At 48.2% G+C, this 144179-nt stretch overlaps 1 protein-coding gene across 1 annotated transcript; it reads right to left on the minus strand.

The window, feature by feature from the left end:
• Nucleotides 1-7403: 7403 nt before the first annotated feature.
• On the minus strand, nt 7404-62310 carry LOC145537810 (cAMP-dependent protein kinase catalytic subunit PRKX-like). The gene is made up of 9 exons (XM_081568684.1): nt 61819-62310; nt 40579-40747; nt 30647-30910; nt 22966-23085; nt 18294-18389; nt 16424-16481; nt 15546-15623; nt 13657-13805; nt 7404-12534 (listed from the first exon to the last, which is right to left on the minus strand). The coding sequence occupies exons 1-8, from the start codon at nt 61949-61951 to the stop codon at nt 13680-13682; spliced, it is 1044 nt and encodes a 347-aa protein (XP_081424810.1). The 5' UTR covers nt 61952-62310; the 3' UTR covers nt 7404-12534; nt 13657-13679.
• Nucleotides 62311-144179: the final 81869 nt, after the last annotated feature.

The raw sequence follows: 144179 nt of genomic DNA on the forward strand, positions 1-144179 counted from the left end.
CCTCCGCCCCTTTCCTCTAAGACACTGGTGTTTAAATAGGCTGCACACAGACTCTGATTCATGACGAAGAATGATTGTTCAGCCAGTGGCTTTCCAAGACACGGCCCCCCCATCCCAGGAGAACCGTAAACGCTGAATTTGCAGCCGGCTCCGAGCCAGGCCTTTGTAACCCAGATACCAAAAGCTGGAGCCTATTCTCTGCGATGTTCTTGAGAACTGAAAGAGGTTTCTGGGGAAATCTGAAACCCGGCCCCAGCGGTGGCTGCCAGGGTCAGTGGGCAGAGGGGAATTGGGGCGGGGGAAGGAGGGGAGAATGGGTCACTCACTGTTTGACGGCTATCAAGTTTCAGTTCTCTGAGTACAATGGATCCTCAAGAGAAGCTGGCCAACACACGGTCTATCAAACAGGGAAGAGCAAATCTGACTCCATCTTAAATCTGTTCTTTTTTAACTTTTGTGTTTCCTGTACTTACTCAGGTCCTCTCTGCACCTTCTGTAAAAGAAGGCTGTCTCTAGCCTGATATATACATAGTAGTGCATCCTCAAGGCTCTTGACTTTCAGAGTGTAACAGCTTTCCATTCCTACAGAGATCAAAAGTTGCAAGACGGACAATAACATATGTGCCCGTTGGAGGTTTACAGGAACTCGGGGCCCTGACCCACTGTGGACAGCTGCAAAAACAAAGGATTCCAGCACCGAGAATTTTGCAACACCTAAGCACACTCTTCCTCCTCCTGCCTTTAAAAGTGCTTTGCTGACACCATTCTCGGAGTTAGGGGGCTTTTTTGAGCACAAGCTCCTGTTCTCCTTGCTTGGCCCTGCAATAAAACCCTTCTCTGCTCCAACGTCTGACATTTTTTAGTTTGTTTCGCCTCACCACGCGTCAGGCACATAAACGTGTGTTCAGTAACATCTATACGTAACAATAGCCCATCCTAAAGGAAATCAAACCCTGAATATCCACCGGAAGGAATGATGCTAAACCTCCAATACTTTGGCAACCTGATGAGAAGCGCCAACTCATTAGAAAAGGTCCTGATTGATGTTGGGAAAGATTGAGGGCAGGAGAAGAAGTGGGTAACAGAGGATGAGATGGTTGGATGGCATCACCGACTCAATGGACATGAGTTTGAGTAAGTGCTGGGAGATGGTGAAGGGCAGGGAAGCCTGGTGTGCTGCAGTCCGTGGGGTCGTAAAGAGACGGACACAACTTACCAACTGAACAACAACAAGATAGTTAACAATGCTGTACTGCTTACACTTAACATTTGATTGAGGGAAGATCTCATGTGATGTGTTCCTTACTGATTCTTTCCTTAAGTCATAGGAACACTTCAGGTAACTGTAACTAGAAATAAGCAAAAACAAAAAACTAGGAGACCACTTCTGGGTGTTCATTGGAAGGACTGATGTTGAAGCTGAAACTCCAGTACTTTGGCCACCTCGTGCAAAGAGTTGACTCACTGGAAAAGACCCTAATGTTGGGAAGGATTGGGGGCAGGAGGAGAAGGAGATGACAGAGGATGAGATGGTGGATGGCATCACCGACTCGATGGACATGGGTTTGGGTTAACTCCGGGAGTTGGTGATGGACAGGGAGCCCTGGCGTGCTGCAATTCATGGGGTCGCAAAGAGTCGGACACGACTGAGCGACTGAACTGAACTGATTCAGACATAGAGAAATACTGTAAATACTCCTTATATGTGGAATCTAAAAAAAAAAACAATGATACAAATGAACTTATTTAGAAAACAGAAACAAACTCACAGACTTAGAGAGATAACTTATGGTTCCCAGGGGGAAGGATGGGGGAAGGGACAGTTAGGGAGTTTGGGATGGACGTGGACACACTGCTGTATTGAACATGGAAAACCAACAAGGACCTGCTGTCCAGCACAGGGAACTCCGGTCAATGTTAAATGGCAGCCTGGATCAGAGGTGAGTTTGGGGGAGCGTGGATACATGTATATGGATGGCTGAGTCCCTTTGCTGTCCACCTGAAACTATCACAATATAGTTAATTGGCTACACCCCAATAGAAAATAAGAAGCTTAATTTTAAAAGTTTAATCATATACACATTACTATACATAAAAGAGGCAATCAGGGTCTACCGTATAGCCCAGGGAACTGTACTCAATACTCTGTAATGACCTATATGGAAAAAGAATTTTAAAAAGAGTGGATATATGCTGAACAAAATGTAAATCCTAAAGTGTGGGCTGATGGAAAATCCATGGGTCGAGCACAAAATACTGTTTCGGTCCTTACCAAGCTCAATGACCCTCTCCTATTTTGACATCAAAAGCAGTATCCGTTAAAGCCTGAGGTGTTAGGGAAGGGTTAAAACCATCACTGAAAATTTAAAGGAACAGGGACTATTAATTCCTTGCAACAGTCCCTACAACACTCTTATTTTGGGTGTAAAAAAAGTCAAATGATAAAAAAAAAAAAAAAGTCACATGAGAAATGGAAACTTGTTCAAGATATACAAATAAGTAGGGTCTAATCCTTATACTTTCGGAGAAGGCAATGGCACCCCACTCCAGTACTCTTGCCTGGAAAATCCCATGGGTGGAGGAGCCTGGTAGGCTGCAGACCCATGGGGTCGCTCGCTAGGAGTCGGACATGACTGAGCGACTTCACTTTCACTTTTCCCTTTCATGCACTGGAGAAGGAAATGGCAACCCACTCCAGTATTCTTGCCTGGAGAATCCCAGGGACGGCGGAGCCTGGTGGGCTGCCGTCTGTGGGGTCGCACAGAGTCGGACACGACTGAAGCGACTTAGCAGCAGCAGCAGCAGCAATCCTTATACTTTATTGTCTGAAATTCCTGAACGAACCACGTATTTTTCAGTCACTGATTTGAAGTTTGCTTTCTAGAGTTGAACCTACACTAAATCATCCTCTACCTATGACTTTTAAGGCAATTGACAGGATTTTGGGGCAGTATAGGCTATTGCCTTGGAATTTGGATTCCGGGTTATGGGGAACTTGCCCAGCCTTTATACCAACTTATAACTGAGAACCCGCAGGTCCAAACACAAACTGGTTTGGACCCCCTGAGACTCAAGAGTCCTGCTTTCAGCTTGCCCACAGGATCAGAGTTTAGTTTGTTACTGAAAACAAGGCTATGGCCACATTGCTTAAGGGTAATTGCTACTATTGTTTTGCTAATGCCTAAAGTTCCAAAGTTTACTAATGGGCAGAATCTTACGATACTGACTTCTCATGATGGAAGTGGGATCTTAAACTCTAAAGTTCAGAGCAACAATGCTCTACCTTTAAAGCTACTGAAACTCAAGGCGTGTCAAAAGCTCTAGGAATAGAATATCACTTACACTGTCCCTGGAGACCCCAATCTTCAGGACAAGCTAAAAAGGCTGATTACATTATTAAAAGGCATCTGTGTAAGCTAACTCGGTTTAAAGTTTTACTGATAGTTTTATTGGCTCAGATTGTTCCTAAGAAGAAGGGACTGTCTCTGTGACAGAATGCTTTTGTGAACAGATAACTGTCACAGATCCTGACGCCTTAAAATTAACTATATGAGTCAGCTTTCAGCTTTTCAACTGCCTCATCAATTGAAGGCTTCCCACGGTGGGTTTCTGCCCTTCAAGGAAAGGACTCTCCTCAACTCTGTCATGACAACTAACAATCCTAAGATGGACTGGTGTAACATATGGTACCTTAACTATGGGCATAATGTAACTTTTAATTCTGATTATGCTTTAACTTGGCTTAATGACTGTTTTGCCTTACATCTGTAACTGTATAATGTGGCTTGTTTGTAACCCTTTGAAAGCTTTTATGTCACAAATGGTTTGTCCCGGCTCCTTCGAGTGCCACAACCTCCTCCAACTTATCATCTTGGGGCCCCTGGATCAGAGACCCTCAACATAAGGGTCAGGAGAATATGTTGCCTCAACAATTTAGGGATGACGCCCCTCAATAGCAGGAAGCAGTTATGGAACGAAAATGACACCCCTTTCCCTTGGCAACATAATTCTCCTGAAAGAAAAGGGGGGAATAAAAGAATCAATTCCTAGGCAGACTGACTAAGTCTGGGGTCCCCGAGGAGGAGAAAGGGATCGGGGGTCCGCAAGAAGGAGATGGGTCTGGGGCTCTCGGAGAGGAGATAGGGGTCTGGAATTCTCAGGGAGGAGGAAAGGAGAAACGCCTTTTTTTTTTTTGCTACATTCCTTAGTCTTAGTCACATAAAATGTTTTTTTCTCTAAGCCTGGAACTAACGGTTACACAACAACCAACTCAGTTTAATTCTGCACCAAGGATTGTATAACCACAAGGTATCCTGCTTGAGGCCAGTTTCTCCTTCCTGAAAACCTTCTGACTAATCCTGATATCTCAGAATGTGTATTATGGGAGTGGGCCTGGTAAGACCTTTCTATTGTTAAGTTCTAATCCCCTCATCTTAAAATGTAAACTGTGGGAGTGGGTCTGGTAAAATTTTTTTACAACCTTGAAACATTCTTTTGATTTACTGTAATAACCAATTTAAAAAGTATATAACTCCCTTGCTAACAGTAGGAAGGAGGTCATTCTCCATCCCCTTCTGATGTCTATGTCAGAAGCTTTCTCAGTCCCTTTTCATACTTTAATAAAACTCTGCTACACACACACACCCAAAGAGAGTGGATATATGTAATGCATAACTGATTCACTTTGCTGCACACCTGAAACTACTGTTGTTAATCCACTAAACTCCAATTAAAAAAAATGTTTTTTTAATGTTTATCCAAACTTGTAGCTTCACAAGTTTATAAAACAGCCTCTGGTCTTGCAGCCATGAAATTAAAAGACTCTTACTCCTTGGAAGGAAGGTTATGACCAACCTAGACAGCATATTTAAAAGCAGAGACATTACTTTGCCAACAAAGGTCTGTCTAGTCAAGGCTATGGTTTTCCCAGTGGTCATGTATGGATGTGAGAGTTGGATGATGAAGAAAGCTGAGCGCCCAAGAATTGATGCTTTTGAACTGTGGTGTTGGAGAAGACTCTTGAGAGTCCCCTGGACTGCAAGGAGATCCAACCAGTCCATCCTAAAGGAGATCAGTCCTGGGCGTTCACTGGAAGGACTGATGTTGAAGCTGAAACTCCAATACTTTAGCCACCTCATGCGAAGAGTTGACTCACTGGAAAAGACCCTAATGCTGGGAAGGATTGGAGGCAGGAGGAGAAAGGGGACGACAGAGGATGAGATGGTTGGATGGCAGCACTAACTCGATGGACATGGGTTTGGGTAAACTCCAGGAGTTGGTGATGAACAGGGAGGCCTGGCACGCTGCGATTCATGGGGTCGCAAAGAGTCGGACACGACTGAGCGACTCAACTGAACTGAACTGGTTTGTATTTTTGGAAGGTAATTTGTGAGTAATAAATGTGACTCTCAAAAGGGTCTACTGACTCGGGTTCAAGTAGATCAGGGCTTTTTGCCTCAGGACAAACCAAAGCATCCAACTGTCCCTATCAATATACTGACTGGAGGTCTTCGGCATCCGATGCTTTCATCTGAATACAGAGAACCTCGTTCTTCGTTTCTTCAACAAGTGGCCTAATATTTTTATTACTGAGATGTCATGTGGTGCAACGGAATGAGCAGGGATCAGATGGAGTTTGACTCTCAGCTCTGTGGTTTATTAACTACGAGATGTTGCAAGACTAACTTAAGTCTTTCTCAGCCTCAATTTCTTTACCTTTAAAGGAGACAAGGGGAGGATAACACACTGTTTTTAAATGTTAAATCATAGCGTCTGCCCAGGAGTGGAATTGCTGGATCTCATGGTAGGTCTTGATCCCCTGGAGAAGGAAATGGCAACCTACTCCAGTACTCTTGCCTAGAGAATCCCATGGACACAGGAGCCTGGCGGGCTACAGTCCATGGGGTCACAAAGAGTCGGACACGACTGAGCAACCGAGCAGATCGCCAAGGGTACTTCTGCTTTTAATTCTTGAGGGGCCTCCACGCTGTTTTCCACACTGGCTGCTCCAGTCTACATTCCCACACACGTTGCATTTCTCCACATGGTCACCAACATTTGTCATCTCTCGTCTTGTTGATAAAAGCCATTCTGACAGGTGTGAGTTAATATCTCACTGTGGGTTTGATTTCCATTTGGAAGAGGTATCTGGGGTCCCATGTTCACTGCAGCATGATCCACAACAGCCAAGATACAGAAACAACCTCAGTGTCTGTCAACAGACGGATGGAGAAAGAAGATGCGGTAGATACATACAGTGGAATATTACTCGGCCATAAAAAGGGAATGCTGCCATTTTTCCACAACGGAAATGGGCCTGGAAGGTATTATGCTAAGTGAAGTAAGTTAAACAGAGAGAGAGACAAATAGTGTATGATCTCATTTATACGCAGAATCTAAAAAGGCTAAATTCATTTAAAAAAAAAAAAAAGCAAAATGTTGGTTATCAAGGGTTCTGTGTGTGCTGAGTTGTTCCATCACGTCCGACTCTTTGCAACCCCACATGCTGTAGCCCACCAGGCTCCTCTGTCCATGGGATTCTCCAGCCAAGAATACTAGAGTGGGACACCGTTCCCTTTTCCAGGAGATCTTACCAACAGAGAGATAAAACCCATGTGTCCTGCATTGCAGGCAGATTCTTCACCTTCTGAGCCATCAGGGAAGCCCTGTGATGTTTGACACTCAGCCACAACAGTGGGATTCAAGCAGTATAAATCACACATGGGTTTGACTTACAATGAGAAAGGCAGGATTTTTTTTTTTTTTTTGCCAAACTGCAAAGGTGACTTGGAAAGTTGGGTGTCAAGCCAAGCGAGTGATGAGAATGCAATTTAAAGATATTTTTTTAATGACAATGATGAAGGCACACTTTGAACAAGCTGCAAAAGTGACTTGGTAAAGACAACACAAGGCACCAGATGAGACGCTGGCAAACCCCGGCCCCCAGCCTCCTTTTATAAATACAACTTTATTTCAACAGAGCCACACCCCTTCGTTTACACATTGCCTGAGGCTGCTTTTGCACATGGCACAGGGAAGGCCAAAAATACTGGCCATCTGGCCCTCTGCAGAAGCAAATACAATGCAACATCATATACCTGCAACTGGTTTTAAAGGAGCAGAATGTGAAAGTTCTCAGCACAAGGAAAACATTTTGCAACTATATAAAGCGGACGGATGTTACCGAGATGTACTGGGGTGCTTTTTGTTTGTTTGCTTTTTGCTTTATATACATGTCTAGAATGACTTATGTGGCAAACCTGAAACAAAGATAATTTTGTGGTCACTTTCATCTCAGCAAAACATAAAAATTTAAAAAGAAAGACTGCTGACACTCAGGGGCTAAATGAAAGCAGAGAAGCTATAGCTTTTCCCAAGACCAAAGAAACAGACTGGAGTCAGACTTTCTATCTTAAAAGATACAAAGTTTTATTAAACAAACCTGGAATCAATGGTATCATTCCATAAATTAGACAGCAGTAAAATCTTCCCAGGATGTGTGTATATATATATATATATATATATACACAAAAATCACAGTGATTTTCATTGTGCAAGGAATGGAGAGGTGTAGAAACAGGCTTTTTTTTTTCTTTCTTTCTTTCTTTTTTAATCCACATGAGAAGCTGAGACGATCAGGGCGGGGCTCCCAGTATGACTCGGGCAGGAAGGTGGCACACCAGCCCTTGGACGCTTCATCCCTTGAGAAAGAAGGAACTCCGACTACCCTGCAGAGCTGGAGAAAGCGTCTCCAGGCGGTGAGCAAAAACGCTTCTGATCCCAGTTGCACAAAAACACATGTGCCATGAGTTTTACTTAAATAACACAGGAGTCCACCATGGAAGAGCAAAGAGAATATCAACAGAAAACGTCTCCAGACACAATAACTTAGAGGGAACGGTTATAGAATATTTCCTTTTGAGGATCAAGGATTGCATGTGGTAGTGACCACACGGGGTCAGCAAGAACCAGCTCCGTATGAAAACATGCCTCTTGGTGGAAGCATCGCCCACCACTCAACCTCCACCAAGACACAGACACACACACACACAGACTCAAATATATTATTTAAGACAATCGTACATGTGCTTTTTCTCTTTGTTCTTGGTGAGTCAGCAACGCCCACTCAAGCTGAACTGATTAGCCAGAAACAGGTTAAGAGTGTACAGTATACACAGTCTTTCAGCAGGTATAGAATACGCCAGGCAGACAGACCACCGGAAAAAAAAAAGAACACAGGTACCTCATTTCAACTCTCAATTGGGAGCGATCAAAGACTTGCACGGTGCTGTCAATTTTGTGATGCAAAATCAAAGGGCTGGGGACAAAAAGAAAAAAATGTCCAATCTTTCCTGCACGTGAAGCTACAGCCAAGATTCTGCTGTTACGATGGGGACTGAACACAGTCTGCAGGGTTCACCCAGGTGGGGGTGGCCCTCAGGCGCCTGTGGAGCAGGGCATCGGGGTCCCGCATTAACAGGATGGAGCCGAATCTCACAGCTAAAAGCAGTTGCGAATCAACAGGCAACGTAGGTCGTAGGTAGGAATGGCAAACACAACTCACGTCACTCAACCGCTTGGCGCTGCGGGTGGCCCGGATGGGTGGCCGGTTGGTCCTGACGTGCAGATGGAGAGAAGGAAACCAAACATCGCAGGAGACGGTGATGAAGAGGTGCCGCCAGACCTGCTCGAGGAGCCAGAACGGGAGGAGTTTTACAGCATCGTGATGGTGAGACGTGGACGCCGGTTATCTGGTTACTGGGGTTTTTTTTCCTTTGGATATTTTGACAAATCGACAGCAGAAATCATGGGTTTTTTTTTTTCCCCACTGCTGGCCAATGATATATGTCTGCTGAGCAGGATATCCCAACCGCCGTGACCACGGGCAATATGCCGTTATGATCAGCTAGCGTTTTATCTCATTGTGAGTTTTACAGATGGCTATCAAAGCAGGCTGGCTTTATTTTTCCCTGAGGAAAACAAGACCCACCCCGATCCACCTCTTCAAATCAATGTTTTTCCTAAAGACTTTATAAGATTTTTTTTGGGGGGGGGGGTGGATAAGGACCATTTTTAAAGTCTTTACTGAATTTGTGACATTGCTTCTGTTTTATATTTTTGGCTTTCTGACAGTAAGGCATGTGGCATCTCAGCTCCCCTGACCAGGGATTAAACCTACACCCTCCAACATTGGAAGGTGAAGTCTTAAACCACTGGACCACCAGGACGGGGGTCAGGGGGAGTCCCACGACTTTTTAAAGAGTATTGTCACTTAAGGAGATATTGCCAACTTGTCAAATGGCAGCAAAGAAAAAACCAGATCTCTCCTTTTCCAGTTCGGCATGTTGTTGACGGTGGCCGTGAACTTTCTTCAAAACCTTGCACCCCCTGATTACTTTTGATCCAATACTCAAACATAGCAGAAATGCCTCCAGGGATTGAACGATTTTCTGCTTGTATGCGGCCGTCCATGTGTTTAAGACTCATTTCGATCATGCCCAGCATTGCATGATGTCAGACCATTCAGTTTAGGGCCCAGCCACCAGATGACTAAATGGGCACCAGGGTGTCAAAGGTGAGGTGAACCCCGTCCGGCAGTGTTGGAACTCCTCTTTCTTTTCAGTCTGTTTCGCGTGGCTGGTGGTCAACGACCATGCTTTTATAAACAAGCAAGCCATCAATGGTACCTGAACCTTTGTTTTCCCTGCATAGTTCTTCAAAATTAAGGCAACGCATTTTCGTGCGTTCTTGTGCTATTTTCATCTCATAAATTAAATCCTAGAGAGGAAGAATGAAGCCAAAAAAATATGCATCGGGATCAGCGTGTGTCTTTACAATTTTTGTATTGTGTTCAAGAAAGGCGTTTCATTTATTTTGTATTTTATTAAGCATAAGGCTCCAAATAATAGTCATTTATTTTTACAGTCAGAGGACACAAGACTTAATGCTTTCCCTCGTGGGTCTGTATCTCTGTGCAGGTTTGCGCTGCTCATTAACCTTCTAACATTCCATGACGAAATAGTTCAGAAACGGCATGATAAAACTTTACTCCCAGTCGGCTCACCGTTTAATCCGAAGAGCGTGGTGACGGAAAAGTAAAGACTGCAAGTAATAGTTCTCTGGCAACATTTATCCAAGCGCACCCTTTGAAAGTAAATTTTTAATGAGTTGCCCATTGTAAGGTTTCTTTTACTTCATTTTGGAGTCACTCTCGCCAACAGGATGGACTGCTCTTTGAAGACGACGTCATTTATGAGAAGGGGATGATTTAGCGCCTTCAGCTCAAAGCTTTTAAAGGTGTCATGTCTCTTCGTATCTCCTTGAAGCACACACAGCGCTTGTCTTATGATCCAGGAGTTGTTGATCTGTTGCACAGTCGTGTCCGACTCTCTGCGACCCCATGGACTACAGCACGTCAGGCTTCCCTGTCCATCACCAACACCCAGAGCTTGCTCAAACTCATGTCCATTGAGTCGGTGATGCCATCTAACCATCTCACCCTCTGTCGCCCCCTTCTCCTCCCGCCTTCAACCTTTCCCAGCATCAGGGTCTCCAATGAGTCAGCTCTGCGCATCAGGTGGCCAAAATATCGGAGGTTCACCTGGAGCATCAGTCCTTCTAATGAATATTCAGGGTTGATCTCCTTTAGGATGGACTGGTTGGATCTCCTTGCAGTCCAAGGGACTCTCAAGAGTCTTCTCCAGCACCACAGTTCAAAAGCATCCATTCTTCAGGATGCAACTGGTCAAATCTGATATATACATGTATGTCCTTTGAACATCTGTGCTATGTTAAAAAAACCGTATACTTTTCCCAAACATCAGCTCTCCACACCCCTAGATGTGCCTGCAGAAGCGAGGGAAGCCCAAACTGGGAAAGACACAGCTTTCTGGCCCAGGACAGGAAAAAACAGTGTCGACAGCAAAGAACTCACCAGGTGACCCAAGAATCCCTGAGTTGCAGAGACCTGAGAGAAGCTGAAAGCTGAGGGTGCACCCAACCCTTTACACATCCCGAGGGCACACTCCACCTGCAACCCTGTGGTCCGAGGAGCTGAACCTTTCTGGGCAGGAAAAGGGAGGATGCGGGGGTTGAGGGATGGGGGGGTCTCAGAGGTCTAGTGGGTGATCCCCTGCAGCCACTGAAGGCTCTAGAACCGACTGCTTAAATGCACAGACCTCCGCCGGGCAAGGGCCTGGCTGGACCCTACGACCAGATTTTACACAACGGGTTTGAGCCACTCTTGTCTTTCCAGCTGAGTCCACAGAAGAAGCATGGCCCGTTTAGGTTTTTTTCACAGCAAAGGTTAGAATCAGAAAGCAGAAGAGAAAAGAGCGTAAAAAAGGCAATGAATGAGGGATAGGACGGACGCCAAGCACCTCCGACCACGTCCTGCTTCTGGGAAGACGCAAACTTAAACAGCAGCACGCTCACAGTGACACACTCAGCATCTGGCTTTCGTGATCAACAGGGTTCACAGTCTTCACCGGACCCTCGGGTCCAAAGGGAAACAAAGTTCACCCCGGGCTTTTCGGGCACAGGCCCGGCACGTCTGTCAAACCAGAAACACAGTGAACGCGGACGAGGGGAAGTGAAACCAAGCAGAAACAAGGAAGGTTCAAACGGCTCCATCGTATCCCTTCCATTCCTTGCTCTTCCCAAAACCAAAGGGAAAAGAAAAAGCACTTGCGTTAAGTTCCTCGAGCCAACGCTGAAAAGAGACTCTTCGGTATCGGGAGATGCGTTTTTGGTCGAGGGATTGAACCTGGAATGTGAATAGCTAGCCATCTCCCTACCGAGTCTCAAATTTTTTTAATGCCACAGACAAAATTCCTTGAAAAGCATTTGCGGTCAGTGGCTAGTCTTGGACGAAAATTCAAACTCACACCTCCTTCCTTTGCCTTCTGGTTTCAAAACCCCAGGCTAGCAAACACAAAGCACTAAACGTACTGGATGCAGACCGTCATAGGATATGACCATAAAATGAATATAAGATGATAAAAAATACGTATATCGTAACTTTTAAAATTTCGTCCAGCAAGAGAACAGATTCATTAAAAAAAAAAAGAAAAGCCTGAAACATAAATATAATCTCTGGAAAGTAGGAACATGTACATCACTACACAATTTCTGTGCTCCAAGCATACCGTCTTTTTTAATACACAGACACAAGCAAACGTGGGCGCGCGCGCGCACACACACACACACACACATACTCTGTGGTGAGCTCAAACTTTAAAAAGTCAAGTCTATGAGAAAAACGAAACAAAACCAAGATATTCCAGCTGGAACACACGAGGCTAAAAGCAGAAGAAAACCTAGAACCGAACGAATGTTCAGTGTGCCCTACTGTGCAGTTGATTTCCAGTAGATTAAATAATTCCAGGGCCACGGACGTCAACAGCTCTGCAATCTGTTTATACACATCCGGGCGTGTGCAAAGGCGGGAACACCCTTACTCCAAGAAGAAGATGCTTCCTCAGGTCTGCATGGGGGGCCACCGTGTGTCCCGGGCAGGCTCACATCACCCTGCGTCTGGCATGAAATAAAACAAAGCATTTGGTTACTTGTCTAACTGTTTATTCTTCTTCATCTTTTGTTGCCCTGTGTGGTCCATGGGATCTTATTTCCCCGATCAATGACTGAACCTGCACGCTGCACCCCGCCCCCACCCCCCGTTGGAAGCACGGGGTCTCACCCACGGGACTGCCAGGGAAGTCTGGATTCTGTTAGTTTCCAAAACACCTGGCTACCACTGTGATCTCAACAGCAATGGTGGCACAAAAGAAGCCAAAGATTCCTTGCACACTCTTATAGCAAAGACCCACAAGCCTGAATTCTACACAGCGAGAACGCCAGATAAAGCAAATTGAAAGGATTTTTAAAGGTGGGTTCCCGATGTTCCGTAGAACTAGCCCAACCTCGTCCACAATTTGAAAAGAGATTCAGCCCAGAAACAAAACTGTGCTCCCGTTTCTTGGTACTCTGCCACAGGACCTTACCATCAGAAAAAACATTTTATGATGAAGAAAACTACAGGGCCCAGACTCACAATCTAAGTCTGCTTCTGTTTTGTAAGTTCCACCCACAAGGAACCGCTGTATAGCCCGGGGAGCTCTGCTCAGTACTCTCTTATAACATATATGGGAAAAGAATTTGAAAAAGAAGAAATACATGTATGTGTAAAGAAATAAATAACTAAGAAACTTAAACAGAATTCAACTGATACAGGGCTTCCCGGGAGGCTCAGATGGTAAGGAATCCTCCTGCCAATGCAGGAGACCTGGGTTCCATCCCTGGGTCGGGAAGATTCCCCTGGGGAAGGGAATGGCAACCCACTCCAGGATTCTCGCCTGGAGAATCCCATGAACGGAGGAGTCTGGTGGACTACGGTCCACGGGGTCACAGAGAGTCAGACACGACTCAGTGACTAACAGTTTCACATACTTTCAACTGATATTATAAATGAATGAAATAAAAGACGCCTTGCTATTTCAAACACTTTCACGTACTTTCAACTGATATTATGAATGAATGAAATAAAAGACGCCTTGATATTTCAAACACTTTCACATACTTTCAACTGATATATAATGAATGAATGAAATAAAACATGCCTTGACATTTCAAAAATGAATACATAAAATAAAGACATACCTTCCAGGCGGGGAGTGCCGAGCTCAGAAATTCTTGAAGACGTCCAGCTCTTTCTGTGACACCGGCGGGGCAGAAGTCCAGTCGTTCTCAGGATACGCTTCGAAGTTGGAGGTATCGTCCTCACTGCACAGCTTGGGGACAATGGGGGGCTGAGGGACCAGCAAAGATACAGCGCCGTGGTTACAGAGGAACAGTGTTTACCGGCTGCTCTTACATTCAGCCATGCTTCTTCAGTTTATTGCACTTTGCAGATACTGTGTTTTTTTTTTTAAATAAATCAAAGCTTTGCAGAAACCTTGCATGGAGCAAGTGTGCACCAGCAAGTTGTTACATTCAGGCACACCTAGTTTTATTGCACTATACAGATACTATGTTTGTTTGTTTTTTATAAATCAAAGCTTTGCAGACACCTTGCCAGTCTGCACCACGACGTTATTACGTTCAGGCAAACCGAGTTTTATCACACTTTTGTTACGTTCAGGCAAGCCGAGTTTTATCACACTTTTAACAAACTGTATTTATTTTCTTTTTTTTTTTTAATTTATTTTTTTTTATATCCCCTCCACGCCACCCCCACCTCTTTTTTTTTTTAAAATCAAAGCTTTGCAGAAACCTTGCATGGAGCAAGTCTGCACCAGGAAGTTGTTACATTCAGGCACACCTAGTTTTATTGCACTATACAGATACTATGTTTGTTTTTTATAAATCAAATCTTTGCAGAAACCTTGCATGGAGCAAGTCTGTACCAGGAAGTTGTTACATTCAGGCACACCTAGTTTTACTGCACTATACAGATACTATGTTTGTTTGTTTTTTATAAATCAAAGCTTTGCAGAAACCTTGCATGGAGCCAGTCTGCACCAGGAAGCTTGCAATGTTCAGGCAAGCCTAGTTTTATCGGACTTATAGCTCAGTTGGTAAAGAATCCGCCTGCAATGCAGGAGATGCCGGTTCGATTTCTGGGTCGGGAAGAACCCCTGGAGAAGGGGTAGGCTACCCACTCCAGTGTTCCTGGGATTCCCTGGTGGCTCACACTGTAAAGAATCTGCCCGCATGCGGGAGACCTGGGTCCCATCCCTAGCGTGGGAAGATTCCCTGGAGGAGAGCATGGCAACTCACCCCAGTATTCCTGCCTGGAGAATCCCCATGGACAGAGGAGCCTGGTGGGCTACAGTCCATGGGGTGGCAAAGAGTCCTCAGTGACTAAGCATATACACACACGTACATATTCCTTTTTTTTTTTTTTGATGTAATCAAAGTTTTGCAGAAAGCTTGCATGGACCAAGTCTGCCCCCAGGAAGTTGCAAGTTGAAGCTGTGCAGAAACTGTACACTGAGCAAGTCTATCTGCGTCCTGTCTCCAGCAACACTGGCGCACTTTTTGCTCTGTGTCACATTCTGATAATTCTCACATTTCAAACTTCATGATTATACTTGTTAGGCTGAACTGGGACCACTGATCTTTGATGTAACTACTGACATTGGTATCCTTTTGTTTTGTATTTTTCAATTAAGGTATAGATGTTCTTGAAGACTCTCCGCCACTCCACGGACTGCAGCCCGCCAGGGTCCTCTGTCCATGGGATTCTCCAGGCAAGAATACTGGAGTGGTTTACCAGCCCCTTCTCCAGGGGAATCTTCCCGACCCAGGGATCATAGCGGGGACTCCTACGTCGCAGGAGGTCTCTTTACGAACTGAGCCACCAGGGAAGCCAGACTCTTCAGCCAAGGTCTTCGTCAACAGTGTGAACTTAACTTATTACCAATTTGAATCACTTTACTAGGTACTCATCCTAAGGAATTGAGCCACAGACTCATAGCCCGTGTTTTTGTTCAGGGGAGCCTGAGGCTTCCCCAGGTATGAGCCGTCTGACTGACGTATGGTCGTACCTTCAGCTTCCTTTCCGGGACCGCGCCCCAGTCCACGACCCGGAACCACCGATGCTGTTTCACGTCCTCTGCTCCATTCTGCGAAAGCAACACCCGTCATCAGCGCAGAGAAGGTCGGCAGGACAGGAAAGCAAGTATCACAGAGAAGCTCCATACGATTCCACACAGAGAGAAACACAGGTTCACTATCACTGGAGCCTTCGTCCCCGGAGAAAACTACCAAGGAAGGCATTTGAGCTTCCTTATATGGTTTTGTTCATTACAGAAAGAAATTCGGTCATGGTGTTCAGGCTTACCTGGTGGCTCAGGGGTAAAAGAACCCGCCTGCCAATGCAGGACGTGTGGGTTCGATCCCTGGATTGGGAAGATCCCCTGAGGGAGGGCATGGCAACCCACTGCAGTGTTCTTGCCTGGAGAATATCCATGGACAGAGGAGCCTGGTGGGCTACAGTCCATGGGGTTGCGGAGAGTCGGACATGAGTGTATAGTGCTCTGAATCACAAAGACCAAAGGGGAATTGAATTACGGTCCAGGCCCTCCCAACGTAAAGTGAGATTTTCACCTTGACAGCTTCCTTCAGCTGAAGCCATGCTCATTTTGTGTGTGTGTGTGTGTGTGTGTGTGTGTGTGTGTGTGTGTGTTAGTCACTCAGTCGTGTCTGACTCTTTGCGACCCCGTGGACTGCAGCCCGCCAGGCTCCTCTGTCCGAGGCATTCTCCAGGCAAGACTACTGCAGTGGGTGGCCATTTCCTTCTCCAGGGGGATCTTCCTGACCCAGGGATCGAACCTGCGTCTCCCGCACTGGCAGGCGGACTTTTTACCACGAACCTCACGTGGGAAGCCCCTACCGTTGCACGTACACGGATACACACACTGACCTTCATATTTCCCAGTCTCCTTGTTCTGTCGGTAACAAGCAGTTTCCTGATGAGGTCTCTGTTTGGGCCAGCGGGGGAAGGAGAGAGAAACACAGACAGGTTGATACGGACCCACGCAAATCACAGCAGGTCAACAGGAATAAAATCCCCACAGTACGACAGGGACACCCGCCCAGTGGTTGTCTTCACGTGTGCTGAACATCTTCCAGCAATACTTTAACACCACTGTTGAGCGCTAAGTCACTTCAGTCGTGTCTGACCCTCTGCGACCCCGTGGACTGCAGCCCACCAGCCTCCCCTGTCAGTGGGATTCTCCAGGCAAAAATCCTGGAGTGGGTTCCCATGTCCTCCTCCAGGGGATCTTCCCCGGCCCAGGCATCGAACCCACGTCTCTTATGTCTCCTGAATTGCCAGGCGGGTTCTTCACCTCATGCGCCACCTGGGAAGCCCCTTTCTCACCATTATGTGTTCTTAAATAACCTAAATAATTTATGCGATGCAGAGTGGCAAGCCAGCTAAGGGGCAGAGGTTGATCAAATCATCGTAGAGACGAATAGCATCTGAACATGAGCAGGAGAAACTCTGTCCGCCCTGGGGATGTCCAACCTTCATTTCAAATATACCTGCCAGGCCACCCCACCAACTACACAACGTGTGATTCTACCAAAATCAGTGACCACGCTTTGCCCGGTGGATCTACTTATCTGTGGGATTCTTGTCTGCACGTCCTTGCCTTCCTGGAAGCAAGGGAAGTATTTTTGTGTGTGCTGGGTCACTGAGATTTTCCTTCTAAACAGCAGACGGTATCAGAATACTGACTCACTGGACATCAACCCTGAATATTCATCAGAAGGACGGATGCTGAAGCTCCAATACTTTGACCACGTGATGCAAAGAACTGACTCATTAGAAAAGACCCCGATGCTGGGCAAGATTGAAGGCAGGAGGAGAAGGGGACGACAGAGGATGAGATGGTTGGATGGCATCACCGACTCGATGGACCTGAGTTTGAGCAAGCTCTGGGAGTTGGTGATGGACAGGGAGGCCTGGTGTGCTGCAGTCCACGGGGTCACAGAGAGTCAGACACAACTTAGCAAGTAAACCACAATAAAAAAAAATCTGAACACAGAAGGGTAGAGAAGCCTGTATTCACACAGCAGATGAGGATTCAACACAATTACGTCAAAGCGTGTTTCAAGAAATCGTTTCCTTCTATTTCCCCCTTAAAAATTTTATTTAAGTAACGTAATCCCTCATAGTACCTACACATTATACAAGGGTTTCCCTGGTGGCTCAGCAGTATAGAATCTGCCTGCCAGCGCCGGAGATGCAAGAGACCCTGGCTTGATCCCCGGATCGGGAAGATCCCCTGGAGGAGGGCATGGCCACCCGCTCCAGTATTCTCGCCTGGAAAATCCCACAGACGGAGGAGCCTAGAGGGTTACAGTCCATGGGGTCGCCAAGCGTCGGACACGACTGCAGCGACTTCAGCGTGCAAAGTCATTGACCCTCCGCCAGCCGCCAAACTAGCTGGTAGGAACAAAGGGCCTTCTTGTCGAATAACAAAGCTCCTTCCTTATTCGATATGATAACGAACAGCCTTTATTCACTAATGATAAAAAAACACACCCGGATCTCAAAAGTTGTAAAATATGGCTGTGAGTCATGAAGAGGTCAAGTGTCACCCCAGCAGAGTCATGGAAAGCTTTCCCCTTTTTGGGAGGAAAAGATGACCCACCCAAAGAGCATCAGCTGAGCTCAGGAGAACAAATGAGGATGGTACCCAGCTGGGCAGGATGCCCCCTCTGGGGGTGTCTCAGGGGCTTGAGAAATAAACAGCCCCGATGACCAGAGAAGACGGCTGACTTACTTGACACTGAACTCCAAATGTCTGGGGAAATCTATCTTGCCAGCAAGAATCTTCTGATAGATGCCAAAGGCGTTGTCGTCGAAAAACGGAGGAAACCTGTTAGGAACGTAAAAACGTCTACTTTTAGTGGCCAGTGTGGAAAGAAAACAAACACCCCCGGGCTTTAGAAGGATGGCTCCTTCTGCCTGACACGGGCAGAAGAGAATTTCATTTTTTGGTGCGCGCCTTCTCCTCTCAGCCTGGAGTCGCGGATGACTCGGGACCAGCTATGAAGGCTCGGTTGCAAGAGGCCAAGCGTGAAGCACTTTGCCCCAGCTCTGGAGGATGAGCAAGTCCAGAAAAGGCAATGACCATGATGAGCCATCCTGTGAGGACCAGATGTGTGATCACAGAGACGACCAGCTATGTGGAATACCGGAGTGGGTTGCCATACCCTCCCCCAGGGGAATCTTTCCAACCCAGGGACCCAACCTGCGTCTCCTGTCTTGGCAGGCAAGTTCTTCACCACTGAGTGTATAGCGGGGAAGCCCATTACGGTCTCATAACTGCAACTAACGCGGCCAGATGTACTTCTAGAGTAACCAGCTTCCTTGGATCGCGAACCCACCCCAGGCCAACAGACACCCAACCCTCGCCGAGTGTGAACGCCCTCAAGTGAATAAACCCTCGAGTCGGCCCTCCGCCCCAGAGCCAGAAGCCGGTTCGAACGACGTGGCCGGGCGTTCGTATTCCTGCCTCGGGTGGTGGCCCTGCGTGAGGACATGCCGAGCGACGGTTTCCATTCAGAAACGGGCCCGGGCGAAAACGCGTCATCCGTTCCTACACGGGCTCCCGGAGAATGCGGCATACGGAGCTCTGAGGAAGCTGGCGTGACACACGCCACCGTCATGGGAAAGGTATGCTAGCAGTAGCTTTAACGAGCGGAAAAAATTCATCATGACAGAGCGCTCACAGAACTAGCCTGAGAGAAAAAGCAGAAGGAACGCGTGTACGAGAGGCCGGAGTGTGGAAAGCGGCCAAAGACGGTGCCCAGATCTGACGTGTGTGTTAGTTGCTCATTCGTGTCCGACTCTTTGTGACCCCAAGGACTATACAGTCCATGGGATTCTCCAGGCCAGAATACTGCAATGGGTAGCCTTTCCCTTCTCCAGGGGATCTTCCCAACCCAGGGACCGAACCCAGGTCTCCCGCATTGCAGGCGGACTCTTTATCAAATGACCTATCAGGGAAGCCCGCCCAGAATTGAAAGTTAGCTTCAAATGTCTATCTTTAATCCAACGGAAACCTTCCAATAATTGATTTATTTATTGGCCACAAGACATGGGATATGGGGAATTAGTTCCCTGACCAGGGATTCAACCCACATTGCTTATAGTAGAAGCTCAGAGTCTTAACCACTGGACTTCCAAGGAAGCCTCCCTCCTTTTAAGCTTTTTTTTTCTTTATTTGACTAATTTAACTGCAGGATGACCAACCTAGACAGCATATTAAAAAGCAGAGACATTACTTTGCCAACAAAGGTCCATCTAGTCAAGGCGATGGTTTTTCCAGTGGTCATGTATGGATGTGAGAGTTGGACCATAAAGAAAGCTGAGCTTGAAGAATTGAAGCTTTTGAACTGTGGTGTTGGAGAAGACTCTCGAGAGTCCCTTGGACTGCAAGGAGATCCAACCAGTCCAACCTAAAGGAGATCAGTCCTGGGTGTTCACTGGAAGGACTGATGCTGAAGCTGAAACTCCAATGCTGTGGCCACCTGATGCAAACAGCTGACTCAATGGAAAAGACCCTGATGCTGGGAAAGATTGAAGGCGAGAGGAGAAGGGGACGACAGAGGATGAGATGGTTGGATGGCATCATCGACTCAATGGACGTGAGTTTGAGTAAACTATGGGAGTTGGTGATGGATGGGAAGCCTGGCATGCTGCAGTCCGTGGGGTCGCAAAGAGTCAGACACGACTGAGTGACTGAACTGAACTGAACTGGAGGATCATTACTTGACAAGATGGCGATGGTCTTAATAAAACAGGCAGTGAGTGCCGTTCACACACGTGGCCACGACTTGCATCTTGACATCAGCCATGGTGAACTGTAGACAGAGGGACCATCTACACTGCCCCATGAAGGCAGGCTCAAGAGTTTCATCTTAAAAAATGCCTGGCCGGGAACTTTTCCAGCAGTCCAGTGGTTCAGAATCCATATTACAATAAGGATGACGCCGGGTTCCATCTCTGGTCAAGGAACTAAGACCGTGGAGCAAGTAAGCCTGTTGTGCTGGATCCACGGAGTCCAAGCTACACAACAGAAGACCTAGGAAGTCCATTCTAGCAGGTCTTCTGGGCTCCGGGATTCAATTGCCGGGCAACGCTACCCTCTGCTGGTCAGAAACGTTCAGGAAGGAACACACCCACCCGTTGCTACTACAGGGGTGGAACACTGATCTAACACGGTGCAGAAAGATGTAACATTCTTACATCTCTTTTTACACTTTGCATTTCTCTAACATTTTCCATTTCTGATACCCCAGGGAATCTATTTCTGCCTTGTGTTTCTGACCGGGACTTCCTGGGCGGGGGTGTACAGAAAGGGATTTTTTTTTTTTGGCCTGTGTGATTGACTATAAGAGGCGTGTGAGCAAAGAGAGAGAGAAAGAAGAACAGAAGAAGGGCGAGGGGACAGAGGAGGGGGACCAGGCTGGGGGGAAAGACAGCAGATACGACGGACCCAGAGGGGAGTCCTGGGCGGACACCGCTCCCCCACCCCCCCTGCCTGCCGGCAAAGCAGGGCATCCAACAAAAGAGCCTCCTGAGCACAGGACGACCAGGAAGCATCGCGTCCACGGACGTCTACAAGGAAGGTGCTTGTGCTGTCTGCCCGGCGGGGAAACACGCCGTGTGTGCCTGCTCAGACGCTCAGTCGTGTCCGACTCTTTGCGACCCCCGTGGACTGCAGCCCCGCCAGCCTCCTCTGTCTGTGGGATTCTCCAGGCGAGGACACTGGAGTGGGCTGCCATTCCCCTTCTCCAGGGGAATCTTCCCCACCCAGGGATCAAACCTGCCTCTTTCCTCTCCTGCACTGGCAGGCAGATTCTTTACCGCCTCACGGAATTCCTAGCATCACCTCACGGAAATGCCAGACTGGAGTGGTTAATCATGCCGACAGGCTGACACAGGGTGCTGAATCTGGACCGGGGAGGTAAATGGAGTTCCAAACATTCCCCGAGGCACGTTTGGGGTTTTCAGGAAAGAACGCACTCTTTCCTTTCTGGAGCGCTGTTGCTTCCGAATGTCCGAAAGAGGATTTCTTTATCCAACACGCCCGCTACCCAGCTCAGGGCTCAAATGGTAAAGAATCCGCCTGCAATGCAGGAGACTCGGGTTCCATCCCTGGGTTGGGAAGATGCCCTGGAGGAGGGCATGGCGCCCACTCCGGTACTCTTGCCTGGAGAATCCAATGGACAGAGGAGCCTGGAGGGCTGCAGTCCATGGGGTCGCAAAGAGTCGGACACGACTGAGTGCTAACACATACACCCAGCTCTGGGAATCTGCAGCCTGACCGGTGGGTGATGAATCGTATATTCTTGGCAGACAGGGACACTTAGCTACAAAAGATCTCAACAGACATGCCCTGCTGGCCCTCCAAACTCCTGCTGGTTCTGCTTTTGAAAGCAATTCGAATGGTCAGTTCATAGCATCATCACCCACAATGGGCAACTACAGGAAGACTCCACTCCAAGTGAGTCCCTCCCTGACCCCTGCACCAAATCCTAGGGGCTGAGCACCCCTGGGAACTGTCAGGAGACTCCACGCCAAGAGAGTCCATCCCTGACCCCTGCACCAAATCCTAGGGGCTGAGCCTCCAGGGAACTGTGGGAGACTCCACCCCAAGTGAGTCCACCCCTGACCCCTGCACCAAATCCTAGGGGCTGAGCACCCCTGGGAACTGTCAGGAGACTCCACTCCAAGTGGGTCCACCCCTGACCCCTGCACCAAATCCTAGGGGCTGAGCCCCCAGGGGACTGTGGGAGAGTTCACTCCAAGTGAGTCCATCCCTGACCCCTGCACCAAATCCTAGGGGCTGAGCACCCCTGGGAACTGTCAGGAGACTCCACTCCAAGAGAGTCCATCCCTGACCCCTGCACCAAATCCTAGGGGCTGAGCCTCCAGGGAACTGTGGGAGACTCCACCCCAAGTGAGTCCACCCCTGACCCCTGCACCAAATCCTAGGGGCTGAGCCCCCAGGGGACTGTGGGAGAGTTCACTCCAAGTGAGTCCATCCCTGACCCCTGCACCAAATCCTAGGGGCTGAGCACCCCTGGGAACTGTGGGAGAGTTCACTCCAAGTGAGTCCATCCCTGACCCCTGCACCAAATCCTAGGGGCTGAGCACCCCTGGGAACTGTCAGGAGACTCCACGCCAAGAGAGTCCATCCCTGACCCCTGCACCAAATCCTAGGGGCTGAGCCTCCAGGGAACTGTGGGAGACTCCACCCCAAGTGAGTCCACCCCTGACCCCTGCACCAAATCCTAGGGGCTGAGCCCCCAGGGGACTGTGGGAGAGTTCACTCCAAGAGAGTCCATCCCTGACCCCTGCACCAAATCCTAGGGCTGAGCCCCCCATAGCAAGCGAACTGGGTGGGGAGCCGCAGGCATCTTTCCCAGGGAAGCCGTACTCACCCTGACAGCATCTCGAATATCAGGATGCCGAGCGCCCACCAGTCCACCGCTCTGCCGTGGCCCTTGCTCTGAATGACCTCCGGGGCCAGGTACTCGGGGGTCCCGCAGAGGGTCCACGTCCTGTGGGAAGAGAAGATGGGGGGGGTGTCCTCAGAACTCAGCTGTGATTGGTCGACGCATGTATCTCAGGAGCAGGGAGGCTACGTCACTGAATTAACCTACGCGGAGCCTTAGACGGCAAACACGGCAACACTGTCCTCTGTGACTTTTTCCCTTCTATAAACTTTTTTTTCAATTTAAGGTTTTTAACTTATTTTGTATTGGCAGATAGCCTATCAACAATGCTGTGATGGTTTCAGGCAGACAGCAAAGGGACTCAGCCATACATGTACACGTATCCATTCTCCCCCAACTCCCCTCCCATCCAGGCTGCCACAGGACATTGAGCAGAGTTCCCTGTGCCGGACAGCAGATCCTTGTCTTTATCCCACCCCATACATAAAGACAGTTACCTTGTCTTCCCTGACTATCTTACTGTTATGATCATGAAGAAATTATGAAAGACACTCGGTCGTGTCCAAGTCTTTGCGGCCCCATGGACTGTAGCTCACCAGGCTCCCCTGTCTGGGGAAATCTCCAGGCAGGAATACTGGAGTGGGTGGCCGTTCCCTCCTCCAGGGGGGTCTTCCTGACCCAGGGATCGAACCGGGGTCTCCTGCATTGGCAGGCAGATTCTTTACAGTCTGAGCCACCAGGGAAGCCCAGCTTCCTTTTATAAACACTCATGAAGCAAAACAGACTCGAAGTGACAGTCCTGTTATCATGCCCGTTTCCCTTCGCTGCTCAGAAGCAAACCCCCCACAGTCCTGTTTTCCCATAAAACGACATGAAAACGGATTCAAGCACTGACCCGTGAAGCCCGCTGTACCAGGGAGTGACTGTCAGGAACCCGTATCTCTGCTTCAGAAATAAACGAGCTGGCTCTCCTCTCCCAGGGGAAAAGCAAAACCACAGTGAAGCATCTTTTCTGCCCTCTCTGCAAAAGGTCGGAAGTGTGTGCGGAGCTTTTGTGGGTTCGCTGTCACGTCAGTATCGGCAGCAGCATTTAAAAATCCCCAGGTTAAGGGGCTCTGGGGTGTTTGGGGTTGAAAGGGGGCTGAGAACTTTGGATTTTCTCCCCCGATGAGCCGAGACCTGCAGAAAAGTTAGCTTTTGGCCCCACCTAGAGGACAGCCGGGAAAAGACCCTGATGCTGGGAAAGACTGAAGGTGGGAGAAGGGGATGACAGAGGATGAGATGGTTGGATGGCGTCACCGACTCGATGGACATGAGTTTGAGTAAACTCTGGGAGTTGGTGATGGACAGGGACGCCTGGCGCGCTGCAGTCTGTGGGGTTGCAAAGAGTCGGACACGACTGAGCAACTGAACAACAACACAGCACATCAGGCTGAAAGCCGGAGATCCAACCGGCAAAGACAGCCAGCAGAGAAACGGTCTCCTTGAGCCTCCTGCACCAGCAGGCGTGTTTTTTTTTTTTAAATAAACCACTATCATCACCTCGCTGCTTCGGCTCACGCAATTCTTCAGTTCTGCTGTCCAGTCCCGTTGGTGCTGTGTTTCCAGCCAAGGTTGGCCTGAATGCGGCTGGAAGCCTGGGTCTCAGCTGAGAGGTGCAGACCAGCTGCAGGCGGGAGCAGGTAACTTATACCCGTGTCAGGGGCGGTGTCTCCGCTCACACGCGGAAACTTGAGTCCGTGTCTGGCGGCAACCTCAGGTGAGGGGCACACGTCGACGGCTGTAGGACTTAGCAGTTTTCCAAGCAGACTCAGGTAGCCTGACACCGTTTTCTTTTTCTTCTTTAGTTCTACCAGCTTATCGCTACCAACCCATCTCCCTCCACCCTCATGCCCGCGTGCTCAGTCATGTAACCCCACGGACTGTAGCCCGCCAGGCTCCTCTGTCCATGGACCTCTCCAGGCAAGAATCCTGGACTGGGTTGCCATTTCCTTCTCCGTATCTTTTTCAACGAAAAGCTTTTTCCAAAAACACTCCACGCTTCTTGGGAGCTAGAGAGGCATAAATTGCTAGAAAGAGCTTCAGAATAGAGCAAACTTTCTTAAAACTTTACATCTCAAAGCGGAACTGCAGTTCTGTGAAAAGTTAAAAACAGAACTTCCACAAGCCCCAGAAATGTCAGTCCTCAGTTAATATCCCCAAAGAACTGAAAGCTGGGAGTTGAACAGACTTGTGTACACCCACGTTCGTAGCAGACAGTTACTGAAAAGAGGGAACGATTCTCTTCTTAAGAGAATTCTCTTTATACTTAAGATTCCTGCAAAAGATCCCCAATCCTCTTGGGCACAGAGGCATACATTGTTAGAAACGAGCTTCTGACTGCAGAAAATATGAAAAGAGAAAGACAGACAGCTGTGGGTGCTGCCGGAAGGGTGTTGGTCCAGGCTGTGAATTATCGATGCTCTGGTGTTACCCTTTTTGCTCACTTGACTCGTGGAGAGAAGGCAAGGTGATAGCCATGGGTGTCACTTTCCTCAGTGTTATCATTTTCACTATGACAGGGGGCTTCCCAGGTGGCTCAAACAGTAAAGAATCTGCCTGCAGTGCAGAAGACCCGGGTTCGATCTCTGGGTCGGGAAGATCCCCTGGAGGAGGGCATGGCAACCCACTCCGGTATTCTTGCCTGGAGAATCCCATGGACGGAGGAGCCTGGTGGGCTACAGCCCATGGGGTCACAGAGAGTCGGACACGGCTGAGTGACTAACACTTTCAGGGGGTAGGAGGCTGTTAGCCAAGGCGAGAGAGGCTGCTCTGTAAAACAGACGTCCAGGTGGTGCTACGTTCATATTCCCAAGTGCCCGCCACGGCATCCACACTGGGTTGAGCTGTGTTCCACCCAAAAGTCCTAACGAAAGCCTGTGGATGTGATTTTGCTTGGAACAGGGTCTTGCAAGATGTAATCAAGAGAAGACCGGGACTAAGGCCATGACTCGTGTCCCGGTAAGAAGAGGGAGGCAGACAGAGATTTCTCTTTACCACGGGAGGACACAGTGAGAATGAGCCGGGAAGAGACCGTCATCAGGAACTCAGGTCAGCCAGCGTGCCGATCGTGGACTTCCATGACCGGGGCGGGTGGTAATAGATGTCTCATAGGGTTACACGTCCTGTAGTTTTAAGACCGCACTGCCATGACGTCGCTTGACCTTAATTTTCCTTGCAACAAGACTATCTCCAAATGAAGCCACCATGAGGGGGTAAGGCTTTAAGACACGGATTCTGGAGGAACATAAATGCAGTCCACAGCAAAGGAGATTGATCACAATGGTGGTGATGATGACGGTGGTTGACGATATGATGATGGGGATGCTGATGGTGATGATAATGATGGTGGTGATGTTGATGGTGATGATGGTGGTGACGATTATGACGGTGGGGATGCTGACAGTGATGATGGTGGTGATACTGATGGTGATGATGGTGGTGATGGTGATATGATGATGGTGGTGACGATAATGATAATGGGGATGCTGACGGTGATGATGTTGGGGGTGCTAATGGTGATGATGGTGATGTGATGATGGTGGTGATGATGATGGTGGGGATGCTGATGATGATGATGATGGGGATGCTGATGGTGATGACAGTGGTGATGATAATGATGGTGGGGATGCAGATAGTGACGTTGATGGTGATGTTGATATGATGATAGTGGTGATGCTAATGATGGTGGGGATGCTGACAGTGATGTTGATGGTGATATTGATATGATGATGGTGGTGACGATAATGACGGTGATGATGTTATGATGATGGTGGTGATGATTATGATAGTGGTGATGTTGATGGTGATGATAACGATAGTGGTGATGTTGATGGTGATGATGGTGGTGACGATAATGATAGTGGTGATGTTGATGGTGATGATGATATGATGGAAGTGATACTGATATCATGATGGTGATGTTGATGATGACATTGATATGATGATGGTGGTGATGATAATGATGGTAATGATGTTGATGGTGATGATGTTATGATGATGGTGGTGACAATGATAGTGGTGATGCTGATGGTAATAATGATATGATGATGACAATAATGATGGTGGTGATACTGATATGATGGTGCTGATGTTGATGTGATGATGGTGTTCATACTGATATGATGATGGTGGTGACAATAACGAAGGTGGTGATGTTGACGGTGATGATGGTGATGATATTGATAATGGTGCTGATGCTGATGATGCTGGTAGTGGTGATGCAAGTGAAGGCGACAATTATGGAGATGATGTTGGTGACGTGAGGGTGGACATGATAAAACTCTGAAGCACTGACTCTCTACTCGACGTTCACTATCTGATCGTTACCGGTTTTAGGAAAGACTGTGCAATGGGCAGATCCAGCCATCCGTACCAATCACCCTACAGGGAAGGAACAGCTCTCATTTCACAAATGAGATGAGCAACGCAAGGGAACACACGGGTGGTCACACCCTATAACACATTCAATCCGATGGGCTGGAAGTGGGCAAAAACATGAGTCCAAGGCAGACAAGTGGTCCCGCTAGCTGCACTTCATTCCTCACTGCCCCTTCGAGGTGCTTCCATTAACAGAGGCTCTTGGGAAGGGAAATAAACCTGAGCTCGTAAAGCTCTATCACTTGGCAACTGTGCGGATACGGGCAAACCATCTCGCCTCTCAGAACCACAGATTTCTCAGCTGGGAACTGGTGATGGTCGGGCAAAGTCATCACCCAGCGCATCTGTGAAGCATTTCACTGACAGTTTGTTGGAATCAGGCTTCCAAACAAAATGACTTTGGGAAAAAAAAAAAAAAAAAACGGGACTTCCGTGTAGATGTTTGGTAGACACCAACAATACCATACAGCGATTATGTTTCAACTAAAAATAAATGAATTTAAAAGAATGAAATTCTGTAAAGCAATTATCCTTCAGTTAAAAAATAAATCATGGAGAAGGAAATGGGCCACCCACTCCAGTATTCTGAGCTGGAGAAGTCCACAGACGGAGGAGCCTGGCGGGCTGCAGCCCATGGGGTTACATGGCTGAGCACGCGTGCATGAGGGTGCAGGGAGATGGGTTGGTAGCAATAAACCGGCAGGAGCAAAATAAATAAATAAATAAAAATTTTTAAGTAAAATTAATTAATTAGTAATAATAATAAAAAAAAAAAAAAACTGGCCTCCCCTGGAAGTTCAGAGATTGGGAATCCACCCCTGGGGGTGGTCACAGGTTCTCATCACCCCTGTTTCCTTGCTTTGTCCTTGGGTCCCATCCCTGGTCCGGGAAGATCTGACATCACACAGGGCAGTGAGGAGCCCGCGTGGCACCAGGAGTGAGCCCGCTCAGAGCCCGTACTCCACAGCAGGAGAAGCCACTGAAACGAGAAGCCCGCGGATCACAACCGGAGAGGGGCCCCTGCTCGCCACAACCAGGGAAAGACCTGTGCGCTCGGCTCAGTCGGTCAGGCGGGTCCGACTCTCTGCGACCCCCTGGGCTGTAGCCCGCCAGGCTCCTCTGTCCATGGGATTCTCCAGGCAAGAACACTGGAGTGGGTTGCTATGCCCTCCTCCAGGGGATCTTCCTGATCCAGAGATGGAACCCAGGTCTCCCGCATTGCAGGCGGATTCTTTACCAGCTGAGCCACCAGGGAAGCCCAAGAACAGTGGAATGGGTAGCCTTTCCCTTCTCCATGGGAAGTTCCTGACCCAGGAATTGAACCGGGGTCTCCTCCACTGTAGGCAGATTCTTCACCAGCTGAGCCACCTAAGTACAACAATGAAGACCCAGTACAGCCAAAAATAACAATTTTTTTTTTTTTTTTAAAAAGGGTGGACTTTATGGAGAAGGAAACGGCAACCCACTCCAGTATTCTTGCCTGGAGAATCCCAGGGACGGCAGAGCCTGGTGGGCTGCCGTCTATGGGGTCGCACAGAGTCGGACACGACTGAAGCGACTTAGCAGCAGCAGCACTCTTCCGCATAAACTGAAACTGAAAGTCGCTCAGTCCTGTCTGACTCTTTGCGACCCCCTGGACTATACAGTCCATGGAATTCTCCAGGCCAGAATACTGGAGTGGGTAGCCTTTCCCTTCTCCAGGGGATCTTCCCAACCCAGGGACTGAACCCAGGTCTCCCATATTGCAGGAGGATTCTTTACCAGCTGAGCCACAAAGCACCCCATTTTATTCTTAGACATGTAAGTGATGAAACTCTACAGGAGAAAATGATATTGACTTTTACTGCATCAGAAAAAGTAATCCTAGGATGGCCCCTGTCTAAAAGCCATCAGACATGACTTATTTAATGTAAGTCAGTTCAGTTCGGTCGCTCAGACGACTCTTTGCGACCCCATGGACTGCAGCACGCCAGGCCTCCCTGTCCATCACCAACTCCCAGAGCTTGCTCAAACTCATGCCCATGGAGTCGGTGATGCCATCCAACCATCTTATCCTCTGTCGTCCCCTTCTCCTCCTGCCTTCAAACTTGCCCAGCATCACGGTCTTTGGCAATGAGTCAGCTCTTTGCATCACGTGCCCAAAGTATTGGAGCTTCAGAGTCACTCCTTCCAATGAGAATTCAGGACTGATTTCCTTTAAAACTAATTTCCTTTAATGTAAAACTGGCCCCAAATTGTTTGCCGTAAACGGAGATGTTTCTGCAATGTGAGGAGCACTTCTCACAAGAACCACCCCAATTCATCACAGGAATGGACACCATTCCTGGTCTAGCTTGATATGGGAGTCAATTTTAACCCAGTTTTAATTTGAATTTAAATGTAACAACCCATACTCAATGCATGGACTGAAAAACGGATGTGAATCTGGTTCCTTTCCGTTTCAAACGTCACAGGCAATAAACACAGATCTAATGTTTCTGATGGTAAATCAGTGCCCTCCTTAAAGATACACTAAAGGAGAAAGTGTTTGGAATTTCAAATCCTGAGTACCAATGATTCATGGAAGACTTGCCTGGAGGTCCAGTGGTTCAGACCCCATGCTTCCAAAGCAGGGAGCAAGCAGGTTCCATCCTTGGTTAGGGAATTAACAACCCACATGCCATGTGGTGTGGACAAAAAATATTCAGAGAGTCTGTCAACGCTGATATGGACAATATGTTCAAATGGCCTCATTTGGGACATACTGAATTAAACCAACTTCTGAAAGAAATCATTTACAGCTGGTTTGACTTTTGAAACAAGGCTCCTTAAAAATGTGAAATAATACAGGAGACCCCATGGACTGTAGCCCGCCAGGCTCCTCTGTCCATGAGATTCTCCAGGCAAGAATACTGGAGCGAGTAGCCTTTCCCTTCTCCAGGGGATCTTCCGAACCCAGGAATCGAACTCAGGTCTCCCGCACAGGAGACAGGTTCTTTAGTATCTGAGCCACCAGGGAAGCCCAAGAATACTGGGGTGGGTAGCCCTTCCTTTCTCTAGGGGGTCTTCCGATACAGGGACCGAACACAGGTCTCCCGCATTGCAGGTGGATTCTTTACTGTCTGAGCCACCAGGGAAGCCCCATCGCTTCTGCTGAGATGCGGAATCTCAACAGAAAGGAACTCCCAGCACAGAAGACGGAGTGGAGGTGGCCAGAGGCAGAGGGCGGGGAGAGGGGTGAACATGGGGGAGACAAGCAGTCACTCACTTGTCCACCAGCTTCTTGGCGAACCCGAAGTCGGTGAGCTTGACGTGGCCGTCCCTGTCGAGCAGGATGTTCTCCGGCTTCAGATCCCTGTAGACGATGTCCCGGGAGTGCAGGTACTCGATGGCACAGACGATTTCGGCCGCGTAGAACAGCCCGGTGTTGCTGGAGAAGCGGCCACGGTTTCGCAGGTAGCTGAAGAGCTCGCCGCCCGGCACGAACTCCATCAGCATGTACAGGAAGCGGTCGTCATGCCCCGTCCAGAACCTGCAGCAGGGGGTGGCGGGGGGGGGGATCACAGTGAGACTGAGGGCTGCGCTTCGGCTGGACGGACAGAGGCTGAGGTGGGGAGACGACTGAGGTCGTGGTGTGTGAACAGGTCACGTGAGGATACATCTATAGGGACTGTCCAGCAGTCAGGTACGGACGTGAGAGCTGGACCAGGCAGAAGGCTTAGCGTCTGAGAATGGATGCTTTGGAACTGTGGTGCTGCAGAAGACCCTTGAGAGTCCCTTGGACTGCAAGGAGATCCAATCAGTCCATCCTCAAGGAAATCAGTCCTGAATATTCAGTGGAAGGACTGATGCTGAAGCTGAAACTCCAATCCTTTGGCCACCTGATGGGAAGAACTGACTCATCAGAAAAGACCCTGATGATGGGAAAGATCGAAGGCGGGAGAAGCGGGTGACAGAGGATGAGATGGTTGGATGGCATCACCAACTCGATGGATATGAGTTTGAGCAAGCTCTGGGCATTGGTGATGGACAGGGAGGCCTGGCATGCTGCAGTCCATGGGGTCGCAAAGACTCAAGACATGACTGAGCGACTGAACAACTTCCTTGGTTCTGCAAGTCCTGTTTTCATTACACGGGAGGGTGACGGACGCTAAGGAGAGGTGAGAAAGACGCTGGAGAAAGAGAGAGAAGAAAAGAGCAGACTGGTAGATTCAACAGCCAGCACAAGGCCCTCAGTCATGAGAAAGCCAGGTGCTGCAGTCCCTGGGTTCACAAAGCGCTGGACACAACCGAACAACCAGCCAACACATACAGTCACGGTCACGTATATGCGTCTATGTATACACGTCATGAAAAGTGAAGTCGCTCAGACGAGTCCGACTCTTTGCGACCCCATGGACCGTAGCCCGCCAGGCTCCTCCGTCCATGGGATTTTCCAGGCAACATTACTGGAGTGGGTTGCCATTGCCTTCTCCATATATTGGAATAAATACAACTGTGTAAGATACGGCCCTGGAAAAGGTACCTATAAGACAGAGATGATCATACTAAGTGAAGCCAGACAGAATCACAGAAATACTATATGATGTTACTTACACACGGAATCTAAAAAAGAACGACAGAGTCCCCTGAACACAACTTTTAGACGCATTGGGAAACCGAAGACCTCTTGCGACTTGCTTTACGGCACTTTGCTTTACGGCACGTTCCGCTTTACTGAGGTGCTCTCCCACCGCGCCTGCTGGATCTCTGAGGTCTGCGTATAGTAAACTGTTATCAGGGTGTAGACTAAGCACTGGAAGAGACCGCTCGCAATGACCCAGAACGTAACTGGAAGGGAAATCAGAAAGAAGTCATCAAGTGCAGAGGTCAGGAAAGTACATGTGCGTAGTTTTGCAGACCTGTCCGACTCTTTGTGACCCCGTGGACTGTAGCCCTCCAGGCTCCTCTGTCTATGGGATTCTGCAGGCAAGATTACTGGAGTGGGTTGCCATTTCCTTCTCCAGGGGAATCTTCCTGACCCAGGGATCAAACCCAGGTCTCCTGCATTGCAAACAGACTCTATCATGTGAGCTACAGGGACGTTCCCAGGAAAGTGTAAGTTTATGCAATAAAAAAAAATATGAGGGAATTCGCTAGCTGTCCGGTGGTTAGGACCCTGTGCTTTCACTGTTGAGGGTGTGGGTTTGATGCCTAGTGTGGGAGCTAAGATCCTGCAAGCTGCACAAGGTGGCCAAATTAAAAATAAAGAAAAAAGATGAGTTGCAGAGAGGAACGTTTTCTATGTCCAAGGAAAGCCTTTCAAAAAGAAAAAACAACATACTGTTCTGACGTTCAAATGAATGTCTACTGTACTCATCACCGTGGTTATCCGTTAGAGGAAAGTATGGGTCGTGCATACAAGAGGCTTTCTCTAAGTGTGAATTTAAATGTGAAGACTCTCTGAGACTAGCCTCAGACGCGTACTTAGCCACTCAGTCCTGTCTTCCTCTTGGCAACCTTATGGACTGTAGCCCTCTAGACTCCTTTCCATGGACTTCCCAGGCAAGGAGACTGGAGTGGGTTGCCATTCCCTTCTGCAAGTGGATCTTTCTGACCCAGGGATTGAACCTGCGTCTCTTGCATCGGCAAGTAGATTCTTTGCCATCTGGGCCACTTGGGGAGCCCGCTACGCTCAGATAGAGCTGCTGTTACCATAAATGCAAGACCATTTGCCTGACACGCAGTGAGACCAAACCATACTAGAACACTGGAGTTTGGAACACAGAAAAGTCTGTTACAGGGCCGTACAAGGAGACGGGTGCTTCATGCCTTAAAAAACCCAAAGTTACTGGAAGGTTTCAGCGAAGCCCTTTTGTATGAAAAGTGAGGGACGGGCGAGGTTAGCTGTTGTCAACTTCTTGATGTCGGAGCCTTTATTCAGGCTTCCCAGATGGCTCAGGGGTGAAGAATCTGCCTGCGATGCAGGAGACACAGGTTTGATCCCTGAGTCACAGGGTCGGGAAGATCCCTTGGAGAAGAGCATGGCAACCCACTCCAGTATTTTTGCCTGGAGAATCCCATGGACAGAGGAGCCTAGCGAGGCTACAGTCCACGAGGTTGAAGAGAATCAGGTACGACTGAGCACATTCATACGCACACACACATCCCTTGCTCTTGAGATCAGGTCATGGTCAGTGGACAATGTCCCTCTAAATCTCTGCCAGACACTTTATATTCTCTGTTCTGAAAAGAAAGGGCCAGGTCCCCAGGCACAGATTTCACCCTCCAAGGTCCCAGGCCTGGCTCAGAAGGTACAGAGCTTAGCGAGTAGCTCCCTGAGGGCCAGGTCCCCAGACCCTGCCCAGCTGTCATCACTGAACTGACCCTCGGGCTTCTCAGGGTGCCCAGATGGGGGAGACGAGGTTCCATGGGGTTCCCTGACTGCAGGGTGGCCAGGACGGACGCCCGCTGTGGTTAGACCACGGACGCAAGGATGGGGGGGAGACCCCCAGGCTTCTCAGGGTGCCCAGATCGGGGAGACGAGGTCCCATGGGAGTCCCTGACTGCACGGTAGCCAGGACGGACGCTCGCTGTACTTAGATCGCAGACCCAAGCATGGGGGAGAGGGTCACCGCGGCCGGAAGCCCCAGGCCTAGCCAGTGGGTGTCCTTGGCGAGCACTCTGGAGCCCCCCGAGCCACAACCCCCAGCCTGTTCCCGGGGCCCTCCAGGCCCTTCCGGTGGACCAAGGCTGGGTGAGCTGGAGGGCCCCCGGGGGGAAGGCCAGGACCCGCGTCTGCGCTGTGTCCACCCGTTGACCACCAGTCCACACACCTTTGGATGAAGGCCCTCACTAAGGGGCGATCATTGATTACAGCTGCTGGCCTGTGGGCGGGCCCGCTGCAGCGCCGCCCAATGGATGAGCAGCATCCCTGAGGGCTGTTCATTGATGCTTGCATGCCAGTGGGTGGGGCCTACTCAGTGCCATCCAATGGCTGAGTGGAACCATGAAGGGTTGCTCATTGACAGCTGGTGGGCGGGGCTTTACTGTGCTGCCGCCCAATGGCTGAGCTGAACCACCTAAGCGTGGCTCATTGGCAGTCGGCGGCTTGTGGGCGGGGCCCACTAAGCCGACCAATGGCTGAGTGGGACCACGAAGGGTTGCTCATTGCCAGTAGCTCATGGGTGGGGCCCACTGTCCACCGGCTGAGCAGGACCACTAGGGGTCGTTCATTGGCAGTTGGTTGCTTGTGGGTGGGTCCTCCCGCAGCACCGACCAATGGCTGAGCGGGACCGACGGTCGCGCATTCATTGTTGGTTGCCAATGGGCAAAGCCCACTGAGGCATCAACCAGTGGCTGAGCAGGACCACTCAGGGTCGCTTATGGACAGTTGGTTGCTTGTAGGCGGGGCCCACTGCAGAGGGGACCAATGGCTCAGCGGGACCTGTTGCCTAGTAACAGTGAAGTAGTGATGCACATTGAGGGCTGCATGCTAAGTGATGTACTCACCTCACTTTGTTACACTCGTATAAATGCCTTTCTTTCTGCATTGCTAGATTTCCGCCTCTTGCGGCCAGGGCTGCCCAAGGGTCCCTGTCTTTAGGAAGCACAGTGGCAGCCACTGCTACGGGTTTCTCTTTCCCCAGTTCCTGTGCATCTTTGTCCCGCTGCCAGTCTCAAGGCTTGAGATCTGCAGTGTTGAGATGTGACGGAAGACAGGAGGCAGGAAGAGGGCTTTGGCGGGGGTGGGGTGCAGTGGGGATGGTTTGTGGCTGTTGTTTACTGGAAAAGGAACAAAACCTGCCCTCCCCCAGTATCTCTCTGGCATGCAGATTATCTCCAGCTGAAAACAAAAAAGGTCCAGCAGACTCAAGAGAAAACTTGGACCTTCTCCCTGAACTGCCTAAAGGAACATAGATAGGAGTTGGTCCTGGAACCTCTAGTTTCAGCAGAGATGTCTGCAAAGGATACTGGAGACTGCAAACAGAGGCTGGAGACCACTGTTCACTCTGGGTCTCTATGTCTCTCCTGGCCCAGCAGACATTCATTTATAAAACTTTTTGTTTGTTTTTTTTCTGTCTCTATGTCAACTGTCCTTCCTCCTCTTTGATGTCTCAAACCACTACCCCCAACATCCTCTTTTGTCTTCAGCTGAAGACGGTATTTAAGGGGAGGGTTAGAGCCATTTGGGGAGTCCCAGGTGGCTCAGTGGTAAAGAGTTCGCCTGCCGAGGCAGGGGACGCAGGAGATGTAGGTTCGATCCCTGGGTTGGGAAGATCCCCTGGAAGAGGAAATGGCAACCCACTCCAGTATTCTTGCCTGGGAAATCCCATGGACAGAGGAGCCTGGCAGGGCTAGCGTCCATAGGGGTCGCAAAGAGTTGGGACACAACTCAGCATGCAGTCTACATGTTGGGCCATTTTAGGGAGTGATTCCACCTTCGTAGCTCTCTCCCATGTATACATGAGATTAAATTTGTGTGTCCTTCTCCTGGTTCATCTGTCTCAAGTCAATTTCATCGTTAGACCAGCCAGAAAAGCCTGGAAGGACCAGGAAAATGTCTTCCTCCCCGGCACTGCTTTCTAGAGCCATCAGCTGACCAGGCGCCCGTCTTTTTCCCATCCTTTATAATCGAGACAAGTCTCTTTCTCAGGGCTGCAAGCGCTCCTTCTCTGGGTCACATCATGACATGGCTAGGTCCAGCCGGGCTGTTCCTTGCCGTGATGCTCAAACAGAAGCACACAGTATCCCAAAGGCAGGACAGTCTCGCTGCGCTTTCATGGGCGAGCTCAGCAGCCCAGCAAGGGCTTTTCTGATGGGGAAATGTCTTCTAGGGTCCCAACGACACCTGACTGATGAACCTGCACAATGAACCTCTATGGAAACTCGTGAGAAATGGGAATTATTTCCAACCATGTCAGTAAACCAACGATGTCACAGTCATGAGCGATTGCAGCCACAATGGATGGTGAGCCCCTGAGCCCTGAAGGAACTCAGCAAAGAACACCTGCCTTCTAGCAGCCATCAGACTGCAGCCACTCCCCACGGTGAGCCCTGAGGAAACTCAGGAGGTGAACACACAGGACACTGGACCCAGGGAGCTGAGATGCAGAATAAAGGAATGACTTCAATGAGTGCAGATTCTTGCATCTTCCTATACATCAGTTCAGTTCAGTCGCTCAGTCGTGTCCGACTCTGCAACCCCATGGACTGCAGCACGCCAGGCCTCCCTGTCCATCACCAACTCCCAGAGCTTGCTCAAACTCATGTCCATCGAGTTGGTGATGCCATCCAACCATCTCATCCTCTGTCGTCCCCTTCTCCTCCTGCCCTCAATCTTTCTCGACATCAGGGTCTTTTCCAGTGAGTCGGTTCTTCTCATCAAGGTGGCCAAAGGATTGGAGCTTCAGGTTCAGCATCAGTCCTTCCAATGAATATTCAGGACTGATCTCCTTTAGGATAGACTGGTTGGATCTCCTTGCAGTCCAAGGGACTCTCAAGAGCCTTCTCCAACACCACAGTTCAAAAGCATCAACTCTTCAGCACTCAGCTTTCTTTATAGTCCAACTCTCACATCCATACACAGAAAAGCACTAAATTCCTTAACTTCAGATCTGATTTAATTAACCATCATCTTCTGATGTTCACACTACCTGCAAAACTTCTATATAACCTGGCTCCCCCCACCCCATCCTGCTTCCTCAGAGCAGTCCTCAGGGTCAATAGAGATGCCACCTCCTGGGCTTAAGTCCTAAAAATGTCAGCGGTGCTGAGATCACCTGTCCTGGTGCCACTCTTGAAAGAACAGAAAGTGTTAGTCGCTCAGCCATGTCTGACTCTTTGCGACCCCGTGGACTGCAGCCCACCAGGCTCCTCTGACCATGGGATTCTCCAGGCGAGAATACTAGAGTGGGTTGCCATTCCCTTCTCCAGGTCCCACTCTTAGATGCTAGCAATTTCTATATGGCAGGAAGGACAGAGAGCAGACACAAGGTTGCATTCTTCAGACAGGACCGAAGGCTTCCTCCCCTGGGAAATCTTGACTGTGTCACAATCCTTCTACACCCTGGACACTGAGCTATTCAGCTCTTTTCAAATTATCTCTCTGCAGGCTGCACTGACCTTCGGAATGGCTTTATCCCAGAACAGAAAGTGTCGTCCGATGTCTATGTAGTGAATCTCCTGGCTGGTTTTCAGAAAAATGCAACCAGTAGCACTTCAAATCCCGAACTTGCTGATAACACCCTGGGCGAACGTGCCAAACCGTTCAAGCAGAAGTTCAAACTGGAGTCTTTCTTTGGCGTGATCTTCCGTGCTCCAGGCAGCTTCACATAAATGCAAGGAAAACCCACTTGGGGTTTATGGACAGTGTTTGAAAAGGCAGATGTTGGGAGAAGTGACTCACTTCCAAGAGAAAACTGCGCAGCCGAGGTTTCGACACCTGCTCACCTCCTGGTTTCTTCCCCCTCAACTGCGTGCTTCACCCCGTGGCCGCGGGCATCCCCCGCCGTCTGTGCCCAGGGCTGGTCACACAGAATCCTGCTCTGTACGGGGGCGCATCCCAAGCCTGCTGGCCCTGGATCAGCACAATCGCAGTTTGCAAACACAACCTGGTCTCTGAAGTGATAACGCCCAGAAAGCATCCCAAGCCTCAAGGACCTTATAACAACACCCTCATGGGCTAAAAGATCTGCACTTAGCAAGTCGGTAAACAGGTTCTGGGCTGGATGGTGAAAGTGCCAGTCACTCAGGCATATCTGACTCTTTGCGACCCCACGGACCATAGCCCGCTGGGCTCCTCTGTCCATGGGACACTCTGGGCAAGAATACTGGGGTGGGTTGCCATTTCCTCCTCCAGGGGAATCTTCCCAAACAAGGGATGGAACCCGAGTTTCCTGCATTTCAGGCAGACTTTTTTTTTTTTTTACCGTCTGCATCATCCCAAATCCGTATGTTGAACTGCTAACCCCTCCAGGACCTAAGAAGATGGCTGTATTAGGAGATGGGTCTTCAAAGAGAGCATAAAGGCCAAATGAGGTCACTAGGGCGGGTCTTGGTCCCTTAGGGCTGGGGTCCACATAGGAAGAGGTGGTCAGGACACAGACACACACAGAGGGACGGCTGTGTAGACTAAATTACACGGAAAAGTTCCCCTTGCCTTCTCCTGGGGATCTTCCCGACCTAGGCCTCTTGGTATAAGGACACCCATCAAATCGGACGAAGAGCACATTTCTACAGCACCTCAACATACAACTTAATTCTACCTGCAATGACCCAATTTCCAAACAAGGTCACTTTCACAGGCCCTTATGGTATCTTTCTGGGCTTGTGCGCCAGTCCCTCCGTCGTGTCTGACTCTTTGCAACCCCCTGGACTGTAGCCCGCCAGGCTCCTCTGTCCGTGGGACTCTCCAGGCAACAACACTGGAATGGGGTGCCTTTCCTTCTCTTGTTCCTGACCCAGGGATTGAACCTGAGTCTCCTGCACTGCAGGCAGATTCTCTAAACCATCTAAGCTACCACAGCAGCGCAACAAGACCACCACATCTCCAGAACAAACAGGAATCCAGCCGCCAGGAGGCCGGTCTTCCTGGGAAAACTGGGCCACAAAGCACCCTCGGGGACACACCCTGGGGTTCTGGTTTGAGGACTTCCCGTATTTGGTTTAAAAAAAAAAAAGCTCAAGACAGTTCTCCTAAATCACGTGAGAATGACTTGCCCACAGACAGAGCAGTCCACATCTCCTTTATAAAAGATTCATCGAAAACCCCTGGCCAACGGGAGTGCCTTCCCGGAATCACGGAGTTCACAGGAGAGACACCATTAAGTAGAAGCTTTGGTTCCTTGCAGATGAAGACATACACGCATTGGATTGTCTACAAGTCTTCCCATCAGCCACCTGGAGACTCAGTCTTGACCGGGGGGCGGGGGTTGACTCCGATGCACCAGCTACTTCGGTTCTGATGACTCAAAAGCATGAGACTCTAGTGACTGGGCCACAGGGACCCCAGATTGCCCTTCCGCTCCGTAAAGGGAAAGTCAGACACAGAAGAAACGTCAGCTGCTCCCTTCTGTCCCCCGTCAAACAGGCCCCTACTCGTCTCGAGACACTGCTCCGGTGGTTTTGAGTTTACGGGTGTTTTGTCCATGCGTGGGGGCGGAGAGTGGGGGACACGCAAGATGCTCCCAGACCATAGTAAACGGTCCTGTGTCTGCATGCCCGGAGGGGCGGATCGCGGAAGAAAGGCGGGTGTGGATGGCTGAGGCGGGAGGGGGGGAGGGGCAAGGCAGAGGAGGCAAGCATCGCAGCGGAGGGCTGATCCTGGGCTGGCCACGTGGGTGGCACCCCCATCTTCCACTGCGGGTCACTGTGCTGGGATGATGGAGGGAAGGGCATCTCAAAAGAGGCACTGTGCCCGCGTGCTAGTTGCTTCCGTCGTGTCCGACTCTCTGCGACCCCGTGGACTGTAGCCCAGCGGGCTCCTGTGTCCATGGGATTCTCCAGGCAAGAATACTGGAGTGGGTTGCCATTCCCTACTTCAGGGGACCTTCCAAACCCGGGAATTGAACCTGGATCTCCTGCATTGCAGGCAGATGCTGTACCCTATGAACCACCAGGGAAGCCCAAGAATACTGGAGTGGGTAGCCATGCCCTCCTCCAGGGAATCTTCCCGACCCAGGGATCGAACCTACATCTCTTGGATCTGCTGCACTGGCAGGCGGGTTCCTCACCACTAGCAACAGCTGGGAAGCCCGACAGAGACGCACTTCAGTCCCCAAATCATGAATCAACTAATAAGCCAAACTTTAAAGAACGTGGGGGAGAGAGGCACGTATGCGCTGCACCCCGGGCACCAGCCCCTGGACGACGCCACGATACATCCGACGTGAGGACACTCCAGAGTCAAGGAGACGCCGCAGAGAGGACGGGAGTAGAGGTGAGCAGGTGACTGAGGTCCCAGGAAAACCCAGGAGATGAGAGCTCTCCAGCGATGGGAGGCGGGGAACCCACGTGGATGTTTGGCTGGACCAGCCAGGCACCCCCTTCTCCCCTCCGACCCTGGGCAGGCACGTGGTGGGAACAGCACCCTTTCTCCTGTACGATGGGGAGCTTGAGGTGTGTCAGGACCCGCCGGGAACATGCTCCGTCCCCAGGACCGGCAAGAGAACCCCGCGCTGGGGGGTGCGGGCGGGCAGGGACCCAGAGCAAAGGACTCACAGTTTGACCAGGAACGGGTGGCTGACTTCCTTGAGCACCGACTTCTCATTGTGGACGTGCTGCTCCTGCTTCAGGCGGATGATGTCGGGGATGGTCATCACCTTGAGGGCGAAGAAGTGCTTGCTCGTCTTCTCCTGGACTAGCTGCACACGGCCGAACGTCCCTGTACCTGCAGGCGGGGGGCAGAGAGGGGGAGAGAAGGGCGCTCAGCGGCCACGGCTCCCCCCACCCCCGGGGAACGTCAGACAACCTGGCGGGTCGGGCGACTCGATTCCCTACGAGACGCCAGGCGACAGACACCCCTCTGGGATGGTCAGTTAAATTCGCGCGCACACACAACATCACTTGACTCTACGACAAAGCTACGTAGAGTCACAGCTGTGGTTCTTCCTGGAGTGACCCACAGACGTGAGAGCTGGACCATAAAGAAGGCTGAGTGCTGAAGAATTGATGCTTTTGAACTGTGGTGTTGGAGAAGACTCTTGAGAGTCCCTTGGGCTGCAAGGAAATCCAACCAGTCCATCCTAAAGGAGACCAGTCCTGAATATTCCTTGGAAGGACGGATGCTGAAGCTGAAATTACAATCCTTTGGCCACCTGATGTGAAGAGCTGACTCACTGGACAAGACCCTGATGCTGGGAAAGATTGAAGGCAGGAGGAGAAGGGGACAACAGAGGATGAGATGGTTGGATGGCATCACCGACTTGATGGACATGAGTTTGGATGAACTCCGGGAGTTGGTGATGGACAGGGAGGTCTGGCGTGCTTCAGTCCACAGGGTCACAAAGAGTCGGATACGACTCAGCAGCTGAAGGACAAGAAACATAGCTTGCCCTTGAATTGTCCCTTTGATGACAGTGACTGATTATCGTTTCTGAAAATGAGTCATCCCAGAAAAAACACACATATACACACAGGTAAAGGCAGAACGGAAAAGCATGCCAAATACATTCCTTCGACACGTCTTTTTCTTGACACTTTTCTAAATCAGGATGAGACACAGAAAACAAACTTACAGTGACCGGAGGGACAAGGGTTGGGGGTGGGGAGTGGGCATGAATGAGTTTGGGATGAACAGATACACATGACCAGATGGAAAATAGATAAACAGGGAGCAACTTCTGCACAGCACAGGGAATTCTAGTCAACATCTTGTAATAACCGTATATGGGAAAAGAATGCGAAAAAGAACCAATAGGTAACTGACTCAGGATTCTGTACACCTGAGACTCACACAACACTGTAATTAACTATTGCTGCTGTTCAGTCGCTCCACAGTGACTAACTAACTCTTTGTGACCCCACAGCCTGCCAGGCTCCGCTGTCCCCAGCATTCTCCAGACAAGAACACTGGAGTGGGTTGCCATGCGACCCAGGGATCGAACCTGGGTTTCCTGCATTGCAGGCAGACGCGTTCCCGTCTGAGTCACCAGGGGCGGCAGTAAACCCAATGACAGGGTCCTTATAAGACACGGAACAGCAGAGACACAGCCATGGAGGAGAAGCCACGTGAAGATGGAGGCAGACGGTAAGGAGGCGGCCACCAGCCCAGGGATGGAAGCCTGGAGACCCCAGAAGCTGGAGGAGGTGGGACGGAGCCTCCCCTGGAGCCTCTGGACGGAGCTCAGACCTGGGACAGACACCTTGACCTCAGACGTCTGGTCCCCAAGATTCAGGGAAGATGAATGTCTACGGTTTCAAGTTTCCCAGTTTGGTGGAAATTTGTTATGGCAGCACCAGGGGGTATAAATTCAACCAAACCATGCTCAGGAATTGTCCGAGCATCCTTGCTGTTCAATCACCTAACACTATACGTTCATTTTTTCGCATATAGAACCTAACACAACTTTAATCTTCCTCCAGTTTGAGAACAGGTCTGGACATGGAAATGTACATGTTTCAAGTGCCCCAGCGGAGCTCCGCTCAGGTCTTTTGATATGCTGGCGTGCCTTGGGAAAACTTCGGGAAAATCAAAGGCCAACAGTGAGGACACCACGCTCAATTGTCTTTGTCCACATTAATGCTGATGAGAAGCAATTCAAAACAAAGACAATGAGAAATCATAAAAAGAGAAGCCAGCCTGTGCTGGAAAAGTGATGAACTTTCCAAAAGCTTATCAAAAGCAGCACGCACAAACAGTGCGTCTGCTTCTGGCTAATAATAACAACATTTTCTTGGCAAAGGAAACACTGGTGAGTTTCTGCTACCGTGGGGTTAGCCCCTGGGCAGTCCACACTGGGAACACACCCTGGCTAGAAAGGGGAATTACTGTCAGACGTCCTAAAAGAGGAAGTTTCTCCAAAAAGGCTGCCACAGTCCACATTCCTTTTTATGAACTGTACTCGCACTGTACATTTTAACTACTGGAAGGGAAAGGATTTCTCATCTTATTTTCCAATAACTGTATTTTTTATTCTTGAGATTGCAGGAATCAAATATGTGATGACACTGTATCTTTTTTTTTTTTGATACCTCTGACACAATTTGGAAGAAATCGCAATGGTTTTAATTGTTCTCCATCACAGAGACCATCAGGGTCATTTTCTTACATGCTTACATCTTGTGTTACATTTTTTACCCTTGAGATTGCAGCAATCAAATAAAACATGTGATACCTCTGTATCTTTTTTTTTTTTTTAAAGATATCTCTGACACCGTTAAACTTGGAAGAAACTGCATTGATTTTTATTATTTTACATCATGGAGGCCATCATTGGCATTTGTTTAGAAACTGTCACTCTGTTACATTTTTTACCCTTGAGACTGCAGGAATCAAATAAAATATGTGATGCCTCTGTGTCTTTTTCCAGATACCTCTGACACAATTTAACTTGGAAGAATCTCACTGCTTTTTTTTTTAATACCTTTACATCATGGAGACGACCAGTGGCATTTGCTTACATATTTCTCTCTTGTGTTTAAGGAAAAAAAGCCCCGTCAAAAAGGAGATATTTAGTCTTTCATGATGAAGTAATGGAAGTGTTATTCGATCAGTCGTGTCCAACTCTTTACCACCCCCACGGACTGCAGCCCACCAGGCTCCTCTGTCCATGGGATTCTCCAGGCAAGAATTCTGGAGTGGGTTGTCATGCCCTTGATGAGGAAAGGGGTAGAAACAAACCATCTGAAGACACGTTTAAAAAGAAACATTATTTCACAAAGAAAAGAAAAGACCATGTGAAACAACAGGGTGATAACAACCGGTGAACTTAGAGTCGACGTAGAAATCCCACCAAGGTAGAAATTTACCAAAGACTGGTTAAACATAAAAAGATCCTACACGTATGAATTTAATCTCCTGTGATCTGCTGAAAAATAGGGAACTGAACTATTTGTTTCACCTGATGAGAAATCACCTTTTCTTCCTGTTTCAGAGATTCAGAAGCACTGGGTGGGCCAAAAAATTCATCCAGTTTTGAGTAAAAGTGAAAAACATTTTTCATTTACACCAAGAATTTTATAGAACAATGGATTCACTAGCCAACCCAACTTTTTTGGCCAACCCAATAGCACAGGTTCCTTGAAAATGACTGAGTTTGTGCTTTAAAGGGGCTTTCCCTGGAGGTTCAGACAGTAAAGAATCTCTTTTCAATGCTGGAGACCCAGGTTCGATCCCTGGGTTGGGAAGATCCCCTGGAGAAGGAAATGGCAGCCCACTCCAGTCTTCTTGCCTGGAGAATCCCATGAACAGAGGAGCCTGTTGGGCTACAGTCCACGGGGTCGCAAAGCGTGAGACACGACGGAATGAGCACACACACACACAATACAGAAAATAGATAATGAACAAGGAGCTAGTATATAGCACAGGGAACTCTATTCAGTACTCTAATGACCTGTGTGTGAAAGAATCTAAAAACAAAGAAGAGATATGTGAATACGTATAACTGACTCACTTTGCTATACACCCGAAACTAACAGAACACTGCATATTAACGATGCAAAAATGAACTTACACACAGAACACAGAGACTCACAGACTTAGAAAACCAAGTCATGGTTGCCAGGGTGAAGAGATAGTCAGGGAGTCTGGGATGGACATGGACACACTGCTGTATTGAACATGGAGAACCAACCAGGACCTGCTGGACGGCAGAGGGAACTCTGCTCAATACTCTGTAATAACCCTATGGTTCCCAGGAGGGAGGATGGGGGAAGGGATAGTCAGGGAGTTTGAGATGGACACGGACACACTGCTGTATTTAACATGGAGAACCAGCAAGGACCTGCTGGACAGCACAGGGAACTCTGCTCAATACTCTGTAATAACCTTATGGTTCCCAGGGGGGAGGATGGGCGAAGGGATAGTCAGGGAGTCTGGGATGGACATGGACACACTGCTGTATTTAACATGGAGAACCAGCAAGGACCTGCTGGACAGCACAGGGAACTCTGCTCAAGGTCATGTGGCAGCCTGGATGGGAGGGGAGTTTGGGGGAAAATCGATACATGTACATGTATGGCTAAATCCCTTTGCTGTCCACCCAAAGCCATCGCAACATTGTTAATTGGCTATACTCCAGCATAAAATAAAAAAGATTAAGAAACACAGAATAAAATTCGGCTTTTGGAAATTATGGCTGCAAACCAGTACAGACTCCTGTTTCACTGGGGGCGGCGGGAACCTTCAGGTGTTCTGTAAAGAATATGTGCTAACTTTGATTAAACTTAAAATCATGGAACTGGACACTTTGAACAGGTGAATTTTATTGATTTGGGAATTGTCTCTTAGTAAGCAAAATCTGCCCTCAAAAAAATGTGTGCTTTGGATAAAGTTATGAAGATTTTTATTTTTTTTTTTAAGCTTGGAATCTTTCACTTCAAAGATCAGCTGAATAAACTGGACACAGTTCAGCTGGGCGCTGGGTGAGGCAGACCGCCCTTGTGAGTCCACTCGTCTAGACAGGCTTTCAAAAACAAAAACCAGTCATTCCCTCAAAATGCTGCAGAGTCAAGCCACATTCCATTGCACAGTGCCCCCCTTCATTTTGTGAGATATTTATTTTTTAAAGATAAAAATAGAACAGATACTTCGGCACCCACCCAATTCTTCTAGTTACAGGCTATTTAAGTTATGCTGTCTCCTATCAAAGATACAAAGTGTATAATCACAAAAGAAAACCAGGAACACAGGAAGTGGCCAGGCCAACTCCCACTGCTAACAAATGTTACACAAGGAGATGCCTCGAATTCCTGGTCTTGCACTGGGCTCCCTTGGAGAAGGTGTGAGCTGCTCTGAACCACGCCTGGTAACTCTTGACCCAGAGGCAAAGGCTGGTCTCTGTAATTTGATAACACGAGCTGGCCACTTTAAAAGTTGAAGCCGTAAACTTGCATCCAGGATGGGACGTGACGATGTCATATGGTCTGTGCTGAGTCGTGTCCAACTCTTTACAACTGCATGAACTGCAGCCCGCCAGGCTCCTCTGTCCATGGGATTGTCCAGGCAAGAACACTGGAGTGGGTTGCCATTTCCTCCTCCAGGGGATCTTCCCAACCCAGGTCTCCCGCATTGCAGGCAGATTGTTTACTGACTGAGTCACCAGGAAAGCCCTCCCGGAGGACAGACTTATATATACATATATATTTGGCTGTACTGTGCCTCTTTCGACACGCAGTATGTTTAGTCATGGTGTGTGGGATGTAGTTAGCTGACCAGGGATCAAACCTGTGTCCCCATGCACTGGGAGGGTGGAGTCTTTAACACTGAACTACCGGCAAAGTCCCAAGACACTGACTTTGGAAGAAGCCAACCCTAAAGGACATCAGTCCTGGGTGTTCCCTGGAAGGACTGATGCTGAAGCTGAAACTCCAATCTTTGGCCGCCTGATGCAAAGAACCGACTCATTGGAAAAGAACCTGATGCTGGGAAAGATTGAGGGCGGGAGGAGAAGGGGACAACAGAGGATGAGATGGTTGGATGGCATCACCGACTCGATGGACATGGGTTTGGGTAAACTCCAGGAGTTGGTGATGGACAGCGAAGCCTGGCGTGCTGCGGTCCATGGGGTCGCAGAGACTCGGACACGACTGAGCGACTGAAGTTTGCAGTGGAAGCCGAGGAGTAGGGAGAAGACTGGAGCTTGCGGTCTCGCTGAAATGAACGCTGGGTGACGGCCACAGACAAGAGCTGAGATTCAAGAGGGCGGAGGAAGTGGGGCGGAGAAGGGCCGGCCTTTCGAAAGCCTTCCATGGAGTCCTTTGCGAGAGAGCGGTTCCAGGAAGTCACGAGGCAGACAGGAGGGAAGTGGCCTGGCTGATGTGAGCTTTCAGTTTGTTTCAGAGATTTCCCTGTGGCCGCAGAAGGCAGCGGGAAGAAGAGAAAAAGACTGGCTTGCAAACTCAAAGAGAAAATGCTGCCTGGGGGACGGGCGGGGACGGGGCTGGCAGAGGGAGGAAGGGTGGAGGACCACAGGGTGTGGGTGAAGCATCTCAGAAGGGTGTCCCCATGGGTCTGCAGAGTTGCTTTGTTTGGGGAGAAGCTGGCGACAAGTTCCGTGCTGGAGCCTCCGGACAAGCGGAGGATGTGGGATACAGCGGAGGGAAGGATGTTCGTCCCCTAAACAAGATTCGTGTTCGCCTGCAACCCGGTTTTTTTTTTTTTTTTTAATATTTATTTAATTTGGCTCAGCTGGTAAAGAATCCGCCTGCCATGCAGGAGACCCAGGTTCGATCCCTGGGTTGGAAAGATCTCCTGGAGGAGGGCATGGCAACCCACGCCAGTATTCTCGCCTGGAGAATCCCACGAACAGAGGAGCCTGGTGGGCTACAGCCCACGGGGTCGCAGAGAGTCGGACACGACTGAGCGACTAACACAGGCCCTTTTAATGCACTTGGGCTGAAACCTGGTCTCAGTTGCTGCATGTGGGAGCTACTTGTAAAGAAGGTCTCTGCAGGTGTGACGGAGTGAAGGGTCTGAGATGAGGTTCCTTCTGGGTGGGGGTGGCCCTAAACACAGGGACAGGCTCCTCATAAGACACAGAAGAGGGGAGACACGGACACAGAGGAGAAGCCACGTGGAGACGCAGGCGGAGACGGGAGGGAGGCGGCCACCGGCCCAGGGACGGACGCCCGGAGCCCCCAGAAGCTGGAAGAGGCGGGGAGCACCCTCCCCTGGAGCCTCTGCAGGGAGCCCAGCCCTGGGACCCCTTGACGTCTGGTCTCCAGGGCTGGGAGACGATGGATGGGTGTGGTTTTAAGCCACCTGGTTAGTAATGGTTTGTAACAACAGCTCCAGGAAGCTAACACAAGGGGACCCCTGGATTTTCAGGGAGAGACACGGAACCCCAACAAGCACCGCCTTGGGGACGCCCCCTCAAGCCCACAAGAGAAAGGTGTAGATGAAAGCGGTACGTTTGGGAGCTCCCAGCTCCAGAACGATCACAAAATTCACCAGGATGAATAAACCCCTTCTCCTATGTCATGTCCATCCAGCCTGTGAAAAACTGTTACTTATCGCCACTTCCTGCTTTTGTTCATCAACACAGTTATCGTGTCAAACTGCTCTGAAAATGGGACGCAAAGCGAGACTTGTTAACAAAAAAAAAAATCCCTCTCAGGTTCCCCTCTTGGTTTTTATCATCTCTTGGGTTCCCTGAATTCTTCCTCTGTCCCTGGATCCCTAGCCTTCTGCTATCTTGATGTCTCGGACAGTTGTCAATGTACCCATCACTACAAGGTTGCTGCTCTTTTCCTGTTAAGAAGGAGAGAAAAAGGATTTCCCTGGTGTTTCAGCAGTTGAGACGTCGCCTTCTAACACGCAGGTTTGATCCCCGGTCAGGGAACTAACAGTGAAAAAGCTGGCTTAAAACCCAACATGCAAAAAACTAAGATCACAGCATCTGGTCCCACCATTTCCTGGCAAATAGATGGGGAAACAATGGAAACAGTGGTTGATTTTATTTTCTTGGGGCCTGAAACCACTGTGGATGCTGACTGCAGCCATGAAATTAAAAGACGCCTGCTCCTTGGAAGAAAAGTTATGATCAACCTAGAAAGCATATTAAAAAGCAGAGACATTACTTTGCCAACAAAGGTCTGTCTAGTCAGAGCTGTGGTTTTTCCAGTAGTCATGTATAGATGTGAGAGTTGGATGGTGAAGAAAGCTGAGTGCCAAAGAATTGATGCTTTTGAACTGTGGTGTTGGAGAAGACTCTTGAGAGTCCCTTGGACTGCAAGGAGATCCAACCAGTCCCTCCTAAAGGACATCAGTCCCGGGTGTTCATTAGAAGGACTGATGTTGAAGCTGAAACTCCAATACTCTGGCCACCTGATGTGAAGAGTTGACTCACTGGAAAAGACCCTAATGCTGGGAAGGATTGGGGGCAGGAGGGGAAGGGGACGACAGAGGATGAGATGGTGGGATGGCATCACCGACTCGACGGACATGAGTTTGAGTAAGCTCTGGGAGTTGGTGATGGACAGGGCGGCCTGGCATGGTGCGGTCCACGGGGTCACAAAGTGTCAGACACGCGTTAACAACTAAACAACAAGAGCAGGGAACCAGATGCCACATGACACAGCTGGAAGCTCGTATGCCAGAACCAAGCCCTGCTGCAGTCAGATAAAGACGTAAATGAGTGATTTTTTAAAAAGATGCTGAAGCACATTAAACAAAAAAGTCCCCCGTGACCCTGGACTAGGGTAAGCACCCCCTGTTCATTTTGGCATGATGCACGCAAACTGTGCTCTGGGCAAGCCCACGGGATCCATACGTCCTATGAGGAAAAACAAACACCGGTGTGTCTCCAAACGCCCCCGGCCTGAGGCTGGCCCGGCTGGAGCCGGAGAGCACAGTCATCACCCAGGGCACACAGCATTCTACAAGTCCAGGCACGGCAGGTCGGTGCAAAGTCTGGACATGCCAGAGATCTGTTTTCAAAGGGCAACGCCATGCCAAGCCACTTGGGAAAGTCAAGTTCAACGTCGGCAACAAATAAAAAGCCACCGAAAGACGACGTCTCCATTGCTCAAGTGTATCGAAAGTACGTGCTCATTTGTTCAGTCGTGCCTGACTCTTTGGCACCCCATGGACTGTAGCCCGCCGGGCTCCTCTGTCCGTGGGGATTCTCCAGGCAAGAACATCGGAGTGGGTTGCCATGCCTTCCTCCAGGGGATCTTCCCCACCCAGGGATGGAACCCAGGTCTCCTGCATGGCAGGCAGATCTGTAACACCTAGGACCCCCCAGCCATTCCTCAAGAGTCCTAATAAAAGCTGGTCACTCGGTCTCCACGGCCCACCCGTCAATCTTCCTCCCTTCAAGAATCCACCTGTTCTCAGTGGTACTGGGTGGTTCCTGGGCTGGGCTGACACCCTAATTTTACACTAACGCAGTCTTCTGCTCTCCTATCACTGAGTGATGTTGGTCTACATTCACCGGCGTCTTTTCTGGGCTGTGAACGCAGCAGCCTGGAAGCCCGACCGTCAGAGGTCACGCTGCTTCCAAACTAAGACGTTCTAAAGGGACAAGTACAAACCACCTTCCGGGGTAGGTTTGGGACTGTCTACCTGGGAACTTCCCCTGGTGGCTCAGCTGGTAAAGAATCCGCCTGCAATGCGGGAGACCCGGGTTCAATCCGCGGGTTGGCAAGATTCCCCTGGAGAAAGGAAAGGCTCCCCACTCCAGTATTCCGGCCTGGAGAATCCCAAGGACTGTATAGTCCATGGGGTGGCAAAGAGTTGGACACGACTGAGCGACTTTCACACACACATATACACACCTGGGAACTACCTGCCCAGGTAGGAACTACCTTCGAGCTGACTCAACAGGCAGGTCAGGCACTGAGTCCCAGAACAGAGGATGGCTCTTCCCATCCTAAGAGGCAGCGGGTCTCAGGTCTCATCCAGAGTTAATTTGTCAACATGCAAAGAACCGGAGTGTTTTCAACGGCCAGAAGGGTTCTCACCCACCTTGGCCAGAAACCTTCCTATGTATATGGGTGTGTGCACCCACTTGTGTGGGCAGAAAGAAAAAGCACACGAAACTGCTGGACCATTAAAGAAGCCCGTTTCTTCTTACACAAAGGCAGACCTTTCCCAGGAGGTCGAGAGCCAAGTGCACCCAACCACACACCCAGCCGTGAACAGCATCCCAGGTACTAGATGGCAATCCTAAAGGTGATGTCGAAAGCAGTCGTCCTGCGCATTTCTACTTTTGCTTTTAAAGGAAGCCATGCCAACTGTCCCGAAATGGACGCGTCTTAGAAACAGGCTTCTGGGAGAACTCTATGGAGAGTCCTTAAAAAAAAAAACTAGGAGTAAAACTACTGAGTCAATACAACAAATACCCCAGGATCTGTCACCCCACCCCCCAAAAAAATGCTAACTAATCTTTTTGAGGATCAACTAAATGAATGTCTTTGTGAGTAAAATCACATCGCAACAGTAACTATTTACATTCAAGGATCCAGGTGATCCTCTGACTCCTTGGTAAATAATGGGTAAATTTGCATTTTTTTTTTAATGAAGGTGTCAAGGATAAATGGAAACTGTCACTCAAGTAGAATTTCCAAAAGATGAAATTGGAGATGGTTTCCCATTTTATATGCAGCAGTGTGTCCATGTCCATCCCAAACTCCCTGACTATCCCTTCCCCCATCCTTCCCCCTGGGAACCATAAGGTTATTACAGAGTATTGAGCAGAGTTCATTGTGTTATACAATAGGTCCTGATGCAAAGAGCTGACTCACTGGAAAACACCCTGATGCCGGGAAAGACTGAAAGCAGGAGAAGGGGACGGACAACAGAGGATGAGATGGTTGGCTGGCATCACCGACCTGATGGACATGAGTTTGAGCAAACTCCGGGAGCTGGTGATAGACAGGGAGGCCTGGCGGGCTGGGGTCCATGGGGTCGCAGAGAGTCAGATACGACTGAGGAACACTTTAGTTTACTTTAGGCTCCAAGCTCGAGTTTTCCATCTGAACTAAATAATTTTTTTTGGTGGGGGGGAATTGTTCCCAAACATCAGCTGGTTTACTGTCTACCTCTTCCCTGCTTCCTGCAAGCTGGAGGACTAAACACACACACACACACACGCACGCACGCACGCACACACACACACACACACACAGACATACCTCCAGGAACACAGAGCCCTGCTTCCATCTGTCCCTCCACACTCAGATTCCAGGCGCCTTCACCACAACAAAGGCCAGCTTTCTCCGCAGCCAGATGCCCGCTGGCCACACCCAGCCTCAGATGTGCTGGCTCCTTTGTTCCGATAAGAGGCTCCCCAGAGAATGGGCCAGCAGGGTGAAGCCATCAGTTCAAGAAATCTTCAACCTTTTCACAGGAACCCCAGGGCGGCTTCCCTCCAAACCCCTCCCCCTGAGATGAGCTGCCTCATCAAGAAAAGTGTCCACAAGAGCCATCTGGAGAGACCAGCAGAAACCCAACTACGTTCCGCAACACCCAACTGAACACCATTTCTCACACAAGGTTAAAAGCACATGGTTATTTCCTTCCTGACCACATGCCCAGTCCCCGTCTCTTGGAAAGAGATAAGCTTCAACTGAATTATTTCATCTGATTGATGACTTTATTGCTACTTCTTAGAAAAAGGGGTGTGGATTCACGTATTCTAACGTACTGTTTACAGATTATAAGATAAAGCCAAGCATGTACGTGCTGATCCTTCCTCACCTCATACTTAGAAATGTCTCTTCAGTTCATTTCATTTGCTCAGTCGTGTCCAACTCTTTGCGACCCCATGAACCACAGCATGCCAGGCCTCCCTGTCCATCACCAACACCCGGAGTTTACCCAAACTCACGCCCATTGAGTCGGTGATGCCATCCAACCATCTCATCCTGTCGTCCCCTTCTCCTCCCGCCTTCGCTCTTTCCCAGCCTCAGGGTCTTTTCCAAGGAGTTAGTTCTTCGCATCGGGTGGCTGAACTACTGGAGCTCCAGCTTCAGGGATTTAGCAAAAGATGCAGCATTTCATCTACCTAATCCACCACAGCATCGGAGATCCCAGCCAAGAAATGTGGGGAAGGCTATTTCTGCAATTAGGAGTTGCTTACAAGCATTCATTAATTTCCCTGGTGGCTCAGACCATAAAGAATCCGCCTGCAAAGGCAGGAGACTGGGGTTCGATCCCTGGGTCGCGAAGAACCCCTGGAGAAGGGAATGCCCAGACAATCCCATGGCCAGAGGAGCCTGGTGGGCTATATAGTCCACGATGTCACAAAGAGTGGGACACGAATGAGCAACTGACACAGAAACACAGAATTATCTGTAGTGTTGGTTTTGCTATTCTTCGAAGGGTAACCTCAGGAAAAAACAGCCTGCTAACTTTGCCGATGGACACGAGTTTAAGTCAACTCAGGGAGACAGTGAAGGGCCGGGAAGCCTGTAACAACAGAACTGGTTCTGCTGGTCCGGCAGCAGGCAGGGGCCTGCCTGGTGGAGGTCGCGATTAGTGGTGGACACTCCCGTACGGCCCCGGAGAAGACCACACAGACCCGACAGCCTCAAGCGGTCACGAATACCTTCCCCGCTGTGCACACACGCCCACTTCCAGCCCCATCTGTGTTGGCCATCGTGTTTGCCATTTGTAGTAAGGAAGAGCTTCTTTTTTTTTTTTTTAAGTATTTATTTATTTGGCCGCCACGGGTCTTAAATTGTCCCAAGGCATTCCCCGGTGGCTCAGATGGTAAAGAATCTGTCTGCAATGCGGGAGACCCGGGTTCGATTCCTGGGTCGTGAAGATACCCTGGAGAAGGGAAAGGCTACCCACTCCAGGATTCTTAGGCTTCCCTTCTGGCTCAGCTGGTAAAGGATCTGCCTGCAATGCGGGAGACCTGGGTTCCATCCCTGGATCGGGAAGATCCCTTGGAGGAGGGAATGGCAACCCACTCCAGGATTCTTGCCCAGATTCTCGCCTGTAGCCTGGCGGGCTACAGTTCATGGGGTCGCAAAGACACAACTCAGCATCCTGGTGGGAGGGTAAGTGGAGATGAAACCTCTAAGGAATAAGGATGTCCTTAGGGTGGAGCCCTGATCCAGGACGGCCCATCTACGTGTCCTCAGAAGAGAAGACCCCAGAGATGACACTTCCTTCTTCTCTCTCGCTCTGCGGACACGCACCCAACAAAGGACCTGTGAACACAGCCATCTGCCAAACCCGGAGCCACGTGCTCTCACCGCAAACCCCAATCAGCTCACATCCCGAGCGTCTGGGCAGGACACCCCGAAACGCACTGGTCGACCCCCTTTCCTCCCAGAGACCTCCGTGAAAATCCAGGGAGATGCTTGTGGTCTTCCCCGGGACCAGAGCTCCCAAAAAGGGAACCTTGCTTTTTCCCAGTACTGACTGGTTCTTCCCGGCAAGAAAAGGCACTTGGCAGTTCCAATAAAAAGAGGACAAAGGGAAACGTTTTTGAATGGTGTGAGGGTGGTGACACGTGGGTGTCTAAAAAATAAAATAAAAAACTCGGGGAAAATACCAGGAAAGCCCCACGGAGTCAAGCCCAAAGCGAATACGGGTTGTTTTTTTTCTTCCTCCCCCACCCGACAGGAAGGACAAGGTGGTTACAAGGGTCAAGTGAACCCATGGAGACGACAGTCACGCTGTATCACATGCTGCTCTGGCCCTTTTCTTAGACACGGATGTGAGCTCCTGGGTGGTACCCATCCGAGAAACAAGGCTGACATCAGCATCCTGCCGCCGCGTCCTGATCTACACGGATGACCCAGGAGGGGGTCAAGGAGGCTTTGTCCCCAGACCCAGGGAGACAGGTGTTCTCCTGCAAGGATTCTAGGACGCGGCAACGTGATGGCACTGCTGGAAATACTCACCTATAGCCCCAAAGGCAGGTCAACCTCTGACCTCAACACGTCAGGACACGTCAACCCTGGTCTTATGGACTGAACGTGCATGTCCCTTCAAAATGCTCAGGTGGAAGTCCAAACACCACACACACACACACACACACACACACACAGGTATACAACGTGATGGTGTTTTGAGGGGGTCTCTGGGACGGGATGAGGATGAGAAGAATTCAGGAGGATGGGATTAGCGTCCTTAGAAGAGCTTTCTACTATCCAGCACCCTTAAGGACACAGCTAGAAGCCAAGCCAGGAGACATCTCTGATCAAAATCCAACCACCCTGACTTTGAACTTCCAGCCTCCAGAACCATGAGAAGCTGATCTATGTTGCTGATAAGATACCCCATGGATGGTGTTCTTGGTGGGCCCATGCCCACCAAGACACCAAGGTCGGGATGGATTCAAGATGGTGCCCACTGACCTGACCACATGGGAAGCTGGTCGAAACTCTGCCCCAAGGAGCTCTGCAAAGCAGAGAATGAGGGACGCCTCATCCTCTGAAGGGGCTTCCCAGCTGGCACTAGTGGTGAAGAATCCACCTGCCCAAGCAGGAGACGTCAGGGATGCAGGTTCGAATCCTGGGTCGGGAATATCCCCCTGGAGAAGGAAATAGCAACCCACTCCAGTATTCTTGCCGTGGACAGAGGTAGCCTGGCGGGTTACAGTCTACGGGGTCGCAAAGAGTCGGACACGACCGAGTGGCTAAGCACGCACGCATGGTCCTCTGAAATGGACACGTGGCTTCCCTGCTTCAGACACCTTCTGCCGGGGATAAGAATAACCTTGGAAAACACTCGTCTGACATGGAAACGGTGGGTCCTCGACCTCCAAGGATGTAGGCTTAACCCACTCACGGACCAAGCTCCAAAAAACGTAGAAAGCGACTCCGCAGTCCTCTATGGTAGCTGTATTAGCTTCCTGGGGCTCCTACAATGTGGGGGCTTACAGCCACACACGTCCACCCTCCCCCAGCCCTGCAGACCAGACGTCTGAGGTCAAGGGGTCCCAGGGCCGAGCTGCCTGCAGAGGCTCCAGGGGAGGCTCCTCCCCGCCTCTTCCGGATTCTGGGGGCTCCGGGCGTCCGTCCCTGGGCTGGTGGCCGCCTCCCTCCCGTCTCCACGTGGCTTCTCTGTGTCTGTATCTCTCCTCTTCCGTGTCTTACAAGGACCCTGTCATGGGGTTTAGGGCCACCCCCATCCAGGAGGGACCTCATCGCAGACCCTTCACTCCATCACACCTGCAGAGACCCTGTTTCAAAGTAAGGTCCCACTGTGAGGTTATGAAGGGACATGATTTTTTGGCGTGTCCATGGCTGGCGGTCTAGCCCACCCAGGACCACAGGTTTTGTGTGGACGTACCTGTGGCTTGTTTGCTCATCCCTGTCCCTCTCTCCCCGAATGAGAATGCAGCTGTTTTTCGTTGCACATTTCTACTCCTGGAGGGTCCTCCCCCTCCTGTATTTTTCTTTCCTCAGGCTCATTTTCCTCTTCTCCCGAGCAGGAACTTTCACCTCGGCACCTCCCAAGCTTGTCTTGAAGCAAAGTGAAATGTCAGTCGCTCAGTCACGTCTGACTCTGCAACCCCATGGACTGCAGCCCACCAGGCTCCTCTGTCCACGGGATTCTCCAGGCAGGAATACTGGAGTGGGTTGCCATTTCCTCCTCGAGGGGGATTTTCCCGACCCAGGGATCAAACCTGGGTCTCCCACATTGGCAGGTGGATTCTTTATCCGCTGAGCTACGAGGGAAGTCCAATCCTTGGAGATGAAAGTTTACAAAAGCCCCGGCCCCGCGGAGATGGAACCTGAGAAAACAGAGTCTATATGAAGAAGACGACACGGAACAGGCAAAACCATGGAGACAGACAGCAGACGCGGGGTTCTCAGCGGCTGAAAGAGCAAGAAATGGCTGGGGTGGGGTGGGGATGACTGCGAGCCAGTCTCCTTTGCGGGGGACAAAAATGTTCTGGAACCTCACAGAGGGGAGGGCCACGCAACTCTGTGAATATGCAAAATACCACTGGACGGTTCCCTTTAAAACAGTGCCTTTTACGTTACATCAATGTCACTGCAATCTTTAAAAAAAATGAGAAGGAACACAGACTTGTCTGCTGGTCCAGGGGTCAAGAGTCCATGCTTCCAATGCAGGAGGGTACAGCTTCAACCCCTGACCAGGGAAGTAAGATCCCACAAGCCACACAGCACGGCCAAAAACTAAGAAAATAAATAAATAAACTTTTTTTTAATGAGGACAAACAGCCTGCAGGACTTCTGTGAGAAGCAATACTACTCTTTTCTGGCATTTCACCTAACTTGCGAAGTTGCCGTGACGCTCGCAGGATGAAACTACGCTCTGCACCCACGCAAGGTGAGTTAAGATTAAAAGGTGACCACACACAACTTTTCTGGGTATCCTTGCACAAGAAACCACATTCCCTCCTAATGGCGGCTCCCGTCAACACCGCCCAGACAAGGAGTCATTCACCAGCATGGGAGATCTCGCCCGTCGGGATTCCGCCTGCCACGGAGGTTACGATTGTGTTGTGGTTTGGGGGCAGGAGCGCGTCCACGTGGGAGGGAGAAAGATTAGGGTCGATTCTGGGGAACCAAGAGGCGGAGCAGCTGAGAGGAAACTGATCGTAAGAGAGAACAGGACGGGTTTAATTATTCACTATGGAAGGACTCCCAGATCGTAACACGGCTTTCTGACAGCGTGATGCTATGCCAAAACAAAAAATAAAAACAAAGTCAGCTGTCAGCGAACGAGTTTTGTACCTTGATCTCGATCTTGGCCATGGGGGCTGCCCAGACGGACGCACAGGATAAAACTGCACAGAACTACACACACACCACACACACACACACACACCCTTCTCACACACTCAAAACAGCTTCCACGAGAAGTGTGCACAGTGACCGGGGCTATGCTCTCTTAACAGGATACGGAACCCATTCCAACATCCTGGTTCGTTTTCTAAAAAAATAAAACATAAAAAGCTTTTTATTTTACACTGGAGTATACTCGATTAACAATGCTGTGATGGTCACAGGGGGACAGCAAAGGGACTCAGCCATACATACACACGTATCCCTTCTCCCCCAAACTCCCCTCCCATCCAGGCTGCCACATGACATTTAGCAGAGTTCCCTGTGATGGACAGCAGGTCCTTGTTGGTTCTCCATGTTAAATGCAGCAGTGTGTCCATGTCCATCCCAAACTCCCTGCCTATCCCTTCCCCCTGGTGAACATAAGGTTATTATAGAGTATTGAGCAGAGTTCCCTGTGCTGTCCAGCAGGTCCCTGTTGGTTAATCTACTTTAAATATAGCCATACGTGCAGCCGACATCCTGGTTGTGATATCGTATGACAGCTAAAGAAGACGTCACAGGAGGGAAAGCTTTGTGATTGATACACGAGACTCGGTGTGGGTTTTGGAATGCCCCGCGCGTCTACTATTATTCCAAAACATTTCTTTTTAATAGGACCACGGTTTGTGCTCACGGCAAGAAATCAAGCGTGGCTGCAACCCATTCCTGCTGTAACCGAGCCTGAGTTTTCCAATCCAGGAAATCAGTTTAGCCGAGATGGTACGCCCGCCCCACGCCCTTCATGGCCTTCCCCGGAGGCCCAGTGGATAAGACGCCACACTGCCAATGCAGGAGACTAGATTCCACGTGTCACAGCTGAGACTTGGCACCACCAAATAAATAAACATTTTTAAAATAAAGAAAGAAAAAAAATCCCCTTCGTGAGATTTTTCACCAATACAAGCTGAGCTTTCTTCCCAGCTGTTTGACTCCATGGAGAACTAGTCAACAATTGTGGACAGTTTCCCAGAGAGGGTTTATCCAGGAGCACAGAATAAGACCATCCGCTCACTCACTGCTCACTGACTGTCCTCCTTAGCCTAGCTCTCCAAGATGTCGTAGCCTCCCCATGAACTGGGCCGTCTGCTTCCAGCTGGCTTCTGAGCTCATGGTCCCTCCGCCCACCAGCGGGGAGGCTGGGGGGCAGTAGGGGGGGGGGTCCCCACTATCTGAGAAGCCCTGGCCTTTTTTTTTTTTTTGCTAAATCAGGCAGAAGCACACCTGTGCTCACCTGCCGAGTTCCACCTGCCCTGGGCGATCAAACGTCATCACAACCATCCTTGGGGGATGGTGAGTCAGCAAATCGGTCCCACAGGGCACTCCCCCCGGGGCTCAGCTCACAGGCAAAAGGAAAGGATGAAAAATAAATAAATAAATAAAATGTGTGTTGGTAAGAAAACAGAAGAGCTCACCCACTGGAGTGGACATGAGACCAGTTGCAAATCCCTGACTGTGTGAGGCCAGGGCTCTAAGACACCCTTCAGGGTGGTGGCTCAGTCAGTGAAGAATCTGTCTGCCAAGGCAGGAGACCCAGGTTTGATCCCTGAGTCAGGAAGATCCCCTGGAGGAGGGAGTGGCAACTCACTGCAGTATTCTTGCCTGGAGAATCCCCACGGACAGAGGAGCCTGGGGGGCTACAGTCCATGGGGTTGCAGAGAGTCGGACACAACAGAGTCAGTGACACATTCAGGCTGGGGGGACAGGTCCGGCCACCCTGACTCTTTCTGGAAGTTTCCTGGGGGGTGTGGCCTGTGATAAGAAAGGCTGAGAGGCTTGTGGGAGTGGTTAGCTTGTTTTGTGTTTTGTGTGTGGGTTCCTTTCATGTCCTGCAGAAAGGCCTTCCTCAGCTGGAAGAGTGCGTACAGACCCTTCACACACACCAGGGGTGCCTGTTTGTGCTGGGGGCTGGTGAGGCATGGGTCCGTGAGCAGTGAAAAGGGAAATTTTAGTTTCCCCGAGTGGAAACTTAGGATGTAGAGACAGCAGGCTAGTCTGGACTGCATTCTAAAAGCAGGCAACCTCTCACTTTTTTCCGGGACACCTTCTGATATAAAGTTACTGGAAACTGTGACACCTCCGGAGGGTTTAGGAGTTTTTCAACCTTATTCTGAGTTTCTTAGCATCTCAGGCACTGCTTCTGCCTGACTTTTCTTTAATGTTAAAGATAAAGGTCTGGGCAAAAGGTGATTTCAAAAAAAAGGTGATAAACAAAAACAGTCAGCAATATACCTATGGCTGATTCATGTTGAGGTTTGACGGAAAACAACAAAATTCTCTCAATTATCCTTCAGTAAAAAAATAAATTAAAAAAAAAAGTCAGCAAAGCTCCAAAATGACACACACACACCCACCCCTTGGTCCCACACCTGAGCTAGTTCAACATTCTGAATATGGATGACCTGGCTCTCCCTTCATACCCTTGGAGCCCACAGGAAGTTATCCTTGAAGCGCAAGCATCTTCTTCATTAAGAAAGGCAAAGAGAGCTCGTCTTACCCTACCTGGCCCCGCTCCGTCCCCAGAGGCAGTGACGCTCTATTTTTAAGGACCAGATGACTCACCGGGGCTCCCCATGCCCACCAGGCAAGCACCCAGAGTGTCCCCAGGGGGCTGCAGACACGAGGTGACATCATGCTCACAGCCCACCCACCTGCCCCTGGGGGCCCCGCCCGACGCCCTGGCATCTTTCACGAGAGACTGGCTTCAGTGGCCCAAAACAGATCCAATTGCCAGAGCTGTGTGCCAAGGGGCCGGCGGGGCCTCCACCAACTTTCCATTGTTGATGTGTGTGTTTTACAGCTAGTGGGGGGGTGGCTGCCCCCCGGTGTGGGGTTTCTCACCGAGACAGAGAAGATGGAAGGAGGAGGAGGAGAACCGGGCTGACAGGGAGAGGAGGTGAACGGCGGCACAGACGGAGGGTGCCATCCATTCGCTCTATCCCAAACCAGGCTTCTCGGGGACCCTTTCCTCACTGCCAACTGCACATGGCCAAGAGGTTACAGAAGAAAGGGGAAGTTTCAAGGCCACTCTGGCTGTGCCCTTTGGTCTTATGATGCCTCAAGCATGAACTCAGTGCCTCCTCCCTTGAAAAAGCGGGTGGTGATGGTGGCTGCTAAGTCATGTCTGACTCTTTGGGACCCCATGGCCTGCAGCACACCAGGCTCCCCTGTCCTTCACTCGCCAACCACTCCGGCATTCTTGTCTCCACAACCCCACAACAGTATGAAAAAGGCAAAAGAGGGACAGGCTGGCACCAGGCCCTTAGCAACAAAGAGCTGTCAAGCAGTCACAGACTGCCTTGAGCCCACGGGCTGGATGAAGCGCCCTTGTGGGGTGGGGACATTCTAACCACTCGGGGGCGGACTCCAGAAACCAACATGTCTGGGGACCCAGGTGCCCAGGGAGGTGGAAACTTCAGTATTCAGTTGCGTAGGAATCGTCAGGTACAAAGGTGGAGGAGGAAAGTTAGTGTTGCATTAAAAAAAAAAAAAAAAAAAAAGCCAAGTTTCAAATGCACACAGGAAAAGTACCACGAAACGTGTAGTCGCTGTCATCTGCTTCCAATGCCGTCCACAGCCCCCCAAAACTCCATGTGCCACCCCAGATGTTCAAATGCACACAGGAAAAGAAGCGCGATGGAAGGAACCTCCCCCAGAAAGCCAGGGGACACCCCAGAATTCTCAAGTCCAAGCAGGAGCGACCTGCTGCTGGGCAGGGGAAGGGGAGAGTGACCGAGGTGAAGTTGGCAGGTGTCCCCACGGAGGCTGCCTGTGTGCCCAAGAGTCGGGACCGGGGTTGGGGGGGGGGAGCCCGCGCGAGACCACCAGTGTGAAGTGATCCCCGGCAGGCTTTGTGACGTCGGGGTGGGGGGTGGGGGCGGCCAGACAAGGAGATGGTTGCTGGGGGGGACCGCGGGGTGTTGGGGGTGGGGGTGGGGGGAATCTCAATAAAGAGATTTTGAAAGATCGAGAGAGAGTGCCCGCAGGTGGGAAGACGAGATCTCAAGGGCCGCGGTCGGGGGGTGGGGGGGAAGCCTTCTAAATCTAGGAGCGCTGGGGAGAGGTGGGGGGCGACAGTCCAGAGAAGGGTATGGCTGCTGTGCGGCGTTGCGGGGCGGGGGAACCTGGCGGGAAATCGCAATAAAGAGACTTTGACAGATTCGGACAGAGTGCCCGCAGGTGGGGTAGCTCTTAAGGACCGGGGGGCGGGGGGGGAAGCCTTCTAAATCGAGGAGCGCTCGGCAGGTGGGGGACAGTCCAGACAAGGGGACGGTTGCTGGGAGGCTCTGGGGGTGTGGGGAGATGTAAATAAAGAGAATTTGGAAGATCGGGAGAGAGGGAAGGCTCTCCAGGACGAGGGGGGTCGGGGGGTAAGCCCTCCAAGTGTAGGGGCGCTCGGGGACCCCCGCGCAGGCAGGCGGGGAGGGACCGCGCCAGCAGGGCGCTCCCCGGGAGCCGGCGCTAGCGGGGGCGAGCGCACGCGACCCCTTTGTGTGCGGGCCCGAGTCCCCCCCGGGGGCGGCGGCGGCGCACAGAACTCACCCACGGTGGCCCGCATGTGGAAGTCGTCCGGCCGGTAGGCGAGCACCTCGGGCTCGAGCGCGCCCGCGGGGTGCTCCGCGGGACCCTCTCGGGGGTCGGCGGAGTCCGCCTCGGCCAGCGCGCGCGCCTCCATGTGGGACGCGCGGAGGTCCCGGGGGGGGCGCGGGGCGGGGTCCGCGCGGGGCCGGGCTCCTGCGGACGCAGCCTCGGAGGGCGGCGCGGAGGCGGCGGCATCAGCCGGGCCCCGCCATGCGCGTCCCGGGGAGCGGCCGGGCGCGCCGGGGACAAAGGCGAGGCGAGGCGCTCAGTGCAGGGGCGGCTGGAGGGAGCAGCCCGCGGCCTCCGGGGGCGGTGGGGGCGGCGGGGGCGGCGGCGGCGGCGGCGGCGGCGGCGAAGCGGGGTCCCGGAGGCCGCGGGCGCCGGGCTGCGCGTGCATTCCAAGGAGCCCGCGTGCGCCGCCCCTCTAACCGGCTGCTGCGAACGCGCTGCTCCGAGGGAGGGAAGAGCCGGCGGAAGCGGGCTGGGCGGGGCCGCGAGCGCGCTCCCTGCGCCCGCCCCGGGCGCCGGCCCGGACCCTGAGCGCGCGGCTCGGGAGTGGGCCCGCCTCCGAGGGCCGCGCCTGCGATGGCCACGCCCCTTCCTACTCTACGTTCGGCTACGCCCCGCCTCCGCTGGCCCCGCCTCCGCTAAGCCTCGCCCCTTCCTACTCTACGTTCGGCTACGCCCCGCCTCCGCTGGCCACGCCCCCGCTGGCCTCGCCCCGCTAAGCCACGCCGCCTCTGCGCTCGATTGCGGCCCGCCTCCACTGGCCCCGCCTCCTCTAAGCCCCTCCCCTTCCTGCTGTACGCTCAGCTACGGCCCTCCTCCTCTAGCCCCGCCTCCGCTGGCCTCGCCTTCTCTAAGCCACGCCTCCGCAAAGCCCCTTCCTCTCTCTGCGCTCTGCTAGCCCCGCCTCCGCCACGCCCACACGCTGGGTACCACTCCTTCTCCCGCTGCCCGCGCGATCCCCCGCAGCAGTGGAAAGGCCGCTTGCGTCCTTGTACTTGTGTTCCTCGCTCAGCCCTGCCTGACTCTGTGCGACCCCCTGGACTGCAGCACGCCAGGCCTCCCTGTCCATCACCAATTCCCGGAGATTACTCAAATTCATGTCTGTGGAGTCGGTGATGCCATCCAACCATCCCATCCTCTGTCTCCCCCTTCTCCTCCTGCCTTCAGTCTTTCCCAGCACCAGGGACTTCTCCAATGAGTCAACTCTCTGCATCAGGTGGCCAAGGTACTGGGGCTTCAGCTTCATCATCAGTCCTTCCAACGAATATTCAGGACTGATTTCCTTTAGGATAGACTGGTTGGATTTCCTTGCAGTCCAAGGGACTCTCAGGAGTCTTCTCCAGCACCACAACTCCAAAGCATCAATTGTTTGGTGCTCAGCCCTTTTTTGTCGTCCAGCTCTCACATCTGTACATCACTACTGGAACCACCATAGCTTTGACTGTACAGACCTTTCTAAAATAATGTCTCTGCTTTTGGCTACATGTCTAGGTTTTGTCATTGCTTTTCTTCCAAGGAGCAAGTGAGGGCAGGTGCTAATAGGGGGAGGTGCGCACCCAGCCTCCACATCCTGGGGCACCCCAAGGGTGGGGTCCCTGCCAAGCTCCTCTGTGAGACTCATGGGTGAGAGAGGTGTCACCAGCCAGGGAGCCGGAGGGCGTGGTTCAAAGTTTAAAACAATAACTTTTTTTAAAGAGCTTCCCTGGTGGCTCCCTTGGCGTTCCCATATAGTTCAGTTGGTAAAGAATCTGCCTGCAATGCAAGAGACATGGGTTTGATTCCTGCATGGAAAAGATCCCCTGGAGAAGGGAATGGCAACCCACTCCAGTATTCTTGCCTGGAGAATCCTATGGACAGAGGAACCTGGCGACCAAGAGTCCATGGGCTGGCAAAGAGTTGGACAGGGCTAAACGACTAAACCATCACCACCCTCTGGTGGCTCAGATGATAAAGAATCCACCTGCAAGCTGGGAAACTACGGTTCGATCCGTGGGTTGGGAAGATCCCCTGGAAAAGGGAATGACAGCCCACTCCGGTATTCTTGCCTAGAGAATTCCACGGACACAGGAGCCTAGTGGGCTACAGTCCACGGGTTCTCAAAGAGTTGGACATGACTGAGCGACTATCACTTTATACTAAAAAATAAAACTGGAGTTGACCGGGCGCTCAGCTGACTATTCCATGCCCATTAGTCCACAGCAGTCGGTAGGGAGATCTGGCGAGTAGTCAGCGGGACCAGGGTGACTTCCCGCCCAGACTTATTGGACAAAAGTGAAGTTATTTAAAGATGTGCACAGTGGGGGAGGTGCGGAGCTGCATGGGACCTCCCTTGAGGGCTCTTGGCAGCTTCAGATGAATCTTTTTTTTTTTTTTAATTTATTAGGCTGCTCCAGATCCTAGTTGCAGCATGTGGGGTCTAGTTTCATGACCAGGGATCGAAATCTGATCCCCTGCATTGGGAGCACAGAGTCTTGACCACCAGACCACTAGGGAAATCCCTGATAAATCTTTAATTATTTCAAAAGAGCTATTTTTAAAAATACTAAGAGGCAGAACAAGCAAATGCAGGGCATGGAAGCTGATGGGCCACTGGTTTAAACACACCAGGGACGATTTGGGGAAAGAAATGCAAAATGATCAGATACGTTTAAATTTCAGACACACAAGGACACTTTTTGTTTTGTTTTCTTTTTCCCTAGTGGAAGCGTATCTCAGGCCATCAGTGATTATAGCTAAACCACTTATACCAGCCAGCCACTGTTTCTCTGGTTGGTGATCAGTCGCCCAGTCATGTCCGACTCTTGGCGACCCCATGACTGTCAGGCCTCCCTGTCCATCATGAACTCCCAGAGTTCATTCAAACTCATGTCCATCGAGTTGCTGATGCCATCCAACCAGCTCATCCTCTGTCGTCCCCTTCTCCTCCTGCCCTCAGTCTCTCCCAGCATCACGGTCCTTTCAAATGAGTCAGCTCTTTGCATCAGGTGCTCAAAGTGTTGAAGTTTCAGCTTCAGTATCAGTCCTTCCAATGAACACCCAGGACTGATCTCCTTTTGGATGGACTGGTTGGATCTCCTTGCAGTCCAAGGGCCTCTCAAGAGTCTTCTCCAGCTGCAGCTCTGCAGGCCCAACTAGAAACGCCTGGAATGAACCTTTCTGAGCCGTCCCCCCCAGCCCACAGTGTGATCACCTTGCCAGCATATAGTTTGGAGGAATTCCAGCCCTCTGCCCTTGGAAGGGAGTGTCCGGCCCCTGCATCCTGGGGGGCAAGGGTGGAGACCGGCTATCTCAGTGGCAAGAACTTCAGAAAGGAGGCGTGGGCCTGCTGGGAGGGGGTGGCAGGAAATCAAAACCAACTCTGGGTGTGGCTTGTCTGCCAGCCTCTCCCCAGCCCTGCTGTGCCCCCTGTGGGTGGCTTTTACCCCCGGGCGTGACGCCTTGCTCTCGGCTGTCTGCCAGTCCTTGGGCTGGAATGTGAAGAATGCGCTCCGGGAGCGGGCGGCGCACGCCCCCGCCCCCCCCCCCCCGGCTGGTTTAGACAAAGGCTGGAGCCCTGAACTCAAGCCACCCACCAGGTTCTGTCCCCCATAGGGGTCGCCTTGGGGTCTGACGGGCTGATGAAAGTCGGTGGTCAAGGCTGGGGTTTTACACCCAGGGAAAGGAACACCTTCCCCTTCTGCGTCCAAGCTCTCTCTGCTTAACGGCTGCTGCTGCTAAGTCGCTTCAGTCGTGTCCGACTCTGTTCCACCCCATAGACGGCAGCCCACCAGGCTCCCTCGTCCCTGGGATTCTCCAGGCAAGAACACTGGAGTGGGTTGCCATTTCCTTCTCCAGCTCAATGGCAGGACAGGCCACTGAATCTGAGCGAGGAGGTGTTGAGGCAAGGAAGAGACTTTAAATCGGGGAGCCAGGAGACCAAGGAGGAGGGCAGGCTAGCGCCCCCAAATAAGCATCTTATTGGGGTCTGGATGCCAGGTTCTGTTATAGGTCCGAGAGAAAGAAGCAATCAGGAACTACAGTCAAAAGGCAGCATAGAGAGGGTGAGGCAATGGGGAAGTAAACTGGAAGGGTCTTCAGTCTTGCAAAAACATCTCCAAGGGAGGGGGTGTGTTAATCTCATCTATGGAGAGTCCCTTGGACTGCAAGGACATCCAACCCGTCCATCCTAAAGGAAATCAATCCTGAATATTCACTGGAAGGACTGATGCTGAAACTGAAACTCCAAAACTGTCCACCTGATGCGAAGAACTGACTCATTGGAGAAGACCCTGATGCTGGGGAAGATTGAGGGCAGGAGGAGAAGGGGACGACAGAGGAGATGGTTGGATGGCATCACTGACTCGATGGACTTGAGTTTGAGTAAACTCCGGGAGTTGGTGATGGACAGGGAGGCCTGGCGTGCTGCAGTCCACGGGGTTGCAAAGAGTCAGACACAACTGAGCAACTGAACTGAAGTGAACTGAACTGAATCTCACCTATTTACAGGCGAGCAGAAACAAACCATCTCTCCAAGAGCTGAACAAAGGCACTTTAGTTTTCAATCCAGCAGAGGGGCAGGGCCCTCCAGGCAAGACGCTGAGTATGATTATAATAATTAAAGCAACGAAAAGCAAGTCACACAAACAGGTTTCTAACCTGGAGTCAGAGTTGGCTTTCTCCCTGCGGCAATAATATCCCAGGAGGAAAACTGTTAACAGAGACACTTTGAGAATTAAAGTCTGGGTTGCAGGGTGGATCTGACCCTTGCTCTCCCGTCCAGGGGAGTGATCACACACCTACCTGTTGCTATAAATATCCTGGGCGGGTCTTACCACACCTTGAAAACAAAGCAGCTTTCATCTGGAAGGTTCAGAAAAATTATTTAAGCAACCGCAGCATATTCCTTCAAAGGCAAAAGAGAGAAGGAAAAAAAAAAAAAACAACGTAAGCAAGGCATTATACGTAACCGCCTTTGTGATGAGCTTGAGGTTGTGATGGGGGATGGGGAATTACTGAGCTCTGTAATCAAGAAGGAATGACAACCACCTCTACCGAGGATGAGGTGTCAATTCAACGCCATAACAGGTGTAGGCAGTGCTGAAGAGAGGAGAGAGACAAAGGGTGGTCTGGGAGTGCAGCTGGACACTTCTTTTAGGATTGCCTACATGCTAAGTCGCTCAGTTTTGTCCGACACTTTGCAGCCCCATGAACTGCAGCCCTGAGATTGGGTGAGCTTCCCTGGTGGTTCAGATGGTAAAGAATCTGCCCACAATGACCTGGATTCAATCCCTACCTTGGGAAGATCCCCTGGAGGAGGGAATGGCAACCCACTCCAGTATTCTTGCCTGGAGAATCCCATGGATAGAGGAGCCTGGTGGGCTACAGTCCATGGGGTTGAAAAGAGTTGGACATGACTGAAGCAACTTGGCAAGGACTGCAGCCCACCAGGCTCCTCTCTCCATGGGATTCTCCAGGCAAGAATACTGGCGTGGGTTGCCATTGCCTTCTCTAGGGGACCTTCCGAACCCAGGTCTTCCGCATTGCCAGCAGATTCTTTACTGTCTGAGCAACCAGGGAAGTCCATGAAGTATTATAATCATCTGCATTTTCTAACAGATTCTGATCTTCATTGTATAACAAGGTGACTCACCCATCAGAAAAGTAGGAAAATATCCAAAAAGTTGTATCTGGATTAGAAAAATCTTTATAGTAAATTTTCTATTGTGCAGATTTTCTGATCCTGAGGACACAGGTTTTGGAATACACAACATTTCACAGGAGATACAGATGGAAGGACTTGGAAACCTGCTTTTTTATATTTTTAAATAGTGATGGATTAGATTCGAGTTATCTTCAGGTCTTGCTGAGACGCTGTGGTTCTGTAGTTTATCTTAACTTCCAGGAGGGACGTCAAGAACATTTATTAATCCTTATCTGAGAAAGATTGTTGTCACTGGTCATCAGTAGTTATGGGTACAAAGAGGAAACTTGAAAATTCCTGAAGGACGTGAGGAAGATGTGACTAAGTAGAAACAGTCCCCCAGACCTTGGAGGAAGGCATCTGTGGCTAGAATTCTCCCGTCATGCATGATTCAGGCCAGCTCCACAGACTACCACAGTAACATTCCCTCAGAAGTTTTGTGGTTAAATGAAACTGGAGCATCAGTTGCTCAGTCGTGTCCAGCTCTTGCAGACCCCACGGACTGTGGCCCACCAGGCTCCTCTGTCCGTGGGATTCTCCAGGCAAGAAGGCTGGAGTGGGTTGCCATGCTCTTTTCTCCAGGGGATCTTCCCCACCAGGGAGCAAACCGGGGTCTCCCATACTGCAGGCAGATACTTCACCAACTGAGTAATGAAACTCAGGGAAGTCCATGAAATGAAACTATTTCCTGCTGTATCGGTGAGCAAGAAACGTCACAGCCATGAGTGATTCCTGGCCTCCAAATGTGAATGAGGGCTCCCAAAACGGTACACAATGCCTTCGACCACACGAATGCTGTCGCCCGCCCCAAGGTGACTGCTGATGAGCTGGCGTACGGGGAGATGGAAGAAGCAGTCATCTGCCATCTCTGCCACCCCTGAAGGTGAACTAGGGGCTTCCCAAGTGGCGCTAGTGGTAAAGAATCTGCCTGCCAATGCAGGAGACGTGGGCGACTCCGGTTCGATCCCTGGGTTGGGAAGATCCCCTGGAGGAGGAAATGGCAACCCACTCCAGGATTCTTGCCTGGAGAAGCCCATGGACAGAGGAGCCTGGCGGGCTACAATCCTTGGGGCTGCAAAGAGTCGGACACGACTGAGTGACTAACACTTTCCCTTCCCGCCTCCTTGGAGCAGTTTTCTCAAAGCTACTGAGACGCTGTCTCCTGGGGTCTGAGCCCTAAAATGCTCACCAAATAAAATAACTCTACACTTTCGGGTTGTGACTAACTTTTAGTCAACATTTGAACCAGCGAAAGTGAAGTGACATTTATCGCGAAGGACACATGTGAGAGACGACGCTCTAAAATCCTGAAAGTTAAGTTGGTCGTGAGGTGGCAGCTGGCTTTGCTCATGAGAAAGCCACGATTTTGAAAACCGGTTTGGGATTGGAGAGGAAAGAAAGGAACTTGAGAACTGCAATTCGCAAGACTCCAGGACTTCCCTGGTGGCTCAGAGGTTAAAGCGTCTGCCTCCAATGCGGGAGACCTGGGTTCGATCCCTGGGTCAGGAAGATCCCCTGGAGAAGGAAATGGCAACCCGCTCCAGTATTCTTGCCTGGAGAATCCCATGGACGGAGGAGCCTGGTAGGCTACAGTCCACGGGGTCGCAAAGAGTCGGACACGACTGAGCGACTTCCCTTTCCAGAACGCACATGCCGTTTTTACAGGGCAGAGAACAGGGGTCACCCAGGAAATATTATTCAGACAAAATGTCATATGTTAACACATGTATGGGGAATATATGGGTTTTTCTGGTGGCTCAGATAGTGAAGACTCTGCCTGCAATGTGGGAGACCCGGGTTTGATCCCTGGGTTGGCAAGATCCCCTGGAGAAGGGAAGGGCAACCCACTCCAGTACTGTTGCCTGGAAAATTCCATGGACAGGGGAGCCTGGCGGGCTACCATCCATAGTGTCACAAAAAATCGAACATGACTGAAGTGACTGAGCATGCATAACATACATAAAATATACAACTTATGCCTACATATATAATACGTTATATGTACATTGCATATGTATAAGTGAATCACATATGTACAGGAGAAACACAACATTATAAGTCAATATACTTCAATTTAAACAATAAAATATGAAGAATGTTTTCATATTTCATCTTTGAAATATGAAATTTCATATTTCAAATATGAAATATGTTGTTCAAATTGTGGTGCAGGAGAAGACTCTTGAGAGTCCCTTGGACAGCAAGCAGATTAATCCAGTCCATGCTAAAGGAAATCAGTCCTGAATATTCATTGGAAGGACTGATGCTGAAGCTGAAACTCCAATCCTTGAGCCACCTAATGCAAAGAACTGACTCATTGGAAAAGACCCTGATGCTGGGAAAGATTGAAGGTGGGAGGAGAAGGGGACAACAGAGGATGAACTGGTTGGATAGTAGCGCTGACCCAATGGACATCAGTGTGAGTAAACTCCAGGGGTTGGTGATGGACAGGGAGGCCTGGAGTGCTGCAGTCCACGGGGTCATAAAGAGTCGGACTCGACTGAGCAACTGAACAACAGCATCAAAACTACATCTAGACCCACAATTAGGGCGATCTGTGTTGTTCCTACGATTTGGTCTGTATTTACGAAGCAAATGGAGGCAAAAACAAAAAACACCTAAAATAAAGACAGGGTAGAAAACCATCTAGTCCACACTGGATGCGTTTAACGATCTCGTGGCTCTAATTTTTCATTTTTTATGATTTCTCCTGTATAATTAGACCTACCCACTTGAGACACAAAATGATGGGCTATGAAAAATCATGCCACTAATTGCTGTTTATTTATTTTTTTAATTTATAAGCACAGTTCTCATCATAAGGTGCCTTGAGATGGAGGATGGGAGAGAAGACACTCAGAAAAAAATAAACTGGTCTCTTAACATCTTTCTAAGGAAAATTCGGGGCTGGTTTTTAAGGTAATACCCAACTCTGCACTCAGGAAAGAGAGCCAAGAATTGAACCCTTTGCTTCTTCTCTGGCATTTGGACCTGAGGTGAGAGGACCTTGGGAAACTTTTGAAGGCATCCAGTGTTTGTTCAGTTAGAATGGGGCTTTGCTGGTTTCCTGAAAGCTGCCAGATAAGAGATGTGTGTGTTAGTTGCTCAGTCGTGTCCAACTCTTTTTGAGCCCCTGGACTGTAGTCTGCCAGGCTCCTCTGTCCGTGGGATTCTCCAGGCAAGAATACTGGAGTGGGTTGCCATTTCCTTCTCCAGGGGATCTTCCTAACCCAGGGATCGAAGCTGTGTCTCTTGCACTGTGAACAGATTCTTTACCATCTGAACCACCAGGGGAGCCAGATAAGAGATAGGAATGGGATTCTGGAACTCTCTGTCAAAGGAGAAGTCTTGGCTTTTGTTTCTGTTCGTTTGTTTGCTTTTCACCACGCTGCAAACTAAGCACATGGGATCTTAGTTCTCAGACCAGGGATTGAACCCATGTACCTTGCATTGCGATGCTAAGTTGCTAAGTTGTGTCTGACCCTTTTCGAGCCCACGGACTGTAGCCTGCCAGGCTCCTGTGTCCATGGGATTCTCCAGGCAAGAATACTGCAGTGGGTCGCTATGCCCTCCTCCAGGGGATCTTCCCGACTCAGGGATCGAACCCAGGTCTCCTGCATTGCATGTGGATTCTATACCATCTGAGCCACCAGGGAAGCCCAGAAAATGTGCATTGACTTGAATAAAAATAGGTAATGTACTCCAAAAGAAGCACTCAGACATCACATCCCATACTGTGGAGGAACAGAGAGGTTCTTAGATTAGTTCAGTTCAATCGCTCAGTCGTGTCTGACTCTTTACAACCCCATGGACTGCAGCACGCCAGGCCTCCCTGTCCTTCACCATCTCCCGGAGCTTACTCAAACTCATGTCCATTGAGTCGGTGATGCCATCCAACCATCTCATCCTCTGTCGTCCCCTTCTCCTCCCACCTTCAATCTTCCCCAGCATCAGGGTCTTTTCCAATGAGTCAGTTCTTCACATCAGGTGGCCAAAGTATTGGTGCTTCAGCTTCAGCGTCAGTCCTTCCAACGAATCTTCAGGACTGATTCTACATGTCTCCTGAAAGCAAGAATGCCACCAATACCTGATGCCTGGCTTTAACATGAAAGATCTGCGCACAGGATAAAAGCCATCCCAGGTCATATCCGTCACGCATAGATGGGGTCTGTCTGGGGCTGCTGCCCCCAGCAACAAAGTGTTTGCGTAATGGATCATGCAACTTTATGCCAAAACAACAGTTTGGTATGCCTTGTTTTGAATTTTGCTGAATTGGTGGCTGCCCTCTCAGAGAAGACTCTTGGATAGCAAGGAGAACAAACCAGTCCATCCTAAAGGAAAGCAGTCCTGAATATTCATTGGAAGGACTGATGCTGAAGCTGAAACTCCAATCCTTTGCTGCGGTCCATGGGGTCTCAGAGAGTCGGACACGACGGAGTGACCGGACATGAACTCTCAGTTGAACACAGAGATGATGCAAGTGTGACTGATAAGCCTGAGGGTAGATACAGAGAGAAGATGACCTTCGTGGGATGGGGCCCTCGAGTGGTGTGGGAGCTTTGAGGGACACAGAACCGACAACAACTTAGAAATGAATCTGATGGGCTGTGTTGACCTCGGCTGACCTGGAGTTCACTGAATTTCAGACGTGGCGCTTTAGCTTTTTTATATATGTATACATTTATTTAATTATTAGTTGAAGGATAATCGCTTTACAGAATTGTGCAGTGTTCTGTCAAAGATCAACATGCATCAGGCTGAGTATACGTATGTCCCCTCCCCCTTGAACCCCCCTCCCCCTTGAACCTCCCTCCCAAGCCCTTTAGGTTTTAAAAGTGAGGAGTATATGTGTGGGCTTGTCCAGAAATGGAGCGAAGAGCTTCATATTTCCAAAAGAAACTATATTCAATGGCCTGGGATAAGCCATAACCGGAAAGAACACATATATACATTCTGGGCTATATATATGTATATATTGGCCTTCCCTCATGGCTCAGATGGTAAAGAATTCGCCTGCAATGTAGGAGACCTGGGTTCATTTCCTGGGTTGGGAAGATCCCCTGGAGAACGGAAAAGCCACCCACTCCAGTATTCTCGCCTGGAGAATCCCATGCACAGAGGAGATTGGTGGGCTACAGTCCATGGGGTCGCAAGGAGTCGGACACGACTGGGCGACTAAGCGTTTCCCTTTCTTTCTCGGAGGCGTGGGGAGAGAGGAACATGGGCACAGGAGGTGTCAGGTCACCTCTGGAGCACGCAGCCCACTGCAGATCTCAAACCTGTGTGTTTCTCAGGGACCGTGGAGAAAGGTGAGGTCGTTGGTTGGAAGGACCCCACTCTGAGAGCCATCACGTCGGCCAGGACGTCCCAGGGAAGCCACGGCGGGCATCTGATACCCTTTGCTTCTTCACAGCATCTTCGTCCCCTGTCAGACCACTCGGACCACCCACACTCAGCCCTGCCCCTGACATTCCCTGCCTCGGTTTGCAGTCAAAAGCTATCGGCGATGTTTTCCTAAATCTGGATGTGTCAACTGTGCCTGCTCTGAGGTTGGAGGGGTTCAAGAGGGGCTTTTGAAAAAAAATGTTTTGTTGCTCTTAAAAAAAATAAAAGGAAGAGCAACATTTTACCATTTGCAACAGCATGGATGGACCTGAAGGGGATGAGGCTGAGTGAAACAGATCAGAGAAAGGCAAATACTGGAGAGTATCCCCTATATGTGGAATTTAAAAAAAATACGCAAACTAGTGAATATAACAAAAAGAGAAGCTGACTCACAGGGGATGTTCCCCACCCAGGGATGAAACCTGGGTCTCTCACATTGTAGGCAGATTCCTTACCACTGAGCCTCCAGGGAAGCCCAGTGACTCACAGATACAGAGAACAAGCGGATGGAGATCAGTGGGGAAAGGGGAGGCGGGAGAGGCCGCTGTGGGAGGGGAGGAAGATGGACAAACTGTTATCTTTGTCATAAATAAGCTACAAGGATGTATGGTGCAGCCCACGGAGTATAGCCAATATTTTATCATAACTATAAACGGAGTATCAGTTTTAAAAACCGTGGATTACCAGGTTGTGCAGCTGAAACGAAAGCAATATTGTACAGCAACTATTCGTCAATTTTGTTGTTGCTCAGTCACTCAGTCGTGTCCAACTCTTTCTGACCCCATGGACTGCAGCACGCCAGGCCTCCCTGTCCATCACCAACTCCCGGAGTTTACTCAAACTCATGTCCATCGAGGTGGGTGATGCCATCCAACCATCTCATCCTCTGTCGTCCCCTTCTCCTCCTGCCCTCAATCTTTCCCAGCATCAGGGTCTTTTCAAATGAGTCAGCTCTTTGCATCAGGTGGCCAAAGGACTGGAGTTTCAGCTTCAGCATCCGTCCTTCCAATGAACACCCAGGACTGATTTCCTTTAGGATGGACTGGTTGGATCTCCTTGCAGTCCAAGGGACTCTCAAGAGTCTTCTCCAGCACCACAGTTCAAAAGCATCAATTCTTCAGCACTCAGCTTTCTTTACGGTCCAACTCTCACATCTGTACATGACTCCTGGAAAAAAACATAGGTTTAACTGTATGGACCTTTGTTGGCAAGGTGAGGTCTCTGCTGTTTAATACACTGTCTAGGTTTGTCACAGCTTTCCCTCCAAGGAGCGTGTTTTTTGTATATTTTGTTTGGTTTCTGTATGTGCCTGTGTTAAACAGGTTTTGATAGGCAGATTGACAGGTGAATACATAGATGATAGATGGAAGGTGCTTGCGTGTACTAAGCCACTTCAGTCGTGTCCGACTCTCTGTGACCCCCTGGACTGCAGCCCCCGCCAGGCTCCTCTGTCCGTGGGATTCTCCAGGCAAGAACACTGGAGTGGGTTGCCATGCCCTTCTCCAGGGGATCTTCAGACCCAGGGATTGAGCCCGGGTTTCCCACACTGCAGGCAGGTTCTTTACCATCTGAGCCCCCAGGGAAGCCCACGGTGGGGTGGAGTAAGGACAACGCAGCCGGTTAAAATGGACTCTGAAGCCTGAGATGCTCAGTCACTCAACTGTGTCCGACTCTCTGTGACCCCATGGACTGCAGCCCGCCAGGCTCCTCTGTCCGTGGGATTCTCCAGGCAAGAACACTGGAGTGGGTTGCCACGCCCTCCTCCGGAGGATCTTCCCGACCCAGGGGTTGAACCCGCATCTCCTGCATTGGCAGGTGGGTTCTTTACCACTAGCACCACCTGGGAAGGTGGATAGATAGAAATTATGTTCAGATATTTATTGTATAATGAGAAGACAAATTAGATAGATAGATAGATGGAGTTGGGGGGAGGAGGCCAAATTTGTCTTTTTAAATTTGGCTACAGTGTTCTCTTTGTTAAAATTTCTATTGTTTTTTAACTGATATCCTTGCTTTCACCAAGTCTTAGTCATGGCTTGCGGGACCTAGGTCCCTGACCAGGAATCGAGCCCAGGCCCCCAGCATTGGAAGCATGGAGTCTTAGCCACTGGACCACCAGGGAAATCCCCTGCAATTGTCATTTTTTTGGAGGGGAAAAAAAACCTGTAAAATTTATTTGTCTCCGTTTAAATAATCTTAACTAATGATTCTACTGACTTAACTAGTAGCCAGGTATCTGCCCTCTGACAATATAACTCGATTAAGTATTTTATCCTGACAGGGTGTGTTAGGGAGGCGGACAGGCTCCTTATGCTCTCAGAAACTCTCCAGTTTGAAAGAGGCTCCGTTGAGGGAAGCTGAAACATTTCCATAGAAGATAGTGCAGCTAGAAATCCCATCAGAAACCACAGTGCTCCAAACTAACCAACCAATCACTTAATCAAACAATTTTTTTCTCTTCATAGTGGGAGACTCAGGTTCGATCCCTGGGTCGGGGAGATCCCCTGGAGAAGGAAATGGCCACCCACTCCAGTATTATTGCCTGGAGAATCCCCTGCATAGAGGAGCCTCGTTAGGCTACAGTCCATGGGGTCACAAAGAGTCGGACAGGACTGAGCAACTTCACTTTCTTTATAATTGAAATATAGTTGGCTAACAATGTTTCAGGTGCATAGCAAGGTGATTCAGTTACACATATATATTATTTTGGGATTGTTTTGCATTATAGATTACTCTGGGCTTCCCTGGTGGCTCTGAGGGTAAAGAATCCGCCTGTCAAAAGAGAAGACACAAGTTCAATCCCTGGGTTCAGGGAAGATCCCCTGGAGGAGGGCATGGCAACCCACTCCAGTATTCTTGCCTGGAGAACCCCATGGACAGAGGAGCCTGGTGAGCTACGGTGCATGGGGTCGCAAAGATTTGGACACAACTGAGTGATGGACGCTTTCACGTTCCCTTCAAGTGAACAGCTTAAAATGAGGTTGAAGCCAGGTGATGATGACTCTCAAGAAATACTTCGACACTGGTGCTGATTTTTGAGGCATCTTAAAATGTTTCAGGGACTTCCCTGCAAGTTCAGTGGCCAGAACTTCACCTTCCAATGCAAAGGCTGCAGGTCCAATTCCCGGGTAGGGGAGCTAAGATTCCCCCATGTCTCCAGGCCAAAATACCAAAATGTAAAATGTAGGAGCTGACCACCCCTGAGGCGTCCGTGGACACACCCATATTCTTTTGCTTCTTGGTGTTTGGTTTAAATGGAGCCATCGGACTTAGAGGGAGAAAGGATGTTCCTTCTATGGAATTCTGATCTTATCTGTCTGATGAGTCTCTGCCTTTCCTGGGGGTTGAGAGGGTTTATGTCAGCTGACCTTACTGTTCCTAACATTAGGGCTTATCTCACAGTGATTCAGAAGGGAAAATCTAGGGTCAGGAGTCTGACTCAGCAGTTGTTGATTGACCTGGAGGTCCTTTTAACAATGGACAAAAAAAAAAAAAGAAAAATGGAGAAAGTCCAGTTGTATGAACAAAGAGATGGACTGGATACTCTTTCCGATTCTTTGGACTCTATCTGAATCTGTGGACTGTAGCCCACCAGGCTCCTCTGTCCATGGGATTCTCCAGGCAAGAATACTGGAGTGGGTTGCCAAACCCTCCTCCAGGGGATCTTCCCGACCCAGGGACCGAACTGGGATCTCCTGAATTGCAGGCAGATTCTTTACTGTCTGAGCCACAAGGGAAAAATGCCACTAGCTTTCTCTTTTATACACGGAAATGTAAACAGTTTTTAAAAGGAAGGAGAATCAGACATGTTGTGTTGACTGTTTTCATAAAGGATTTTTAAAAACATGAACCAATATATCAGTACATCTGTACTATTTAAGTGGAATTTTATGAAGACACAGGTGAGCTGGATGTTTCCCTAAGCATTATTGTTACTGTTGTTCAGTCACTAAGTCGTGTCCGACTCTTTGCGACCTCATGGACGGCAGCACACCAGGCCTCCCTGTCCATCACCAACTCCCGGAGTTTGCTCAAACTCATGTCCACGGAGTTGGTGATGCCATCCAACCATCTCATCCTCTGTCGTCCCCTTTTCCTCCCGCCTTCAATCTTTCCCAGCATCAGGATCTTTTCCAGTGAGTCAGTTCTTTGCATCAGGTGGCCAAAGCAGAATTAGCAACTAAAATGAAACCTCTTTATTGATTGAAGTTGGAATTGAAATATGCTGTCATTTCAATGCTGAGTTTAGCTTTCATCCTCCCCAATTTTCCTGAGATACCTGAGATTGCTGTGTTTATTCCATCGCATCAAAATAGCCTCTGATTCTCCTAAGAGGTTTGGTCTTCTATTTTTACCTAGAGAAATATAGTCATGAGCTCTACCCCCGAGGCACTTATTTGTATTACAAAAACACATTGGCAAACCCAAATGCATTTCCTAAAATACAGTTTGGATATTGGAGTGGAATAAAATGCTTCAAACAAATGAAGCCAAAAAGAATTTTAAAAGATCTAAAGTGTAAAGGACAGGGAAGCCTGCAGTCCACGGGGTCGCAAAGAGTTGGACACGACTGAGCAACTGAACTGAACTGAACTGGATGGATGGATGGGTTGATGGATGGATGGATGGCTAGATATATATAGATAGATAGACAGATGGATGGAAAGATAGACTCAGGGGATAGATAATTAAACAATCTCTTCTGCTAGTTCAGCATTTCTCAACCTCACTCTGATGGATGGATGGATAGATAGATGGATTGAATAAGTAGATAGATAATGAGACAGTCTCTTATGCTAACTCCAGATTTCTCAACTTTATTCTGAGGGATGGATGGATAGAGAGATGGATGGATAAATGGATAGATAGATGGATACATGGATGGATGGGTGGATGGGTGGGTCGGTGGACGGATAGTTATATGGATGGATGGATGGATAGACAGATGGATACATGGATGGATGGGTGGATGGGTGGGTCGGTGGATGGATAGTTATATGGATGGATGCATGCATGCATGAATGGATAGATGGATGGATAGATAGATAGATGGATGGATGGATGGATGGACTGATAGAATAAATGTTGTGCTTAGTCGCTCAGTCATGTTGGATTCTTTGCAACCCCATTGACTGTAGCCCGCCAGGCTCCTCTGTCCAGAGGATTCTCCAGGCTAGAATACTAGAGTGGGTTGCCATGCGCTTGTCCAGGGGATCTTCCCAACCCAGGGATCAAACCCAGGTCTCCCACATTGCAGGTGGATTCTTTACCATCTGAGCCACCAGAATAAGTAGATAGATGATTCGACAGTCTCTCATGCTATGTCAGGGCTTTTCAGCCTCACTCTGAAGGATGGATGGATAAATGGATGGATGGATAGAGTTGGACATGACTTAGTGACAGAACAACAACATGCTTTTCCAAGAAAGGCAACTCTGAGCTACATGTCAATTCTTTTTAAATAGCTGTTTTTTTCCAGAAACAACCACGCTTGAAAAGGACTTTTAAAGGACATGGAGGAGAACTGACTTAACATCTATGTGTTTCAAGGAACATCGGCTCTGTGTTCTGTAACCCAGCCCCACCAAGCAATTGCATGGTTTTGATACAGACTGAACCGGTTGCTATAATTATGCTAACCATCTAATCCAATGCATAATAAAAGTGCCATTACAAGCCTAATTACTATACAGTTAAGTATAATCTGAACTTTTCCAGCTAATGGGACCACATTCTTTGCAAGGAAAGGAGTGTGTGTGTGTGTGTTTGCATTAGTAATTATAGTGCTGTTACAGTGGTTTGGAAAAGAGAAGGTGGGTTTTGTTTTACTTTGTGTGTGTGCTAAGTTGCTTCAGCTGTGTCCAAGTCTTTGTGACCCTGGGGACTGTAGCCCACCAGGCTCCTCTGTCCATGGGATTCTGCAAGCAAGAATGCTGGAGTGGGTTGCCATGCCCTCATCCAGGGGATCTTCGTGAACCAGGGATCGAACTTGTGTCTCTTATGTCTCTTGCATTGGCACACGGGTTCTCTACCACTAGTGCCACCTGGAAAGTCCTTTATTTTACTTTAGGTACCTTTTATTAAATTATGCTAGTAGTAAAGAGCTTGACTGCCAGTGCAGGAGACGTAAGAGACTTGGGTTCGATCCCTGGGTCGGGAAGATCCCCTGGAGGAGGACACGGCAACCCACTCCAGTACTCTTGCCTGGAGAATCCCATGGACAGAGGAGCCTGGCGGGCTAGAGTCCATGGGGTCACAAAAGACTTGGGCACAACTTAGCGACTTTCACTTTACTTCATATTGTACATCTGAGACTTAGATTGTACACTAACTATTTTGTTGTTGTTGTTCAGTCACTCAGTTGTGTCTGACTCTTTGCGACCCCATGGACTGCAGCACGCCAGGCTTCCCTGTCCATGACCATCTCCCTGAGTTTGCCCAAGTTCATGTCAACTGCATGCTCCATCCAACATTAACTATACCTTGATAAAATATATATATCTATTTTTAAAGACAAGACAAGACCCAAGGGGGCTTGGGCGGGGCGGGACACTGTCTCCATCACCCTCTCTCTTCAAAATCAGCACGAACAAGCCACCATCTCTTCCACCCAGAAGGTGCTCAGAGGCTTATAGTATCTTTCATGAATCATGCCATCTATGTGCAAAGACACAGGCATGAAAGCGAATTCCCTTCCATGCTTTCCCTCTGGGTCTTGTTTGCGCTATTTTGGGTCACCTAGTCATACACTCCGGAGAAGGCAATGGCACCCCACTCCAGTACTCTTGCCTGGAAAATCCCATGGATGGAGGAGCCTGGTAGGCTACAGTCCATGGGGTCGGTAAGAGTCGGACGACTGAGCGACTTCACTTTCACTTTTCCCTTTCATGCACTGCAGAAGGAAACGGCAACCCACTCCAGTGTTCTTGCCTGGAGAATCCCAGGGACGGGGAAGCCTGGTGGGCTGCCGTCTATGGGGTCGCACAGGGTCGGACACGACTGAAGCGACTTAGCAGCAGCAGCAGCAGTCACACGGTCACAGATGCTTTTAGGGCAGGCAAAAGGAACGGAGATCTGTCTGCCTGCTTCTTTTGTTCAAACGACACAAGTCTCTCCTAAGGGGCTCGGGGAATGTTGTCGATTCAAAGTGTGGTGCTGGAGAAGACTCTTGAGAGTCCCTTGGTCTGCGAGGAGATCAAGCCAGTTCATCCTAGAGGACATCAGTCCTGAATATTCATTGGAAGGACTGATGCTGAAGCTGAAACTCCAATACTTTGGCCACCCGATGCATAGAGTCGACTCACTGGGAAAGACTGATGCTGGGAAAGATTGAAGGCAGGAGGAGAAGGGGACGACAGAGGATGAGATGGTTGGATGGCATCGCTGACTCGATGGACATGAGTTTGAGCAATCTTCGGGAGACAGTGAATGACCAGGAAGCCTGGCGTACTGCAGGGGTCACAAAGAGTCGGGACAAGACCGAGCAACTGAACAACAACACATCTCTTATAGTGATGCCTTTCTATTATAGAAACGAAAAAAGTATCTGTTCTTTCCAAACTCACTGCCGAGAAGAGAGAAGAGAGTGACCCTCACGTGGGGCAAATGTTTGTCTTTGAAACTCAACTGCTTCCCATCTGTTTACCGCGACAACCTCGTTTTCCTGAGAAGACGTTTGGGAGTTCCATTTTCGGCTACCTGGTGTTCACGTGAATGGCTTAGAAGCCGTGGGACGCACAGAGGTCCCGTGGAAAGGTCCAGGGTTTGTGTCAGGAAGGGAGAACTGGTATCAGCAAGAAAAAGGGGAAGAGTCTGACCGGTGAGGTTACAAAGAGTACCATAGAACATACACCGCGGGAACAGAAAGGAAAGGAGACAGCGGTGTACGTTACATTAAAAAAATAAAATAAAATAAAACCAAGGGGAGGAAGCAGATGGGACTAAAGGAGAGAGTAACATGAAAGCATATTCACTACCACAGGTGAAGCAGAGAACCAGTGGGAACTTGCCGTTTGACTCAGGGACCTCAAACGGAGCTCTGTGACCACCAAGAGGGGTGGGATGGGGTGGGAGGTGGGAGGCAGGGGCAAGAGACCGAAGACACACATGTGGCTGTGGCTGACTCATCCTGATGCACGTCAGAGGCCAACAGCACACTGTGGAGGAGTTATTCTTCAGTAAGTAAATTTAAAAAAAAATAAAAAGCACAAGATCCACGTGGTCAACATTAAAAGCATTTAAAAATTTTTACTAACATCCATTGAAAGTGAACATTGAATTTTGCTAACATTACTGTTCTTTAAGAGTGAACTTGTAACACATTCGTTTAAAGTTTTATCTATTTATATACTATTTTGGTGGCACCACACGACTTGCAGGATCTTAGTTCCCCAAAAAAGGATCCAACCTGATATCCCTGCATTGGAAGCAAAGAGTCCTAACCAACCCCTGGGCTACTAGGGAAGTCCCTCCAATAAAATTTAAAACAATAATAGTAATAAAGGCAATCTCAGATAATGCAGATCAATAAATGAAACAGGTACATGTATCTTGAAGTCAGCATGATTTGTTAATTCTTATTACTTCCTTGTAAAAGACCGAAGTCTAGAGTAAGGATCACAAAAATAACAAGTGAATTCCTTTCTACCACACGCCCCCACCATTCAAGCTGGTAGTTCCCTTTTTTCAATATTAAAAAAAATACACATTTCCGTTCAATCCTGCCGGGTCCTAAAGGGGACGTTATCTGTGCCTTTGTTCTCTTTTTTCCGAACGCTGGTCATCGCCACATCCTGTTGACTGTGGTCTTATCAGGTCCTTCAGATGGAAACCTTTTCCCCCTAATCTCTGCCATCAGCCTCCCAGCCGGGACCACGAGGGGCTCATACCTGTGTGCTGGCCACAGCCGTCCTCTGGGGTTCTGTTTGGACTGTCACACGCCCTGATGAAACAGACTGAATGATTTTTGTTAGATAGTGCTATGCCGTCCATGGATGGATAGGTGCTCATCCATCCATCCACCCATCATCCATCCATCCATCCATCCATCCATCCATCAACTCATCCATCCACCTATCCATCATCCATCCACCATCCATACACCCACCTATCCATCTAGCAACCCATCCATTGATCTATCCACCTATCCGTCCATCTATCCATCCATCCACCAACCTATTCATCCATCCATTCACCCACTTATCCACTCATCCATCCATCCATCCACCCATCCACCCATCCACCCATCCATCCATCCACCCATCCACCCACCCATCCATCCACCCATCAATCCATCCATCCATCCATCCATCCATCATCCATCCATCATCCACCTATCCATCCGTCATCCATCCATCCATCCATCCACCCACCTATCCACTCATCCATCCATCTATCCACCCATCCATGCATCCATCTATCCATTCATCCACTCACCCACCCATCCATCCACACATCCATCCATCATCTATCCATCCATCATCCATCCATCCACCCATCATCCACCCATCCATCCATTCTTCCATACATCCACCCACCTATCTACTCATCCACCCATCCATGCATCCATCTATCCATTCATCCACCCACCTATCCATCCATCATCCGTTCACCCACCCATCCATCCACCCACCCACCCATCCTTCCATCTATCCATCTTTTATTCTCTGTTTGTCTTTGTGTATCTTGAAGCCAAAATTGAATTTAATGCTCCTTTTTTTTCTGCTGACCAGAGAAGGTGGAGATAGTTTACAATGGAGAAATGAGAAGAGCTGACTCATTAGAAAAGACCTTGATGCTGGGAAAGATTGAAGGTGGGAGGAGAAGGGGACGACAGAGGATGAGATGGTTGGATGGCATCACCGACTCAATGGACATGAGTTTGAGTAAGCCCCGGGAGTTGGTGATGGACAGAGAATCGTGGCGTGCTGTGGTCCATGGGGTCACAAAGAGTCAGACATGACTAAGAGACTGAACAACAACCACCTCTTAAAATAGGTGTAGTTATAAATACATGCGTGCATGCGTACTCAGTTGTGTCAGACTCTTTGCGGCCCCAAGGACTGTAGCCCACCAGGCTCCTCTGTCCATGGGATTCTCCAGGCAAGAATACTGGAGTGGGTTGCCATTTCCTTCTCCAGGGGATCTTCCTGACCCAGCGATCGAACTCAGGATGGATTGCAGCATTTTTTTTTTTCTTTTTTAAATCTTTTGACATGGAGGATCTTAGTTTCCTGAGCAGGTATTGAACCCATGACCCCTGTATTGACAGCCCAGAGTCTAAACCATTGGACTGTCGGGGAAGTCCCAAATAGCAGCATGTTTTACATTGAATGTTTATCTCTTTATCAGACTGTCAATGTTAAGAAAACTGGCCTTCAAGCCCAACCGCCCTGACGTTGCATCCTGGCTATGCCTAAATAACAGACCCATGTGATAAAAGCAGCACAAGATATTTCCTGTAAGGAGCTTATGATAACGTCTGACGTCTAGTGAGTAACCAAAAATAAGCGTTGCTTAATGATAACAATAATAATCAGTTTTGTGGTGCTTTGCATACTGAATGATATTTATTATAATAAATTTTATGTTTGGTACACTGCTTGATGGGCTTCCCTGGTGGCTCAGTGGGAGAGAATCCGCCTGCCAATGCAGGAGATGCGGGTTGGATCCCTGGGTCGGGAAGATTCCTATGGAGGAGGGAATAGCAACCCACTCCAGGATTCTTGCCTGGAGAATCCCACGGATGGAAGAGCCTGGCGGGCTACAGTCCATGGGGTCGCACAGAGTCAGACATGACTGAGTGACTAAGCTCATACACACACTGCATGGGTTCAGACTGTGTATGTATTTTTTAAATTTAATTTTTGTTTCATATTGGAGCAGAGTTTAATGTACAACGTTTCGTCAGTTTCAGGCGTGCAGCAAAGTGAACCAGTTATGCATAGACCTATATTCATTCTTTCTGTATGCATTTTAGGAAGCAGAATCCAAAGGACTTCCCAGGAGGTCCAGTGGTTAAGACTGCTCCTTCCAAAGCAGGTGGGTGGGGGTTCGATCCCTGGTCCGGGAATGAGATCCCACAGGCATTGCAGTCAAAACACCAAAACGTAAAACAGAAGCAATATTGTAACAAATGCAATAAGTGGTGGTGGTTTAGTTGCTAAGTCCTGTCTGACTCTTGCAACTCCCTGGACTGTAGCCCTCCAGGCTCCTCTGTCCATGGGATTTCCCAGGCAAGGATACCGCAGTGGGTTGCCATTCCCTTCTCCAGGGTATCGTTCCAACCCGGGGATTGAACCCAGATCTCTTGAACTGCCAGCAGATTCGTCACCATCTGAGCCACCTGGGAAGCCCCAACAAATTCAATAAAGATTAAAAAAAAAAAAAATTGGAAACAGACCTGACCACAGGCAAGGTTCCCTTTGATGGGTTTTACTTTAATTGCTCTGTACAAAAAGCTTAGAGCTGGAAAGTTCAACTGCTGGTGATGATCAGGGCGTTGTCCTGGGAGGCTTCCGTGGTCACTAATGCAGAAGGCAAAGAGCACAGCAAAGTGCTTCCTTGAGAATCTCCAGAATTTTCCATATTAAGAATTTAAATGGATTTGTGATCAGGCTCTGGTGTGCAGGCAGAGATTCGTACTTTGAAGATAAAATGGAAAAAGTAACTGAGTGTCTGGGAAACAGATGCTCTACGTGAAGCTCACGTATCAGCTGTAAGCTCTCTTAGAAGTGGCTGCATTGCTCTATGTCAAGCATCCACAGGCTATGAACCGTGGGCCAAGTCCGGCCCTCGGTCTGCTTTTATAAATAAAGTTTTATTGGGACACTGCTGCATACTTTCATTTGTATATGGGTATGCAATAACCTGTGGCTCTTTCCTGTTACAATGACAGAGTTGGATATTTTTGAAGGAGACGGTATGGTCCACAAAACCCAAAGTGTTTATTCCCCATTTTTTTTTTTTTCTGTTTGTTTTGTTGTTGCAGAAAATGTCTGCTGGGACTTCCTTGGGGTCTACTAGTTGAGAATTCACCTTCCAAAGCAGGGGGTATGGGTTTGATCCCTGGCCAGGGAACTAAGAACCCACGTTCGTCCCGCCCAAAAAACCAGAACATAGACAACAGAAGCAATATTGTAACAAGCTCAATAAAGACTTCAAAGAAAAAAAAAAAAAGAAGAAAGAAAGAAAACATTTGCCAACATTTCTCTATTTGATCTAACTTCACTGCCTTTCAGACTGAACCCTCTGTGTTCACGGCTTTGGAGGTAAAAATGACCAGTTGGGAAATCTTCACATTCTGTGTGTAAAGCTTGAACAATATTCACCTTCCCTACTCCACTCCCAATATTTCCCACTCCTACTTGGCTGCAATGAGACACTGTTATAATGCAATGGCTAAATGCCAAGAAACATGGAAAGTGCAACTGAAGGGCTGAGTCGTTTAAGTGCTTCGTTCCAGATGGAAATACCTAAAATATCCATTAATTTTTGCCAACATGCAAGGCTTCCTTTCGCAAATCAACCTCTTTAAGTAGCAGCTTTGCTACTAAAGGACGTTAAGAAGTCAACATCCTCGGGATGCTTCAGTTTGCACAGTCTTAAATATCTCATGATACAGGGAGAGTTCTCCTAGGTACCCTTGGCTTGGTTCAAAACTTGCCAGTCCTGGGACTTCCCTGCTGGTCCAGTACTTAAGACTTTGCCTTCCAATTCAGGCGAGTGTGGGTTTGGTCCCTGGTCAGGGAGCTAAGATTCCACATTCCTTGCTGCCAAAAAAACAAAACACAGCGTTGAAGCAATATGGTAACAAATTCAATAAAGACTTTAAAAATGATCCACATAAAAAAAATCTTAAAAAAAAAAAAAAAGAAAATTGCAACTCGCTGCCTGTGACCCATTGGTCTTAAAAACCAAAGAGCAAAACTGTAGAAATTGTTCTTTATTTCCTGCAGTGAGCATTGTCCTATCAATTCTATTCATAATTACAGGTTTCACACAGCATGGAAATAATGCACGGGGCTGTCTGCGTCCATCAGACCTTAAGTCCTTTTCTCATAGAGAGTCTCCTGTAAGTCATTTGAAATCCACTCTTCAGACACCATTTCAAATCACCTAAGGGCGTTTCTGTGGTCGTTTAGATAATCACAAGGAAACTGCTGTCAACAGGCTCACCCGCAAACGGGGCAGAAAATGAACATGTTGACAGCAGGTGGGTTTCGTGTTACGGGGTTTTGGCCACGCAGGGCAGTCGGCGTCTAAACACGGAAGCCAGCCAGCAGGTTTCCTTCCAAACGTGGGGGACAGTAAAGAGGGTGGTCCCGGGTGGGCATACACGGGAGCCTTGAGTTTTGCGATCTGAGCATGACTTGTAACTAGGAAACTCATTTCAAAAGTCTGGGAAAGGCACAGGCAAGAAGGCATGAGACTTCCCCGGTGGTCCGGCGGTTAGGAATCTGCCTTGCAACGCAGCGGAAGCGGGTTCAATCCCTGGTCAGTGAGCTAAGATCCCACATGCTCCCCCGAACAATGAAGCCTGTGTACCACAACTAGAGGAGTACGTGCCACCAGCAAAGATCCCGCCTGTGATGCAATGAAGACGCCGTGAGGTGCAAATAAGACCCGAAAAGCCAAATAAATTAAAAAAAAAAGGGGGGGAGTCACAGTACAAACAAGGGGAGGCGTAGATAATCCAACCTGAGTGTGGGTTTGAAATGAGTTATGAGACGTGTAAAAGGAAAAGGTAAATGTGTATCAGGGAATAACCAACGGTTAAAAAAAAAAAAGAATGCAAAAGTCTGCCTCACGAAGGACTTTGTCTTCCTGGGAGGGAGAAGGCTTCCCAGAACCTTGGGGCTTAGAGGGCTGTGTGGTCAACACCTCCACCCCCCACAATCTGCTCTCCCCTTCCTCTCTGCTGCTGCGAAACCCCTCCGTTCTGACTCACTGGAAACCAGAGGGCAGGAAATCTCTCCATGCTGTCCACCCAGGTCACTCTGTGTTGCTGTTCAGTAGCTCCATCGTGTCCGACTCTGCGACCCCATGGACTGCAGCACGCCAGGCCTCGCTGTCCATCACCAACTCCTGGAGTTTACTCAAACTCATCTCCATCGAGTCGGGGATGCCATCCAACCATCTCATCCTCTGTCGTCCCCCTCTCCTCCCGCCCTCAATCTTTCCCAGCATCAGGGGCTTTTCCAGTGAGTCAGTTCTTCGCATCAGGGGGCCAGAGTATTGGAGCTTCAGCTTCAGCATCAGTCCTCCCAGTGAATAGACAGGGTTGACTTCCTTTAGGACTAAACTGGTTTGATCTGCTTGCAGTCCAAGTGACTGTCACTCTTTAGGGCCTTGGAAAAGGGTGGACGAAGTTGACCTGGGTCTGAGTGCATCAGGAGAGCAGGAGATACCCAACGAAAGAGGTTACGTCCGTTTTCACATGGATATTTGCCTTCTTTTTGTTGATAACACCATTATCATTTGCTGGGCATGGGGAAGTGCCTGAAATCTACTCTTAGCCATTTCCCAGGGTACAATACAATACAGTACCTGGTGGCTCAGCGGTAAAGAATCCGCCTGCCAATGCAAGAGTCACAGGTTCGATCTCTGGGTGGGGAAGATCCCCTGGAGAAGGAAATGGCAGCCCACTCCAGTATTCTTGCCTGGAAAATCCCACGGACAGAGGAGCCTGGTGGGCTACAGTCCATGGGGTCACAAAGAGTCAGATATGACTGAGCGACTACATAATAGCAACATTGTTAACTAGAGTCACTATGCTATCCTTTAGCTCCTTCTATCGATCAGAACATCTTCATGAGATGAAACCACTTCCCCCAATCCCTCAGCCCCTGATGGCTAGAATTCTCCTGTCTGCAATTCCATGTGTTAATGGCTTATGTTAATAATGCAGTGGGGACTTCCCTGCTGGGACAGTGGATAAGAATCTGCCCGCGGGTTCAATCTTAATCAATCAAGTTCGATCCCCGGTCCTCAGAAGATTCCACCTGCCACGGAACAGCTGAGCCTGAGAGCCACAGCTCGTGCTCTAGAGCCTGTGATCTGCAGCAAGAGAAGCTGCTGCGAGAAAAACCTAGAAAAACTAGAAAGCTAGAGAGAGCCCAGGGGCGGCAAGGAAGACCCAGGGCAGCCAAAAATAAACAAACCAATGATGCTGAAACGGATATCAGAATGCAGAAATCCCTTTGAGACACACATTTCACTTTGCTTGGGGATGTGCATGTGTTAGTTGCTCAGCCGTGTCTGATTCTTCGTGACCCCGTGGACTGTAGCCCACCAGGCTCCTCTGTCCTTGGAACTCTCCAAGCAAGAACAGCGGAGTGGGTCGCTATTCCCACCTCCAGGGGATCTTCCTGACCCAGGTATGGAACCCAGGTCTTCTGTGTTAGCAGGCAGATTCTTTACCACCTGAGCCACCAGGGAAGACCTTCCTTGGGGACTGTCCACTTTCATTCATTTAAAATGAGGGACGGTCACCCACTGTCGAGTTAGGAAAACCACACCAGGTGAGGTCTGAGGGTTAGCCAAGATACAGGCAGCATCAGCAAAGCCGGGGAGACAACGGCATAAAGGAGGTCGTATCCATGACCGTACCTGATAACCCTCCACCCTCCAAATCCCCTCATAGGCAAGTTCAAGGCAGACATGTCATTTTCAAGATGATGCTCTGTACCAGAAAGGCTATTTCTCTTGTCCCAGGATTAGAGACAAGCTCATCCATCTTTACCTAAAAGCCTTGGCTCCCTGCTGGCAGTCTGTTTTTTTCGTGGTTTTTTTTTTGCCTCATCTCATTAGACACACAGACGTCTGAGCCATTATCTCCAGAACAGCTTCTGCTGATTGTGGCTTCTGCTGTGTGGGAACAGTAATGTGATTCCGGAAACCAGACCCCAAATATGGTAGGAACCTACTTACGAGAAGGGGACGCCTGACGCCGTGGTTCTCGAATGTCAGGGTGGTTCAGAAAGATGCAAGATGTGTGAAAAGCTTTGTTTTGTTTTTTTCTTAAGTCATTTTAATTACTGATTTTTTGGCCGTGTACTTGTTGACTTAGTTTTGGCTGCAATGTGCCTTGGTTTCTGGGTATAAGCTTTTCTGTAGTTGCAACGAGCGGGGGCTCATTGTCATGGGTTCACTGTTCATAGCTGTGGTTCCTCGCTGCAGTGGCTCCTGTTGCTGCAGAGCACAGACGCCAGGGCACACCACATTCAGTAGTTGTGACTCCCAGGCTCTACAGCACAGGCTCAGGAATCGTGGCATACGGGCTGAGTTACTCCAAGGCATGTGGGATCTTTCCAGCCCAGGGATCGAACCTGTGTCTCCTGCATTGCTAAGCATCTTCTTTACCACTGAGCCACCAGGGAAACCCCCAAAACAGTTTTGGTTTCAGGGGGTCTTGGGAGGTGGTTTGTATTTGGCTTGAAGACTTGCATGTAGATCAAGTTCCTAGGTTGCGTTGATGCTGTTGGTACAAGAACTGGCTTTGAAAACTGCTTAGAAGGGTTTGTGATTCTTCTTTAAGCACTATGTTGGGATTATTCAATGAGCTCATGATTGGGTGGGTTTTGTTGTTGCTGATGCTTAGCTCAGTCGTGTCTGACTCTGCGACCTAATGGACTGCAGCTCACTAGGCCTCCCTGTCCTTCACCAACTCCTGGAGTTTGCTCAAACTCATGTCCATCGAGTTGGTGATGCCATACAACCATCTCATCCTCTGTCGTCCCCTTCTCCTCCTGCCCTCAATCTTTCCCAGCATCAGGGTCTTTTCTAATGAGTCAGCTCTTCCCATCAGATGGCCAAAGTATTTGAGCTTCAGCTTCAGCATCAGTCCTTCCAAAGAATATTCAGGGTTGATTTCCTTTAGGATGGACTGTGGTGGGTTTTGGTTCTCACCAATAATGAAAATACACCCATCTGTGATAGAAAAGTTTCCCAAACAACAGTATTTGATGGTGCTGACATTGTGTTTCCCTTCTGGTATGTTCTCTACAGTGTTGTATACAACAAACTCACATTTAGAATCTGAGCTTTTATTTCTTTAACTTTTATTTTGTATTGGAGTACAGCTGATTAAAAATGTGATAGTTTCAGGTGGACAGCAAAGGGACTCAGCTATACATATACATGTATCCATTCTCCCCCAAACTCCCCTCCCATCCAGGCTGCCACGTGACATTGAGCAGAGTTCCCTGTGCTGTCCAGCAGGTCCTTGCTGGTTCTCCATGCTAAATACAGCAGTGTGTCCATGTCCATCCCAAACTCCCTGACAATCCCTTCCCCTTGGTGACCATAAGGTTATTACAGAGTATTGAGCAGAGTTCCCTGTGCTGTCCAGCAGGTCCTTGCTGGTTCTCCATGTTAAACACAGCAGTGTGTCCGTGTCCATCCCAGACTCCCTGACTATCCCTTCCCCCATCCTTCCCCCTGGAACCATAAGGTTATTACAGAATATTGAGCAGAGTTTCCTGTGTTGTCCAGCAGGTCCTTGCTGGTTCTCCATGTTAAATACAGCAGTGTGTCCATGTCCATCCCAAACTCCCTGACTATACCTTCCCCCATCCTTCCCCCTGGGAACCATAAGGTTATTACAGAGTATTGAGCAGAGTTCCCTGTGCTGTCCAGCAGGTCCTTGCTGGTTCTCCATGTTCAATACAGCAGTGTGTCCATGTTCTTCTGTTGACTTTATTCTGAGAGGCTCAGCTGTGTCGACTATGGTGATGTTTAGGAAACGTTTCTCTTTTTATGCACTGGGCATTCTGACTTGGGAATTAACACTTGTTCTTTATGGGTGTGTATGTGATTCAGTGTTCCGCTGTGAACATTCAGGTGAAATAAAAAGATTTCTCAGGGACTTTCCTTGCTGATCCAGTGGTTAAGACTGTGCTTCCAAAATAGGAGGTGGGGGGAAGGTGGTCCATCCCTTGTCAGGGAGCTAAGACCGAACTTGACTTGCAGCTAAAAAGCCAAAATGTAAAAGAGAAGCAATATTGTAACACATTCAGTAAAGACTTTGCAAATGGTCCACATCAAAAAAAAAAAAATCTTAAAAAAAAATAAAAGATTTCTCAACAACTCATACTGCTGTGTAGACATCAAGGAAGGCAGACTTCCAAATGCTTCCCTGTGAACATGTAGGTGAACTAAAATGGTTTCTGAGGGACTTGCCTGGTGGTCCAGAGGTTAAGACTTCACCTTCCAATGCCAGGGGTGTGGGTTCCATCCTTGGTCGGGGACCTAAGATCCCACACGCCTTGAGAACAAAGAATCAAAACATAAAACAGAACCAATATTGTTACAAATTCAATAAAGACTTTAGAAATGGTCCACATTAAAAAAATCTTAAAAAAAAAAAGAAAAGATTTCTCAGCAACTCATACTGGTGTGTAGATATCAAAGGATGCAAAACAGAGAATGCTCCCTGCGGACACATTTCATTCAGGAGCTGATGGCTGTCCAGGCATTAAGCTTCTGGTTTCCACTGCAGAAAGAGCGTGGGTTCCATCTCTGGTCTGGGAGGTAAGATACCAATGCCTCGTTTGTTGTTGTTTTTCAGCCTCTCAGTCGTGTCCAGCTCTTGGTGATCCCTTGGACTGCAGCACGCCAGGCCTCCCTGTCCTTCACGATGTCCCACAGTTTGCTCAAACTCACGTCCATCGAGTCGGTGATGCCATCCAACCATCTCATTGACCTCTGTCATCCCCTTCTCCTCCTGCCTTCAATCTTTCCCAGCATCAGGGTCTTTTCCAAGGAGTCAGCTCTTCCCATCAGGTGGCCAGAGTATTGGAGCTTCAGCTTCAGCATCAGTCCTTCCAATGAATATTCAGGACTGATCTCCTCTAGGATGGACTGGTTGGATCTCCTTGCGGTCCAAGGGACTCTCAAGAGCCTTCTCCAACACCACAGTTCAAAAGCATCAGTTCTTGGGCATTCATATTTCTTTATAGTCCAACTCTCACATCCATACATGACTACTGGAAAAACCACAGCTTTGACTCTACGGACCTGTGTTGGCAAAGTACTGACTCTGTTTCTTAATACAGTCTAGGTTTGTTATAAAAACAAGAAAAAAAATCTACTTATTAAAAAAAAAAAAGGAGGAATAGCAACATCGTATACAGAAGACAGGAAGGAGTGCTTTCATCTCTTACTCATGATTCTCCAACGTTACAGTTCTTAGTAGGAAAAAGGCAGATCCGCCCAGGGAGCTTTTATGAAACGATGTTTGCCACAAACCTCTTCCTCCTCCATTTGGTTCAGAGTATGTTCACCCACAGCACAATACACACAAAAATCAATAAAGTGAAGGAAATCTTAATTATCATCTGCTTCCTGTGGAGGACCCTCCTTGTCTCCACAATTCTGCCCTGATGACCAGGGTGGCTGGACTCTACTAAATGGACAAAAGAGAATTTCTCTTGACGTGCGCTCTGAAAAACACAGGAGAAATTAAATTTCTCTCTAGAAGAAGCAGCGATGGATCAAACCGGTCGTCAACTCGATGCATCTCTGTAATTGCCAGGAAAGAGCTGTCTCTATGAAAGTGTATCATGAGTAAGTAATCATCTTGGTTTCTTCACTGTTCCCATTATAAACAGAGTGGCATTTGTACCAACTGGAAGGTATGCCGAAGATGCAGATTTTAAACGAAATTTTGAAAATGTGCGTTATACTCATCTTGGATTTCTCACCAACATAATTGGTCCTGATTCTCTGTGTCTTCTTTCCTTGACTGTAAAAAGCCAAGCAAGGTTCCCAGGGACAGGGAGACCTTTATTTGGGGTTTGGGTTTCAGTGAAAACAAGAGAGAAACAATGAAATAGATAAACGTTACCTGTGAGGTTGGGCTTCCGGGTGGCCCTACTGGTAAAGGACTTGCCTGCCGATGCAGGAGATGCAAGAGACGTGGATTCAAACCCTGGGCTGCGAAGATCCCTTGGAGGAGGGCATGGCAACCGACTCCAGTACTTTTCACTTTCTTTTTCAAACTACTATATGTAGCATGGATAAACAACGTTCTACTGTATAGTGTGAGGGCTTCCCTAGTGGCTCAGTGTTTACAAGAATCCGCCTGCAACGCAAGAGACACGGGAAACACGGGGTTCGATTCCCGGGTCTGGAAGATCCCCTGGAGGAGGGCATGGCAACCCACTCCAGCATTCTTGCCTGGAGAATCCCCACGGACAGAAGAGCCTGGCGGGCTACAGTCCATGGGGTCACAAAGAGTCGGACACGACTGAGCGACTCACACACCCCCTGTGTAGCGCAGGGAACTACATCTGACATCCTACAAGAAACCATCATGGGAAGGAATGTGAAAGAGAATGTGTACACAGAAAAGGGAATCCCTCTGTTGTAAATCAACTACACTTCAATCAAATAAATCAAAACTTAAAAACAAAAGATGCAAACAAACAAACACTAGAAGAAACGAGACGCTGGAGACGGAAGACAACAGGGACTCTAGGTTCAGAAGATTTCATGCACGAGTCTCCCCACGGGCTGTGCTCACACGCCATTAGAGGCCCCGCAGCACAGCGAGAGACCACGGGTCTTAGTCTCGAAGCAAGGAAGATGACCACCTAAGATATACTTAGGCTTCAGAGAATAAAATGTTCTTTGGAAGGACTGACACTGAAGCTAAAGCTCCAGTCCTTTGGCCACCTGTTGAGAAGAACTGACCCATTGGAAAAGACCCTGATGCTGGGCAAGATTGAAGGCAGGAGGAGACAGGGAAGACAGAGATGGTTGGATGGCATCACCGACTCAACGGACATCAATTTGAGCAAATTCCAGGAGACAGTGAAAGACACTATCTTGTTTGGGGTTGCCAAGAGTCGATATGACTGGTCGACCGAACACAAAGTTTCCACCACCCTCCTCTGGTATGTCCTGGGTTAGGTCTTCCAGGGCCATAAAGTGAATTCAACTTTATTCTTTCCCCGAAGAGACAAGATGCTCAACCCGTGACCACTGTCACCCAACGACTGCTTCAAATGCCATTGTTCTGAGGCTTGCTAATTTTTTTTTTTAAGCTACCATTTAATCCCCGTGGTTGTATTTTGAACAAGGAAGGGAGTCAGGGTGCTTATGCATTTGGAGATCTTGTTTCCTGCTCCTGGGGCTGGGTGAGTGTTTCAGCTCTTAACAGTTTTCTGAGGTTTTTTGTTTTTCCTCAGTTCTTAGAAATTATCTGGGACAGAGATATCAAGGCTTATCTCTGGACAAAGAATGACTTTGGGACGGCATGGCTCTGCTTTTAACGTCTGGGCAAAATGACAGGAAAAAAAAGGCTGGTTTCTGTTGGATTGCAATTAGTTTAAGAGTTTGCATTTATCATATACACATTCAGTCAGTTCAGTTGCTCAGTCGTGTCCGACTCTCTGTGACCCCATGGACTGCAGCACGCCAGGCTTCCCTGTCCATCACCAACTCCCGGAGCTCGCTCAAAGTCATGTCCATCGAGTCGGTGATGCCATCCAACCATCCCATCCTCTGTCGTCCCCTTCTCCTCCTGCCTTCAGTCTCTCCCAGCATCAGGGTCTTTTCCAGTGAGTCGGCTTTTCCCATCAGGTGGCCAAAGTATTGGAGCTTCAGTTTTAGCATAAGTCCTTCCAGTGAATATTCGGGGTTGATTTCCTTTAGGATAGACTGGTCTGATCTCCTTGCTAGTCCAAGAGAGTCTCAAGAGTCTTCTCCAACACCACAGTCTGAAAGCATCAATTCTTTGGTGCTCAGCCTTCCTTATGGCCCAACTCTCACGTCCATACACGACCACTGAAAAGAAACCTTGACTTTGTATGGACCTTTGTCGGCAAAGTGACGTCTCTGCTTTTTCATACGTTGTCTAGATACGGCAGGAGATGTTCCATTTCTCAAATCCCATTTGAAGCTTAACATGAAACAAGACCTTTTATGCAGGATTGATGTCCCATGACAAAGCCAATTTTAAATATGGGAGCCATTTGAAAGACACTTTAGAACCAGCCAGGAAAGCACTTTCTGGTGTCTGTAATCGACGATGAGCTTGACTTTTTTTTTTTTCCCCTCTCCTCCCCTCTCGCCATGCCCGTAAGTCTATTGTCTACATCTGTTTCTCCATTGCTGCCCTGTAAATAAGTTCTTCAGTCCCATTACAAACGGAATGCAGAAAAATGGTACTGAACTTGACTTTGACGTTACCAATAGGAAGGGTGAGTCAATAGAAGAGGAGGCGCCAGGGACCAGAGCGGCTTTGTCCCCTTCGACATCTCCACGTGCCCTGGAAGGCTTGCTTAATTTGCAAAGAGGGACGTGGGTGTGAATCGTGCCTGGAGTGACCCCTGGGCGAGCTGAGTGCTTCGCTGGAGGAATTGTCCACACGCGTTGGCCTGTTCCCCGTCCTAGGAGACAAACAGATAAGAGAAAGGAGCTTCAGGGTTAGCTCAGATCTAAGGTCTGGCCCTCGAGAGCAGCTCAGGAGTGAGCGGTCCCATTTGTCTGACTTCCGGGGGAGGGGCGCGTGCCTGGTTCTGCCTTTCATTTCTGCCCCATTGCACAAGATGAACGGGGAAGACACACCAGCCTGAGCTCCTGTTTTCCCTGAAGTGTTTTTTCACCTTCTCTTTCTCTCCAGCGCTCGGTAAATTGATGCCACGGTGGCGCCTCCCTTGGAGACCTCTCCAAAGGCCTGGAAAATAAAAGAGACAGGAGGGACTGTGGGAGAGACCTGGTTCCTCTGAGCCCCTTAGGAGTCCGCCCAACAAAGCTGGGGCCCCCTGGATGCAGTCCAAACCCATGGGGATCCTGAAAAGGGGGAGCTGTGACCCCACCCCCCCACCTTTCAGGCTGATCCTTTTGAAGCCTGACTCCAATGCATCTGCCTGCTAAAGGCTCTGCCCCAGATGGGGCCACAGGAGGTTTTGCAGACAGGCGTCCTCCCACCCCCTCATCCCTGCCCCCCAGGGCTGTGAAGGGAACATTGACCCCCCTCTGGCAGGTGAGGGGGCAAGGCCAGCTCCCCTCCCCCACCCCTGGCCCCCACCCCCACCCCCTCAGGCTTGTAAGGTGAGTTTTCTTTGGCTCTGAGCCATGGCTGTAAGGGGTTCTTTTTTCAGGTGGATTTTCTTGTAGTGGAGGAAAGGGGCAATTTGGGGGCAATTTGGGCTTCCCTGGTGGTTCAGCGGTACAGAACCTGCCTGCCAATGCAGGAGACACAAGGTAGATCCCTGGGTCGGGAAGATCCCCTGGAGGAGGAAGTGGCAACCCACTCCAGTATTCTTGCCTGGAGAATCCCATGGACAGAGGAGCCTGGAGGGCTACAGTCCACGGGGTCACAGAGAGTCGGACACGACTGAGCAGCTGAGCACGGAGGCATAAGGCAGGAAGCTGTGGACTTAAAAAGTGTTCACAACATGAAAGCTGAGAGTTATGGTTTTTTCTTTATATATATGTGTGTGTGTATATATATATTATTGAGGGATAGTTGACTCAGTGTTTCAATTGCACAGCAAGGTGATCCAGTTATACATCTGGTGCTGGTGTAGTCGCTAAGTCATGTCTGATTCTTGCAACCTCATGGACTGTAACCCCGCCAGGCTCCCGTGTCCATGGGATTCTCCAGGCAAGAGTACTTGAGTGGGTTGCCATTTCCTCCTCCAGGAACTCTTCCCGACCCAGAGATTGAACCCAGGTCTCCTGTATTGCAAGCAGATTCTTTACCTCTGAGCCACCAGGGAAGTCCCAGTTATACATACACGCATATATTATTTTTCAGATTATTTTCCTTTTGCAGGTTATTACAAGATATTGACTGTAGTTCCTGGTGCTATACAGTAAAACTTTGTCGCTTGGTGTGCGTTAATTTTTTTAAAATTAGATATCTAGCATTCTATTCATACTAAGCCAAACAAGTGGAATCAAAGTGTCATACATTTTTTAGCTAGCTTGGACCACGGTCAGATTTCATGCTGTGTGACATGTAATAAACAGAGAGGTAGGTTGGAGGCAGAACCGAGGTAGAATCACAGGCTGTTTCCCTTCCCCCTCCTTTAGAAAAAGGACATCAAAATGACTGCTTATTCCCCAATGTCATATTCTTTTGGGTGGGGGAATTCCTCGGGTGCTCCTTCAATGCAACTCCTTGGGTGGCTACATATTTTCATCAGGACCTCCTCTCTCCAATATGGCACAGCTAACCTCATGTTCTTCTCCAAAAGGCAGTTTTCTTGTTGAAAGAAAGGGTGAAAGGTGAAAGCGTTCGTCGCTCAGTCGCGTCCTGACTCTCTGCGACCCCATGGACTGCAGCCCGCCAGGCTTCCCTACCTGTGGAAGTCTCCAGGCAAAAACACCGGAGCGGGTTGCCATTTCCTTCTCCAGGGGTTTTTCCTTTTCTGACCCAGGGTCGAACCCGCATCTCTGGTATTGCAAGCAGATTCTTTATCCTGTTTGAGCCACCAGAAAAGGAGAGGGGGCCCCAAGGGTTGAACTTGGATCAGCTCTTCTTAGCGTGTTTCCAGCATCATTCCGATTGCCTTTTTCTGCACAAGGTAGAAGAAGAGAATGAGAATTTCCTTACGCCGAGTGTGTGCATCCTAAAAATCTAATCATTTAACCCTTGAAGTGTTGGTTTGTCAAGCGGTTTTTGATCACTTTTGAAAAGTACCAGGGTGCCATGTTTTCAGTCTCCCCACGTGCACACATATCTCTGATCACCCTGGAAGTATTTGCTGCTCTTCAGTCGCTCAGTCATGTCCGACTCTTTGCGACCCCATGGACTGCAGCACGCCAGCCTTCTCTGTCCTTCACCGTCTCGTGGAGTTTGCTCAAACTCATGTCCATTGAATCGGTGATGCCATCCAACCATCTCATTGACCTCTGTCGCCCCTTTCTCCTCCTGCCTTCAATCTTTCCCAGCATCAGGGTCTTTTCCAATGAGTTGGCTCTTCACCTGGAGCGCCATATTTTAAAGCTTTCTGCATAGAGATTGGTTTCTGATCACCCTTGAGGTATTGGACTGACATATTTCAAATCTTCCCACGTGGTCACAGGCCTCTGATAACCCTTGAAGAATTGGGGTGCCGTGTTTTCAACCTCCCCACATGGACACAGGTCTCTAATCACTTTCGATGTGTTAGGGTACCATCTTTTAAATCTTCCCACGTGGTCACAGGTCTCTGATCACCCTTGAAGAATTGGGGTACCGTGTTTTCAACCTCCCCACATGGACACAGATCTCTAATCACTTTCGATGTGTTAGGGTACCATCTTTTACATCTTCCCATGCGGTCACAGGTCTCTGATCACCCTTGAAGAACTGGGGTGCCGTGTTTTTAAGCTCTCTGTATGGAGACAGGTTCTGATACGGGGACTGTGTTTATTTCACGTGTAAGCTAATCATGAGGTTTGCCTGAGAGCCCTGAGGGATTAAGAAGGAAAATCACACCCATTTCATCCTCCTGGAGGGGAGAGAGCATCCCCGCTCCCAGGAGAGACCCTCTGCTTGGAGACTCAATTATCAGACCGACCGATGATGTAGTATCAGCCATCTGAGCCCTGGGGTTTTTGCCAGTATTGGAGCTGCCAGATGCCAGCTCCTGTTAGCCCAGGAAGGCTTTCCACCCAGTTTCAGATAGAAGCAGTTCCTTCCAGTCACCAAAGAAACTGACTTATATGGTCTTGCTGCAGAACACGGCTTCCTGGTTAACAAGAAGGGATGGTTGAAACAAAAAAATAATTATTTAAGGGGTTTGGGGGAAGAAGACAAATAACATGAAGGAGGTGTGTGTCACCCAGCTTGTGATCTGATCGGGGCATTGCAGAGGGGGACGTGATAAGACAGGACAATTTCCCGAGAATGCCTGAAATCAGAGGTCAAGGATAAATCCAACTCTGCAAGTATTTGTGTTTTAATTGAGTTAAGATATACTTGACTGCAACTTCCACGTCAGCCCTTTTTTTGGTGCACAGTGTGGAGGAGGCATTAAGCATGTTTACATGGTTGTGCAACCATCAGCACCATCATCTCCAGAACTTTTTCATCTTCACAACTAAAAGTGTAAAAGCATGCATGTCTGCATACTCAGTCGTTCAGTCGTGTCCGACTCTTTGCGACCCCATGGACTGTAGCCCACCAGGCTCCTCTGTCCATGGGATTCTCCAGGCAAGAACACTGGAGTGGGTTGCCGTTTCCACCTTCATGGGATCTTCCCGACCCAGGGATCCAACCCACATGTTCTGCACTGGCAGGTGGGTTCATTACCACTGAGCCACCTGGGAAGCCAAGTCTGTCCGTGGCAAACACCAGCTCTCCATTCCCTCTTCCCCCCAGCCTCTGGGAACCAGAATTGTACTTTCTATGTCTATGAATTTGCCTATTCCGGCACCTCCTGAGTTGATTTACTTTAGACCTGTTATATGTACATTTGCAAATACGATGCTAACATCTGCTGGGCATTTATCATGACGATGGTGGTGATGATGGTGGTAGTGAGGATGGTGGTGATGATGGTGGTAGTGATGGAGGTGATAGTGGTGATCATGATGGTGGAGATCATGAAATGACGGTGCTGATGATGGCCATGATGATAACGGTAAAAGTAATGATGGTGATGATGATAGTAATGATGGGGATGGTAATGATGGTAATGCTGATGATCATGTGGTGATGATGACGGTGATGACAAGATGATGGTGTTTATGAGATGATGGTGATAATGATGATGTGATGATGATGGTGGTGATGGTGGTGAAGGTGATTATGGTGGCAATGATGACGAGATGATGGCGAGGAGGATGCTGGTGATGATGATGGTAGTGGTGATGGTGATGGTGCTGTTGCTGATGGTGGTGATGGTACGGATGATGATGAAATGATGGTGATGATAATGATAGTAGTGTTGGTGGTGATGGTGGTGGTGATGAGTAGTTCTGATAATGGTGATGGTGGTGATGATGGCGATGATGATGGTGATGATAATGATGGTAGTGTTAATGATGATGATGTGATGATGATGGTGGTGACGATGGCAATGATGATAATGGTAATAATAATGATGGTGATGATGATAGTGATGATGGTGATGATGATGAGAATGATGGTAATGGTGATGATGGTGGTGATGACTATGGTGGTGATGACGGTATGGATGAGATGATTATGAGCACGGTGATGGTGTTGATGACAGAAGCTGCTTCTCTGCTCTGTGCTCTGGGACCTGTGTGTGTGCACACAGCTGAGTCTCCATTTGCCTGAGGCACCTCCTGGCTGCTGCGTGGGGGAAGAACACTGCTTGGCTTTCTGCCTTTCCTGTGTAGGATTCATCACGTTCTCTTTACATTCATAAAAATCCTTCAGTAATCATCTCAAATGTTAGCTTCATTCTCCTTTCTCTCTGAGAAAACAATAAGGGTTTTACTACCAAAGAAGTCCTAACACTGCAAGAAAACAAAGTCTTTAATCAGCTGCTCTCTCCACAGTCAAAGAGAGAGCGATATTGTGACAACAATATCCCTTGGGTCCCCCACACAGGACCACTTCGCTTGGTCAACATAGTTTAACTACAGAAGCATAATGAACACAAAAGCACCAGATTTTCCCAAGGAGGGCTTCCTGGGTGGCTCAGACAGTGAAGAATCTGGCTGCAAGGCAGGAGACCCAGGTTCAATCCCTGGATCAGGATTACCTCAAGGAGAAGGGAACCCACCCCAGTATTCTTGCCTGGAGAATCCCATGGACAGAGGAGCCTGGCGGGCTACAGTCCATGGGGTCACAAAGAGCTGGACATGACTGAGAAACTAACACTTTCACTTCCTTCTTTTCTCCAAGGAGTAAGATCCAAATGTTTCGTCTGTACGCATCCAACCTGTATGCAAGGAGATCCAACCAGTCCATCCTAAAAGAAATCAGTCCTGAATATTCACTGGAAGGTCTGATGCTGAAGCTGAAACTCTAATCCTTTGGCCACCCGATGGGAAGAACTGACTCATGGGAAAAGACCCTGATGCTGGGAAAGACTGAAGGTGTGAAGAGAAGGGGACGACAGAGGATGAGATGGTTGAATGGCATCCTGACTCGATGGACATGAGTTTGAGTAAACTCCAGGAGTTGGCGGTGGACAGGGAGACCTGGCAGTCCATGGGGTGGTGCAGTCCATGGGGTCGCAAAGAGTCGGACACAACTGAGCGACTGAACTGAACTGAACTGACTGGAAGTTCCATCCCCTTGAGGACATGGAAGGGAATGCAACTTTGCAGAGTTCATTTGGCACTATGCTTAGTCACTCAGTCATGTCAGCCTCTCTGTGACCCCATGGACTGTAGCCCACCAGGCTTCTCAGTCCATGAGATTCTCCAGGCAAGAACACTAGAGTGGGTTGCTGTGCCCTCCTGCAGGGGATCTTCCCGACCCAGGAATCGAGCCCGGGTCTTCTGCTTTGCAGGCAGATTGTTTACCAACTGAGCTAGAAGGGAAGCCCATATTGTCTCTAAATGGCCCCATTTCCACAACTGCCCTCACGATGAAAGTTCAAAGGAATTTCTAAGGTTTTGATGTTTACGCCTTGATTCTGAAGGCTCGGTCACTGTGTACTTTTTTTTTCTATCCCTGATTTGGTATTCTCTATGCAGAGGCTGCTCGCACAAAGACTCGCCTGATTCTCAGGAAGCTCTGGTTAGTCTCAGTAGCGGTGTTGCTGCCAGTCAGAATTAAACGTTAGTTAATGGAAACACAGAGGGAAATGCTAGCAACGCAATTGAATTTGTGGACTCCTCACAGCGTCCGGGGCTGTTTAGGAACAGTGACATCACCAGCCCACGAAGCCGTCAGTCTCTTGAAGGGCCAAGGGAGAGGACTCTATGACAAAGCAGATGTTCAGGGTCCGACACTGCTCATAAGGGAAGGGCCGACTGAAGGGGGTCATATCCTTGTGGGCTGAGAAGGGTGCTCATGGAGACCTGTGCTTATCTATAGGGCTCTCTCTTGCCACCATCAACGGAAAGAGTCCACTGTTGTTCAGTTGTGTCCGATTCTTTGCGACCCCATGGACCGCAGCACGCCAGGCCTCCCTGACCATCGCCAACTCCCGGAGCTGGCTCAGACTCCTGTCCATCGGGTCGATGATGCCATCCACCCATCTCATCCTCTGTCTTCCCCTTCTCCTCCCACCTTCAATCGTTCCCAGCATCAGGGTCTTTTCCAAGGAGTCAGCTCTTTCCATCAGGTGGCCATCCAGCCATCTCCTCCTGTGAATTCCTGAGTTACTCAGTTTCCATTCTTTTCTGCGGGGACTATCATACCTGGAACACTGCTCTGCAGAGTGGTAATACTTTTGTGACGGTCACTGCCTGCTTTGTGGGCGCTCTTGCCCTGTTAGAGAAGTTTTATCCAGAATTGTTTTGGTCCACAGTCCAAGGATTCCTTTTGAAACTCTCTACCTCAGATTGGAATGAGATGAGATAGTCAGCATCCCCGACTCAACGGACATGAGTCTGAGCAAGCTCCAGGAGTTGGTGATGGACAGGGAGGCCTGGTGTGCTGCAGTCCATGGGGTTGCAAAGAGTCAGGCACGACAGAGCGACTGAATTGACTGACCTCAGATGGGGACTTGAACCTATGTGGCTGGGACTCAAACCTGGCCTAAACCCATGGTCTTCCAACTGAGATCACAGACGTGTTTTCAGGGCAAAATGAAGCTCGGGTTCATGATGTCTCATCGTGGAAAGAATTCAGTGAGACACAAAGTGATAGGTAAAAGTGGATTTATTCAGAGAGCAACATACTCTACAGACAGAGTGGAGGCCATCGCAGAGGGCCAGCCCAGAGGCTGCAAAACGTGGTGTGGTTAGTTTTCATGGGCTGGGTAATTCCATAGGCTAATGAGTGGGAGGATTATTCCAACTATTTGGGGGAAGGGGTGGAGATTTCCAGGAAGGCAGCCACCCGCCCACTCTTTGCTCTTTTGACAGTGCCTCGGAAGTGCTTTGGAATCTGCCTGCAACACAGGAGAGCCAGGTTTGATTCCTGGGTCGGGAAGATCTGCTGGAGAAGGAAATGGCTACCCACTCCAGTATTCTTGGGCTTCCCTTGTGGCTCAGCTGGTAAAGAATCTGACTGCAATGTGGAAAACCTGGGCTAGATCCCTGGGTTGGGAAGATCCCCTGGAGCAGGAAATGGCTACCCACTCCAGTGTTCTGGCCTGGAGAATTCCATGGACTGTATAGTCCATGGGGTCGCAAAGAGTCAGACACGACTGAGAGACTTTGACCCCACTTGGAAGTGTCATGGAGCCCCTGGATGTGGCATTGAGCTTGCTGACTGAGGATCAAGGTCTAGTCACGTTGACTTGGCTGCCATCTTGGACCCTTTTGATTCTTATCAGTTTATGCTTTGTGCTCAGGCTGTGTGGTTCTTTTAAAAGTTGTGCCCTGCCCTCTTCCTTCCGGTTTCACTTTGCATAATCTCAGGAGTCTGAGGGAACGGTTTTTCATCACCCACCAGTTTCTAGGTCATGGGGAACCCAGCCTGGCTTCCCAGGGAGGACGCCAGAGCGCGAAAAGAAGCACATCGGGGCTGTTTATAGTCAAAACGCAAACCATATCGCTGCCACCAGCATTCAGAAACGACCTTCACGTCTCAATAAGGAGGTCCCTTGAGGCCACACTAGCACAAGAAGGTTCTTCAGGCAGACGGGCCAGGGGACATCCAAGAATACATGGACCCAGGGGCATAGAAAGCCCTTGAACTCCCTTTCTGTCCAAAGAGAATGGCTTGCATTACTTCAGCTGAACTGAAGTAAGTACTGTCCTGGCTTGAAGATGTGTAACTGACAAAAGTGAAAGGGTTAGTCCCTCAGCTGTATTCAACTCTTTGCGACCCCACGGACTGCAGCCCACCAGGCTCCTCCGTCCTCCAGGCAAGAGTACTGGAGTGGGGTGCCTCTTCCTTTTCCAGGGGATCTTCCCCACCCAGGGAGCGAAGCCAGGTCTCCTGCATTGGCAGGTAGATTCTTTACCATCTGAGGCACCAGGAATTGTGATATACATCAGATAGGTCTTCCCAGGTGGTTCTTCTGGTGAAGAACAATCCGCCCGCCAATGCCGGAAACTGGTATTCTTACCTGGCAAATTCCATGGACAGAGGGGCCTGGCAGGCTACAGTCCATGGGGTCGCACGAGTCGGCACGACTGAATGACTTAGCATGTACAACGCATCAATATTAAATTCCAGTAACTCCCTCCTGAATATTCATTGGAAGGACTGATGCTGAAGCTGAAGCTCCAATGCTTTGGCCACGTGATGCAAAGAACTGACTCATTGGAAAAGACCCCGATGCTGGGAAAGATTGAAGGTGGGAAGAGAAGGGGATGACAGAGGATGAGATGGTTGGATGGCATCACCGACTCGATGGACATGAGTTTGAGCGAGCTCCGGGAGTTGGTGATGGCCAGGGAGGCCTGGTGTGCTGCAGTCCATGGGGTCGCACAGAGTCTGACACGACTGAGCGACTGAGCTGAACTGAAACAACGGATGTTGCCGCTAACAGCCACTGATGCAAACGCGCACCCTTAGGGCACTCTGGATGACAAAGAACAGGAAACTGGCCCCAGACAGCTGAAGCGCATATCAAAGGAATGAGTTCAGTGAGCAACGACTTCCCACTTTTCCAAACTTGTTGTTCAGTGGTTCAGCCCTGTCTGTCTCTTTGCAGCCCCACGGACTGTAGCACATTAGGCTTCTTTGTCTCTCACCATCTCCCGGAATTTGCTAAAATTCACGTGATACTATCCAGCCTTCTCATCCCCTGCAGCCCCCTTCTCCTCCCACCTTCAATCTTTCAAGCATCAGGGTCTTTTCCAATGAGTCAGTTCTTCGCATCAGGTGGCCCAAGTATCGGAGTTTCAGCTTCATCATCAGTCCTTCCAATGAATACCCAGGATTTCCTCTTAGGAGCAGTCCCTCAGAGCTATCTGAGAGGCTGCCTCCTGGGCTTGAATTTGAGTCCTCAGAATGCTCGCAGAATAAAACATAATTCTCCACTTTTAGGCTGTGCACTTTTCTCAGTGGACACCATTAAACCAGATATTATTTTAATTAGAAAAAAAATGCTAGTGTCCATATTTCGAGCGCGGGTTCCACGATCATTTCTGAAAAAAAAAAAAACCCTTAAAAAATTTTTTTCTTGCTTTCCTTCTCTTAATAGTTAAGTGGCGTCATAGCAAAACACACCCGCTAGGTGGCGTCCAAACACCAGCATTTTTTTCCCCCCCTCTATTCAGTCAGAAACATTATTTTGGACACATCTTTTAAAAGCCCTTAGGAGACAGCAGGTAGGTGGAAATGTGCGTTGCTAAGAATTTGGAATGGGAAGCTCCGCCTGGCTCACGGACCCCACCTACGGCCTGTTTATCATCACATTAGAGGTCCCGTGGGTGCGCTTAGAATATGAGAATAAACAGCCTTAACGCCTCCAAGGGAGGTCAAGCCAAGGGTGAGTAAAGGCTTTATGACCGCCTGCCGGGGGCGATTCTGTGCAGGAAAGAGAGGAGGACGGTGGGAAGCTGGAAGGCACAGGTGTAACGGGACTTCCCAGGTAACCAGCAGCGGTAGAGGACCCGTCTGCCAATGCAGGAGACATAAGAGACCCGGGTTCGACCCCTGGGTGGGGAAGATGCCCTGGAGGAGGGCATGGCAGCCCACTCCAGTGTTCTCGCCTGGAGAATCCCATGGACAGAGGAGCCTGGCGGGCTACATTCCTTGTGGTTGCAGAGTCGGACAAGACAAGAATCAGTTAGCACACATACACAGCTGTAATCAGAATGTATCCCTTCCTATGTTTTTGCGGGGGACTTCCACGGTGGTCCAGTGGCTCAGACTTTGCCTTCCAATTCAGGGGGTGTGAGTTCAACCCCTGGTTGGGGAGCTAAGATCTCAGGTGCCGTGCATCAAAAACAAAACAAAACAAAACTTCAAACAGGAGCAACATTGTCATAAACTTAATAAAGACTCTAAAAAAGCCAACAAATAAATAAAAAACATTTTTGTGTGTGTGTGTGTGATGCTTGTGCTGACCTTCGTTTGTATAACCAATTTATCTGTTTGGCTATTATGCATGAAAGTGAAAGTGTTAGTTGCTCAGTCGTGTCCTGAATCTTTGTGACCCTGTGGACTGTAGCCCGCCAGGCTCCTCTGTCCATGGGATTCTCCAGGCAAGAATACTGGGGTGGGTTGTCATGTCCTCCTCCAGGGGATCTTCCCGACCCAGAGACTGAGTATGAAACTGCAATAACATTAGTACAGAAGTCTTTTTTTATTTTTGTACTAAAAAAGTCCTCTTTTCCCCCCCTTGGTTCCATACTTAGGAGTGAAATTTCTGATTCCTATGCCAGCCTGCTATTTTTCATAAGTATTATCATTTCATACCCCACCCAGGAAGGCATGAAAATTCCACTGGGTCCACATGCATTGCTTGTTATTGTCAGGCTTTTAAATTTTGTCTATTCTAGTGTTTGGGTGGAGGTATCTCACTGTCATTTTGTCTTAGTTATTTTTTATTTTATTTTAAATTGAAGTAATCCTATGTCCAATATCACATAAGGTACCAGTGTATGATACCCTGATTCACAATTTTTAAAGGTTATCTTTCATCTATAGTTATCTGAAAATATTGGCTATATTTCCTGTGCTGTACAATATATCCTTGTAGCGGTTTTATGGGCTTCCCAGGTGGCTTGGTGGTAAAGAATCCGCCTGCCAGTGCAGTAGACGAAAGAGAGTCGGTTTCCATCCCTGGGTCGAGCACATGCCTTGGAGGAGAAATGACAACCCACTCCCGTATTCAAAGCTGATCATTGTAGGTCTCACTTTCATTTTAATTTGCTTCACTGCAACGACTAACGACTGAGTATCTTTGTTTCTATGTCTACTGGCCCCAGGTATACAATACACAACCAATACTCTGGTCACCTGATGAGAAGAGCTGACTCATTGGAAAAGACCCTGATGCTGGGAAAGATTGAAGGCGGGAGGAGAAGGGGACGACAGAGGGTGAGATGGTTGGATGGCATCACCGACTCGATGGCCATGAGTTTGAGCAAACTCTGGGAGCTGGTGATGGACAGGGAGGCCTGGCGTGCTGCAGTCCACGGGGTCACAGAGAGTCGGACACGAACGAAGCGACTTAGCATGCGTGCAGGAGCTCACCGTATAGACATCTCAAGAAGCGAATTAATCCGGAGCTCTTAGAGAACGCAAGGCCTTCACTAAACCCAGCCACGTGTGAGCCCTTAAAGATCCCACGGCAGCAAAACAGGATTTTAAAAAAATGTTCAGGTCCCAGGCAATCATTGCGTGCCCGTATGACTTGTATCTTGAGACTCAGCGAGATGCGAAGGAGGAAATGACAGCTTCTCGAAAAGGAACGCTTGCCGCTGAGGGGGAAGCTTTCATGGGAAGGCGTTTGGTTCGGGATGGAAGCCAGGTCAGCACTCAGAACAGATGTTCAGGGACCGTCCGCGCTCACAGAAGGTGACCTGAGACCCAAGGTTAGGGCTCCCAACTGTGCTTCCCCGCCCCCTCCGTCTGCTGTCTGCACTGCACGCGTCTCCTTCCTTCCTTCCTCCCTGTCTCTCTCTCTCTCCCTCCACCCCTTCCTCTCTCTCTCTGTCTCCCTCTTTCTTCCTCCTTTCTTCTTTCTGAGCCGTTCCCCTCCCTCCCCACCCCCCACCCCATCACCTCTTTCTGGGAACCTCCAATCTGTTCTCTGCGTCTGTGTATTTGGTGGTTGCTTCTAGGTTCCAGACACAAGTGGTGTCATATCACCTCGGTTCGGTTCAGTTCAGTCGCTCAGTCGTGTCCGACTCTTTGCAATCCCGTGAACCGCAGCACGCCAGGCCTCCCTGTCCATCACCAACTCCCAGAGCTCGCTCACACTCATGTCCATCGAGTCGGTGATGCCATCCAACCACCTCATCCTCTGCCGTCCCCTTCTCCTCCCACCTTCAATCTTTCCCACCGTCAGGGTCTTTTCCAGTGAGTCAAGTTCTTCCCATCAGGTGGCCAAAGTGTTGGAGCTTCAGCTTCAGCATCAGTCCTTCCAATGAATATTCAGGACTGATCTCCTTTAGGATGGACTGGGTGGATCTCCTTGCCGTCCAAGGGACTCTCAAGAGTCTTCTCCAACACCACAGTTCAAAAGCATTGAACATCCATTCTTCGGCGCTCAGCTTTCTTTATGGTCCAACTCTGACATCCGTACACGACCACTGGGAAAACCATAGCTTTGCTTTGTCTTTCTCTGTCTGACTCACCGTTCTTAGCCTAAGCCCCTCGAGTCCACCCGTGTTGTTGCAAATGGCAGGATGTCCTTCTGTTTATGGCCCAATGATATTCCATTACACACATTACACACACACACACACACACACACACTCCTCTCAGGCAAGGTCAGGACCCTCTGCATAAGGCCGCGCCTGATTAGACCAGGCCCACCCTAGTTCATGTCTCCGTTTCATTAGCTCCCAGTGACCAGATCAGGGACCTTAATTAAAAATTTTTTAAATTTCTTTTCCCCTTGGTGTATGCTGGCTGAATGTGCTCAGCTGCATCTGACTTGTCGCAACTGCATGGACTGTAGCCCACCAAGCTCCTTGGTCCATGGGATTTCACAGGCAAGAATACCGGACAGCATTGCCACTTCTTTCTGCAGGGGATCTTCCCGACCCAGGGATCGAACCCGGGTCTCCTGCATTGGCAGACGGGTTCTCTGCAACTGAGCCACCAGGGAAGCCCCCCTCCCCCCAACCCTGGCATATAATGTAACCCAATTAAGAGACTGACTAGCTCATTATATACGCAAAAGGCATTCGTACTATACATCAAGAATTATAAAGATCATCTTAAAAAGCCTGTTTCTAGGGACTTCCCTGGTGGTCCACTGGCTAAGGTGGTCCAGCTCCCAGTGTAGGGGGCCTGGGTTCAAGTCCTGATCGGGGAACTAGTCTCCACATGACTCAACCAAAGAGCCCGCGTGCTGCGAGGAAGATTGAAAATGCCCGATGCTGCAACTGAGACCCAGTGCAGCCAAATAAGTAACTAAATAAATATTAAAGTGGTAATAGGTAATAGGAAAAATAGATGTTAGAAAACAAACATCTTTAGATAAATAAATAAATATTAGAAATATTTAGATAATATTTAGATAAATAAATATTAGAAAAAAAGGCTCTCAGGAGGCAGAATAAATAATAGAACAGGGAGAGTCATCTAAACCACGTTCTCAAATAATTCAGAAATGTTGAAATTGTATCATCTTAGGATATGATACTATTTTAACAGATGCTAATAAAATTATAATATATGCAGCATATCAAGGAGAAAGAAAGGTGCCGTTTGAGACGGGATATTCTTGGAGCATCAGAAACTTCAGGGCTGAGACAGTCTCCAGGTTGCTCATTGGTTAAGAATCCGCCTGCAATGCGGGAGATCCAGGTTCAATCCCTGTGTCAGGAAGATCCCCTGGAGGAGGAGATGGCAACCCATTCCAGTATTCTTGCCTGGAGAATCCCACGGACAGAGGAGCCTGGTGGGCTACAGTCCGTGGGGTCACAGAGAGTCGGACGCAACTTAGCAACTGGACAACTACAACATAAGAAAATGCAGGTTGAACAACTTAGCAGCCACACAACAACAACATAAGAAAATGCAGGTTGAATATCTCTCGGGCTGGGGGCATTAAAACCTGTGATACGGAGGAAAATCCTACAGCGGGCGTGAGATTGAAATTCACCCACCCTCTCTGCAGCCCGGCCCATCTGATCAGATACGTTTGTGCCTTTCCAAGGTCCCAAGAAGCAAGCGAAGCTGTCCTTGGACAGGTTCATTACCATTTCTTCTCTTTCCATTCACGTGGATAAACATCACAGCAGTAGGGGGAGCTGTGTTTCCATGGAAGCCCGACGGCCAATCCAGGGAGCTCCAATACCTCTCCTTTCTCACTTGAACAAAGAAATGCAAAGGAAAAGCAAGCGGGACCTGAAGCCAGGAAGAGCTACGACTGTTCTCGGGGGACATAATGAGCAGGTTCTGCGATGCTGGCCGTGGGGAGGCTTCCGAGGCTGTACCGCCCGGAAGGCACACCCTGCTTGTAAATGTCGAAGCCGGAAGCGCTCCAGGAGTCTCAGAGGCTTGCAGTGTGTAGCTTACGGCTCATTCATTAGCTGCCACGGGAAATTCAGACTCGCTTCTTGCTGGGGCCACAACGTGTGCGGAGGGCTTCCCTGGGGATCTAGTAAAGAACCCGCCCGACGGTACAGGAGTTGCAGGTTCAATCCCCGGTCCGGGCAGATCGCACACGTGTTGGAGCAACGAAGCTCGTCCGCCACAACGACTGAGCCTGTCCTCTCGAGTCTGGGGGCCGCAACGACTGAGCCCGTGGGCTGCAACTCCTGAAACCCGAGCACCCTAGAGCCGGTGCTCTGCACCAAGAGAAGCCACCGCAATCAGAAGTCCGTGCAGCAGACTAGAGAGGAGCCCCCGATCGCCAAAAATCAATTAAAAAAATAATTGTTTTAAAAAAATGTCCTGCCCGGGTACAGGGTCCCAGGCTAGCACCGGTAAGGGTGTGCTGGTTTTGTTTGGCGGCTAAACAACAGGCGAGCATCTAAGAGACTTTTTTTTTTTCTGCTTCATGGCTCCTTTGCCGTTCCAGCTGTGTAGATTCAGAAACTCAAAAGACTTTTTGTCTCCCCACGAGGCATTTATCTTCCTTGTAAGACGTTTCGTGACCTCGGATGGGGAGAGGGCTGTCGAAGACACGGGTGGACGCTGTCGGCTTTCCAACAAAGTGGCTTGCGTTTTGGTGGAGACCTGGAGGCCACGGTGGTGTTGACGTGTGTCCTTCGGTATTAAAGAAACCCAGGGAAACATTCAAAGCTCCTTTGTCTACGGCAGAAAGCCAGACCCACGGCTTGAGCAAAGATGATTCAGGTGAAAAATAGGAATTTGAGGCACCCCAGGTGAACATAAAGAGGGGACCCGTGTCTTTATTTTTTTTTTCAACTAGGAAAAGGCCTTTATCCATTGAAGATATTGGATCTAATTTAAAATGTTACCAAGGACAGTTGGGTTTTTGTTGTTGTTGTTCAGTCACTAAGTGATGTTTGACTGTTTCTGACCCCACGGACTGCAGCACGCCAGGCTTCCCTGTCCTTCACCATCTCCCAGAGCTTGTTCAGACTCACGTCCATCGAGTCGGTGATGCCACCCAATCATCTCATCCTCTGTCGTCCCCTTCGCCTCCCACCTTCAATCTTTCCCAGCATCAGGGTCTTTTCCAATGAGTCAGCTCTTCACATCAGGTGGCCAAAGTATCAGAGCTTCAGCACCAGTCCTTCCAATGAATACTCAAGACTGACATTTACCAGTGAGTTTTACAAAACCATTAGGAAAAAAAAAATAACATCAATCGTACACACTTTTCCAGAAAACGGAAAATGAGAGGACATTTTTCCAATTCATTATATGAAGGCAGTGTACATGTTTAATAAAAATCTGAGAAGGATCTTATAAGAATAAAATTACAGGCTAATTGTTATCATGAACATTGAAGCAAAATGCTAAAGGTTGCATTATCAGATTAAACTATTATGAGTTGGTTGGGGGAGAATGGATACATGTTTATGTATGGCTGAGTCCCTTTGATGTTTACCTGAAACTATCATGACATTGTTCATTGGCTATACCCTACTACAAAACAAAAAGTTTAAAAATTTATGAGCTGGAGAAAAGGAAATTTTGTTCATAACTGACATGTTTGTATATACAGAAAATTTGAAATAATTTTTATACCCTTTAAATTTATAAGTGATTGTGGCACAGTTACTGACTGCAAAGACTGGATAAAAATCTGTTTCTTTTTAAAATTTTTACTTATTATTTATCTACTCTTTTTATTGAACTATAGTTAACATTATATTCATTTCAAGTGTGCAACCTCAGTGGTTCAACATTTATGTACATAAAAATCTTAATATAGATTTGCATATCAACAAATAGAAAATGCAACGAAAATACCATTTACAATAGCATCAACAAAGTTGGTTTAGAATTTTAGCAAAAATTGCAAAAGGATTCTACACTAGAGACTATTAAACACTAAGAAAAACAAAGATTGATTTCAATAAATACAGGAATATAACATGTTCATAATTGAAAATTTCATATTTTAAAGATGCCATTTTTGCTCAACTTTGTCTTGAACTGATAATCGTGTGGTTCTATTCATAGTCATAAAAGAAAAAGGAACAATAAATGAAGATTTATCATAGGAATCCAAGCAAGGTCAGGCGTAGCATATTTCCATAAGAAACATCCTGTAAAGTCTTTCTGACACAATGTGTATGAAAAAAAGTAGTTCCTTATGCACAAGATACCATGAAAAGTGAAAGTGTTAGTCACTCAGTTGTGTCCGACTCTGTGATCCCAAGGACTGTAGCCTGCCAGGCTCCTCTGTCCGTGGGATTCTCCAGGCAAGAATACTGGAGTGGGTTGCCGTGCTCTCCTCCAGGGGATCATTCCAACCCAGAGATCGAAGCCAGGTCTCCTGCATTGGAAGCAAATTCTTTACATCTGAGCCACCAGGGAAGCCCCTATTCCCTCTTTATGGGTTGAAGAATTGTCAATGTAGACACTTATCATTTAACCAAAAAGGTCTGGCAGAGTGTTTAGCAAGTGTTCATCACCTGAAGTGGGTGATCCCGCTGAGCAGAACCTTGGTCAGACTAAGTAGACCTCATCTCTTCTTGTTCACATCCTTTCTTGGTCCTTGTTTGGAACCGTGATACAAAATCTCAGCCAGGCAGCGCCAAGGTAGAACGTCTTTGTGAGAGAAGGGTGTACAGGATGTGTGTTTGAGTCCCAGGCAGGGCAGGGTATCTGCCTTAAAATTTTGATTGCAGAGTTCAGGAAGCATTTTAATCCCCATGTGACAAGTCACAGAGCTTCTCATCTACACAAGGCGGGGGTTGAAAAAGATGTTATCACAGAGAGCGTCTCCAAAGCCTCACTTTGTGTTATTTCACATAGCTCGGCTGGTAAAGAATCTGCCTGCAATGCAGGAGACCTGGGTTCGATCCCTGGGTTGGGAAGATCCCCTGGAGAAGGGAAAGGCTACCCACTCCAGTATTCTGGCCTGGAGAATCCCATGGACTGTAGAGTCCATGGGGTCGGAAAGAGTTGGACACGACTGAGCGACTTTCACTTTTCATCAACGCGTGGTCCTCAGAACTTCATCAGGGCTAGGATGAATATTCCCCTTTCAAGTTGGGGAATATTCTGGACTGCTTCCCCACCTGGTTTGTATGAGAGGGTTGGGGCTGCCAGCACCTGCTGTCAGGGTGATTGGCTGGAAGATGATTCCCCCAGCTTTGGTCTTGGCCTCATCAGTGTCTAAGGAGCAGTAGGCATCTCTTCCCCAAGATGTCAAAAAGGACAGATGTTCAGGACTTTCTACTGTCTTTAATCAGTCGCATCTGACTCCCCTTTAATCAAATGCGTGATCTCAAGCATATTTTTCTTGGCTTGGTACTCCCTACACAGGTGGGCTCACGCAGCACAAAATAAAGTAATTAACGTTTCTTACTGAAAGCGTTCAAACTCACTATTCCACACAGGAATGCAAATCAGATGGAGCGTCTGCTCTGTGGAGTTGAAAACCCCAAACGCCGGCTACAAAAGTGACTGGTGAGTGAGACGTCATGTTGAGTGAAGTGGAAAGACCACAGAGTCGTGACATTCAGTGATGAAAACAAAGTGATATATATATATATACCCATGGCTGATTCATGCGGATGTTTGGCAGAAACCAACACGATTCTGTAAAGCAACTGTCCTTCAATTAAAAAATATCAAACAAATAAAAAAGAAACCAAAACTATATTCATCGTCTATAAGTTGACTGGTACAACCACAGCGTTCCCCCGGTCCAGTGCACACGTTGGCAGCTATGTTATTTAAGATGACCCTTGGCAACCAGTTTTACAGTGAGCGTTCCGCGGCGATCTGTTTTTTTCCAAGGGCAGGTTTTCCAGTCTCCGGGCCTTGTGTGTGGTCACTGGCTTCAAAGGCCAGCACGCTCAACAGGATGTTGTTTGAGAGAAGGGACAAGATGTGGGACTTGAGCCAGGAGAAAGAGAGCTCTGAGTCTCTTACGGACTGAGCATCCGTGCGGGGTGATGCTCGCGGGCGCCTGGCGACGCTCCCGCATGCGCCGGGTGAGGCGCAGCTACACCTGCATCCCGGAAGCCTGGCTGGACCACTCTCGGGTGGGATGCTTCCAGAGCGCACGCCCCCTTTGCTGCTCTTGCTGGAACTGACTTTGCTTTATGGTGTTTAAAGTTCTTGTGTTTCTCTCATTAGGACAGAAGAGTCGGGGAGGTCCCTGTTGTGTGTGTGTGCGTGTGTGTGTGTGTGTGTGTGTGTGTGTGTGTATATGTTAGTCACTCAATCATGTCTAACTCTTTGCAATGTGGTAGACTGTAGCCCACCAGGCTCCTCTGTCCATGGGATTCTCCAGGCAAGAATACTGGAGCCAGTAGCCATTCCCTTCTCCAGGGGAATCTTCCTGACCCGGAGATCGAATCCAGGTCTCCCGCACTGCAGGCAGAGTCTTTACCGTCTGAGCCACCAGGGAAGCCCTTGGCTCTTTCCTAAACTCTCATTTCAGAAGGGCGCAGGTAGGCACACGCGGCCCCCCTCCTTTATGGGAAAAGGGGTCTTGAACGCATCTCTGGGCTGAAGTGTGAGAAGGCAGCAAGGCATTGTTGGGGGGATTTCATTGCTTGCGAATACGTGTTCTTGTAGGTAATAATACATATTAAAATATTCTAAATTACGCATATGTATTCGTCACTCTAAAGTATATTTGTTATATAGTAAGTATGATTTATGTATCCTGCGTGCTTGCATGCTAAGTTGCCTCAGTCGTGTCCGACTCTTTGCGACCCCCTGGACTGCAGCCCACCAGGCTCCTCTGTCCATGGGATGCTCCAGGCAAGAATACTGGAGTGGGTTGCCATGCCCTCCTCATGTAGATTGTATTTGTATTTTACTATATATATTTATATAAGCAAAACGTTTACTATCATTAAATTTATATGTTAATAGAAATATAGTCCTTTAGTACCATAGAGTGCATATTTTATCATATCTATATTATATGCACATATTATTACAGGTAGACTACTACATGTAAAGATATTGAAGCATATATCTACATCACATGTATAATTACACATTACACACAATATAATACAATTAAAATTACATTTGTATCAATTGTATTTATATTAATATAGCGTTGTATATTCAAATACATAGTGCTATAGAGTGCATATATTATTATATGTATATACAGGCATATATTATTACATGCATACTTCTACCTGTAAAGATATTGTATCGTATGTCCATATCACATGTATAATTGCACATTACACACAATATAATACAATTTAAATTATATTTGTATCAATTTTGTATGTATATTAGTATAGTTTTGTATAGACAAATGCATAGTACTATAGAGTATATATATTATTATATGCATATTATATGCGCATATTATTACATGTATAATAATGTACATGTAAAATATATATGTAAAGACATTGTATCCTATGCCCATATCACATGTATAATTACATATTACACACAATATAATACAATTTAAGTTATAGCTCTATCAATTTTTGTATTTATATTAATATAGTTTCGAATAGACGAATATCACATTGTATCACATACGTGGAAACTAAAAATATGATACAAATGAACTTATTCATAAAACTGAGACAGATTCATAGACATAGAAAGCAAACTTACGGTTACTAAAGAGGAAAGGTGAGGAGGGATACGTTAAGAGTTTGGGATTAGCATACACAGACTATATAAATAGATTAAACAAAGGTCCTACTACACAGCAGAGGGAACCGTATTCAACGTCTTGTAATATCTACAATGGAAAAGAATATGAAGGATGGGTGGACCTAGAGATTTGTCATACTGATGGAGGTAAGTCAAACAGAAACGCAAATATCATATAATGCCCCTTACACCTGAAATCTTAAAAAGGATACAAGCGAACTTATCTACAAGGTAGAAATAGACTCACAGAGGGAGAACAGACTTGTGGTTGCCAAGGGGAGGGAGGGTGGGGGGAAGGCGTGGGAGTTTGGGGTGAGAAGGTGTAAACTATTACATATAGGAGGGATAAACAAGAAGCTGGTATTGCACGGTACAGGAAACTATAGTCAATACCCTGTGATAAACCTTAAAGGAAAAGAATATGAAAAAGAATAATATATATGTATATGTATAACTGAGACACTTTGCTGTACAGCAGAGATGAACATAACATTGTAAATCAACTACACCTCAGCAAAAAAAAGGAAAAAGGATCTCATCATACTTAAGCATCACACTTTACTTAACTTGAAATCTGGTTTCAAGTACTTTTGAGGGCACGCTAGTTAACTTTTGTCTGAAGGATTTCAACAGCGGGTGTTATTTTTTTGAAGATTTTCAAATACAGATGTTGAAGCGACTGAAAGTAAGTAAATAAGCCACCAATGCTTCAGGACATGTGACGCTGAAGGGGATTCACAATAACACCACAGGCTTTCTGTTTCAATGAGATTGAAAAGAAACGCAAGAGTGAGTCCTCAGTGATGCTTTTGTTAAACAAGATGCCTTAAAGAGGCTCCATTTTTTTTTAAACCGATAATTCCCTGAATTAACCCTTCATCCTTCTGTAGGTGAGATTTGACTCCATGAACAGTATTTAATGCATCACAAGGGGACGAGACACGGGAACAAATTGATTGCAAAACAATCGCGTGTCATCTGGTTGTAAAGATCTTACAGAAACAAAGGAAAACAATCACAAACGCAGGACTATAATTCTGAAAACAGTCTTCCTGAAGGATGTTTATAACTTGGCTTACTCCTACACAAACTCATTCATTTGAGCGGTACTCACGCACAAGGACCGAGTTGATTTTTATAAATGAAATGGAAAGTGTTAGTCGCTCAGTCGTGTCCGACTCTTTGCGACCCCATGGACTCTATAGCCAGCCAGGCTTCTCTGTCCGTGGGATTTTCCAGGCAAGAATACTGGAGTGGGTTGCCATTCCCTCCTCCAGGGGATCGCGTCCCAACCCAGGGATGGAACCTGGATCTCCTGCACTGCAGGAGGATTCTTTACCATGTGAGCCACCAGGGGAGCCCAAAGCAATCAAACACAGTCACTCTAGGACTTCCGTGATGGCCCAGTGGCCAAGACTCCATGCTCGCAATATGGGGGACCCAGGTTCGATAGCCGGTTGAGGAGCTAAACCCTACAGGCCAAAAGTTAAGGGTTCACATGCCTCAACTAAGACCCGATGCAGCCAAATAAATACATAAATATTTAAACACACGCACACACGATAACTCCTGTCGTGAGCACAGAAATACAACTCCTAGGTTCCTCCTCGTGAAAGAACTCGCTGTCTAGGGTCCTGACTTTCTTCCCGGAGGCAGTCCGTGTCCGGCGATGGAATCTGGGCTCTAAAGGATTGGCCGTTCTGGCTCAGCTCAGATGCGAGGAGCTTGCTGTAGAAATCAGTGCCACTCTGGCAAAGCTAGGTTGGACCTGCCCTATCGTTCTTGATTTCACAAACGCCTTGCACCAGCCGCCCCCACCCCCACCCAAGATCCATCTCAGTGTCCAGTTTTGCAGAGGTCCAGCTGGAAAAGTTGGTGCCTGGAGAGGTCTGAGAGAAGATGAGAAGATACTCTTAGGAAGCTAGTGTTTAGGGAGGGAGGTTCAAGAGGAAGGGGACATAGGTATACCTATGGCTGACTCATGTTGATGGATGGCGGAAACCAACACAGTATCGGAAAGCAATTATTCTCTAATTAAAAATAAATACATTTAAGTTAAAAGATGAATATATACATAGTTTAATTAATGACTTACACCTCAATAGAGCTGGGGAAAAAAATGTTGAGGATCCCGAAGAACTTTTGTTTATTTGAATGGTGTCTATCGATGTTTACCATGGAGGAAATGGAAAGGGATATATTTTTCAGTATTTACGAGCTGCGTCAATGATAATTTGCTGCAGTGGTGACTGACTCTTTGTGACCCTACGGACTGTAGCCTGACGGGCTCATGTCTCCACGGGATTCTCCAGGCAAGAAGACTGGAGTGGGTTGCCATGCCCTCTTCCAGGGGATCTTCCCGACCCAGGGATGGAACTCTCATCTCTTACATCTCCTGCATGGGCAGGTGGATTCTAACCACCAAGCCACCTGGGAAGTGCATTTATATGTTAATTCATCTTAAAATAACAATAAAATTATTACATGTTAATATAGTAATACTATGTTATAGTATTGTCTGTCTATAAATAGATAATTTTATGAAAAACAACTCCATTTCCCAAAATAAAAGAATTTATGAGAAGAAAAAAAAAAGGATACTGTTTAGAAGGTGAACCATCTACCACCTGTGAGCTTGGTGGGTGGCCATGTCCTTCTCAGACTGCAGGAAAAAGGCTCGGGTGAAATCTGAGCCAATAATAGATATTTGTTCCAGAATGGATTTACATATTTCTGAATATGGCATACATGGCAGAAGGGAGGGGTAAAACAGTTTTGTTCATCCAGTAGGAATTTTTTTTTAATTGATAAAAAGTGCCACTCTTTTAAAAAAAAAATATATATATATTTTCTGTTTATTCATTTGTTTGGCTGTGCCGGATCTTAATTGCAGCAAGCCAGATCTTCAGTCTTCCTTGGAGGATGCAAACTCTTAACTGTGGCGTGTGGGATATAGTTCACCGACCAGGGATGGAACCCAGACCCCCTGCCTTGGGAGCTGGGAGTCTTGGCTACTGGACTCGGTCACATACGCTGTCTCAGCTACAGGGAAGTCTGTCATCCGGTAGCATGAATTCTGTGTGTTGCGTAGATACAAGGTCTTCCCATGTGGGGCTAGTGGTAAACAACCCTCCTGCCCATGCAGGAGACAGAAGAGAGGTGGGTTCGATCCCTGGGTCGGGAAGATCCCCAGGTGGAGGGCATGGCAACCCAGTCCAGTGTTCTTGCCTGGAGAATCCCATGGACAGAGGAGCCTGGTGGGCTGCCGTCCGTAGGGTCGCAAAGAGTCGGACAGGACTGAGCGACTTGGCACACACAACACAGTGTAGATACAAGAGCCTATTTTTCACTCTCAGCGGCAACGGAGAGGCACGTTTGATGCATCCAACGCTTTTCCTGTTCTCTATTCCGTCCTTCCGGGGCAAGTATTTGTCTTCAACTTGTATCCCGCATTATCTACACCGTTCAGCCTTTTTATTGATGACCGCTGAGACCGTTAGGCTTCAGCGACATCTATCGGGGACTGTCATGACCGTCTGCCTCCTTTTCTGCCTTACTTATTCTCCGAGGCGCTTCTCAGCAGATTAATGGATCCAAACCCTCGTTTCAATTATTTTTATTATGCCTGGCTACTGCTCGCTCCTATTAAAAATGAGAGTGTACAGTTCGTTTAAGGATTCAGTATTCCTGTGAAGCGGTAACTCAATGTCGGTTTCTCCATTACCATGCTACCAACTCGAGGGGCCTGATGTATAGAAGTGGCCCCCTTTGGAAGAACCTTGGCTCTGCCCACTGAACACGGTTCGTATCACGGGAAGTCTACCTCGAAAGGCTTAATAATTACTAACGAAGTTCTCTGCAGTTTGTTCAGCTGCGTCCACCGTGATGATCAGAGCGAACTCAAGGCAAAACTATAAAGCTTTCTGCATTTCTAGGAGACGGGGTGATTTTGTGCTGAAAACAACCACAGGGTAACAAAGGTTGGGAGGGATAAACTAGGAATTTGGGATTCACGGGTACACATTACTAGATATAAAAAGTGGTGGCTCGGTGGGAAAGAATCTATTTGCCAATGCAGGAGATGCAGGTTCGATCCCTGGGTCCGGAAGATCCCCTAGAGAAGGAAATGGCAACCCACTCCAGGACTGTTGCCTGGAGAATTTCATGGACAGAGGAGCCTGATGGGCTACAGTCCACGGGGTCTCAAAGAGTCACATGACAGAGCGACTGAGCACACACATATATAAAATAGATAACCAGCAAGGACCTACTGTACAGCACAAGGAAATATATTCAATATCTTGTAATAACCTATGTGGAAAAAGAATCTGAAAAAGAATACGTATTTACATATAGGTGTGCTCTCTCGCATCCGACTATCTGCAACACTGTGGACGTAGCCCACCGGGCGCTGCCCACCCTGGGATTTTCCAGGCGAGAATACTGCAGTGGGTGGCCATTTCCTCCTCCAGGGGATCTTCCCACAACCCAGGGGTCAAACCTGCATCTCCTGCATTTGCAGCTGGGTTTTTTTCCCACTGAGACACCTGGGAAGCCCCATATTTACATATATATATGTATAATTGAATAGCTTTGTTGTACACCTGAAACTAACTCAGCATTGTAAATGGAATATATTCCAATAAAAAAGATAATGTACATTTTTTTGTGTGTTTTTGTTTTGTGTTTTTGTGTTTTGTGGGTTTTTTTTTTGTATGTTTCTTTTACAAACAAGCCACTTGGAATGAAAATATTTGCAAGGCATCAATTAATATGCAGAGGGCATTGTAATTAATAATCCATTAGCATGAAATTGTGTGACACAGTTGGAGGTCTGCAGCAGGGACGAAGCCGCTATTTATTTTAAATTAACATTTTGATGGTGTCTTCCTGTTTTTTGGTAAATTATGCACCAAACAGGGTTGCAGATATTCTGCTACCAAGGAAGTACTGTAGAAAAACATAAATTTCCAGGAGGCTTTGCTAATGTTATTTTTGCCTCTCGAATTTTTTTTTTTTTTTGCCAGATTGAATAATGGGGGCTATCATATCTCACCACCGTGTTCCACTAGAATTAGGACTTTGGTGAGCTATAAAAATAGAGGAAATTATTATTACATCATGCAGATATTGTCCCTAAGGCATTCAACCATCTATCAATGAAATGTTCTTGAGCTGTGATGGTAAAGCTTATCACTATCAGTGACAGGAATTAAAGGGAAGTCTGTGAAAAATTGGTTAATAACAACCATGAGATAAGATCTCTCTTGTATCCTGCCCTTTCCTACATTTTTCCTTCCTTCCTTCCATCCATCCATCCTTTCTCCCTGCCTCCTTCGCCCCTTCCTTCATTTCGTGTTTCCAACACTCACTGCGTAATGACCTTGGCTTGACACCAAGGACGAAGCAAGATGAATAAAAAACAGTTCCTAGCTTTAAGGAAGAGACAGAAATGTACTCTGAGAATGCAAAGTAGAGACAGAAACTTTATTAGCCTGACTGCAATATTAGTATAAATAAAGCTAATACTTTATTAGTATAAACAAAGCTTATACTTTATTAGTATAAATAAAGCTGAGCATGGAAGAATGGATGCTTTTGAACTGTGGTGCTGGCAAAGACTCTTGAGAGTCCCTTGGACTGCAAGGAGATCCAACCAGTCCATCCTAAAGGAAATCAGTCCTGAATATTCATCGGAAGGACTGATGCTGAGGCTGAAGCTCCAATACTTTGGCCACCTGATGGGAAGAAATGACTCACTGGAAAAGACCCTGATGCTGGGAAGGATTGAGGGCAGGAGGAGAAGGGGGACAACAGAGGATGAGATGGTTGGATGGCATGATTGATTCGATGGACGTGAGTTTGGGTAAACTCCGGGAGTTGGTGATGGACAGGGAGGCCTGGTGTGCTGCAGTCCATGGGGTCACAGAGAGTCAGACACGACTGAGCGACTGAACTGACCTGAATATTAGGTCCTTGTTGCTGTTGTTTAGTCCCTCAGTAGTGTCTGACTCTTTGCGACCCCCGTGGACTGCAGCCCACCAGGCTCCTCTGTCCATGGGATTCTCAGGGCAAGAATATGGGAGTGGGTTGCCATTCTCTCCTCCAGGGCATCCTCCTGACCCAGGGATCAAACCCTAGAGTCTGCTGCTTGGCAAGCAGATTCTTCACAGCTGAGGCACCAATACTGGATTATAGACTTGCAAGTTGCCAAGACAGTACGTCTTAAATGTCCTCACCACAGCAAGAGAACGGTAACTATGGGAGCTTACGGCATTAACCTGGGGATGGTGATTAGTTTGCAACATACACACGTGTCAAATCATCACAAATGCACAGCCTTAAAAGTACAGAATCTTACGTGTCAGTTATCTCTACATAAAAGCCAGAAAAATGATGGTTTATCTCATCAAACTTTCAATCTTTTGGATGGGGGTCCCCAGCCTCCAGGATCTAATGCCTGATTTGAGCTGGAGCTGATGTAAGGATAATAGAAGCAGAGTGCACCATCTTCCCTGGCGACTCAGCGGTAAATAGCCCGCCTGCCAGTGCAGGAGACGCAGGAGATGGGAGTTCGATCCCTGGGTTGGGAAGATCCCCTGGAGGAGGGAATGGCAACCCACTCCGGTATTCTTGCCTGGAGAATCCCATGGACGGAGGAGCCTGGTGGGCTTCCATCCATGGGGTTGCAAAGAGTTGGACACAAATGAGGGTCTGAGGAGGCAGGCAGGCGGTGAACAACCATTCCAAAAACCATCCCTCTAGCCTCTGCCCTAGATCCATGCAAAAACTGTCTTCCAAGACACTGGTTTCTGGTGCTGAAAAGGTTGGGGACTGCTGCTGTTGGACATTCAGGTGAGAGGGGGTGTTTTATAGAGTGGGCCATCTAGTTGAATAGAAACACCTGTATCATTCTGCAAGTAGAATAATATTCAAATACTGGGGTGGGGGGCATGTTCCAATGTTGATGGTTTCCGATATAGACCAGGGGTCCAGACGAACATGGAGCTCAAAAGGGCGAATTCCTGCTGGCCAAGCTAGTTCTTCTCTCAGGAGCGTGAGCTTCTGCCTTCTCTGGGTTTAAATAAATATGGTCCACAGGCAACCCCTCCACTATTTCAATTCCTCTCTGAGCTACTTGAGCAGTATTCTGAGAGGTGAAGAATAAGGGACGACTGGGTCTTTGAGATGACAACTCCAAGAAAGGTCAGAGCAAAAGCAACTCTGTGTGAAAAACAATTTGCATAACAAATGATGCATTAAATGATGATTCCACTTTGCCGTGATCGTAATTACGATGCTAACAGGGACACTCTCCACAAGGGTGATTGCTGGAAGCGTGGAGATAGCACACTCATAGCTCAAGACCTCACGCACAAGTCTACACACAGTACTTGTAGGAATCATCCCTTTAGATTCATTTAGAGGTCTATTTTGAGGCTTTTCCTGGAGGCTCAGCTGGTAAAGAATTCTCCTGCAATGCGGGAGACCTGGGTTCGATCCCTGGGTGGGGAAGATCCCCTGGAGAAGGGAATGGCAACCCACTCCAGTGTTTCTGCCTGGAGAATCCCATGGACAGAGGAGCCTGGCGGGCTGCAGTCCACGGGGTCTCAAAGAGTCAGACACGACTGAAGAACTAAGCACAGCATACATATGTGTAGATTTAAGACAGACTATATATGTGTATATATAGAATAGATATGCATGTATATCTATTTGATAGGTATAGTCTATGTAATATATATATATATATATTATATTTTTACATTCCCTTCCATTATAGGTTATTACACGATATTGAGTAGAGTTCCCTGTGCTGACCAGTAGGTTTGTGCTGTGTCCTTACATGCTCAGTTGTGTCCTCTTTTGCCACCCCGAGGACTGTAGCCCACCAGGCTCCTCCGTCCATGGGATTCTCCAGGCAACAACACTGGAGTGGGTTGCCATTTCCTCCTCCAGGGGATCTTCCCGACCCAGGGATCGAACCTGTGTTTCCTGCATTGGCAGGCGGATTCTTGACTATCTGAGCCACCAGGGAAGCCCATATTGGTTATATATTTAATATATAGTAGTTTTTGTCTGCTAATCCCAGCTTCATAATTTATTTCTCTCCCTCATCTCCTTTGGTAACCAAAGGCGATGTTTCTGTTTTCTATGTCTGTGAGTCTATTTCTGTTCTGTCAATGAAGTCATTCATTCTCCAAGATTCCATATATAAGTGATATTGTATGGTATTTGTCTTTCTATGTCTGACTGACTTCACTTAGCTTGATAACCTCTAGGTCCGTCTATGTTGCTGCAAATGGCAATATTTCATTCATTCTTTTTTACGTCTGAGTAATATTCCATTGTGTGTACCACATATTGTTGCTTAACAATTGGAAAGAATGGACCCTTTTAGAATCTATCAACAAGGGTGAAATTCTTTAAATAGCACCATAATGCTGTGACTTGCTGGGATAAAACGTTCCTGAAACAGAAAACTGAGGTAGGCTAATGATGGAACCAATCATCTTTAATAAGATTATTAAAGAGATCAAACCAGTCAATGGTAAAGGAAATCACTCCTGAACATTCATTGGAAGGACTGATGCTGAAGCTGAAGCTCCAATACTTTGGCCACCTGATGGGAAGAACTGACTCACTGGAAAAGACCCCGATGCTGGGAAAGATTGAAGGCGGGAGGAGAAGGGGACGACAGAGGATGAGATGGTTGGATGGCATCACCGACTCGATGGACATGAGTTTGGGTAGGCTCTGGGAGTTGGTGATGGACAGGGAGGACTGGTTTGCTGCAGTCCATGGGCTCGCAAAGAGTCAGACACGACAGAGAGACTGAACTGAATCTTTAATAATCATGGAAAGAGAATGAGCATATGTATAACTGAGTCACCCTGCTACACACCTGAAACTAACACAACATTGTAAATCAACTCTACTCCAATATAAAATAAAAACTAATTTTTTTTAAAAAAAGAAAAGTAACGCAAAACTCATTATGAAAAAGCTTGCTAAAATCATGAAGATGCCCATCAACATTTCTTGTATCTAGGGACCCCCCCTGCTGGCCAGTGGTCCAGAGGTTAAGCCTTCCACTGCAGGGGATGTAGGTTTGTTCCCTGGTGAGGGAACTAAGATCCTACACGCTGTGTTGTGTGGCAGAAAAATAGGAAACAAAGAAACTGCAACATATTTCCTGTTATCTAGATCCACCCACCATTCCATTGGTTATTCTATATTAGGCAACCATTTAGCATCTGTTACGGTTATTGTTATTTTTCAGTAACTTAGTGACTCTAAGTGACTCATGTCCAACTCTTTGTGACCCCGTGGACTGCAGCCCGCCAGGCCTCCCTGTCCATCACCAACTCCTGGAGCTTACTCAGACTCATGTCCACTGAGTCGGTGATGCCATCCAACCATCTCATCCTCGGTCGTCCCCTTCTCCTCCCGCCTTCAATCTTTCCCAGCGTCAGGGTCTTTTCCAGTGAGTCAGTTCTTCACATTAGGAGGCCAAAATATTGAAGCTTCAGCTTCAGCATCAGTCCTTCCAATGAATACTCAGGACTGATTTCCTTTAGGATGGACTGGTTTGATCTCCTTGCAGTCCAAGGGACTCTCGAGTCTTCGCCATCACCACAGTTAAAAAACATCCATTCTTCAGCGCTCAGCCTTCTTTCACGTCTGTCTGAGCATTAAAAACCCGGATTAACTCAACTGGCTTTGTTCTCAGGCTCAAGGCTGCGTCTGTTAACAAAGATCGGCCTTTCCCACTGAGAGCCTGCCTGAAAAAATAATCTATCCAATGGAGACTTCACGAAGCCGGGCCTGAAACAATACCCTCACTCTATTTGCTGACATCTCAAGCATTAAATTAATGTTCTCGAGTCTGATTCATCAGCCTCCTAACTGGTCATTGGGATTCAGTGCATGCTGATGGTTGGAGCACAGAGCAGCCGGTCCGTGGAAAAAGGCGACTTTCCATTTTGCATCCAGTCCCGGAAACGACCACGCTCAGGCCCTCACCCCAAGGCCGGCGGGGGCCGAGGCTCTAATGATGGAAGCAGGGAGAAGCAGAATTTTGCAACAAGAATTTTACAAGAAGCCTTTGTAACCTGTGAACCCCCTCCATACCTCATTTTTTAAAATTTATGTCTTAGTTTTTGTTTACCGTCCCTAATTTTTATAGACCACACATAGACCCCTCAAATTTATTTTTAATCTTTTAACCCTCCTTAATGTTTATCACACGGAGGCTTCCCCAGTGAAGGTAGCTCAGACCTGTCCGACTCTGCGACCCCATGGACTGTAGCCCTCCAAGCTCCTCTGTCAGCAGGATTCTCCAGACAAGAATACTGGAGTGGGTTGCTGTGCCCTCCTCCAGGGGATTTTCCCAACCCAGGGATTAAACCCAGGTCTCCTACATGGCAAAATTCTTAACCATCTCAGCCACCAGGAAAGTCCAAGAATACTGGCGTGGGTTGGCATTTCCTTCTCCAGGGGATCTTCCTGACCCAGGGATCGAACCCACGTCTCCTGCATTGCAGGCGGATTCTTTCCCTTCTGAGCTACCAAGGAGGCATCCTAAATGTTTATCGCATGGGCTTCCCTGGTGACTTAGTGGTAAAGAATCCGCCTGCAATCCAGAAGATGTGGGTTCGATCCCTGGGTCGGGAAGATCCCCTGGAGAAGGGAATGGCAACCCACTCCAGTATCCTTGCCTGGAGAATCCCATGGACAGAGGAGCCTGGCGGGTACAGTCCGTGGGGTCACAGAAGAGTCAGAGACGCCTGAGCAACTAAACAACGACTCAGACAAAGCGATGAAAAGTAGGCAGTCTTTGTTTCCAGCCTGGATGCATGCAGAAAATGACAGCTAGCTTGTTACAGAGTTGATACTGCAGATTACAGAAAGGCTAGAGGCTTGTTACAATATTTGAGATCGCTGACGCCTCTGTTCAGGTGTATCAACAAGCTCATGCTTAAGAAAGTCTATAGTTGGAGAGACTTCCTTGAGGTCATTATGTAAGAGAAAGCTGCAAAACAAGGTCCTTCAGGAGGAAGGCAAAATTTACTCCAGAAAGCGTTATAGAGCTTCATGAAAATCACAGAGGATGGTCTAGTCCAGACTGTTAATGCAGTCCAACTATTCTTCCCCACTGGCTGATGCGTGTGTGTGTGTGTGTGTGTGTGTGTGTGTGTGTGTCACTTGCCCCAAATCACAGAGCTTCATTAATGGGCTCTTTTTCTTTTTTTGGCTGCTGTGTGCAGAATCTTACCTCTCCAACCAGGGACTGAACCCTTGACCCTCTGTTGGAATCTTAACCACTGGACCATCAGGGACGTCCTTGGCTCTTTTTTTTTTTTAAATCGAAGTATAGTTGATTTACAATATCATGATTGTTTAGGGTGTGCAGCAAAGTTATAACTTCAGCAAAGTTATTCATCAGCAAGCCTGGCGTGCTGCAGTCCATGTGGTCACAAAGAGTTGGACACAACTGAGAGATTGAACTGATACATACATACATATATATGCATACATACGTACATATATATATGTATATATGCATACATACATACATAGAGGGGCTTCCCTGGTAGCTCAGCTGGTAAAGAATCTGCCCTGGTTCGATTCCTGGGTTGGAAAGATCCCTTAGAGAAGGGATAGGCTACCTTCTCCAGTATTCTTGGGCTTCCCTCATGGCTCTGCTGGGAAAGAATCCATCTGCAATGCCAGAGACCTGGGTTTGATCCCTGGGTCGGGAAGATCCCCTGGAGGAGGGAGTGGTTACCCACTCCAGTATTCTTGCCTGGAGAATTCCAGGGACGAGGAATACAGTCTATGGAGGGCTACAATCCACGAGGTCGCGAGGAACTGGACACGATTGAGCAGCTAACTAAGCTTAGCACGCGCACGCACACACACGCACGTTTGTTTTGCGGCTCTTTTCCTTTATATTATTACAGAATGTTGAGTAGCGTTCCCTGGGCTGTATAGTGAAGTCCTCATTTATTTGAACTATGATAGTGTGCATGCGTACATACCAGCCTCCTATTTGTCCCTGTGTGTGCGCGTGCTCACTATTGTTCAGTGGCTCAGTCCTGTGTGGGTCTTTGCGACCCCGTGGTCTATATCCTCGCCAGGCTCCTCTGCCCATGGGATTCTCCAGGCAAGAATACTGGAGTGGGTTGCCATGCCCTCCTCCAGGGGATCTTCCCGACCCAGGGATCGAACTCACGTCTCCTGCATTGCAGGCGGATTCTTGACCACTGAGCCATCATTCAGCCCTAAATCCCTCCTCCCAACTAACATCCATCTCAACAGTGAAAAGCTAGAAGCATTTCCTCTAAGATCAAATAGCAAGACAAGGATGCCCACTCTCTCCGTTTCTCCTCAGCATAGCTTTGGAAACCCTCGCTAGAGCAATCGGAGAAGAAAAAAAAAGGCGGGGTGTGCTCTTTAAGAAGCTCTTTGTCGGATCAAACTAAAGCGAGCTGGCTAAACGGTTCTAACGGTCTTTAGAGAAGAATCCAGTCGCTGTGGATGGTTTTCCTTTTGGAAATATTTGTCCAGGGATTTCAGAACAGCCGGAACAGTGGCGGAATAAATCCACTCTAAAACAAAGCCTCGGTCCATTGTCTGTAATCCATGCTAATGCCTTTCCTGGGCATTTGCGGCTTTGCTGGAGAGAGACAGACAAAGGAGCCCGTGATGTGTGGCTGCAGGCCAGGGTCTTATTTTATGTATGTCCGGTGTGGGTTTTAGAAAGCAAGGCAGGCAAGGATTCTTTGAACCTTGCAAGGCTGGAAGCTGAGACATGGTCTGGCACCCTCCTGTGTTTGAATTCCTAATAGTCACCCAGGATTCCCTGGGAGATCAGTAGTTTTAAAAAATCTGGCTGCCTATGCAGGCGATTCGGGTTCAGTCCCTGGTTCAGGAAGATCCCCTGGAGGAGGAAATGGCAACCCACTGCAGTATCCTTGCCTGGAGAATCCCACGGACAGAGGAGCCTGGGGGGCTACAGTCCACAGGGTGGCAAAGGCCCACACAGGACTGAGCCACTGAATAGCAACATAGTCTCACATCTCTGCTTTGGAGCTTCTGCCTCCTTTACAAAGAGAGTTTTCAAATCCTCTAGCCTCTAGAGCTGTCCGAATAACTCAAATAAGCACAGACAGTTGTGCTCACAACTCAGAGGATCGACACTTGAATATTTCCGAGAGCGAGTAAGGGCAAGAGGTCACACAAACAGCTTTCTTTGCATGAGGAGAGCAAAAAGATTTGGGGCTTGTTTTTCCTCTAAATAAATAACACGGTCAGGGAGGTTTATGAATTAAAAAATAAATAAATAAATAAATGAAACTTTAAAGTCACCGAGAAAGCGGACAGGCCAGTAAAACAGATTCATGATTTAGGAAGCTTGGAGCGTCAAAGAAATAGACAGTTGATGTTTTATTCGTACAGCTGTGGAGGGAGGTGGCAGATAGGTGTCTGCAGTGACAGACAGAAGGGGGTACACGTCAGTGGATTTGAGACATTTCTTTTCATAAATATCGAAAACGTAGAGCTCTTCTTCCTTATCGCTTCTAGGTACCTTCCCAATTCCTGGCATTAAAATAAAGTTGCATGCGGATAGGAAATTTCTACCAAAGCAATTGGCTAAGAGGTGCATTTCTGGGAAAGAAAAAAACCCCCCAAACTTCAGCATTTGGCAAGGGTAAAAGCTCTGCACATTCATATTTAACTGCAAGCCCAAGGGTGTTGCAGGAAAAAAAAAATAAAACAGGAAGCTCCCCAAGCACAGGGTTTGAAAATAATGCGATTACTGTGTGTTGACTTCACGCTTATCGGTCATCTCCAAGCAGTTTAGGGGTTCACAAATACCACACAGCGTTAGCCTTGTACCAGGCAAGGAATGAAACGGTCAAGAGTCCACCTGCCAATGTAGGAGACGTGGGTTCCCTCCCTGGGTTGGGCAGATGCCCTGGAGGAGGGCATGGCAACCCACTCCAGTGTGCTTGCCTGGAGAACCCCATGGACAGAAGCGATCCCAGTCCGTGGCGCTTGCCAAGAGTGGGACACGGCTGAGCGACTGAGGACAGCACATGGTGTGTTTTAGATCCCAAGAGGGAAGAGACGGTGAACGTAGGACAATGAGCAGAAAAGGCACCCCGAAACGCCAGCTACAGGGTCCCCCAACCCCTCAGGACCCCATCTGCTCAAGCTGGGTGTTTTAAATCCTCCCGCCAACCCCCTCTGGTTTAAAGCTCCAGGATTGCAACCAACACAGAGCTTGATGCTTCTGAGTTTAAATTGAGAACTCGCCTGACGCGTGGAAAATAGCTCCTGCCCCAACATGAAAGAAAATCTCTCGTAAAATGGCTCGGAAAGGGGTTTCTACATGCTGTCTCAAATCCTCCGTGAGCTTGGTCTTGGAAATCCCTAAAGCTCCTTTGGACTAGGACCCAGGAAGTTAGATTTACTCTGATTCCAAAGGAGCTGAGCTAAGGATGTTCAGAGCGGTCCTGGCAGGGTATCGCGTGCTGTCGTCTTTGTCTCTTTCGCAGCAGATGGCACGATTCTCCAGATGAAAAAGCAGGTAACGTCTAGCACTGGGCCTCCATTTCCACGGGGACTGAAATTCTGAACCAGCTCATACAACCTCACTTTGTGTAAACCCCACCTCCTTCTTCTCATTAGTCCTCCAAGAACATTAAAAGGAATTTTAATTCAGATTTTGTAAATAGGGAGAAGGCACAGATTCTATTAATATATATTTCATACCGTTGGATATTAATACCTCCGAGGGAACTTCAGTTTCCATTTCACAAAAAAAGGCAGAGAACTCGAGAAAATAATAGTCTGCGTAGCCAAGGGAAAAGAGAATCATATTCATTGTCTGTATAGTTCCAGTAAGGGAACTACGTCAGCGAAGAAGAACTAAAGAGCCTCTTGATGAAAGTGAAAGAGGAGAGTGAAAAAGCTGGCTTAAAGCTCAACATTCAGAAAACTAAGATCATGGCATCTGGTCCCATCACTTCATGGCAAATAGATGGGGAAACAGTGGAAAAAGTGGCTGCCTTTATTTCTCTGGGCTCCAAAATCACTACAGATGGTGACTGCAGCAATGAAATTAAAAGACATTACTCCTTGGAAGGAAAGTTATGACCAACCTAGACAGCATACTAAAAAGCAGAGACATTACTTTGTCAACAAAGGTCCGTCTTGTCAAGGCCATGGTTTTTCCACTGGTCATGTATGGATGTGAGAGTTGGACTATAAAGAAAGCTGAGCACCGAAGAATTGATACTTTTGAACTGTGGTGTTGGAGAAGACTCTTGACAGTCCCTTGGATGGCAAGGAGATCCAACCAGTCCATCCTAGAGGAGATCAGTCCTGAATATTCATTGGTAGGACTGATGTTGAAGCTGAAACTCCAATCCTTTGGCCACCTGATGCGAAGAGCTGCCTCATTTGAAAAAACTCTGATGTTGGGAAAGATTGAAGGCAGGAGGAGAAGGAGACGGCAGAGGATGAGATGGTTGGATGGCATCACCGACTCAATGGACATGGGTTTGAATAAAGTCCGGGAGTTGGTGATGGACAGGGAGGCCTGGCGTGCTGCGGTTCATGGGGTCGCAAAGAGTCGGACACGACTGAGCGACTGAACTGAACTGAACTGAAGAGTGGACTCCTGTTTTTCCCATAACTGTTCCCCTCCTAAAGACAAGGTCTTCTCATCTGTCTTTTCTCGCTCAGTTGACCCCAGGAATTTTCTTTTTTTTTTCATCTTCCCAAACTACAAGTCAGGTTTTGCAGCTCTGCTGTTTCATTCCTTACTGCTAACCTTAAAGTGTTTAAATGATATATTTTTAATTTTATTTTTTAACTTAGGGTGTACTTGCTTTCCAATGTTGGGTTAGTATCTGCTCTCCAGCAATGTGAACCAGCCATATGTATACATACATCTCCTCCCTCTAGAGCCTCCCTCCCACCCCCATCCACCCCTCTAGGTCATCACAGAGCCCCAAGCTGAGCTCCGTGTGATACACAGCAGTTTCCCACGAGCTATCCGTTTTATCCATGGTAGTTTTATTTAATTATTATGATTATTTTTAACGTGGCAGTTTCATACATGTCAATGCTGGTGCTTGAATGCTAATTCATGTCCCCATGGGATTTGGAAGATTTAATCCCTTTAGCGCCATCGCAGGCTGATCCGTGAGCAGCAAACTTTGTTGTCGCTGTTCAGTCGCTACGTCGTGTCTGATTGTTTGAGACCCCGTGGACCACAGCACGCCAGGCTCCTCTGTATTTCACTATTTCCTGGAGTTTGTGCAGATTCATGTCCACTGGGTCGCTGATGCCATCCAACCATCTCATCCTCTGTCATCCCCTTCTCCTCCCGCCTTCAATCTTTCCCAGCAACAGGGTCTCTTCCAATGAGTCGGCTCTTTGCATCAGGTGGCCAAAGGATTGGAGCTTCGGCATCAGTCTTTCCAATGAATATTCAGAGTTGTTTTGCTTTTAGGATGGACTGGTTTGATCTCCTTGTGGTCCAAGCGATCGTTAGGGGATGTTGCAAAAAGTTTGAGTGTCTGTATCTTCCCAAATCTTGGAAGGAACAAAAGCATCTTTTTATTTTTTCTCCATCTCTGTTAAAAACACATTCAGTTTCTCTTACCACTCTAATACTAGGATCGTCGGTAGCTGTTGTTGCTCAGTCGTGTCTGACTCTTTGTGACCCCATGGACTGTAGCCCGCCAGGCTCCTCTGTCCCTGGGATTCTCCAGGCAAGAATACTGGAGTGGGTTGCCATGCCTTCCTCCAGGGGATCTTCCCGACCCAGGGATGGAACTCGCATCTCCTGCCTTGGCAGGCGGATTCTTTACCGCTGAGCCACCGGGGAAGCCTGTCAGTAGATTTTAGCCCTTTCTTAATGGCATTTGGTCCTGTATCTCTCGCTGCTGAGGAGTCAAACGTGTCCCCATGTAGGATGCTGTATCTTTAATAAGCAGCACGGCCCCTGGATGCTTCAAAGTAACAACCCACGCCTCTACTTGGCTTTAGGGACTGAAGGGGACCTACCACTGAGACCCTGTCCCCCAGAGAAACTGACTCTAACTTTTGGACCTTTTGTACTGTTCTGGGTGTGGAATTGGCACCTTACCTTTGCTCCATTCAAACTGCCTAAATAGGGGCTTCCCTGGTGGTCTAGTGGCTGGGACTCCACACTTTCACTCTAGGGATCGTGGGTTTGATCCACAGTCTGGTAAGTAGAATCCCACACACAGTGTGACAAAAGGGAAAAAAATATCAATATCATCATAATAAATATTTTAAGAAGCAGAAACTTCAATGCTTTGGCCACCTGATGCAAAGAACTGATTCACTGGCAAAGACCCTGAAGCTGGGAAAGATTGAGGGTAGGAGAAGGGGAAGGCAGAGGATGAGAAGCTTGGATGGCATCTCTGACTCGATGGACACGAATCTGAGCAACCTCCAGGGGATGGTGAAGGACAGGGCAGCCTGCAATGCTGCAGTCCCCGGGGTCACAAAGAGTCGGACGCGACTGAGTGGATGAACAAAAACAGCAAACTTTACGTATGGGGGCTCTGCGAGATTCTTTGCCAGGAAGCTGGGAGAATTAAAAGCAGGAAAAACTAAACCCGGTCCAGATGTCAGCCTTAAGGACATGCTGTCTCTTCAGGCCAGTAAATTGAGACAGAAAAGGTTATGGAGATTTTCCATCTCATAAGGAGCTTGTGTCTGGTTATTAATATTATGCCTGAGTCCATCCTGTTATTCCAGGACCTAGGGCCACACTTCAAACTCTGATGGATATTGTATCAGTGACAGCTTGGACAGATAAATTGAGAAATGACCAGAAAGGCTAATTTATAAAAGTTTTATATGTGAGAAGGAGCATAAGATCTGACTTTTTCTGGAGGCTGAAGCCCTGTATAAAATCATGGTCTCTAAATAGCAAAAAAAATGGCAATCTGTACTCCCTTTACTGGAATTTAGACAACTATAAGAAGTGTTTCCTTTTTTTTCAAAGGCAACCTGGACACTGTAGAAAATAAGACAGCATGATTTGATGTATTTAAAATGCCTAGTGTCTTCTGAAGGTAGGAACTGGTTTCGGAATTATAATTTTTAATGCCCTAAAGTGCTCTTTGAAACTTTCCCTGCAAATTCTTTCTAAAAGCATTTCCCTGCAAATGTTTTTTTTTTTTTTTAAATCATCTCCATTTATAAAAAAGGGAACTGGCCATGCAGTTATTATTTGGTGTATATTAAAAGCCAAATCATGTACAGATGTGAGAGTTGGACCATAAAGAAGGCTGAGCACCAAAAAGAATTGATGCTTTTGAACCGTGGTGTTGGAGAAGTCTCTTGAGAGTCCTTTGGACAGCAAGGAGATCAAACCAGTCCATCCTAAAGGAGATCAGTCCTGGGTGTTCATTGGAAGGACTGATGCTGAAGCTGAAACTCCAATCCTTTGGCCACCTGATGAGAAGAGCTGGCTCATTGGAAAAGATCCTGATGCTGGGAAAGTTTGAGGGCAGGAGGAGAAGGGGACGACAGAGGATGAGATGGCTGGATGGCATCACCGACTCAATGGGCATGAGTTTGATTAAGCTCCGGGAGATGGTGATGGACAGGGAGGCTTGGCGTGCTGCAGTCCATGGGGTCACAAAGAGTCATGACTTAGTAACTAAAAGACCAAAACCAAATCGGCTTCCCAGGCAGCGCTAGTGGTAAAGTACCCGCCTACCATTACAGGAGACATAAGAGACATGTGTTCGATCCCTGGGTCAGGAAGATCCCCTGGAGAAGGAAATGGCAACCCACTGTAGTATTCTTGCCTGGGGCGTCCCACGGACAGAAGAGAGTCCATGGGGTCCCGAAAGAGTCAGACAAGACTGAAGCAACTTAGCAAGCATGCATGAAGACTAGAAGCTTACCGTGCAGGGCTTGTAAATTTATCTGGATTAAAAAGGTTGCTTCTACTTACAGAATTGAAAGAAGGGGGGGGAATAAAAGATCAGAAAGCTATTTCATGTGGGGACAAAAAAAAATTAGAAAACGGGACCTTGGGGAAATTAGAAATGTCTATGTTAAATGATTTCTGTTTAGACGGTTGTGATGAAAATATAATCAAACTTCTCTCTTTAGGAGAACAATGTTTATTATTAATGGCCATTTTAATAGAGCCCTGTTCATAGTCCTGTCTCCTTTTCCTAAATACTGAATCACTCAGGTGCATATGATCAACTTCAAGAGCCAGAGTCTGTGTTCACGTACTCTGATATTCTTGATCGCTAAATGTCTGTGCTTCTTTAAAAATTCTTCCTTAACATTGAAACTGACTCATTGGAAAAGACTTGACTCACTGGAAAAGACCCTGATGCTGGGAAGGATTGAAGGCAGGAGGAGAAGGGGGCGACAGAGGACGAGATGGTTGAATGGCATCACTGACCCAATGGGTGTGAGTTTGAGCCAGCTCCGGGAGATGGTGATGGACAGGGAGGCCTGGCGTGCTGCAGTCCACGGGGTAGCAAACAGTCAGACACGACTGAGTGACTGATCTGAACTGAACTGAAAGTTGAAATAGGAAGACACCATGAGGGGTAAATTTTAAAGCACTGGTTGGCTTGTTGGGTGAAAGATGCCCAGAGAATTCTCAATCCTTGGCATATGCAATGTTCTTAGATGTCAAGGCATTGCACCAACAGTGGGCATTCCCCATCAGTAAAATGTACTGAAACTTAGATAAGGTGGACGTCTCTGAGTTTTTCCATTGAGGTTGTCACTGTTTATCTCTACATAAATTTAAACTTATGATAAGAACTGCAAGAATGAAAGAAGGGAGTCTTATGTGTTTCTATGGAAAATCATATTTAGTGATTATCTGCTTTAGTCCTAATCTGGGTTTTGTTGCTTCTCGGGCTATTGTCTAGTTGTGATGAGGTTGGGGAGCTAATCTGTAGTTGCTGTGCTCAGCTTTTTTGTTCCCATGGATTCTCTTGTTGCAGAGCACAGGCTCTAGGCAACACTAGTGGGCTTTGGTGGCCGCATGGTATGTAGAATCTTCCCGGACTGGGGATCGAACCTGTGTCTCCCGCATTGCTAGGCGGATTCTTTACCACCGGGCCACCAGGGAAGCACAAGGCAGATACTGTTATATTTTGATAACAATTTTTATTCATCTCCTTTCATTCTGTCTATGTGATCCAGCTTGTATTTTTTTTTTCCCCTTTGTTTTACATGATAATCCTGGAACAATTATCCAGCCAAACATCTTGGTCCTAATTTCTGAATAATTAGTCTAATGAAGACTTCAGCCCTGTGGCTGAGATTATCAAGTACCCTTTTAAGCACTCGCAGTAATTAAAAAATAAAAAAAAAATCTTGTCTCACTCATTTTGAGAATTCTACAAATGTTGAATGAATAAGATATCTGTTTGAATATCATTTCTTTGAGGGTAAATCACCTTAAAAGTTTTGAGACGCTTTGGGGTTCGCTGGTGGCTCAGATGGTAAAGAATCTGCCTGCAATGCAAGAGACCCAGGTTCAATCTCTAGGTTGGGAAGATCCCCTGGAGGAGGAAATGGCAACCCACTCCAGTATTCTTGTCTGGAATATACCGTGGACAGAGGAGCCTGGTGGGCTACAGTCCATGGGGTTGCAAGGAGTCGGACACAACTGAGCGACTAAAACTTTCTAGACTTCAGGATGACGAGGTTAGAGGACGGTTTTAGTCTCCTTTCCAGTTGAATGGTTGTGATGGAAAAGAATACTTACTGATTTGAATAAAATATTTATGTTTCCCTCTCATGTAGGATCCTGTGTGAGATTCTGCGTGAATTACACGGGATCTGAGAAGTCTACTCTCTGACTTGGGCTTCCCCTGTGGCTCAGTTGGGAAAGAATCTGCCTGCAATGCAAGAGGCCTGGGTTCAATCCCTGGGTCGAGAAGATGCCCTGGAGGAGGGAAAGGCAAACCACTCCAGTATTCCTGCCTGGAGAAGCCCACGGACGGAGGAGCCTGGTGGGCTACAGTCCGTGGGGGTCACCAGAGTCTGACAACTTCGTTACTAAGCCACCACCACAATTACCACTTTCTGATTAAAAAAGATAATAATAGTAAACATGTGTGATGAGGGATGTAAGATTTTTGAAAAGAGGGACTTCCCTGATGGTCCAGTGGTCAAGACTTAACCCCCCAGTGCAGGGGGTGTGGGTTTGATCCCTGGGCTTTAAGGTAAGGTCCCATATTCCTTGTGGCCAAAAAGCCAAAATGTAAAGCAGAAGCGATATTGTAACAAATTTTGAAAGACTTAAAAAAAATCTCAAAAAAGAATTTTGAAAACATAGCTTATCACGGAAGAAATGGAGATGATGATTAATGGAAGAATGAAGTAGACTCTTTTGTGATTGTAAGACATAGTTTATTTATGCAAACACACAGAAGTTTGATTATAGACATTTAGCAGCATGAAAAATGTAACTATAGATTTTTCCAAGTCTGAAATTTTGTAATCAACGGGCTGAGTTAATTTCCCATGGGAATGTTGGCGATGGAGTCACAAAGCATGCACCAAACAGATTGACAGAGGGTAGACTTTAAATATTGGAATAGTCTGCTATTTTAACGATTATTTTTCAGACCTCATTGCCATTGGGTTTGAATCTCAAGTTCTGAAGTGAGTTTTACTACAGCCTCATTAATCACTGATGGAATAAGATTTTGGTTCTTTGTTTCAAAAAGTGTAGAGGATACAAATGAGATTTACTCAAGTTACTGAACAACTTGGCATATATCTGTGTCCCAACTTAATGATGCAGTGAAAAGAAAGTGAAAGGGTTAGTCGCTCCGTCGTGTCCGACTCTGCGTGACCCCCTGGACTGTAGCCCGCCAGCCTCCTCTGTCCATGGGATTCTCCAGGCAAGAATCCTGGAGTGGGTTGCCATGCCCTCCTCTTCCAGGGGATCTTCCCGACCCAGGGATCAAACCTGAGTCTCCAGCATCTCCTGCGTTGGCAGGCTGATTCTTTACCACTATGTCACCTGGGAAGCCCACGTATGTGCATATGCACGCGTGTGTGTGTGTGACTTCCCCACCATATATATATAACTTCCCCAGTGGTTCAAGCAGTAAAGCATCTGCTTGCAATGCAGGAGACTCAGAGATGCGAGTTCCATCCCTGGGTCAGGAAGATTCCCTGTACAAGGGAATGTCAACCCATTCCAGTATTCTTGCCTGGGAAATCCCACGGAAAGAAGAGCCTGGAGAGCTACATCCATGGGGTCACAGAGAGTCGGACACGACTGAGTATGCACGCATACATATATAACAGAAAGGATTTATAATAGTGAGGTTTATGAGTATAGGGTGTACTGATTAACAAATGAGGCTCCCCTGGAGGCTCAGATGGTAAACAATCCGCCTGCAATGCAGGAGACCTGGGTTCGATCCCTGGGTCGGGAAGATCCCCTGGAGGAGGGCATGGCAACCCACTCCAGGATTCTTGCCTGGAGAATCCCATGGACAGAGGAGCCTAGCGGGTCCCATACTATGAGAACATTATTTATGATAGCAAGTATGTATAATACTAAGGCTATATAATAGTAAGGTTTATGCATCTGGGATATATTGATTGAAAATTCTACTGTAGGACATTATATATAATAGTAAGGATACATATGCAAAGATATAATAGTAAACTTTATAATAGTAACGCTTGTTAATTTGTAATAATGATGTTTGTTATTTTATAATAATGTTTGTAAGACACAAAAGAGGAGAGAGAGAGACGCAGAGGAGCAGCCAGTGGCTTGGCCATGGACTCCCTGCCCCGTACCCACCCAGATGTCCGAGCCGGTTTGCCCCGAGCCGGCTACCCTGGGTCTCCAGTGTCTGGACAGGCTCTCTGCCCTGAGAAGAGAGAGCTGAGCTCCTGCTACACAAGGGCATCCTTTCTCTTGCCTTCCTCCCAGACCGTCCCAGGAAGCTGCCAGGCTATTTTCTGCAAACTGCTTCCAACGACGATACTGGAGACAGATATTGCCCTCTCTGCGGAATAAACCCCCTCCTTCTGCAGGCTTGGAGAGATGCATTTCTTATTTCTCCTTTGGGGGCTCCAGGTGCGGAAACGTGACCGCCGCTCACCCGGAGGGGACAGGAGCCTTGTCTTTGGAGCGGACAAACCTGTCCTGGCCTGTCCTCAGCCTTCATTATGCGTTCTTCAAAAGGTTTTTTTTTGAGTCTGGCTTCAAAAGAATGCAGATTAGCGTGGTGTCTTTGATTTCCTGGTCCCTCGGAGTCTCAGGTAAATTCCACTTTTGTATTGACTTAATTGTTCCTGTCAGCCCCAGACTGGCTGGTGTCAGATTTCCTAAACTATTACTTTTATGAGCAGGCACTGGGCATTCTGGCTCATTTGAGCAGCTCATCTGTGCTGTTTAGCTTCTTTCGAGATGTGGAAATTCTGCCCTGTGTTTCATCCAGCTGTTGCTGTTGTTCACTCTCCCAGTCCTGTCCGACTCTTTGCGACCTCATGGACTGCAGCACGCCAGGCTTCCCTGTCCATCACCACCTCCCGGAGTTTGCTCAAACTCATGTCCATCAGTGACGGCATCCAACCATCTCATCCTCTGTTGTCCCCTTCTCCTCCTGCCTTCAATCTTTCCCAGCATCAGGGTTTTTTCAAATGAATCAGTTCTTCACACCAGGTGACCAAACGATTGGAGTTTCAGCTTCAGCATCAGTCCTTCCAGTGACTATGCAGGACTGACTTCCTTTAGGATGGACTGGTTGGATCTCCTTGCAGTCCAAGGGACTCTCAAGAGTCTTCTCCAACACCACAGTTCAAAAGCATCAATTCTTCAGCGCTCAATTTCCTTATAAAGAACCCTCACATCCATACATGACTACTGGAAAAACCATAGCTTTGACTAGACAGACCTTTGTCGGTCAAGTACTGTCTCTGCTTGTTAATACACTGTCTAGATTGGTCATAGCTTTTCTTCCAGGGAGCAAGCATCTTGTAATTTCATGGCTGCAATCAACAGGCTGAGATTGTCCTAAAATGTAATGAGAGTTGCGCAAACACCATCTAAGACACTGTGTTAGTCGCTCAGTCGTGTCCAACTCTTTGCGACCCCATGGACGGTAGTCCACCAGGCTCCTTTGCCCATGAGATTCTCCAGGCAAGAATCGTGGAGTGGGTTTCCATTTCCTCCTCCAGGGGATCCTCCCGACCCAGGGATCAGACAGAGGTCTCCCGCATTGCAAGCAGATGCCTTACCGTCTGAGCCACCAGGGAAGGCCTGTCTAAGACAGGGTGGTGATATATACTTCATAATCTTATTCGGGGTACAAGTTCCAACATTATTTCTATCTGGTAGGAAAACTGAGTCATCTAGAGATTAAAAAAAAAAAAATCTCCCCAGAGCCTGCATCTAGTCAGAGACTGAATCAGAATAGATTGGCATTAGGCTTCCAGTATTTGATGAGTCCGCAAAGCGGCCACTCAACTTTGTATCCATTGATACATAGATGGGAGCCGTGTCTGCGCTCCGGGAATGAGCATGGGTGTCCAGGTGACGGTGGGTGTATTAGTTTTCATACGGTGGTTTTTATTGTGTTTTCTTTCGTTTGCTCACCAGCTGCAGGCTCCCGTGGATCACCTTGCTGGCTTGAGTCTGAAACATTTTTCTTCCCTCGAAAGCACAGATCAAGACCCGATCAAGGTAGCATTTCCTCCTGGCCAGGGAGGTAATTAGAGTCATCTTGCATGTGTGATCAGTCCTGTCTGACTCTTTGCGACCCCAAGGACTGTAGCCCTCTGAGCTGCTCTGTCCGTGGGAATCTCCAGGCGAGAATACTGGAGTGGGTTGCCATTTCCTCCTCCAGGGGATCTTTCCCATCCAGGAATCGAACCCCCGTTTCCTTGTGTCTCCTGCCTTGCAGGTGGGGATTCTTCACCACTGAGTCACCTGGGAAGCTCTACCATTTGTAATATTCTTTTTTTAAAAAATTATTTAATTAATTAATTTGTTTTTGGCTGTGCTGGGTCTTCATTGCTGTGTGGGCTTCCTCTCTAGTTGCGGTGAGGTCTTGGTCCTTTCTTATTGCAGGGCAAGAACTCTAGGGTACACGAGCTTCAGTTGTTGCGGAGAACGGGTTTAGTTGCTCCACGCCACGTGGGATCTTCCCAGTTCAGGGATCGAACCCGGGTCTCCTGCATCAGCAGGCGGATTCTTTACCACCAGACCACCAGGGAAGCCACTGTCATATACATTTCAACTCTGGCTTGATAGACTGCTGACCACGTGAAAAACCAAAGAAGCCAGGAGTGGAAATGCTCAGTGGAAAGGTCAGGAAGGATCTGAGATGATGAAGAAGCTGAAGAGGGTTGTCCATTTGGATGCAGAACAACTCACGTATTTACTGGGAAGAATTTGTTACGAGTGTCACAAGCTGCAGCTGGCATGCACTAAAAACGGGGCTTTTACTCGTGCGTTGGAAAACTAACTGTGGAGCTTTACCGTTTCAAGTGTTTCAGAACATCGTTAATGTTTCTGCTCCAACTTCCTGCAGGAATAATTACACGGTTGCTAGGGAGGGTAATTACAGCTGCAGGTACAACCGTCGCATTTTAGGTGAAGCCCTTTCTATGATCCATGTATGCCGTCTGTACTAAGCGGTCTTGATTCCTTGTATCTTGTCTCTCTGAGGGTGTGAATTTTTATTAAACTGATTCTCTCTTCATATGAGAAAAAGAAACATTTCTCAGAAATGTAGAGTATAAATCAATGCCCCCCGCATTGGAAGTGCGGAGGCTGAACTGTGTGGAGATTCCTGAAAAAGCCTGGAATAAAACTACCATGTGTGCATGCGTGCTAAGTTGCATCAGTCGTGTCCGACTCTGTGGGACCCCATGGACTGTAGCCCACCAGGCTCCTTGTCCATGGGACTCTCCAGGCAAGAATATTAGAGTGGGTTGCCATGCCCTCCTCCAGGGGATCCTCCCAACCCAGGGATCAAACCTGAGTCTCTCAGGTCTCCTGTGATGGCAGGTGGGTTCTTGACCCCTGGAACCACCTGGGAAGCCCCAAAACTGCCATATGACCCAGGAATCCCACTCCTGGGGCTACACCCTGAGAAAATCATAATTCAAAAATATACACGCACCCCCAATGTTCATTGCAGCTCTCTTCACAATAGCCAAGACACGGAAGCAACCTCAGGACATATTAATTCCAGCACTTGAAGTCACCAGAATTTCCATTGAAAGTTACTGAAGCCTGGTTTTTAATTACAATTCATTTTTCCAAATTCCTACTCTTGAATTTCCTGTAGTCCGAAGAGACTCTTGACTCCCCAGTTCATATATAACATGGACAGAGCTTTTCGCATAATTTTCTCTTTCAGACAATTAGAAGACAAGTTTCCTATTAAGGAAAAGAAATCTCATACCCGTCTGGGAAAGTTGCTGGACCCAGCACGTAATTAAGAAGGACAGATAGACATTGGCTTTCTCAGTCCGATGTATTGGGTGGCAAGTACGATAAAGTGGACTCAAGAGATTGTTAACAGGAACTGTACTGTGAAGTGACAGGCTCTTTGAACGAACGAATTGGGGACCCAACGGTCCAACAGTCTCCTGACGGCAGTGAGCTCCTTGCCGAGTGTCTGTAAAGCGCTCCTCCTTCAGCATCTGCGACGAGCGAGACCATGTCAGCAATCATCAAGGAGAGGAACTGGCGTGAACAGCTTTCAGATTCAACTCAAGAAAAGGACTGCTTGACAAGGGGGGAAGCTCGCCGCGATGATGTTCGGATGAACGCCCTCTTGGAAATGATGTTCAGATGAGTTGATGTGATTTATTGACCTGTATGTGAGGAGCACGCAGCCAAATTCATGTACATAAACGCTCATAGACATGCTGTTCACAACAGAAAAAAAGGGGGGGGAGGGATAAATTAGAACATTGGGATTGACATAGACACACTACTATACATAAAATAGATTACTCATAAGCACCTACTGCGTAACACAGGGAATTTTACTCAGTGTTCCGCGATGACCTCAATGGGAAGAAAATCTAAAAAATAGTGGTTATATGTATATGTATGACTCAGTCACTTTGCTACACACCTGCAACTAGCAGAAATATTGTAAATCAGCTATACTCCAATAATTTTTTTTAAAAAAAGACATATTCCAGGAAGAATAAAAAAAGAAAGGAAAAAATGGTGGAAACATTACAGGTGTCCACCAGTGGAGTAATGGACAAATAAACTGTGCTGTGTTCATACAATGAAATATTGTCCTTCAGTCCCTAAGTTGTGTCTGACCCTTTTCGACCCCATGGACCGCAGCACGCTAGGCCTCCCTGTCCTTCACCAACTCCCGGAGTTTACTCAAACTCATGTCCATCGAGTCGGTGATGCCATCCAGCCATCTCATCCTCTGTCGTCCCCTTCTCCTCCCGCCTTTAATCTTTCCCAGCATCAGGGTGTTTTGTAAGGAGTCAGCTCTTTGCATGAGGTGGCCAAAGGATTGGAGTTTCAGCTTCAGCATCAGTCCTTCCAGTGAATATTCAGGACTGATCTCCTTTAGGATGGACTGGTTGGAACTCCTTGCAGTCCAAGAGACTCTCAAGAGTCTTCTCCAACACCACAATTCTAAAACAATCATTTCTTCAGTGCTCAGCCTTCCTTATGTTCCAACTCTCACATCGGTACATGATTACTGGGAAAACCATAACTTTGGCTATATGGACTTTTGTCGGCAGACTGATGTCTCTGCTTTTTAATATGCTGTCTAGGTTTGTCATAGTTTTCCTTCCAAGGAGCATACATCTTTTAATTTCATGGCTGCATGTGGAAATGCACCATCCACAATGATTTTGGAGCCCAAGTTTATAAATGAACAGATGGTAAAGAATCTGCCTGCAATGCAGGAGACCCGGGTGCAGCCCCTGGGTTGGGAAGATCTCTGGGAGAAGGAAATGGCAACTCACTCCAGTATTCTTGCCTGGAGAATCCCATGGACAGAGGAGCCTGGTGGGCTACAGTCCATGGGGTCGCAAAGAGTGGGACATGACTGAACGACTAACACTAAATATGCTGGCTGGATTGTTCCGTTTTTAGGGGGAATAGTAATAGCAATTATTTATTACTTACACGACAGGCAATATAGTCCTTTAAGTTGTTGTTGATAGCTCTTTTGTTTCTTAACTTTAAAAAGAACTGTATTGATGAACAGTTGGTGGGAACAAGTGACCACGTGTTTATGTCCGAAGAGGTCAAACTGAGGGATT

The sequence above is a fragment of the Giraffa tippelskirchi genome, chromosome Y (assembly GCF_054371585.1).
Source record: "Giraffa tippelskirchi isolate mGirTip1 chromosome Y, T2T-mGirTip1v1.2.pri, whole genome shotgun sequence".
NCBI classification, from domain to species: domain Eukaryota; kingdom Metazoa; phylum Chordata; class Mammalia; order Artiodactyla; family Giraffidae; genus Giraffa; species Giraffa tippelskirchi.

Bases quoted from the DNA above. Each gene is read 5' to 3' on its own strand.
- LOC145537810 (XM_081568684.1), bottom strand. From the start codon at position 61,951: ATGGAGGCGCGCGCGCTGGCCGAGGCGGACTCCGCCGACCCCCGAGAG. The intron at 40,748-61,818 runs GTGAGTTCTGTG...CCCCGCCTGCAG, and splicing joins CCACATGCGGGCCACCGTGG to GTACAGGGACGTTCGGCCGT. The intron at 23,086-30,646 runs GTGAGTGACTGC...CTCTTCCCACAG, and splicing joins GCCAAGAAGCTGGTGGACAA to GACGTGGACCCTCTGCGGGA.